Here is a 121,896-nt window from a genome sequence, read left to right as displayed (position 1 = left end):
CTTCCATTCTTGTCATTGAGACGCACAATACCTTTTTTATTCCTACTTATCTATATGTGACCTATTCCTTCACATTTTCCCCTGTCCTTTAGAATTTTCTTTTCATCTCTGAAAGTGAAAGTGTTAGTCACTCAGTCATGTCTGAGTCTTTGCGACCCCATGGACAGCAGCACACCAGGCTTCCCTGTCCATCACCAACTCCCGGAGCTTACTCAAACTCATTTCCTTTCAGTTGGTGATGCCATCCAACCACCTCATCCTCTGTCGTCCCTTTCTTTTCATGCCTTCAATCTTTCCCAGAATCAGGGTCTTTTCAAGTGAGTCAGTTCTTCACATCAGGTGGCCAAAGTATTGGAGCTTCAGCATCAGCATCAGTCCTTCCAATGAATATCAAGGACTGATTTCCTTTAGGATCGACTGGTTGGATCTCCTGGCAATCTAAGGGACTCTCAAGAGTCTTCTCCAACACCACAGATCAAAAGCATCAATTCTTTGGCGCTCAGCTTTCTTTATAGTCCAACTCTCACATGCATACATGACTACTAGAAAAACCATAGCTTTGACTAGATGGACCTTCGACTAGATGGACTTGGCAAAGTGATGTCTCTGCTTTTTAAAATGCTGCCTAGGTTGCTTCCAAGGAGCAAGCACCTTTAATTTCATGGCTGCAGTCACCATCTGCAGTGATTTTGGAGCCCAAGAAAACAAAGTCTCTCACTATTTCCATTGTCTCTCCATCTATCTGCCATGAAGTGATGGGACCAGATGTCATGATCTTAGTTTTTTGAATGTTGAGTTTTAAGCCAACTTTTTCACTCTCCTCTTTCACTTTCATCAAGAGGCTCTCCAGTTCCTCTTCCTCTTATGGCTTTCTACCATAAGTGCGGTGTCATCTGCATATCTGGGGTTATTAATGTTTCTCCCAGTAATCTTGATTACAGCTTGTGCTTCATCCAGCCTGGCATTTTGCATAATGTGCTCTGCATGTCAGTTAAATAAGCAGGGTGGCAATATACAGCCCTCATGTACTCCTTTCCCAATTTGGAACCAGTTCATTGTTTCATGTCTAGTTCTAACTGTTGCTTCTTGAACTGCATACAGATGCCTCAGGAGGCAGGTAATGTAGTCTGATATTCCCATCTCTTGAAAATTTTTCACAGTTTGTTATGGTCAACACAGTCAAAGATTTTGGCATAGTCAATAAAGCAGAAGTAGAGGTTTTTCTGTAACTCTTGCTTTTTCTATGATCCAACAGATGTTGGCAATTTGATCTGGAGAAGGGAATGGCAAACCACGTTAGTATTTTTGCCTTGAGAACCCCATGAGCAGTATAAAAAGAAGTTGTCAAACTGCCTTCCAAAGTAGCTGTACTGTCTTGCATTCCTAGCAGCAAAGAATGAGTTGCTCTTGCTTTACCACATCTTTTCCAGATTTTGGTGGTATCATGCATCTTATTTTAACCATCCTAATGAGTGTGTACAGTAACTCATTGTTGTCTTAATTTACATTTCCATGATGACATATGACATGGAACATCTTTTCATAAACTTGTTTGCCATCTCCATAGGTTTTTTTAGATGTCCGTTAAGGTCTTTGATCTATTTTTAATAGGAGTGTTTTCTTATTCTTGAGATTTAAGAGTTTTTTGTATATTTTCAATAGCAGTCCTTTATCCAACGTGTTTCTGCATTTTCTCCTAGGCTGTAGCTTGTCTTCTAAGCTGTTGATACTGTCTTTTGTAGAGCAGAATCTTTTAATTTTAATGAAGTCTAGCTTATCAATTATTTCTTTCATTGGTCATGCCTGAGGCCAGAATTTTAATTCAATTTTTTGAGGTAAGAGAGTTCAAACTTTTCTAGAAAACTTTACTCTGAGCTTAAAGGGACTTAAATTCTGGAAGTCATCTTGAAATCTTTGAGGCTAGAAAATAAAAGCAAAAAAAAATGTTGGGCAGCAGAATTAGAAGTGAAGAGAGACTGAGTTTTGATAACATGAGGTCCGGAATCCATCAATACTGAAGTCAAATACCTTTGACTTTTTCAATTTTGACAAAAAATATCCATGATTTTTTCTGACTGTGTGAGTCAAAATTTTTCTCATTTTTAAGAAAAGTGATGAGGAGACCATATTCATTGTCCTAACTTATTGTTACATTATACAATTAAATGTCTGTACATTTCTCTTTCTTTGGTAAGATGAATCATTGTGTATTTTTAAAGTGGTATAAATACTACTTTTTAATTTAAAAGTGGTGTTCTAGCCAAGACTTCAGCTATGTGATTAGAGTAGTTCAGAGGTTGGGCCTCTGATAAGGGCTGATAAGAATCAAGGTTTCCTAAGCATAGGAAACTGCAGGGAAGTCAACTAAGACATGTTTTTGCTCAAGTTCTTGAGAAAGAAGGTGAAAAAATCAGAAAGTCCCTTAAATAGTTGGTTAATGTCATTTTCTTTCCTCTGGTATGAAAACTGGACAGGCTAGTCAGGATTGGAAGTCATTTATATAATGTGTTGTCATATAATATATATTTGAATATATTATATTTATATAATTAGATGACTGGTAGAAATACATATGGAATAGAATAAATGTAGAATATATAGATGGAGGCAAGTAGAGTGCAGCTTGTGGAATGATTTGTTTCTTTGTCTTAGAACTCTTTACCTTTGCAATAACTGAAGATCATTAATTTTTATTTTTTTAAGTCTAACGTAATATAACAGTCACACTTTATTATTTAGGATAATATATTTTATTGCTTATACAGTAAAAAATGAAAACATTTTATCAATTTTCAGTATAACCTGTTAATTTTAAACAGAATAAACAAAGTTGGTAAATAAGCATCAGATGCTATATAATGTAATTCTATATAAAATTCACAGTTAGATGCATTTGATTATGCAAAATATGGGAAGACAAAACCACCAGAGACAATCTTATTTAAAAACACAGTAAACATATTCACATGCATTAAACATTGCAAACCATCTCTCAGTGTATGTCTTTTGACTAAGTAATGAAGTTATGAGTAGTTGTTGGGGAAAATCATCAAGTCACCAATATGCTATTTGTATGTCCTTGGTGGCAACTTGCCACTTGACCTAAGAAGAGTTTACATTTACTTAAAGGTGTTGCTATCCATGTATAAAAGACAACAGACATATTTCACAAGAGATTTTGATTTCAAAACCTTTCAAATTCCATAGAAGACTCAATTTAAGGCAGTTATTTATGTGCTTATGTACTGAATATTTGAAAACAAGATATAAAAATTTTCTCACATGAAAAAATTGACATTATTTTGTACTGATACAATTTTTATGACATAGGATGTATATTAGGATTCTTCATATTATGCCTCAAAAGATAGTGATTTTATAGTTCACATCAGCTTGTCTGATTTCACATGAATGATCTGGAAGGGATCACATTTTAAAAATATGAAATCAGCATGAATAAACTAAGTAATGAGATATACTTTCAGTGATCTATGAGTACCATTTTAACTAAACTGAGATGGTCATGAACGAGTAGTGTAGGTAAGTACAAATACATACATATATCAAAATTAAATTGGGAGGATAGGGTGAAGTTAAGTACCAATTACTGAATCATTGAAGGATTCTGAGTAGTAGTGAAACACACAAGTTAATTCTTAAGAATTAAATCAGTAATGATGTGAAGAATGAAGTAGAGATAAAAAGACTGGGAGTTAGATGAACTTTATGACAAAACAATCAACAGTGTTTAGAGACTGATTATAAGCTGTATATGAGGGAAAAGAAGAAATCAAAATTGGGTTCAAACTCTTAAGACTGAGGAACAAGCAGAATTTATTTGCTATTACTAGAGAGAAGTCATTAAGCTAAACTAAATGGACAAAGTGGTTAGTTGTTTCTAGATGACAAGTTCAAATTTAAATGTGAAATTTGCAGTGAACAAGGCTCTTGAGATCTCAAACTATACATGACTCAGCAGAGAAGGAAAGGTATGGATCTAGATAAACTGAATTAACTCCAGATAAATGTTAAAAGCTTGAGAGTGAATAATGCGCATTTTTCTAGGAGACTTTTCCTTCCTGATAATTTTGTCTTCCTTTTTTACAGAAATAGTATGACATTTATTAAAGCATGAATTACTGGTTGCATTGTGTGCAAAGCCTAATTATAAATGAATAGGTTTCGGGAGGTTTATATATTCTTGCCATTTTGGGGAAGAGAAAATTTTGTCAAACAATAAAATTAGAAAGTACATAAATAATTTCTTTCAGGTTGTCATTAAAAACTTCTCTTTTCCACCAGGACTTTTCTTATCATGATCTGTATTTAACACACAACTGTTCAACCCGCTTTACTGATAAGATGGGCCAGAAGCACACAAAAGTTACATCAATCAAAATCAGGCAGGCACATGACACAGAGTTGACTCTCTTTGTTCAGATATGATTTGGCTTAGGATTGTTTGAAGCGCTGGTTAGTGTAAAAGGAGCAAAGTATGTCTAGGGAGTGAATCATCTGGTAGAATTCTGTTGTTACTAGCTCTTTCTAATGTAATATTGAGTGATCTTAATCAGAAAAAGATGCTTGCCACCATTTTAAATGTTGAACCCCAAACCACTTGATCTTTAATAGTTATATTTGTTCATCTGAACATAGGCTATAAAGAATATAATTGTATATGTGATAAAAACAAATAAGTGATGACATATTCTCAAACAGATAACCACCAGATGGTAAAACAGACTGACTCGATGGGGCCAACAGTATGATAAATTGTAGTTAAATGGCAGATAGTTAGAAAGGAATCAAGAGAATAATAAATTCATGGTAGACAGTTAATAAGTTATAGCCACAGAATAAGCAATTTGATTAGATTAGAAAAGGAACTCTGATGTAAATGTATTAATAGCAGGTAATATATGCATAGAAGATTCATGAGATTTTCATTAAAAAGATTTCAGGAGAGAAACAATAAGAATCACAATGAAAATGTTTGTCCAAAATGTTTATTAGAAATAATGTTGTAATGTAACAAATTTATATTCTAATTTCACTCGCTGCATCTTTCTTTTTCTTTTGGTTTTAATTAATCCTTCTTTTGATATTCTTTGGATGAAACCTAGAAAAGGAAGATAAATAAATTTATACATAATAAACTAACAACAAAACATAATCTAAAATTTCTTCAAATTATCTTTTAGTGTTTTAAATCAAAAAAGTGTAATTGGTTTAACAGTCATTTATCTATTTCTTTGTGTAAACATCCTCTTTCTAAGGATGTCAGTTTGCATAAATGGGTAAACATTATTGATTTTTATTATCCATCTTCAGTTAGAAATTAATGCTTATTTTATTAAAGTGGACATGTGGCTGTAACATGACTGAGTGGAGTTATAGATGATTTTTATTTACATATTAACACTCTATAAATGGGCTTCCCAGGTGATGTTAGTAGTAAAGAGTCTACCTGCCAATGCAGGAGACTTAAGAAATTTGATTTGATCCCTGGGTTGTGAAGATCCCCTGGAGGAGGGCATAGCAACCCACTCCAGTATTCTTGTCTGGAAAATCCCATGGACAGAGGAGCCTGGTGGCTATGGTCCATGGGGTCATGAAGAGTTGGACATGACTAAAGTGATTTAGCATGCACACATTCTATAAATTGGATCATTTTTATTTTCAGAAGAAAATAAATACATTAAATTTCTATGCATTAGAAAGCTTAGAGATATTTTGGTATAATCCTTTAAAATGAAAGCTTAGTATATAAACATTAAAAAAATAAAATGTTTTGTTTAAATTTTTCTGGGGGAGGAAGATACATTGAAAGGAACTGCAGTTAACGTATCTGGCAATATTATTAAAATGTAGTTGAGAAGACACAGTTAAATGAAAATACTATTTCTTATCATAAATAGAACTAATTTCATACTTTCCCAGATTAAAATTCATTCATGATTTCAATGCAATTATTATCTTAAACAGTAGTGAATTAATGGGAGAATGCCCTCTATACCTTTTTTACAAGCCCTAACGCATGCTTTTCTAGAGGTAAAATTGTTCTCATTCCCTCCACATCCACTGTATTTAAATGGGAGGCAATTCCCAATGACTGAATTGTAGTAGAATCTGGTCACATTGGCTTGACACAATCCCCTATCTGCTGGGGTCAGACACCAGGAGGGGCCATTAAATTCTAAAAAGATAAAGAAAACATAGTAAGTCATATATAATAGTTAGTCTGAAACTTTCATATTTATTGTTTGTAGATTAGTCTTATTAGGCATGTTTATGTGAAACAGTAATCTGAATGAATAACATAAAATTCATATATTTCAATTCCAGGAAAATGCTTAGCCAGTCTCCAAGCGTTCACTATACTGAGACCTTTCTCCAGTAAATATGAAAGTAGGTGCATCTGTTAAAGAAAAGTGCCAGGATTACTCTTCATCTGACGAAACTAGTTTTACATAATATTGCTAAGTCACTTCAGTCGTGTCCGACACTGTGTGACCCCATAGACGGCAGCCCACCAGGCTCCCCTGTCCCTGGGATTCTCCAAGCAAGAACACTGTAAACAACCACTATTCAACAATTTAAGAAAATTTATTAACCATATCCATTTTAAAAAATTATCATTGCTTATATATCATTTGTTCATGAGTATTCAACTTCACAAATAAAGTCTTGATGAGCAAAAAATTTACTCACTGTATGAAACGAACAGAAGATAAGGAAGAGGTCATTCCCTGACCAAAGTTCTGAATGACATAACATGACAATTTAAAGCACAGGGATTCAGGTATAGCAAATTCTAACCTTAAGCTTTGGAAAGTGAACCCAGATGATTTGGCTTAGTAGTAAGTTTTTTTTCTGTGTGTGTGAATTAAACCAGCAGTTCTAGATGAGTTAGACATTTTTGCAAAGGAAGGACTATTGCTAAAGGCAGGTAAGATCACACATTTACAGGTTTAAACCAGACAGATGGGCTAGTCTGTCAATGGGACCAACCACTTTCAAAAATAGAAGGAAAAAAATACAACTAGGGTAATGAAAGGATCGCTCATTTCCTTATGACAAAGCATAAAAATGGTTTCAGCCTGATGATAGTTTTCAGCTCCTTCTGGAATTCCTGTCAGTGAGGGGAAGATGGTAGTCTTTTTAGTTGTAGAGCTAAACTGCTTGATATTATTAGTAAACCAAAACTGAAGATAATTTGGTGGAAGGCCAGGAATCAATATAGCAAGACATGGTACAGCAAATGCAGATGAAGAGGATATGCTGAATGTACAATATTGGCAGAAAATAGAACTTTGAAGAATTCAGTAGCAATGAAGGCAAAGAGTTTGTACAAAAAGCAAGAACTGGTTTGAAGGCAAAAGAACCCCAGGTAAACAGACTAAAAAATAAATAAAATAATCTGAGAAAAAAAGTGAAAAACATCTTAAATTGATAAACAAAATTTTATAACCTCCTACCTTCTAGATATGTAAATAAATATTAGAGTATCTAGATATAATGTCTCATGTAAAAGAGAAATTCTTGAAAATATAAGAGAAGTATTGAAAATATTATGGGAAGAATTTATGATAAACACTTTAGAAAGGTGACATTTTGTGTCAAATTCCAAGAACTGAAATCACATTAAAATTGTATTACTTAATCTTTAAGTAGGTGTATAGACACTGATTTAAAAGAAACTCCTGGGATTTTGTAAAAAAACTTGACTAAAAATCATGTAGTCTAATTTATGTTTTGCCTCACCTCATTTAGGGATTATAGAGCATTATTACTGCCATCTTAAAACAAAATTAAAATGTACTTGGTGAGAATGTGTGCTTAATTTTCTGAAAATGTTGAGGTCTTTTTTCTCCAAAAATGGTTAATGTAAGAGGAATTTTATAACAACCTAGGAGAGATATGCTGTAATTGAGCCCAATATTGTGTGAAAGCTTTTCCAGTGGGTAAGTTGTGGATTCTCATCAGTCCATAGCCAAAAATATAACATAGTTATCAACTGCCATTGCTTCTAATTCCATGACCTTCTAAAATTATCACCCATGCTCAGAAACAAATGAAATACCCCACAAGCAATTAGCCTGATTTGAGAAACAGAGAAAACAGAAGAAATTATTCTTCTTTTAAATATTATTCTCAAAAAGCAGCCACAGATGCCTCATAGTAGATGTGTAAGTGTCATGGTACGATTTATACATCTATTTCACTTTAGCATTTTTACACAAAATATATTAGCTCACAATAAGTTGAAAATAATAATATATACATATATTATAGATATCCTTGTAGTATACATCTTCACAAATGTTACTTATTATGTCTTAATAGCAGTGCTCTAAAGCTTCTTATTCCAGGACAGACAGAAATTTCTGATTACAGGGAACAAATCATCTCTTTTTGCCAAACACACAACCTAAATTAAAACTGGCCCCATAACAAAATCAGTGTTATTTCAAAGTGAGGACAAATTGGCATAGTATATCTGGGGCTATAGTTCCAAGATTAAGGGTAACAAGGAATGTGCCTCTGCTATCATACCAGGAGCCTGGAACATCACTTGAAAGCTAGAACCAAAACAGTCTCTCCACTGGGATCCGAAACCATGGAGCGTCTATGACCATACCACCCAGAACACGCCTGGTCTCATCTGAAACCATGGAGAATATTCCACAGTTTTGGTGGAGAGACGTACTTCTCTGTTTTCCTTTAGTCACCCAGTCTTCCAACAGTTTGCCACTGACCAAACTACTCAGAAACCAAGGGAAAGAGCAAGAATAATGCAGGGGATAAGTTTGAAAGCAAGCAGACAGTTGACAGTACAGGTTCATCAAAGAGTTTCACTACCTGCTGAACTGCCTCAAGCATCAGATTACCTCTGCCTGAAACTCTTTGTGACTTCTGGATCAGAGGATATGTGGAATGCTGCTTCTCACAGTCTGGAATCTGGTGTGCAGACTTAACTGTCTCTCACCACATAGCAGCTCCCACTCAGAAAGTATTTCTCCATGACTGATCTGATGACTATTTCATCTGTCTGTCCTATTTTAATCACTACCTAAAGAGATCATCAGACTCAACTCACATTTGACCCAAGTTACTGTAGAGAGATAATAACATTTTGATAGGGAGTTACAGCTTGAAATTAATCACTAAAAAGGCTGTATTGGGTAAGCCAAAGATTTCTTTTTCTTTTTCATTTGGGTTTTTGTATAACATCTTATGAAAAGCCTCAAATGAACTTTTTGGCCAACTCAATATTTCAAATTTAAAAAAAATTATGTTCTAATAATGCAATAAATCACCATCAGTTGGGAAGATTTTAAAGGACATTACTCTTCAGAAACATGAATTATACCCACTATATAAATTATTTCTCCTAAAGTCATTTAGTCATTTCTCCTAAAGTCATTAACTGCTTATCATTGAATTAAGCTAGTATAAAAAACAGAATTAAAATAATGAAGCATATGGTTTCTCAAGGATATTATAGCTCCAGATTTATTGAGTCCTTGAGTATCATCTCATTCAATCTCTAAAGGTGAAGAAATAGAAATTTTTTGCTCCCTTTCAGGAGATAAACTGGACTATTTTTAATTAACATACTTATTCTAGATAAATACAAGGCACTTACCTATTCAAAATCCAGACTTTGATATCTACAATGAAATAAAATATAAAGGTTTTGAAGTAGTTGCACAATGTGATATTTTAGTCTAGATTATAATTTGTGGAAATTTAAGATGAATAAAAGACACTAACCTGACTTCTGTTCATTTTCAAAGGGAATTTAATAACCAAATGCACTGTCTTGACTTCACCATTAATAACAAGTTGGCTAGCTTCCATTTAGAGGGTCTATGATAGATTTCAGAATTCAGAATCAGTTCATATTCTGCCAGGAATAGCAGTTGATATAGTATGACTGCTAAACTATAAGATGATGCTCCAAAAGCCAGTTTTATATGTAAACTGGCTTATGTAATAGCTTTAAAATTTATACAGTAAACCTTTAATTTTGTACTTACATTGAATCTTTATGTGGTGTCTCTGATTCTGTATTAAGTTCAGTTCAGTTGTTCAATCATGTCCCACTCTTTGTGACCCCATGAACTGCAGCACGCCAGGCCTCCGTGTCCATCAAGAACTCCAGAGTCCACCCAAACCCATGTCCACTGAGTCAGTGATGCCATCCAACCATCTCATCCTCTGACGCCCCCTTCTCCCCCTGCCCTCAATCTTTCCCAGCATCAGGGTTTTTCCCAATCAGTCAGCTCTTGGCAAAGTATTGGAGTTTCAGCTTCAACATTAATCCTTCCAGTGTATACCCAGGACTGATCTCCTTTAGGATGGACTGGTTGGATCTCCTTGCAGTCCAAGGGACTCTCAAGAGTCTTCTCCAACACCACAGTTCAAAAGCATCAATTCTTCGGAGCTCAGCTTTCTTTATAGTCCATCTCTCACATCCATACATGATTACTGGAAAAACGATACCCTCGACTAGACGGAACTTTGTTGACAAAGTAATGTCTCTGCTTTTTAATATGCTGTCTAGGTTGGTCATAACTTTCCTTTCAAGGAGTAAGCGTCTTTTAACTTCATGGCTGCAATACCATCTGCAGTGATTTTGGAGCCCAGAAAAATAAAGTCTGACACTGTTTCCACTGTTTCCCCATCTATTTGTATTGAAGTGATGGGACCAGATGCCATGATCTTCATTTTCTGAATGTTGAGCTTTAAGCCAACTTTTTCACTCTCCTCTTTCACTTTCATCAAGAGGCTTTTTAGTTCCTCTTCACTTTCTGCCATAAGGGTGCTGTCATCTGCATATCTGAGGTTATTGATATTTCTCCCGGCAATCGTGATTCCAGCTTGTGCTTCCTCCAGCCCAGTGTTTCTCATGATGTACTCTGCATATAAGGTAAATAAGCAGGGTGACAATATACAGCCTTGTTGGACTCCTTTTCCTATTTGGAACCAGTCTGTTGTTCCATGTCCAGTTCTAACTGTTGCTTCCTGACCTGCATACAGGTTTCTCAAGAGGCAGATCAGGTGATCTGGTATTCCCATCTCTTTCAGAATTTTCCACAGTTTATTGTGATCCACACAGTCAAAGGCTTTGGCATAGTCAATAAAGCAGAAATAGATGTTTTTCTGGAACTCTCTTGCTTTTTCGATGATCCAGCAGATGTTGGCAATTTGATCTCTGGTTCCTCTGCCTTTTCGAAAACCAGCTTGAATCAGGAAGTTCACAGTTCATTTACTGCTGAAGCCTGGCTTGGAGAATTTTGAGCATTATTTTACTAGCGTGTGAAATGAGTATACTGTGTGGTAGTTTGAGCATTCTTTGGCATTATCTTTCTTTCAGATTGGAATGAAAACTGACCTTTTCCAGACCTGTGGCCACTGCTGAGTTTTCCAAATTTGCTGGCATATTGAGTGCAGCATTTTCACGGCATCGTCTTTAGGATTTGAAATAGCTCAACTGGAATTCCATCACCTCTACTAGGTTTGGTTCATAGTGATGCTTTCTAAGGCCCACTTGACTTCACATTCCAGGATGTCTGGCTCTAGGTCAGTGATCACGCCATCGTGATTATCTGGGCCGTGAAGATCTTTTTTGTACAGTTCTTCTGTGTATTCTTGCCATCTCTTCTTAATATCTTCTGCTTCTGTTAGGTCCGTACCATTTCTGTCCTTTATTGAGCCCATCTTTGCATAAAATGTTCCCTTGCTATCTCTAATTTTCTTGAAGAGATCTCTGGTCTTTCCTATTCATTTGTTTTCTTCTATTTCTTTGCATTGATCACTGAGGAAGGCTTTCTTATCTCTCCTTGCTATTCTTTGGAACTCTGCATTCAGATGGGTATATCTTTCCTTTTCTCCTTTGTTTTTTGCTTCCCTTCTTTTCACAGCTATTTCAAGGCATCCTCAGACAGCCATTTTGCTTTTTTGCATTTCTTTTCCATGGGGATGGTCTTGATTCCTGTCTCCTGTACAATATCACGCACCTCTGTCCATAATTCATCAGGTATTCTATCAGATATAGTCCCTTAGATCTATTTCTCACTTCCACTGTATAGTCATAAGGGATTCGATTTAGGTCATACCTGAATGGTCTAGTGGTTTTCCCCACTTTCTTCAATTTAAGTCTGAATTTGGCAATAAGGAATTCATGATCTGAGCCACAGTCAGCTCCTGGTCTTGTTTTTGCTGACTGTATAGAGCTTCTCCATCTTTGGCTGCAAAGAATATCATTGATCTGATTTCGGTGTTGACCATCTGGTGATGTCTGTGTGTACTATTTTACATGCCTATATTGAGGCTTCTATTTTACCAACCAACTTAGGTTTTAGGAACCACCTGATCACTTGTTGAAGAAATTGCTTTTTGTCTTCTGAGATTGTTTCAGGGAGCTGAGTACCAAATCCTTCCTTTGATCAGCAAATTCAGACCAAATTAAGAAGGTCCTTGCATACTAACATATTTGATTTTATGATGTAGACCTTAATAAATGACTGAACATATAAAAAGATAAAAGAGGCAATTATCTATCTTTATACATAAAACAAATTCAACCAGGTATGTGTCAGCTGAATCCAGTAGGAGACATGAAAAAAGCAGAGTATAAGAGAACCCTAACTACTGCAGTTAGAGCAGCAATGGCTAAAATTAAGCACCAGAGTGAATGTGGGTTGGGAGACAGATAGAGAGAAGGCAAATTCTATTATTTCTAGATTAGTTGACTTAGAAGATGGAATGTTTTCTAAAATATTTTGAAATGTAATTATATTATAAAATATAGTCAATAGCTTCCAAATTTGTAATTTTGTAATCATGGCTTTATTTCAATGTGGCTTTACTTTAGAAAATGGCTTCCCAGGTGGCATAGTGTTAAAAGAATCTGCCTGCTAATGCAGGAGACTCAGCAGACACAGATTCAATCCCTGGGTCAGGAAGATCCCCCAGAGGAAGAAATGGAAACCCACTCCAGTATTCTTGCCTGAAAATTCCATGGGCAGAGGAGCCGGCCAGTCTACAGTCCATGGAGTCACAAAGACTCTGACATGGCTGAGCAACTGAACATCGTACTTCAGAAAATTTCTCTGAACAAAGATGAAATTGTGAGCTATGCCTGTGGATTAGCTAGCATCTAGGCAAACAAGTCCAAGATGTTAGAAGATAAAACCCAAGTTTTGAGGAGACAGAAAATTTTAATTTTGACATTCTTCAATGGAAGTACAACATCAAGACTTTGTCCTCCCTTAACACTTGTTCAGGTCTCTGTCTGAGCATATAGTAGACACTGAAAACATCTATAACATGCCCCTATCTCCCAGGCATGCCAATAAAGGACAAAACCACCTTCTGTTTATAATTATTAGACTCCCAGTCTGCGTGACAAATCCTCATATAGGAGACATTCAGTATGTTGAACTGAACCAAAATTTAAAAGTATAACAAATCCGTACCTCAAGTCATAAGATTAAGTTGGAAACACAGGTTTGATATTCCTTTGATTAGAAATAAGACCCAAAGACATAAAACATATATTGGTGTTTTATAATTATGTTTGAATTTTACAAATGGTTTATGTTATTTCAGGTAATCATAGTATTAAGTATATTAAATGAAGAAACTTCAAATCGAGGTTACATACTTTAGTTGTATTATAAAATGTAATACAAATGTAATAAAATGTATACAAATGGTACCCCTGATTATTTTATTTTTTTCCTGCTATAAACCTCTGTTGATTATCCAGATAATCATAATACCATTATGGATAATCATGGACACCATTAACATAAAAAACTTAAATATTAATACCTTTGAGTTATTTGTGCTAAATACTGAGTTTAATCATCATAATCTTCATAAAAACTTTATGAGATATTACTCTTCACATATAACAGATGAGGAACTTGAGGCTGAGAGTGGTATAATTTTTTTCAAGGCCAGAGGCAGAGTCTGCAAATAGCAGAATTGGAATTTAAACCCACAGTTTTCTGCCCATAAAGCCAATGTGCTTAATGGTTATGGTATGTCATAGAAAAACTCTAAAAACTAACTAGAAAATAAAAATAATTAAGCAAAGGTATTTTAATTATTTTCAGGTAAAATGAAAGTAGTCACAAGTTCCCCTTTATATTTGAGTCTCAAAGTCTGTCTTCTTTGAAGCTCAGGTTCAGAGTATCTTAGATGCTTCTTACCCTTAGTTATATGAGTGGAATTGGAATTTAATAAGTCTGAACAGGAGAAAGATACCTAACAAAGCAGGTTTATCGAACAAGAAGGCTAAAAAGTTTTGGAAGTAACAGTCCGAGTCAAACAGCATACAGAGAGCTCAAATATTTGAAGGGCAAGAATTATTGGGTTCTGATGTTCAACCTGGGCAGATTCTAGAAATAGACCAAAGTTTTAGGATTTTATGCCCTCTCTGATCATATCTGCACTAGTCAGTCAGATTTATTTAGTAGAATTAATAAGTGATAAACTAGAAAGCTCTTTCTTCTGAGTCCCTGCTGCTGCTGCTAAGTTGCTTCAGTCATGTCCAACTCTGTGCGACCCCATAGACGGCAGGCCACCAGGCTCCGCCATCCCTGGGATTCTCCAGGCAGGAACACTGAAGTGGGTTGCCATTTCCTTCTCCAATGCATGAAAGTGAAAAGTGAAAGTGAAGTCGCTCAGTCCTGTCTGACTCTTACCGACACCATGGACTGCAGTCCACCAGGCTCCTCCATCCATGGGATTTTCCAGGCAAGAGTACTGGAGTGGGTTGCCATTGCCTTCTCCATAGAAAAGATAAATTTGAGATTCCCCTACACTACACATGTTATATCAATGCTTTTCAAGCTCATTCCTGTAAAGATTGTCCAGCATTCAAATAGAAAAAGGGCAGTAAAAGAATTACACACAACATAGAATGGCACAAGCTTTTCTAACCTGTTCCTATCTCATTCCTATCCTGTCCTATAGCAGTCCATACCAAAATCATGTTATAGAGACTTTTCCCTGTTAGCAAAAACATGTGCCATTAAATAAATCAATTAGTATTATTAATTTATGTTTTATTGTTTATTATCATTGTCAATTTATTTGTAGTTTGTATTGTATTTATATGTGGATGAACTTCCAGATGTTCAAGCTGGATTTAGAAAAGGCAGAGGAACCAGAGATCAAAGTGCCAACATCCACTGGATTATCAAAAAAGCAAGAGAGTTCCAGAAAAACATCTACCCTTGCTTTATTGACTATACCAAAGCCTTTGAATGTGTGGATCACAACAAACTGTGGAAAATTCTGAAAGAGATGGGAATATCAGACCACCTGACCTTCCTCCTGAGACATCTGTATGCAGGTCAAGAAGCAACAGTTAGAGCTGGACATGGAACAATAAAATGGTTCCAAATCAGGAAAGAAGTACATCAAGGCTGTATACTGTCATCCTGTTTATTTAACTTATATGCAGAGTACATCATGAGAAATGCTGAGCTGGATGAAGCACAAGCTGGAATCAAGACTGCCAGGAGAAATATCGATAACCTCAGATACACAGATGACATCATCCTTATGGCAGAAAGTGAAGAAGAACTAAAGAGCTTATTGATGAAAGTGAAAGAGGAAAGTGAAAAAGTTGGCTTAAAGCTCAACATTCAGAGAACTAAGATCAAGGCATCTGGTCCCATCACTTCATGGCAGATAGATGGGGAAATAATGGAAACAGTGACAGACTTTACCTTTTTTGGGCTCCAAAATCACTGCAGATGGTGACTGCAGCCATGTAATTAAAAGACACTTGCTCCTTGGAAGACAAGCAATGGTCAACCTAGACAGTATATTAAAAAGCAGAGACATTACTTTGACAACAAAGGTCTGTCTAGTCAAAGCTATGGTTTTTCCAGTAGTCATGTATGGATGTGAGAGTTGGACTATAAAGAAAGCTGAGTGCTGAAAAATTGATGCTTTTGAACTGTGGTGTTGGAGAAGACTCTTGAGAGTCCCTTGGACTGCAAGGAGATCCAACCACTCAATCCTAAAGGAAATCAGCCCTGAATATTCATTGGAAGGACTGATGCTGAAGCTGAAACTCCAATACTTTGGCCACTTGATGCCAAGAAATGACTCACTTGAAAAGACCCTGATGCTGGGAAAGACTGAAGGCAGGGGAAGAATGGGACAACAGAGTGTGAGACGGTTGGATGACATCACCAACATGATGGACATGAGTGTGAGTAAGCTCCGGGAGTTGGTGATGGACAAGGAGGCCTGGTGAGCTTCAGTCCGTGGGGTCACAAAGAGTCAGACACAACTGAGCAACTGAACTGAACTGAAGCTTGACTGAGAGTTGTATAATGGTCACATGCCTAAGAAGTTTATTCCTACCATTTTACTTGTTCATATAAAATTAATACTCACAAAATGGAGGTCTGTGAATTTTCTCTTTTAAAGGCATCTGTAACACTTCTCTGGAGGAATCTTAAACAGAATCTTATGGTAAAAAAAAAAAATTTATCCTTGTTAAAACCAGAGATGGGCCAGGAAGAAAAGGATTGGCAAAACGTAGTCAGTGGTCACCTAGGGTGACTGTGTTTGGATGGCCACCATCTTGGCAGAGATGCAGTGCTACATTTTTATTTCTCACCTCACTCCTGCCAGGAAGCAGGAGATCTGATGGATACTTACCACAAGTTTTTATCTATTTTTGTAAAGCCAGCTCAATGGCACCAGATTCATCATATAGACATGTTTAGATTATGAGGGAAGTTTCTGTGTCTTTTGATCTGAGAACACCATATGAAAAATAAGATATTTTGGGGGACTATGGATATAATTTGTTGATTGGGGTTTTCAAGAGTTGTTGACAGTGCTTAGTGATTAACTGTGGTATACAGCTACGTGCATAACTCTTTACTTGATGGGGATTATTTTCTTTCCAAAGTGTGGTTGTAATATTTTTCTTTATATAATCAAATTTTCAACAAGAGGCCAAATAGGTGACAAAATTATCTTTCAAATATTAAATCGACTATATCAGTAATGGTGTTTGGTGTCAGGTAGGTAATTTGTGAGTGTAATACCTCTTTCAGAAGGCTAATGAGAAGCAAAACAAATTTAAAAGATCTGTGTGTTGTGTGTTTTTTTCTACCCATTTTTTTCACCCATATATATACATATATATATATGGAATCTGGCACTATGTCATACATTGAATACAGTCAGGAGAAAGACAGAGTTCCAGGTACCCAAATGGCCTTCAGAATACCACCCAGTCACTCTCCCTTGACTGGAGGCTGCCAGGAAGCAACACAGGACTAGGTCAGGTATAGAGATGTTCCTTTTCTCAGCCAGACAACAAGTATCAGACTGGGTTGGCAATAGTCTTTTAAATATATTCAAAGATTGTTTTTTTCCAAAATATCATGTAACTGGAGTAGTCCCAAGACAGCTATTTGCAGTTGATATACAGAAGAATGTCAGTTATGAGAAGCAGAATAACTCACTTTTTTCATGAATGAGTCAGGTCTACTCTAAAAGTTCAGAACCAATATGAATACTTGAAAACATTAGTTTTTCTTTGCTATTTAGACATTTACCAAAGAGATATATGGAGAGGAATATATTAACTCTCTCTGTATAAATATTAAATGTTATTCAAATGTTATTAACGGTACAGAATGGAAGCCATCTGTACACATGCCATATAAATATTAAAGAAATATCAAAAGCACAATTATTAGCATATGCATAAAATGGTATATAATCCTAGAATGAGCATGGACCATGAATGCCAATGATGTTCAAAAACACATCAGCAAGTGTGATCAGCATTCTTCTAACCATCATTTGTTCTTTCTGTTATAACTGTGGATTACAAAATTAATAAATAAAAATATATAAGTCATTTCTCTGGTGCCTAACAGTGGGATAAACACTGGAGGAGGGGAGTCTACAAAATACAAAATCCATTGTTCCTTCCTTTAAAAAAACTTGCCATCTAGTCAGTAAGTCAGAGCTGACACAAAAATCAATTTAATTATTAAATGAATCAAAATAAAAAGCCAAGGGGGAGAGAGAGGAAGAAGTCTTTCTTATGGAAGGGGAAAAAACTGAAGGTGGGAGGAAAAGGGGACGACAGAGGGAGGATGAGATGGTTGGGTGTCATCACCGACTCAATGGGCATGAGTTTGAGCAAGCTCCGCGTGTTGGTGATGGACAGGGAAGCCTGGTGTGCTGCGGTTCATGGGGTCACAAAGAGTTAGAAACCACTGAGCAACTGAACTGAACTGAACTGAATGGTCTGTAACGTCTGGTTTGCCTGAGCTAGCACTGGTTCATACTTATTTTTTTGGTATATCATATTCCAACATATATATGATTTTTGAAAAATTGTAATACACTTTAAAATAAAACTGTTATTTATCTGCCAAAATCACAATCCTAATTTTCTATCTGTAAATATATATTGTAAATAAATAAATGATTTTTAGCATCCTACTTTCATTAGCATCCCAGTTTGGATGACATATGATTGTTGAGGTAATCTAAACATCAAGGAACAATAGACTGAACAAAACAGGTAAGATTGAAAATGGAAAAGATGAGAATGGACATTTCATCAGAGAAAGTAATAAAATTTAATGACTGGAGAGAAGTGAACAAAAGTGATTACCAAATGCTCAGTCTTTAATAAATGGGAAAACGGCGGCAGAACTCTGAAAATCTATAAAGTTGGAAATATTATAAAATGTAAAGAAAAATTACTCAAAATTCTTTTGTCCCAAGGCCCCACAATACTTCATACCAGTATTCTTTAATTTGTTTCTAGGAAACACATTTGAACTGTTTAAGTTTCCATATAAGTATTAATTTAGCTCTACTGTGAATTCTCTTTTAAAACCTGTGGCGGATTCATGCTGATGTATGGCAAAACCAATATAATATTGTAAAGTAATTAGCCTCCAATTAAAATAAATAAATTAAAAACATAATTAAAAAAATAAAAGTTGATTATCATTTATATATAGTATATGTGCTGAAGCACTTTATCTGAATAATTAGAGATTTTATAAGTGGCTGAAGTATCACCTTTTCCTGCAAATGGGAACTTACAAAGAGTTGTTTTAGAGGTGAGAAACTAAGGCCTGGGAACTAAGGCTTGTATTGCTCTGAATCATATGGGTTAAAAATGATGAATCATATTTATGTAGCACTGAAGAGGTATCAGCCACTGTCCTAAGCAAGCTATGTATATTGAATGACTTCACCTTACAATAAAGTCTATGAGGTAAGCACTATATTACTACCATCCTCATTTTGTAGTAGGAAAAAGTAAGGTTCAGAGAGGTTAAGAATTATTTTAAGGTTGCACAGGCGGTAAGTGGAAGAAATGGGATTTGAGCCCAAGTCTTCAGACGCAGAGTCATTTCTCTTATCCACTCTATTATAGTGCCAATCACACCAAGAAAGTCAAGAAGCAGTTGTGACAGTCTTTCATCCTGAAGATCATACACAGAACTGCATACATTTAGAGATATTGTGTTAGAATTATTTCTCTCCTGCATGTATGGAGGATACATTTCTTGTAACTACAAGGAGATCCTCATAATTCAGAACAATAAATCAAACTCAAATAATTTTCTCTCACTTGTGCACAGGGGCATGCTTACAAAACATTTATAAAATCCTCTTTAAGGAAGAGCATGTTTCAATCTTTGAGGTCACCCGTGTAGCCTATTGGGCTTTCCTGGTGGCTCAGACAGTAAAGACTCTGCTTGCAATGTAGGAGCCTATTAATATTGAAATACAGAAATGAAAGGAGAAAATTAAACCTCAGTTGTGCTTAATATGGAGAAAGAAATGGCAACCCACTCCAGTACTCTCGCCTGGAGAGGTGCCTGGCGGGCTACAGTCCATGGGGTCGCAAAGAGTCGGACACAACTGAACGACTAACACTTGTGCTTAATAAGCATTCAAATATCTTAAGTCAAGAAGGTTCACTGGAAAAAACATATTCTCATGCTAATTTGCAACATTGTGGTTGAGAATAGCAGTTTTAAGAATTACCAAATCATTTTCTAGTAACATTCAACAATATTTCTAAAGTGTTTTTCTATCATCATCAGAAAGAGAAACATTAAAATTATATTTGCAAATATTTCACTTAACAATAACACAATCTCACTGTATTTTTGGAATATTCAAATACTCAAGGATTGTTTTCAATGACAAAAATTTTAAATGAATGCTATTCTATTTGTACTGTGGGGCATGTTCTATTGCTGTATGCTGAATCAAAATCTTAAAGGATTTACATCTTTTCAAAAGAATCTAACACTACAGAGAACCTTTTACATTTGCTAAAACCTTGAGCAAGGTTTTACTGTAAACATTGAACTGTAGTTTCTTAAATTATTGTAACATGTATTAATGTAATTGCAAGCAGTGATGGATGTAATACTTTTTGATTTGGAATATCAAGAGTGTCTTTATAGACCTCCACAAAGCCTTTTGAAGGGTCGAGGGAGGGATAATCTAGGTTTTGAAAGGGTGGGGGCACAATTGCCTTCCTACAGTCTGCTGCTGGATGGGATGGAGGAGGGATCATCTAGGTCTTAGATGATGGAAAGGAACAGCTGCATCTCCACCTGCCTCATCTTGGATGGAGCAGACATGGGATCATGTAGGTTTTAGGAAGATTAGAGGCAGAGCTTCATTGTCATCCTTTACATGTTTAAGCCACCAGAGAGAAGTTATTGCAACATTGTTTCATGTTTTAAATTAGGAATGCTACAAAACAAAAGAATAAGAGAATGCTCCCAGGAAAAGAGGGTTAGGGGTCAAAATAGCTAGAGGAATTTAGATTTTGAAGCAAATACAAACCCCCCAAAATAAAATAGTTCTCTAAACAAAAAGGGAGACCATGTGCCCTAATTTTAAATGCAGTTACTATGAAAGAACTATCCCTCAAATGTCTATTATTTGAAATTAAATGTCTATTATTTGAAATTAAAAAAATCTCTTTTAACATTGTTTCGCTTTAAATTTATGGTGTGAATGTTACTGCTTCCTTAGTTAATGATATGCTTTTAAAACTATTAATTTGTTTAATATACTTTTTAATGTGCATCTACATAAAAATTTAGGGAGGGCATTTAGTAGACAGTATTTAAAACATTATTTTCTCACATTTTTCTGTATTTCCCCCTTTTTGTTTTTCTAGTATGCCTGCTAAAAATCAAGTATTATACTCCAAGGCAAAACCATCTCCTAACCTACTCTATTCACTTTAATGGTAAATAACTAATGATCTCTATTTGAATTAGTAAAGTAACCCAAACAAAAATAATTGAAACACATTAAAAACTAATTTCACATGTAGATATATTTATCACACGTACCTTTACATTCAATAATATATTTGTTGTTAACTTTCACATCTTTCACAGCAATAAGAGTTAGTGTGCTTTTCATCATGGGATATTTAATTGGATAAAATAAAATGTCACTGAAAGACACAGGGCTGGAAGGACACAAAGAAACAATGTGTAATAATGATAATCCTAAGTATCTTTGTACTTCTAAGTAATTTCACAGATAAAAAATTAGAAGTACAAAGATACTTAGGATTATCATTATTACAAAGTAGTATTTAAAAATTAGACTCTTTTCATTTGGTATTGAACTCACTGCTCTAATTATAAAATCTAAGGACCTGAAAGCATTTTGAATGTACCATAGGGTCTAATTCCCTCTGAAATTTTGCATACCTTTTATGACATCTCAAGGGCTTCCCTGGTGGTTCAGAGGTTAAAGTGTCTGCCTGCAATGCAGGAGACCTGGGTTCGATCCCTGGGTCGGGAAGATCCCCTGGAGAAGGAAATGGCAACCCACTCCAGTATTCTTGCCTGGAGAATCCCATGGATGGAGGAGCCTGGTGGGCTACAGTCCGCAGGGTCGTAAAGAGTCGGATACGACTGAGCGACTTCACTTTCCTTTCCTTTCCTATGACATCTCAAGTGCTGCTGGAACACTGCGTCAGTGCCTACAATTTGGGGACGTTAGTCCCTGAAGCACTCATCCATTTTTGAAGACCTCACATTAAAAAGAAACACTTTTATAGAAAGAGATCTGTGCTTTAGATTTCATTCAATAAACCCGATTCTTTGGCTGGGTTGAGGGAGATAAAGAACCACGTCCTGGTGTGTGAATAGGGAAGACTGAAATAGAGAGGGCTGAGTGAGGCACGTACAGAATTTAGTTCTCCTTTCACAGGACAGTGTTTCAAGCACCAAGAGCATACATAACGTTCTCTCTTAGGTCTCACATCTTACTCTTTCCAATCCTTCTAAGTCACAGTGTGGGGACTTCTAATGCATTGCCTTCAGGGCTGAAACAAGTCCATAGACACAATCAGGTCAATGTAGGTCTATATTCCTCATTCTAGACAAATCAGTCAGTATTACAGTCTCTTAAATCCATCTGGGCAGAAGTTTTGCTTGCTTATTTGTTTTTTTTTGTAAAGAAAGATGCTCAAAGACATTCGGAACCCCATCTGTTTCTGACGCATGACTGGGGTGGAGACAGTATGTCTCTTTTCATCTTAAAGTTGCAATTTTAATGTCACAGAACTCTTTGAACAATGCAAACTTTACATTTAACAATTTTATATGGACTGCTTCTAAGCAAAATCTTCAGTTTCTGAAAGAGCACATGTGACTTTTTAAATTTAGTAAGGACCTTACATTCGTCCCATTAACTTCCAACTTTTCGGGTGGTTTCTGTCTAGATATTTGTTATGTCTGGTTATGTTTCCCAGAATTTTCACAGTTCTGCATTTTTGCGGGCATATTTCCTGTATGTTTCTTTAAATTCTACAAATATGTTGACAGGATAGAGTCCAGAAAAAGAGTTCTGCATACTTCCAAAAGAAAAGTCCCTCAGGGTGACTTAACCTTAGGGATGGTTAGTCACCAAATTCCTAATCTCTCCTGTGACTGACACCAGAGACCTAGGCCAACGCTAGGCTCAATTTAAGACCATTCTAGGCTGCCATTGCAAACATTTACAATTAGGCACTGAAGCTGATAACCCCTAGCTATTATGTTACAAGATAAATTTAGCATAGAGTTAAGTATCATGTAAAAGTTTTCATGTGATGTGTAATCAAAAACTTACTTCAAAGCATACTTTAAAATAGATTAGGAAAATTATCATTTTTCTGGGACTAAAGATCTTAAGCAGTTTTGAGTCTCAGTATTTCATCTACTATTATTTCTGAAATAATAGTACTGATACAAATACTGAAATATTCAGTATAAATACTGAAATAAATACTGAAATACTCAGTATTTCATCAGATCTATAATTAAAGAACAAGAGGTATAATTTTCTAAAAAACATAGTTCTCATACACATTCTTCTATTGTTACCATGATAATATTTTTCTGGCAGTAATTGAAACAGAGTCTTACCAAAGGAGCTGGGTTCCTTGCTAGGCTGGGGAGTCAAGGAGGCATTATTCATAGCATTATCCTGGATTTTATGATCATCTACCTGGAAATCATTCACTGGAAAACATATATAGCCAATTAAAATAGAGGACATTGTCACAAGCTCATAACTGTACACATAAAGCACAGAAGTTGTGTTTAGAAAAGTAAATGTCTAGAAATTTTATTTACATTGCTTTGTTAAATTGTGCTGCATGCTCATTCGCTCAGTCACATCTGACTTTTGAGACCCTATGAACTGTAGTCTGCCAGGCTCCTCTGCCCACGGGATTTTTCCAGGCAAAGATACTGGAGTGGGTTGCCATTTCCTTTTTCAGGGGATCTTCCTGACCCAGGGATCAAACCTGAGTCTCCTGTATCTCCTGCACTGGCAACTGGATTCTTACCCAGAGCCACTTGGGAAGTGGTGAACAGTGGTGAATCTTTAAACCTATCTATACATATATCTTATAATATTTCCATGAGTATCTTTGATGTTCTTTGTCAAAACAAAAGGGGGTAACAGTTAATGTTTAAGTCACTCCTTTAATTAATTTTATAGCTAGATAAAACTGATCTTCAGTGGTAGTTTCCAAAGAACCATTTTCCCTCAAATTGTTATAAACCTAAGGGATTTTAGCAGTCCTACTCTTGTGCCTAAATTTTACTACAGTATTCTCAGAAAGGAAAATTAAATAATCTAACCTACAAATTTTTTTTTCGATGAAAATAATTTCCACTATAAATTTCTTAGGGCTTCCCAGGTGGCGCTACTGGTAAAGAACCCACCTGCCAATGCAGTAGACATAAGAGACACGGGTTTGACCCCTGGTTGGGAAGATCCTCTGGAGGAGGGCATGGCAACCCACTCCCCACGGACAGAGGAGCCTGGGGTTTACAGTTCATAGGGTCACAAAGAATTGGACACGACAAAGAATTTAGCACACATAAATTTGTTAATTCTCTATTTCTTAAAAAAATTAAGATAGTGACTAATTTATATCAGATTTAGAGTGAATACAAGGGATCGTCACTTGCATGGCTGCAGCAAAATCTGGGTAAACCTGAACATCCTTTAAGATGTCTTATTTTAAAAAGAATGCCTATAAAATGAAGTAAAAGGAGATGAGAAATAAACATACATGTGTCTTCACAGGTGTTCTTGCATTCTTCTAGTGATTCAAAGTTGTTGAGATTCCCGAGGCACCCACCATATGTGAAACGTTCACACTGCTTTGATTGATTGTTATAAAAATACCTAATGATATAACCACGACAGATTCCAGTATCTTCTTCCAAAAAGCAGTAATCTGGCTTTTCTAGAAATTATTAAAACATAAGAAAGTAGTATTCTTTTTTTGAGTAATTTAATTATGTTAATTAAAAATATAAACAACTGGTTAAGTTGAAGTTATTTAAGGAGTACATATGAAAAGATAAAGATAAAAGGTAAAATATAACATTATCCATAACTGTATTTTATCCACTTTGACATTTAGAACAATGTATGTACAACGATCATACATTGAGTCTATTGGAATTTCAAGTTCTAAATTTCTCATAGTTAGCACATTAACTATCAACTTTTTCATATATTGAGAGAATAAAAGATACTGGGGTTTGATTACCCTTGGTTTGGAAGTATAAAGTATTATGGCAAAAATTTGGTTTATTTATTTTTGTTAACCTTATGTGCATCTACATTTAGGAAAGATCCACAAATTTCATACTTTTCAGATGTGTAATCTAATTTTAAAGTATACTGTACTGCTTCATTATGAATGGCTTCAATTTTTATAAACAGAGAAGTTTTGAGGCGGGGTGGAGGCTTTCACGGCTATTCTTAGAAGCTCCTAAATTCTTATGCTGAAATCAATATCTGTATTAGGTATGACATCCTCCACCACTGTGTCTCTTATTTTTCTTCCAGGCATTGGAATGACTCCAATAGTGCAGAGGCAGAAAGGAAATACATGTTCAGGGACTGGAGAGGCTTTTGAAAAAGCCTAATACCCAATCTTTGATAGTGCTCCAATCCAGGCTAAACACAGCTGTCATAGAAGTTATGCCACTGTGGTTTACATTACAAGCCTTGTTTACATGCATACTCAGAAAGAAGAGCTTCAAATTATTTTCAAAATTATGATTGCAAGATATATTGTGCTTGAATTTTCAGGGGAAAGCTCCAGCTTCCCCATTTTCTGCCCTCTGTGCTGCTGCCCATGAAGGCAAAAATGAACCGCACAATCTTTTCACATCTTAAAGCATGTTGTATCCATCTCAAGGAAACAATATTCATGAGTGTTTATTTTAAAAAGAACATGTATTTAATAATGTTAATGATTTCTGAAACAGTAGAAAAATCAATCTGCATGAAAAAATTATTTTATTAAGTAAAATATAATATTTTAATATAGAGTAAAGTATCTATTACTATGACTTCTCAAAGTACCAATTTGAAAATTATTTAGTTCCCTGTTTACTTCCTCTTGTTTCTTAAGGTGACTGTTACTATTATTTCCATGGTAACAATTTGTGCTTAAGTATGATATATGAAAAAAGGAAAAATCCTATTCCTTAAATTTTTTTAATATACAATAAGAGAAAGAAAAATACATTTGATCACTAAGTTGATTTGTTTAGGTCTTAGTATGTACTTCTTATAAAACTTTAAATCATATTAACAAACAATATAAGAATTCTATGCTTAACAAAAGGGAGTAGGTAAAAAAATATTGACTATAAAGATGAGAAAAATGGTAATAAATTATCCTGAAATGTAATTAAGGAATTATACAACTGGAAGTTGCTATCATTTATATGAGACCCCATTGTAGGAAAGATTTTATTTTATTAATTGATATTGCATACTTATAAAATTATTCTGCTTAGGCCTACAGCTTAAAATATTTATGATTAAAAATTAAGAAATTCATTCCAGTATTCTTCAGATAAATAAAGTTTTAATATTTGTATTGAATCTATATACAGTTGTTGCTCTAAATTGATGCTCAGTTAAAACCTAGAATGCAAGCTTTAAGCTATATACCAACTTCCATAAGCCACATGATTCTCACTCCTAACTTTTGTTCCAAGCTGCCAACTTGGTAACTATCTGAAGCAAACAAGGTGGGTTGTAGAGAATCTCCATTGCCTCTGTAACTGTTCTGATGGTGATGCTACGAGGTATATAACAAAGTTAACTTCAAATCAGTATGTTTAAAGGTCTTCATTATTGATTAATTTCAGCATCTGACCATTTTTAAATGTGAATAGAATTGATAGCTTTATTCTCTTTCATATGTAGGATCAAAATAGAATCAATTCTGAATCATTAAATATAAATTAAGTAGTATAATTTTCTAGTAACTTTTCCCTGCATATAGTTTTTTCCTAATTCTACATTTTTGGAAAAAAAATCCTAACATTTAAATATCAAAGATATCATCTCTTACTTGATCGACAAAAAGCCTAGTTATAAATATGACATTACAGATAGGAAGAATTTCATTTAATTGACGTAGTGAACACTTTTGCAAAAATTAATTCAATATTTATAGAAAGTTATTTTACAACTTGTAAATAAATACATTTACTTATGTTGGTTATACAAACTTTGCTGCTAAATTTATTTTATAAATTTTGATTGTAATTCTGGACCATAAACTATTTTAAGCTTATCAATGAGTTGTATAATTCTTCAGCTCTTTCTCACATAATTAAGTCAAAGTCAGTAAAACTAAAATTCACTTTGAATTGTGTATCTCTTTCATGTCTTAGGGCTTCCCTGGTGGCTCACTTTCTTTCATTTTCATGTCATGAGTTAGATAATTTCATCTTTTTGTTCAATATTTTCTCATTCCTATGTAAATGCTGTGAATGGTAATTGAGTAAAGTCATTTTCTAGACCTTTCTTAAAAAGAAGCATGTCTTTCTTGTTACAACATATTCACCAAAACTTAATTATTTTTAATTAAAAACTGTAAGTAAAATTACTTAAATCCCCAAATTAAAAATATGTAAACACTAAATAATGTTGACAGAAGCCATTATTTATTGTTAAATATCTCCACATATTTTTTGCATGTAGATTTTGACAACTCAAAGGCATATCCACTCAGGAGAATACTGAACGAAACTTGCTAGAGCCACACAGCGCTGAGGTTATCAAAGGATGAGACATCTGAGAACTAAAGAAGGAACAGAAACATCTAAACCACTATTTGGGAGATGTTAGAATAGCAGATGCGTGGCTCCGGATTGTTACTGATCTCATACCAGACAGCACACCACATGAGAATGAGTAAACACAGAGCTTAAGTCTTCCCTTATGAACTATCATGCATATTGTTTCTACTTTTTTTATTATATCCACTGAACAAAAACTCCATTTCAAAAATCACGTGGATTTATGATGAATCTCTTATCAGAGAAAGCTGAGAATTGAATTTCCAAGTACCTTATATAAATGCTACTAACGAGCACACAAATGAACATTCACCTTTTTGCAGTGTTGTTTTCATCTTTCGTGTGTTCTTTGGATAATCTGCAAGAAAAACAATATATGTGTATCAATTATCACAATTTATTATATAAAGTTATGACTTTCCATTTATCAACTAGGATGATGTATTTATTACTATTAAAATTATTCTTATACAGAATGTCAATGAATAAATTTCCTTTTATTTTCTCTAGATATTAAATTAGTTAAATTATTACAGTATAACCATGAAGTCACCTATGTTTTAATATAATAATGTCTTAAAAACTATTTTAAAACATTCTAACCCATTTACAAAAATAATAATTCATGGTGAACTAAGTTTGCTATTCAAAATATCTATGGTTAAATATATATCTTTATTAAAATAATGTGAAATATGAAAGTAATTCAAACAGCCTACTTGGCCTGTAAAAACAGTTCATTTCTACAGAGGAATGGGAGTAGAGGTGAATGGAACCAGAATTACCTCCTTTCCTAATGGCTTCTCCTGCCAGTTATCTTAATCCAATTACAAGTTTCATTATTATTTCCAAATACAGAGGAGGAATGAAGCAAAAGATACCTGTGATGTCATTTTTGTTTTAATCTCATAGAATAATTGGAATTGCTCCACTGTTATTTGTCTTTCAGTTCAGTTCAGTTGCTCAGTCGTGTCTGACTCTTTGTAACCCCATGAATCGCAGCACATCAGGCCTCCCTGTCCATCACCAACTCCCGGAGTTCACCCAGAGTCACGTCCATCGAGTCAGTGATGCCATCCAGCCATCTCATCCTCTGTCGTCCCCTTCTCCTCCCGCCCCCAATCCCTCCCAGCATCAGAGTCTTTTCCAATGAGTCAACTCTTCGCATGAGGTGGCCAAAGTACTGGAGTTTCAGCTTTAGCATCGTTCCTTCCAAAGAACACCCAGGGCTGATCTCCTTTAGAATGGACTGGTTGGATCTCCTTGCAGTCCAAGGGACTCTCAAGAGTCTTCTCCAACACCACAGTTTAAAAGCATCAATTCTTTGGCGCTCAGCTTTCTTCACAGTCCAACTCTCACATCCATACATGACCACAGGAAAAACCATAGCCTTGACTAGATGGACCTTTGTTGGCAAAGTAATGTCTCTGCTTTTCAATATGCTATTTGTCTTTAACCCACTGTATTTCAAGTATGGAATCTAAATTCTAGTTTAAATGATAGCTAATGAAATTCAAATTGATATGTACAGTTTTAATTTGTTCATATAAACATTAGGAAACTGTTTTTTTGTATAATCATTTGTTTTATACAGAAAAGCTTTGGATAAGGCAGTTTATCACTATTTGGATGGCCAGATGGATGGAGGAGCCTGGTGGGCTGCAGTCCATGGGGTCGCTAGGAGTCGGACACGACTGACGTGACTTAGCACCAGCAGAAACGTAAAAGGTCGGGGGGAAAAAGAGGTCAGAGACAGAGAATATGAGTATTAGTTGGTTAAATACCCCTTTCAGCCAGTGATCAGTCAGGTTATTCTCTGGAGAGTAAAATGTCTATGAGTGATAAGGTGATGTGGCTCATCTCTTTTCTGAGCTTTACTATGTTTTATTCAATACTCTTTTTTAAAAAGGTGTGTGTGTGTGTGTGTGTGAAATTCTAATTGTATTTTAAATGTTAAAATCTGATTTTTTTATTGTAAATAACCAACCTCTAGTTAATGTTTTTAGATAGTGGATTGTCACAGTAAGCTTACATTAAAATATAATGTGCAACTATTGTGTCATATTTTTAATTTATGAAAGGAGGGAAAGAATATAGAGTGCTACAAGAGTCATAGAGATGCTTGAACTCAATGTTCATGCAATATTAAAAGAGAACTTGTTACTCGCTGGTTTCATCCTAAGTCAGAGTAATTCATCTGGTATATGTGTAACTGATTCAAATAATGTGTTTTAGCACATTCGTATTATAGGTATATTTAAATTATCCTCAAGAATTCTGAGAACAGCCATGAACATACAATTTATTTTTATGCCACTTATAGCCTGAAAACATAGATAAGGTTTACAGCTAATTATCAAAGATATTTTCCTAGATGTATACAGAACATAACATTTATTAATGATGGTGTAAGAAGTAATAGCAGTATGTTTTACTAATTATTTTAGTAATTCCTTGAATTCCAATATATATGAATTTACATTTTAACTTTTCATTAGGAATATTAACATTAATTCACAATTATCTGATTCTTTACCAGCCGAGCCACAAGGGAAGCCCATAAATACTGGAGTGGGTAGACCATCACTTCTCCAGTGGATCTTCCAGACCCAGGAATTGAACTGGGGTGTCTTGCATTGCAGCCAGATTCTTTACCAACTGAGCTATCAAGGGAAGCCTGCTATAATTATTGTATACATTTTAACAACTGTAAAAAAAAATATTTTTTGCCCTATTCTGTCTTCATCTTTTTCTTTTCTGTTGGGAATGGGAAGGGTAAAATCTGAACACTAACTTTTAATGTTTCTTATTTGTTGAAGTCAGCCTAGAAATTTTCTAACTAGACAGGAAAAGACTCTATGGACAGAATATTCTTGTTACTTGGTAGGTCTTCACTATTCCAAAGAAATAAAACATAAAATAACAAAATTAAAAATTAAGAGAATGGAAAATGTATTTACGTACTCTTTAATTCCCTGTGGAGAAAATTCCCATGTAAATCCCCAAGAAAAACCACAAGTCATAGTTAGCTTAGCCAATAAAATAGTAATTAATATAAACAGCATACCTGTGCTTAGTCGCTAAGTCGTTTCTGACTCTTTGCGACCCCATGGATTCTAGCCCACCAGGCTCCTCTCTCCATGGGGATTCTCCAAGCAAGAATATTAAGGTTGCCATGCCTTCCTCCAGTGGATCTTCCCAACCCAGGGACTGAACCCAGGTCTCCTGCATTGCAGGCAGATTCTTTACCAGCTGAGCTACCAGGGGAACCCCCCTGGTATAAGTATAAACAGCAGACTTACTAGAGCCTTTAAAGATGTTTTAGGAATTTATAGTCTATGATTTAATTGTAAACAGTCAACCCTGCTGCAGAGGTGGACTGGCTAAAAAGTTAAATGGGACTTTGATCTCTTTCATCTATTTCTTTTAATTTCCATACTTTATACACTTATTTTTTAAAAAACTAATAATCAAATTCAATGTCGTTTTAGTTGTTGTTGTTTAGTCGCTAAGTCTTATCTGACTATTTTGTACTGTAGCCCACCAGGCTCCTCTGTCCATGGGATTTCCCAGATAAGAATCCTGGAGTGGGGTGCCATTTCCTTCTCTAGGAGATCTTCCTGACCCAGGGATTGAACCCACGTCTTCTGTATTGGCAGGTGGATTCTTACCACTGAGTCACTAGGGGAGCCCTGTTTTGTTCAGGCTATGGGGAAAAAAGCAACTAAACCAAAAGACAAACATTTCAAAAGCCATCTTGAAACCATTTGCAAACTATGTTTCAACTTTTTCTACCTTATTAACTTTGTTACTATGTCTCTATTATTACACTGGTAAATACACCACACAAAACTACACATATTTGGAAACAATTGATAAACCACCTTTATCTGCAAAAGGACAGCTGAGGATACATATCAAACTGAACACATTTATAATTCCTATTCTCTGAAATATTTGGCTTGAATTTATTCTCAGGCATGGCAATTTACAAGTCATAATTTTCAATGGTCTCCCAAATAAAACAAAATTTCAGCTTCAAAGATATAAATCATATATCATATATAAATATAAGATATAAATCATATTTCTCCTTTAACTTCTATCAATTTTTTTTTTGGGAGTTTTCAGGTTGAAGCATACACATAGACAGTGAGTGTTATGACTTTTTGATTAATTGACCCTCATTCCTATAAAATGTCTTCCCTTTCTCCTGCCAATATTCCTAGTCCTATAGTTTACTTCTACTAATCATTCTTATGATCTGTGTTTGCAAGGTGTATCTTTTTTCATCTTTTAACTTTTAACCTCTGTGTCCATATTTTAATGGGGAGGGAAGTGGGAGGGGGTTCAGGATTGGGAACACGTGCACACCCCTGGTGGAGTCATGTTGATGTATGTCAAAACCAATACAGTATTGTAAAGTAATTAGCCTCTAATTAAAATAAATAAATTTAATTAAAAAAATGTCTTTCCTGTAGACAACATGTAGTTAGTTCATGATTAGTTTTTTTACATTGTCTACTATAAGCCTTTTCTTGGAGTGAAAATACCGTTAAATTTAATGTCATTATGCTTGCATAAAAATGCTTAGGTCTTTGTTTTCTACTTTACATCTGTATTCAGTTCCTGTTTTTCTGGGTATTTTTTAGAATGGGTTGAATATTTTAATAACAATTTTACCTTCACTGCTGGTCAGTTTTCTATATCTCTTTGTTTTATTTTTAGTGACTGTTCTGGGACTTTTTAATATGCATCTTTAATTCATGGCAATTTGACTTCAAATAATTTATGCCACTTTCACCTGTAGTATCAGAACCATACAACAAAAATCTCCTGTGTTCACCCTCCTGTTTTTGTTCTAAATCCTCTAAAAATACTCACAGTGCAAGTCTGCTAGCAATGAATTTTCTCAAATATTGATAATCTGAAAAAATTATTTATCTCCATCATAAGAGTATTTTTAGTAGATCTAAATTACCAGTTGGCAATTTACTTTTTCCTTTAGGTCTTTAAAAAAGATGTTCCATTTTATTCTCTTGTGAATTTTTTCTTCATGAGAAATTGGTGTTCTCTTGGTCTTTGTTCCGGCATTGTACAATTTTTATTTTTTTATGATTTACTTTTTAGCCACAATTTTCAGCAATGTGATTCATTGACATGGCTTTATTTTTCTTTGTATTCATTCTTTTATTGATTTTGTCAAGGCTCTTAGTTCTGAGAGTTAAAGTTTTCATCAAATGAAATGTGGATATCATAAAAATGTGGATAATTCTTTGCCAATTTCTTGTTTGCATATCTTCTGTCCCAACTGCCAGAACTCCAATTATACACTTTGATGGGCTCCTTGACTCTGCTTCATGGGTTACTGGGCAATATTGTTTGTTGCTTGCTGGTTTCACACTTGGTGTGCTTCATCTTGAAGTTACTATTGTTCTGTCCTCAAGTTTACTCATCTTTTCTTCTGTAATATCTAATGTGCTTTAAGTATATCTGGTGAAATTCTTATTTTATAAGAAATTCAACTGTAGAACCTCAACTGCAGAAATTCAACCATAGAACCTGACAATTTTCAGAGAAACAATTGATAGAAGTTGAAGAAGAAATATGATTTATGTCTTATATTTCAAGTTTTTGAAGCTGAAATTTTGTTTTATTTAGGAGACCATTGAAACCTAGACAGTATATTAAAAAGCAGAGACATTACTTTGCCAGCAAAGGTCCATATAGTCAAAGCTATGGTTTTTCCAGTAGTCATGTATGGCTGTGAGAGTTGGATTATAAAGAAAGCTGAGTGCAAAAGAACTGATGCTTTTGAACTGTGGTGTTGGAGAAGACTCTTGAGGGTCCCTTGGACTGCAAAGAGATCCAACCAGTCCATCCTAAAGGAGATCAGTCCTGGGTGCTCAATGGAAGGACTGATGCTGAAGCTGAAACTCCAATACTTTGGCCACCTGCTGCGAAGAACTGACTCATTTGAAAAGACCCTGATGCTTTGAAAGATTGAAGTCGGGAGGAGAAGGGATGATAGGATGAGATGGTTGGATGGCATCACTGACTCAATGGGCATGAGTTTGAGTAAACTCTGGAAGTTGGTGATGGACAGGGAAGCCTGGCGTGCTTTGGTCCATGGGGTTTCAAGGAGTTGGACATGACTGAGTGACAACTGGACTGAGAACTATGACTTGGATTTCTTATTTATACATTGTATTTTTCAGACATCCTGGAGTGTGAAGTCAAGTGGGCCTTAGGAAGCATTAATGCAAACAATGTTAGTAGAGGTGATGGAATTCAAGCTGAGCTATTTCATATCCTAAAAGATAATGCTGTCAAAGCGATGCACTCAATATGTTAGCAGATTTGGAAAACTCAGCAGTGGCCACAGGACTGAAAATGGTCAGTTTTCATTCCAAAACCAAAAAAGTGCATTTACTTCACTTTTATATATTCTACTTTTCTCCTTGTTATGTTCCTGTTTTCTTTAACTCCTTTACCATATTTATAAGAGCTATTTTAAATTTCTTGTTGAGTAATGTCATCTTTGTCTGTTAGAATTGAGTACTTTTTTCCTAATTATGGATCAAATTTGCTTCATCTTTGAATGCTTAGTATTCTGGGAAGGGGGGAATATAGATATTTTTGAATATTATGCTGTTGGCTGCTGGATTTTATTTTCTTCCATCAAAGAATGTTTTACTGTCAGTCACAGCAAACACCCTCCTCCAACAACACAAGAGGCTACTCTGCACATAGACACACCAAAAGGTCAATACTGAAAGTAGATTGTTTATATTCTTTGCAGCCGAAGATGGAGAAGCTCTATACAATCAGTAACAACAAGACCTGGAGCTGACTGTGGCTCAGATCATCAGCTCCTTATTGCAAAATTCAGGTTCAAATTTAAGGAAGTAGGGAAAACCACTAGGCCATTCAGGTATGACCTAAATCAAATCCCTTATGATTATACAGTGGAAGTGATGAATAGATTCAAGGGAGTATATCTGATAGACAGAGTGCCTGAAGAACTATAGATGGAGGTTCATAACATTGTACAGGAGGTGGTGATCAAAAGCATCCCCAAGAACACAGAAATGCAAGAAGGCAAAATGGTTTTCTGAGGAGGCCTTAAAAATAGCTGAGAAAAGGAGAGAAGAGAAAGGCAAAGGAGAAAAGGAAAGATATACCCATCTAAATGCAGAGTTCCAGAGTATAGCAAGGAGAGATAAGAAAGCCTTCTTAAGTGAACAATGCAAAGAAATTGGAGGAAACAACAGAATGGGAAAGACAAGAGATCTCTTCAATAAAATTAGACACCAAGGGAATATTTCAAGTAAAGATGGGCACAATAAAGGACAGAAATGGTATGGACCTACCAGAGCAGAAGAAATTAAGAAGAGGTGGAAAGAATACACAGAAGAGCTATACAAAAAAGGTCTTAATAACCTGGATAGCAACAATGGTGTGGTCATTCATCTAGAGCCAGACGTTCTGGAGTGTGAAGTCAAGTGGGCCTTAGGAAGCATTGCTACAAACACTGTTAGTAGAGGTGATGGAATTCAAGCTGAGCTATTTCAAATCCCCAAAGATGATGCTGTTAAAGTGATGCACTCAATATCTCAGCAAATTTGGAAAACTCAGCAGTGGCCACAGGACTGGATAAGGTCAGTTTTCACTTCAATACCAAAGAAGAGCAATGCCAAACAATATTCAAACTACTGCCCGATCGCACTCACATCATATGCTAGCAAGGTTATGCTCAAAAACCTTCAAGCCAGGCTTCCATACTACTGAACCAAGAACTTCCAGATATAAAGCTGAATTTAGAAAAGGCAGAGGAACCAAAGGTCAAATTGTCAACATTAGTTGGTTTGTAGAAAAAAGCAAGGAAATTCCAGAAAAACATCTACTTCTGCTTCACTGACTGTGCTAAACCCTTTGTGTGGATCACAACTGAATGGAAAATTCTTAAAAAGATGAGAATACCAGACCGCCTTAACTGTCTCCTGAGAAACCTGTATGCAGATTAAGAAGCAACAGTTAGAACCAGGCACGAATAACGGGCTGGTTGCAAATTGGGAAAGAAGTACGTCAATGCTGTATATGGTCATCCTGCTTATTTAACGTAGATGCAGAGTGCATCATATGGAATGCTGGGCTGGATGAAGCACAAGCTGGGATCAAGATTGCCGGGAGAAATATCAATAACCTCAGATATGCAGATGACACCACCCTCATGGTAGAAAGCAAAGGGGAACTAAAAGAGTCTCGTGATGAAGGTGAAAGAGGAGTGAAAAAACCTGACTCAACATTCAAAAAACTAAGATCATGGCAAATAGATGGGGAAACAATGAAAACAGTGGCAGATTTCGTTTTCTTGGGCTCCAAAATCACTGTAGAAGATGACTGTTGCCATGAAATTAAAAGACGCTTGCTGCTTGGAAGAAACGCTATGACAAACCCAGACAGAATATTAAAAAGCAGAGACATTACTTTGCCAACAAAGGTTCTTATTGTCAAAAAACCATATGGTTTTTTAATTAGTCATATACGGATGTGAGAATTTGACCACAAAGAAGGCTGAGTGCTGAAGAATTGATACTTTTTATTTGTGATGCCACAGCAACAGCAGCAGACTCTTGATAGTCTCTAGGACTGCAAGGATATCAAATCAGTCCATCCTAAAGGAAATCAGCCCTGAATATTCATTGGAAGGACTGACGCTGAAGCTGAAACTCCAATACTTTGGCCACCCAATGTAAAGAGTTGACTCACTGGAAAACAAGCTGATGCTGGGAAAAATTGAAGTCAGGAGGAGAAGGGGACCACAGAGGATGAGATGGTTGGATGGCATCACTGACTTGATGGACAAGAGTTGAGCAAGTTCCGGGAGCCAGTGAAACACAAGGAAGCCTGGCGTACTGCCGTCTATAGGGTCGCAAAGGGTAGGACACAAATAAGCGGCAGAGCACAGCAATTAAAGACGTGCTTTTGGGGCAAGTAGTTAATTATGAATTTTAAAGGCTTGGTTTAAGCTTCACTATGGCAAGTGTAAAGTAGCTTTTACTCTAGGTCTAATTTCATTCCAGTACTAAATTAAATGCAAAATTTCTCTTAATTGTGGGAGCTCTGGGAGGTGTTCCACTTATAAATCCCTTTAATTACGTTCTCAGTTCATGGAATTTCATCAAATACATGCAGCTTTATTATTCAGCAACAAACTCAATGGGACCCTTATCGAGAATTTTTAGCTTTTTCACTTTGTATGTCCATTCTGTTTCACATACTGTCCCCCTCAGAACCTAACCACATCAGTCTCCAGTCTCCACATCCTTCACCAGGGAGACTAGTGGGCTATGCTTGTACTTCCCTCTTTTAACTATGGTCCAGAAGATCAGTTCAGTTCAGTCACCCAGTTGTGTCCGACTCTTTGTGACTCCAGGAATCACAGTACGCCAGGCCTCTCTGTCCATCACCAACTCCTGGAGTTCAGCCAAACCCATGTCCATTGAGTCAGTGATGTCATCTAACCATCTCATCCTCTGTCTGTCCCCTTCTCCTCCTGCCCTCAATCTTTCCCAGCATCAAGGTCTTCTCAAATGAGTCAGCTCTTCGCATCAGGTGGCCAAAGTATTGGAGTTTCAGCTTCAATATCAGTCCTTCCAATGAATATTCAGTACTGATTTCCTTTAGGATGGACTGGTTGGATCTCCTTGCAGTCCAAGGGATTCTCAAGAGTCTTCTCCAGCACCACAATTCAAAAGCATAAATTCCTTGGCACTCAGCTTTTTTCATAGTCCAACTCTCACATCCATACATGACCACTGGAAAAACCATAGCCTTGACAAGATGGACCTTTGTTGACAAAGTAATGTCTCTGCTTTTCAATATGCTATCTAGGTTGGTCATAACTTTCCTTCAAGGAGTAAGCATCTTTCAATTTCATGGCTGGAATCACCATCTGCAGTGATTTTGGAGCCCCCAAAAATAAAGTCTGACACTGTTTCCACTGTTTCCCCATCTATTTCCCATGAAGTGATGGGACTGGATGCCATGATCTTCGTTTTCTGAATGTTGAGCTTTAAGCCAACTTTTTCCACTCTCCTTTTTCACTTTCATCAAGAGGCTCTTCAGTTCTTCACTTTCTGCCATAAGGGTGGTGTCATCTGGATATTTGAGATTATTAATATTTCTCCCAGAAATCTTGATTCCAGCCTGTGCTTCCTCTATCCCAGTGTTTCTCATGATGTACTCTGCATAGAAGTTAAATAAGCAGGGTGACAATATACAGCCTTGATGTACTACTTTCCCTATTTGGAACTAGTCTGTTGTTCCATGTCCAGTTCTATTTGTTGCTTCCTGACCTGCATACAGGTTTCTCAAGAGGCACGTCAGGTGGTCTGGTATTCCTAGCTCTTTCAGAATTTTCTACAGTTTATTGTGATCCACACAATCAAAGGCTTTGGCATAATCAATAAAGCAGAAATAGATGTTTTTCTGGAACTCTCTTGCTTTTTCTATGATCCATTGTATGTTTGCAATTTGATCTCTGGTTCCTCTGCCTTTTCTAAATCCACCTTAAACATCAGGAAGTTCACAGTTCATGTATTGCTGAAGCCTGTCTTGGAGAATTTTGAGCATTACTTTACTAGCGTGTGAGATGAGTGCAGTTGTGCGGTAGTTTGAGCATTCTTTGGCATTGCCTTTCTTTGGGATTGGAATGCAAACTGACCTTTTCCAGTCCTGTGGCCACTGCTGAGTTTTCCAAATTTGCTGGCATATTGAGTGCAGCACTTTCACAGCATCATCTTTTAGGATTTGAAGTAGCTCAGCTGGAATTCCATCACCTCCACTAGCTTTGTTCATAGTGATGCTTTCTAAGGCCCACTTGACTTCACATTCCAGGATGTCTGGCTCTAGGTCAGTGATCACACCATTGTGATTATCTGGGTCATGAAGATCTTTTTTGTACAGTTCTTCTGTGTATTCTTGCCACCCCTTCTTAATATCTTCTGCTTCTGTTAGGTCCATACCATTTCTGTCCTTTATTGAGCCCATCTTTGCATGACATGTTCCCTTGGTATCTCTAATTTTCTTGAAGAGATCCCTAGTCTTTCCCATTCTATTGTTTTCCTGTTTGTTTGCACTGATCTCTGAGGAAGGCTTTCTTATCTCTCCTTGCTATTCTTTGGAACTCTGCATTCAAGTGAGTATATCTTTCCTTTTTTCCTTTGCTTTCGCTTCCCTTCTTTTCACAGCTATTTGTAAGTCCTCCTCAGACAGCCATTTTGGTTTTTTGCAGACGTACCTTCATGGAGAACACTAGGGAGACTGGAAGCCTCACCTCACTTGTTTCCCTTCTCTCAGAGATCACAATCATGTACTGCATTTTGATAACTGTCTGTAAAAAAATTACTTCATACATTTTTTCCCAGTTTTTAGTTATTTACATTAGGAGAGAAATTCATCTCCAGTTACTCCATCATAGCTGAAGATGGAATATTCTCCTTAGGTAATTTCTTTAAAGTTTAGTAATTCTTTTTCTATATGTCAGCTATATTCTTAACTTTAGCTTATTATATAAAATACTCAGATATTCAAGCAATAATTTCAATGACATTTGAAGAAATAATAAGGAGATGGGGGCATATGACATATAGTTATATTCCTATGGTAGTAATTAACTATTATATAGTAATATAACTATAATAGTAATATAACCATTATATAGTAATATAACTATTATAGTATATAATAGTAATATAACTATTATAGTTATATTACTATGGTATTTGAGAAAATATTATAGGAGGACACTCACTGAAGAACAAAATGATTATATTAGATTAATTTCTGAAAAAAAAAAGGGTAACTTGTCACAATGGTGAAATAAGAGATTTTTAAATTATAAAAGCTAAATAGATATGTATTTCTGGAAATAGGCCTGTTGATGAAAATAAGTAGGCTGCTACATGGGAAAGTGAGGATTACAAAGAATGAGGCAACCTGACCTCTAGCCAAGGTACTGAACTTGAGTGATACTCGATACAAAAGGATGCTTGGTAGGTATGGAAGAGGAAAAGGTATAGAATTCTGTGATGGATGGACAATGACCAGGCAATCATAAACCCAAATGTACAGTGTACAGAGAAACACCTAACTGCCTAATCTGTGTTAGCAACATTTTCCAGCACATTTATGCAGAAGAAGAGGAAAATAAGCTCTCTGAAATAAAGAAATACATTCACATCATTTGTTTTCTGTCAGCTCAGGAGCATACAATAATCACAGGGGAGAAAAGCTCTTTCTTTTCACGACAGTGAGATTCTTCCCACAAGCCAAAAGCATCACGATGCCAAGGCTGCTTTGTAAAAGCAGTTTGGGAAAGCATTATCTGTGTGAAAATGCTAAGCCACCTGCTTTGCAAAAAACAAGACACCAGTGTTAAGCAAAGAAACCATCTATAGACTTACACTGTAAGTCAACTCTAAGAACATGCAAGGCAGAAATCTGGTCTAGAAACTGTGGAAATTAAGGCTAACTCGGGATTTTCTCTCTCTCAAGTAGCTCTCAATTCAGAAGAATAAAGTTGAGATAAAACTGGACAAGTCATTGTTCAGAATTTAGTCTAAAGAGAGAAAACCACATCAAACATTGTAGTTTGTAGAATTTAAAAAGTTTTAATATAATTCAAAAAATAAAAGCATTAAATTAAGTTTAATAACAGAATGTGATGTGCTTTTAAAACTTATAACTTAGTAAAATATGAAAAGAAAAGTCAGGTTCAGTAAGGTCTTAATAAACCATTGGAGATAACATTTTCTACATTATTCCAAGGTTCCAAAGAGAAGGATTTAACTCTTAGAGAGAGAGAGAGAGATATATATATTTCTATAATTTTCTGATTAGTAACTACTGAGAACCTCAAAATGGATTAATTCATTATCTTGACATGGAAACAACTATGACATCATCGTGTTGAAAAAGGAAAGTCTAAGTCACTGTGAATACTGATTTATTTCTTGTGAACTCATAGCTCCCTAAAGAGGTGGGATTACACTTAATGTGTTGCAGATATAAAGTCTGTTCTGCACACCTAAGGGTTTTTTCCCTCTTCATCATGGAGTGGTGTATAGGACAATAAGCTTAATGTATTTTATAATAACTGATACAAAAAATGAAAAACAGTCATTGTTAAAGCTGAAAAAGTAAAACAAATGATTCCTTCTAATATTAAAATAGTTTAACTTTTTTTTCTAAAATTATCAAATCTATGAAAGGTTTCAGGATGATAGTGTCTCCAAAAACCTACCTCTTGTACATTTTTGTTTGCACTCTTCCAGAGTTTCAAATCGATTCTGATTTCCTTTACATCCTCCATATATAAATTCTTCACATTGTTGAGTATGAATATTGAAAAAAAACCTCTTTATCATTGCTTTGCATGGGCCATCATCTACTCTCATGGCACAAAATGAATGCACAGGTTTCAGTGGAGGCAACTCAGCATCTACAAGGTAAAAATAAAAGAACAACATATAATCCTTCATCAACACTGTAATCCTTTTCAATACATTTTAATTTTAAGGAAAAGTACAACAATAATAAAACAGGCTGATATAAGAAACTATGAAAGTTATCCAAAAGGTAGATAAATATATAAACTCACCAAATGAGACAGATCTTACCAACTTTATTAAACTTTGTTGATTATTAACCAACTATTAGGGGAAAATGTTGACATTTGTAATAGGTTCTTATTATTGCTTAAACTTGTACCAGTTGACCAATATGTAACTGAGTCATAGAGATGTCTCCCTAATCAATAGCTGCATCATTCTTTATATATAAAACAAGTCTTTAAAAGCAACAATATTAGAGCTGATACATAACTCCACGTCTTATGAAAAAAATTAACGGTATCTATGTTCATATATGTGTGTATATATCTTACTACATTAAACTATTTCCTAATTAGGAAAATTTATGTAACTTATAAATTCCAAATAATTTATTTTCTTAAAGTAAACACACAAGGGCTTCCCTGGTAGCTCAGTTGGTAAAGAATCCACCTGCAATGCGGGAGACCCTGGTTCGATTCCTGGATTGGGAAGATCCCCTGGAAAAGGGAAATGCTACCCACTCCAGTATTCTGGCCTAGAGAATTCCATGGACTGTATAGTCCATGGGGTCCCAAAGAGTTGGACACAACTGAGTGACTTTCACTTTTACACTATACGCACAAGAACTTCTTTCTATAGAAATCAATATATAATAGCATTTTAGAGTATTATATATAACTGTATATAAACAAAAATGACTTATAAAAAATATATAGTTTCCCTTTATCACTGAAGTTACAATTGTCAATTCAAATGCAAAAATAAGTGAAAGCATTTTCTGAGTAATACATTTTTGCAAAATTGTGAATGCTATTTATATTCCTATGTTTACTTAAAGACTGATAATTTTATACTTGACATTCCAAGTTGTTAGAAAGATGTGAGAAGTTAGAAGGCTTTGCATCAAAGACACTATGTGGTACATCTGACTGAGAGATGGCTCACCATGTGTCACTGAATTATCATTTTATGTTTATCTACTCTAGATAGGGCTGACCAAATTTTGACTTATCAGTTTTATAAGTATCTGATAGAGGAGCTATCCCACGTTGAAGGTCAGGAAGGACGGCGGTAAGGAGATACCCCTTGTCCAAGGTAAGGAGCAGCGGCTGCGCTTTGCTGGAGCAGCCTTGAAGAGATACCCCATGCCCAAGGTAAGAGAAACCCAAGTAAGATGGTAGGTGTTGCAAGAGGCCATCAGAGGGCAGACACACTGAAACCATACTCACAGAAAACTAGTCAATGAAATCACACTAGGACCACAACCTTGTCTAACTCAACAAAACTAAGCCATGCCCCTGGGGCAACCCAAAATGGGCGGGTCATGGTGGAGAGATCTGACAGAATGTGGTCCTCTGGAGAAGGGAATGGCAAACCACTTCAGTATTATTGCCGTGAGAACCCCATGAACAGTATGAAAAGGCAAAATGATAGGATACCTGAAAGAGAAACTCCCCAGGTCAGTAGGTGCCCAATATGCTACTGGAGATCAGTGGAGAAATAACTCTAGAAAGAATGAAGGGATGGAGCCAAAGCAAAAACAATACCCAGCTGTGGATGTGACTGGTAATAGAAGCAAGGTCCGATGCTGTAAAGAGCAATATTGCATAGGAACCTGGAATGTCAGGTCCATGAATCAAAGCAAATTGGAAGTGGTCAAACAAGAGATGGCAAGAGTGAATGTTGACATTCTAGGAATCAGCGAACTGAAATGGACTGGAATGGGTGAATTTAACTCAGATGACCATTATATCTACTACTGTGGGCAGGAATCCCTCAGAAGAAATGGAGTAGCCATCATGGTCAACAAAAGAGTCTGAAATGCAGTACTTGGATGCAATCTCAAAAATGACAGAATGATCGCTGTTCATTTCCAAGGCAAACCATTCAATATCACAGTAATCCAAGTCTATGCCCCAACCAGTAACGCTGAAGAAGCTGAAGTTGAACGGTTCTATGAAGACCTCCAAGACCTTTTAGAACTAACACCCAAAAAAGATGTCCTTTTCATTATAGGGGACTGGAATGCAAAAGTAGGAAGTCAAGAAACACTTGGAGTAACAGGCAAATTTGGCCTTGGAATACGGAATGAAGCAGGGCAAAGACTGATAGAGTTTTGCCAAGAAAATGCACTGGTCATGACAAACACCCTCTTCCAACAACACAAGAGAAGACTCTATACATGGACATCACCAGATGGTCAACACCGAAATCAGATTGATTATATTCTTTGCAGCCAAAGATAGAGAAGCTCTATACAGTCAACAAAAACAAGACCAGGAGCTGACTGTGGCTCAGACCATGAACTCCTTATTGCCAAATTCAGACTTAAATTGAAGAAAGTAGGTTTTCCGCCAGCCTCGCCATGGTGGCGATTCCTCCAGACTCTTGGCAGCCGCCCAACGTGTACCTGGAGACCAGCATGGGGATCATCGTGCTGGAGCTGTACTGGAAGGATGCTCCAAAGACCTGTAAGAACTTCGCTGAATTGGCTCGTCGAGGTTACTACCATGGCACCAAATTCCACAGAATCATCAAAGACTTTATGATCCAGGGAGGTGACCCAACAGGGACAGGTCGAGGTGGTGCGTCTATCTATGGCAAGCAGTTTGAAGACGAACTTTATCCAGACTTGAAATTCACAGGGGCTGGAATTCTCGCAATGGCCAATGCAGGGCCTGACACCAACGGCAGCTGGTTCTTTGTGACCCTGGCTCCCACCCAGCGGCTTGATGGCAAGCATACCATTTTTGGCCGTGTGTGTCAGGGTATAGGCATGGTGAATCGAGCTGGAATGGTGGAAACAAACTCCCAGGACTGCCCCGTGGACGATGTGAAGATCATTAAGGCATACCCTTCCGGGTAGACTTGCTGCTCTCTCGGCCACACCCTGGTCTTCGGAGATGGCCCCAACAAACCAGTTTGCAGATGACCTAGAATGACTCATAACTCTAAACTTCATTTTGGCCTTGCAAATCTGAGGCACTGAGGAGGTCTGGGGTCTTGGGTGAGTTAGAGATGAAAGTGTATTTTGATCAGATGCTTCTTTTCTCTTCCCCAGTGCCTACATTGACTGAGCATTTGTAGAAATGTTCTTACACGATATTTCACAGATAGCTGCTCACTGCACATGACCCACACTGCTCCTTCTCGTGTGTGTCTGCTTTATGTACTTAAAACAAAGTGAAGCCAACTCTGTCATTTCGCAGTGCCTAACAACCTCTTGTAGAAATTTATATTCTGGCCTACACTGCAGTCTTCAGTGGCTGACAGCCATAGAATTCAAAACCAAGTAGTGTCTATCAGCCCTCTTAACTGTGTGTGCCCCCTATTTCAGTCTCTTGCATTTGTTCTTCCAGGGATTGCATGCATCTCTGTATATATTTTTCCTCTCAGAACATCAACACTGCTGTTTCTGACACTTAGACATCCCACACAAAGCTACACTGAATTTTTGCCAAATGAAAAATGCATCCAACAATCAAGTTTCTAAGAAGGTGTCAAGTGGGGAATGATAATATGTAATAATCAAGAAATGAATTTATTAAAAAGAAGCAGACGCACTGACCATTTTTTCTCCAGGAAGGAGTAGAAATCTGTAGTGAGCATAAAGGCAGACTGTGAGTTCTCCTTAAAAAAACAGTATTCTCATAAAGGAGAAGTTTTTTTAAACTAAGACTTAAGAGAAATTAGGTAAGAGAGTTTATATATATATTTTTTTAATCTTTGTAATTTTTTTTAAGGAGGGAGTAGTGAGGGAAAGGAAGTTAATACCTATGGAATGCATAGAAACTTCCAAAATAAAATGCCATTGATGGTTGAAATAAAAAAAAAAATGAAGAAAGTAGGGAAAACCACTAGACCATTCAGGTATGACCTAAATCAAATCCCTTATGATTATACAGTGGAAGTGAGAAAAAGATTTAAGAGCCTAGATCTGATAGATAGAGTGCCCGATGAGCTATGGAATGAGGTTCATGACATTGTACAGGAGACAGGGATCAAGACCATCCCCATGGAAAAGAAATGCAAAAAAGCAAAATGGCTGTCTGGGGAGGTCTTACAAATAGCTGTGAAAAGAAGAGAAGCGAAAAGCAAAGGAGAAAAGGAAAGATATAAACATCTGAATGCAGAATTCGAAATAGCAAGAAGAGATAAGAAAGCCTTCTTCAGCGATCAATGCAAAGAAATAGAGGAAAACAACAGAATGGGAAAGACTAGAGATCTCTTCAAGAAAATTAGAGATACCAAGGGAACATTTCATGCAAAGATGGGCTCGATAAAGGACAGAAATGGCATGGACCTAACAGAAGCAGAAGATATTAAGAAGAGATGGCAAGAATACACAGAAGAACTGTACAAAAAAGATCTTCACGACCCAGATAATCACGATGGTGTGATCACTGACCTAGAGCCAGACATCCTGGAATGTGAAGTCTAAGTGGGCCTTAGAAAGCATCACTATGAACAAAGCTAGTGGAGGTGACGGAATTCCAGTTGAGCTGTTCCAAATCCTGAAAGATGAAGCTGTGAAAGTGCTGCACTCAATATGCCAGCAAATTTGGAAAACTCAGCAGTGGCCACAGGACTGGAAAAGATCAGTTTTCATTCCAATCCCAAAGAAAGGCAATGCCAAAGAATGCTCAAACTACCACACAATTGCACTCATCTCACATGCTAGTAAGGTAATGCTTAAAATTCTCTAAGCCAGGCTTCAGCAATATGTGAACCGTGAACTTCCTGATGTTCAAGCTGGTTTTAGAAAAGGCAGAGGAACCAGATATCAAATTGCCAACATCTGCTGGATCATGGGAAAAGCAAGAGAGTTCCAGAAAAGCATTTATTTCTGCTTTATTGACTATGCCAAAGCCTTTGACTGTGTGGACCACAATAAACTGTGGAAAATTCTGAAAGAGATGGGAATACCAGACCACCTGATTTGCCTCTTGAGCAATTTGTATGCATGTCAGGAAGCAACAGTTAGAACTGGACATGGAACAACAGACTGTTTCCAAATAGGAAAGGGAGTTCGTCAAGGCTGTATATTGTCGCCCTGTTTCTTTAACTTATATGCAGAGTACATCATGAGAAACGCTGGACTGGAAGAAACACAAGCTGGAATCAAGATTGCTGGGAGAAATATCAATGACCTCAGATATGCAGATGATACCACCCTCATTGGCAGAAAATGAAAAGGAACTAAAAAGCCTCTTGATGAAGGTGAAAGTGGAGAGTGAAAAAGTTGGCTTAAAGCTCAACATTCAGAAAACTTTGAAGGTCATGGCATCCGGTCCCATCACTTCATGGGAAATAGATGGGGAAACAGTGGAAACAGTGTCAGACTTTATTTTGGGGGGCTCCAAAATCACTGCGGATGGTGACTGCAGCCATGAAATTAAAAGACACTTACTCCTTGGAAGGAAAGTTATGATCAACCTAGATAGCATGTTCAAAAGCAGAGACATTACTTTGCCAACAAAGGTTCGTCTAGTCAAGGCTATGGTTTTTCATGTGGTCATGTATGGATGTGAGAGTTGGACTGTGAAGAAGCCTGAGCGCTGAAGAATTGATGCTTTTGAACTGTGGTGTTGGAGAAGACTCTTGAGAGTCCCTTGGAGTGCAAGGAGATCCAACCAGTCCATTCTGAAGGAGATCAGCCCTGGGATTTCTTTGGAGGGAATGATGCTAAAGCTGAAACTCCAGTACTTTGGCCACCTCATGCGACGAGTTGACTCATTGGAAAAGACTCTGATGCTGGGAGGGATTGGGGGCAGGAGGAGAAGGGGACGACACAGGATGAGATGGCTGGATGTCATTACTGACTCGATGGACATGAATCTGAGTGAACTCCGGGAGTTGGTGATGGACAGGGAGGTGTGGCCTGCTGCGATTCATGGGGTCGCAAAGAGTCAGACACAACTGAGAGACTGATCTGATCTGATCTTATAATCAGATCTCAAAAGCCATGTGAATAATTTTGAGAAGTGAGCTAGAATACAAACATTCTGACATTTTGAATTGTATAGGTATATTCCATGATTTCAGAAATTCCTAGGGCTTCCTCGGTAGCTCAGTTGATAAAGAATCCGCCTGCAATGCAAGAGATCCTGGTTTGATTCGTGGGTCAGGAAGATCCCCTGGAGAAGTGATATGCTACCCACTCCAGTATTCTTGGGCTTCCCCGGTGTCTCAGATGATAAAGAATCCACCCACAATGCAGGAAACTTGGGTTCGATCCCTAGGTTGGGAAGATCCCCTGGAGGAGGGCATGGCAACCCACTCCAGTATTCTTTCCTGGAGAATCCCCATGGACAGAGAAGCCTGACAGGCTGTACCCATGGGGTAACAAAGAGTCGGACACAATTGAGTGACTAAGCACAGCACAACACATTATAGCACTTCTGATATAATATGATGGTCCTGATTCCCAAGTTACAGTTATTGTGGAACTTTACAGACACCAAATCATTGCAGCAGTGCTTCAGACAAGCACCTTTAAAGAGGATGCTTGTACAATGTGGAAAGCATCGCCAGAGTTGCCATACACTGTATATGTAGGAGAACTATTTCTTATAATAATTTTAATCAGATTTTTCTCATTGATAATTGCCAATATTTTTGACTTTTCATATATGTGATATTCTTTATCATCATGCCAAATTTTTAGTTTACATTTTATGGTTTAAGGATAGAAATACCAGCCTATTTTCAACGTGTTATTTAGTAATCGCGCCACCAGGTGGCGGCAGAGCACCACACACACACAAAAGGTAACTGCTCTGCAGTAGTAGCAGAGTCTGGGTAGGAAAGACTGCAAACGGTTCACGGAGATTACTGTGCGCCGGACATTTTGCAATTATGTTATTTAATAATCACAAGGCATTTTTATCTCCACTGTGCAAATTATAAAATAATACTGCAAAAATTAACTTCTCAGTTCACACTCTAAGTGATGGCTTTAGATCTGACCCCCAGATAATTTTATATCAGGTATCTCACATCTTCTTAATAACTGAGTGATACAGTCACAGATCTGTGTGACTGAGATTCCTTAATTGATATTTAAATCAAGAACGTAGATTGAGTTTTACAATTTCTACTCAATAAATTTTTCTAAATTTTACTTTATAAAAATTAGAATAGTTGTTTTTTTTTTCTTGTTTTTCCTTTTTCTAAAAAATTTTTATTTTGTATTGGGATATGGCCAATTAACAATGTTCTGATAGTTTCAGGTGGACAGCAAAGGGACTCAACCTATACATATACATGTATCCATTCTCTCCCAAACTCCCCTCCCTCCCAGGCTGCCACATAACTTTGTAAAAGGTTTCAATGATGAAAGCAGGTAATGCTTTTATAATAATTTCTTAAAGAAAGCACTAAGAATTAATTTGATTAACATATTTTACTAATTATTATCTAATTATTCATTTTTACCATTCAAATTTTATGGTATTTCTTACACAAATCCTGCATTAGAATATTCTTTATTCTTTTGTGCAGTGAGCTTGTGACCTCACACTTGAGCAACATCATTCCTGATTGGGGGAGTGATCACATGGCTCCTTTAAACACAAAGCCATGCCACTACTAAAACTGGATGAAAGTCTATCTTGTTTTCACTTTTTACTTTAGATAAACCTTTTCAAAAGTTAACAACTGTGTGCTGATCGTATATGTCAGGCACCGTGCTGTCATGGCAGATGTGACGGAAGATTAAGTGTCAGTGATCTCCACCCCATGCCCCAACTTCATGGCTCATGCAGACACTCAGACTTACTTATATAAATATTAAAGAACTTCAAGATGCTGTGACCATGTTTAATAAGATACTTAAGCTGCTCTGAGGGGGTCAGCGGTAACTTTCCTTCCTGAAACTTGAAGAAAGCATTGACTATGACAAGGATCTACCTAAGGCCATACAACTGGAAAACACATACAGGGCAATGTAACAGGAATTTAATTTGACGAAATAAACAGAATTATGGTTCATATTTAATCATGTTCATAATTGATTCCTTGCATTTTATTTTTCAGAGTCTGAGGATTACAATTTCACTCTTCCTCCCCCTGGTTCTGGGGTACTGAGGGGAGGGCTCAGGGTAATATTTAGGGATGTGTCAAGTCCTTGGTTGTTAGAGTCCTCCTCCTCCTGGGATTTGTCTGGAAACCTAGAGCTTTAAGATAACGTACTGCCTGGGAGTCTACATGCTACTTGACTCTCTCACTAAAAGACTGGTTTCTCTGGAAAGATAGAACACAGACATGTATTCTGCCTTCTCTGTGCTAGGAAATGTGCCAGCTGCTTTTATGCAATTTACATAACAGCCATCTGAATGTAGTTATTTACATCACTTATTTATAGATTAGGATACTGGGAGTCAGAGAGTTTATATAAACTCATCTAATTTTGCAAAGCTGCCATATGACAAACTACAAATGCATACTTAGGCGCATCTGATTCTAAGTGTTATGAAATAGACTTGCTTTTCTCTAAATGTTCCCTGATAATTTTGTCTCTCCTAGTCCGAAGGGATTTTTTTTTAAAGAAAGTTTTCACCACAATTTTTTTGTCATTTTTTTTTTTTTATCAAGAAGTTTCTCTATTTCATCCTCCCTGCTGGTTGACTTAATTTTAAAATGGCTACTATTGACTTATGACAGAAGCCATAAAATCTCATAATGTTTTTCAATAAAATACTAGTACATTATTTCACTGAACTTCTATAAAACGATGGCATGACCATGGCATAATGTAGATGATATCTCCAAAATTAAATTGAGACAGACACTGTGTTTAATCACTCAGTTGTGTCTGACTCTTTGGGACTCCATGGACTCTAGCCCAGCAGGCTCCTCTGTCCATGGAGATTCTCCAGGAAAGAATACTGGAGTGGGTTGCCATGCCCTCCTTCAGGGGATCTTCTCAACCCAGGGAACGAACCCAGGTCTCCCACATTGTGGGCAGATTCTTTACCAGCTGAGCCACTAGGGAAGCCCAAGAATACTGGAGTGGGTAGCCTATCCCTTCTCCAGGGGAACTTCCTGGTCCAGGAATCGAACCAGGGTCTCTGGAATTGAGGGTGAATTCTTTACCAGCTGAGCTACCAGGGAAGCCCAGAGACAGACAAAGTATCCTGCTAACACAGGATTAATTGAAAATAAAACAAAAACAAGACTGCATAAGTCTGTGCAGCCAGTCAGCTAAGTGGTCTTCACATCTGGCTTTACAACCAAGGTTTTTCCTTATTCAGCTGGATTTGGTCTGTATTTACCCAGAGATTTTAAACTTGGGTTTAAACATTGATGGGTTAATTCTGTTTTCTTCGCTGACTGTGGCAGTAGCAACAACTTTAGGAACCTCCTGATTAACTGGCATTCACTTTCTCAGCCTAATTGAGAGAACTTCTTGGGCTAGGTGAATACTGGGAACACGTGGACTCTTTCTCCTCCCACTTCCTAAAATGGGATTGCCTGCTTTTCTCCTATTAGGATTTACTTTAATCTCCGTATTCCTTCTCTATCTACCTCCATAATATTAAAATTTTAGCCATCCCTTTTTTGAGAAATGAGCAGAATGAAGGATTAGATCTCATCTCATAGTGATGACATTCCTACTTTAATAAGACACATAATGGTTTTTAACTTTATCAAATAACATTCCATCTTTAGGAAATTTTCCCAACAATATATATATTTTTTTAGTGGCATACAACAATAAGGCTTTGCTTTTCACACATGGATAGGACGTGACTGACCCTTTTGATCCCAGCTGGGTTTGCTTCTCATCTACCAGTCCGCTGGGGCTGCTGTAGGCTGGGCTTGCTTGGGTGGGTGGATTTCAAGCTGTGGGTCCAACTGGGGCAGACCTTCAAGTCTGCTCCCAGTGTCTGCTTCTTGGGTGCGGGCTGAAGTGGTGTAGCATGGACATCTGGACTTCCCCAGGTCAAGCTCTCAGACAGCCAAGTATAGATGAGGCCCCCTCTTCTTTGTGTCAACAGCAGTACCCTATGAATGCCTCTATCATTTCACTTACTACACTGTACTGAAATAACCTGTCTTCCTTGTGAAATCATGACATTTTGGAGAACCCAGTCTCAGTCATCAGGTCTTCCCTAGCATCTACCAGAGTTTCAGGCACATAAGATGTGTTTATTCAATCTGTATCAAAGGGAAGTACACTGAACAAAATCACACTAAACAGCTGTAAGCGATATGAAATAAAAAGGTATTTGTGGAAATCGTTCGTACATCACAAACACACATATGAATAGAAGCTTTCATTTTGTTCAGCCTCTCATTATTAACAATGAGTTGAAGTTTCTATCAATAATTTACTAATTTGCCACAAAATATTGCTTTTAAGAAAGAAATAAATCTATAATAATGATCACTACACAGTCTCCTCCTTGTTCTATTGCTTTATTGTTACAACAGCTGACCCTTGAGCAACACGGGTTTGATCTGCGTGGGCCCACGTTTACAGATTTTTTTTTCAACAGTCAGTACTGCACTAGTGCATGATCTGTGGTTGGCTGAATCTGCATGCAGAACGCCAGACATAAAGGAATTGTGGATACAGAGGGCTGAATATGAGTTACAAGTGGATGCTCTACTTCACTGATGGTGCACCAGCTCCTGCATCGCTCAAGAGTCAACTGTATTTTATTTTTAAGCACAGAACTTTATGGGAGTAGAACTGTCTTCTGTTATCCCCATCTCCTGGTATCCAGCTTGGCTGTATTCTCACATTGGACTCATCTGAGAAGTTCTTGTTTGAGGAATATAAAGACAGGAAGGAGAGAAAAACTGAAACCTTCAATGCCTGCTGTTTCCTTTTCCTTCTCACACTTTTCACAGTCAAAGGTGACATCAAGGTTCATAGAGAGCTGTATCTATATCATTTTATTTTACTTGCAATTTTCCAGAGATACTTCAGGTTTTAATATACAATCTGAGAAATGAGAGATCTTCTTCCCTTACATGACTTTTTTTTTATACTAAGGTTTTGGAAAAATATCATTTCAGTAAAACTTCTTTTCTTTCAAGATGAAGAAAAATATATTAATTTTTGGATTAAAAGGATGAATGCTTCTAACATTTTACCTGTAATGTTTGTATATTCTTCACCTTCCTCAGGAACAGCATTGAGAGGGGCAGAAGCACAGCTAAGCAGCAGACATACAGAAACCCCCAAAATCTGTTCTTTCTTCATTATGTTAATGAAGATTTCAGAGATGTCTGAAATATAAAACATAGATATACCTAATGAATAGAGAGTTGATGTGGATTTATACACATCAACTTAGGAATCTTAAGCATAGCTTTGACATTTATGACATTCTATGACACTTAATGTGTATTCTCATACATCTCTGTTCACAAATTCCTTAAGTCATATTTAAAACATGTATTAGCATTCAGTATAGTAGACACACATATTTTCAGGGCATATAGCTAATAATATTCAAATACACAGGTCATGGTTCAGTCTTGAAAATACACACTTAAATAGCAATAATTGAGACATGGGTAATGCTTATCAACATGACTAAGTGTGTATTAAGATCCATTTCATATGTAATTCTATTTGCCACATCTTTTTCATAACTATTCTTTTCTGAGTCAGAACTAATTTTATTTGAAATTTTCTATCATTTCTTGAATACAACTTTCAATTTCTGATTCCTCTTTCCCTTTACTACCATGTTCAAAAAAGAAATACATTTCCAAATGTTCATCTTGCTGCTGCTGCTAAGTCACTTCACTCATGTCCGACTCTGTGTGACCCCATAGATGGCAGCCTACCAGGCTCCTCCATCCATGGGATTTTCCAGGCAAGAGTACTGGAGTGGGGTGCCGTTGCCTTCTCCAAATGTTCATCTTTGTTTCCTTTAAAATATATTTCTGTTTTTATACAATTCCTAACCAGATTTCCTATGAGATTGCAAACAGAACTGTTGAAAAAAGAAATGTCTTAACATTATAGCCAGTTGTTTGCCCCAATTTTTCTCCATCAATTTAAGGAGTTATCTCACGCAAAAGAGTTTCACAGAAAAGTGACTTTAAGTTATAAATCAACACATTTACAGCCTATAGGAAACAGATTTCAGGAGAAGAGTGAGACTTCCTGTTTCAAAATTGTTTAAGATCCATAGCAAAAAATAATGGAAAAGCACACTTAAAGGCTATTTTTCCTTTGTATTCAAAAGTGGAAGGAAATGTGTAATGTTCATGCAGCATGGGCAGAGAAAAGAAGAGAATGCATGCACATTCTCAGTCGCTGCTGCCATCGGAATCAGGAAGGAAACAGCAATGTTATCAGTACATGTTCACAAATGCAGGAACCGATACTCCATCAAAAACAATTTAGTATTTTGTTTATGTCTGTAGTGGATCACAGCTACAGTATACATCATTAAAGTGTAGTCTTAAATAATAAGTAAAGTGATAAATGACAATTTGCATTAAACGTCATTAAAATCACCAGTGAAATGGATAATCTATTTTCTCACGACACTGCAAAGATGAACACATTTTAAAATTATATTTGGTAGCAGTGCTATATACCTTCTAAATCATATCATAAAGTACTTGAATCCACATATATATATATATGTATTTAAATGTATGCACAAATATACATATGCACCATTGGCCTTTGACCAATATGGATTGAACTATGTGGGTTCACTTATATGTGGATCTTTTTCAATAGTAAATGCTATAGTACTACCTGATCTATGATTGCTTGAATTTTTGGACTTGGAACTGCTGATATACAGGAAACATGAACATGAAGGAATTTGCATAAGAAGGGCCTAGTCAAAACAGTATGACTTCTTTTCTTCCTGGACTAGGTTCACAAAGCTTGAGCTCAGAAATGATAGGGAAGTGTCCCACAGCTTAACCAATATGCTTGAGGTCAAAAGTTACAGGAGATTAGCAAGTATTTGGTGGATTCTATAAAAGGGTCAGGAAATATGAATATGTCAAAACACTGCAAATATTAATGTAAATATCTGAGTTTAAGGGTGGAGTGGATAGGTGTAGCTCCCAGGAGAAGCGGGTTATTGCTTCTAGAAAAAAAGGAAGTTGAACAGAAAAAACTATGAGTATGCTATTTAAGAAGCCATAGCTAATTAATGACTGATACAGATCTTAAATTCAAGTGAGCAAACTGCTAGTTCAGTGCTCTTTCTTCTCCATAATATTGCTTCTGAAAAGTGACCAAAAGCATTAAATAATACAATTTCTAAGAGCAATGTAGAAGATTGATTTGGGTGCACCACTGAAAAAAAATAGTACAACAAGTTATAACATTCATAAAATTGCAATTTGTGGTGATCAGAGAGAACTGATTTAATTATATGTTATTGTAATTTACTTATTTTTTAAATTTCAAGATGCATTACATTGCAAAGTGACAAGATAAATAACAAACCCAAACTGAAGCTGTGTACTAATTGACTCACTTCTTATACATCCTTGTACCTTTCTGCACTCTACTGTCTTACTAGCTGGCCCTGTTAAAAATATGTATTACCCAATCTAGTATCATACACAAAAATTGACTCAAGAGAATTCAACCATTTAAATGTGAAAGGTAAAACATTAAATGCTAGGAGAAAAAACACAGGAGAATATGGTGAAGTTGGCAAGCATTTTTGAATCAGGATATAGACAGCACCTGTTAAATACAATAAAACAGTGATAACTGTATTTCATTAAAATCAAGAAATTCTGTTCATCAAAGGAAATATCATTAAGATATTGAAAAGGCAAATTGTGAGGAAGTATTTGAAATTCATATATCTTAAGATTATATATTGAAAATGTATAAAGAACTACAAATAAATATGCAATTAAAAATGGATTAAAGATTTGTTAAGGAAATTAAAATGGAGGAAGTCTTATTCAGGCTTCAGAAGCAGGACAGCAATATCAGGCCTCTGACCTGCTTCTGACCTGCCTGGTCACTGCCTGCATTCTGAGCCTGCTGGCAAGCACAGCAAGTCAGGCAGCACTTTAGATAAGAAATGGGGTGGGTCTTGGAATCTTTTAACGCCCCAGGGCCTGGCCAGCTCCTCCCGGCCCCCTCTACCTGTAGGTCTAAGAAGTCTTACGACTTATAAGGTGAGAGAAACAGCATTGTAAAAGTTAAAATTAAACCAGAGCTGCATTTTTGCGTGCAAACTGATGACAGTATCAGGTTGTGCCCTGGGGTACAAGCCATTGCAAACCCCCAAACAGCAATTTGAAATCTTGCCAATGGGGTGGATGCACTGCCTGGGACATTTTCCCAACTGGGACTCCAGATTAGTGTGAACAAGGGACTTCCCAGGACTGTTCAAGTCTGGATATTGGATGGCGGAATTTGAGGATGTATGTGCTGTTACTTTTCTCTATTGTCTCCACATTTCCTCTTTTAATAATTGTATACTGAAATTAAGTTGGGCTTCCCAGGTGGCATTAATGATAAAGAACCTGCTGCCAATGAAGGAGATATAAGAGATACAAGTCTCATCCTTGGGTCAAGAAGATCTAAAGAACAGCATGGCAGCCCACTCCACTCTTCTTGCCAGGAGAATCCCATCGACAGAGGAGCCTGGTGGGCTACGGTCCACAGGGTTACAAAGAGTCAGACATGACTGAAGCAACTTAGCATACACACACACTGAAATTACGTCAAACAATCTATTAAATATCAAAATTATTGTGTGTGATAAGTGGTTTCTTTTGTTAATGAGCCCTTAAACCTAAAATAAAAGTAAAACATCAGCAAAACAAGACTGTATAGGAACTTTTCAATAGATTTTATATATATATAGCCAATAAGCATAGTAGAAGATGCTCAACATTATTACTCATCAAAAAATACAAATTAGCACTATTGTGGGGGATACTACAACTAAGATGAATAAAAACTGATAATACAAATTGTTGGTTACGATGTGAACATTCCATTGTTGGTTGGATTATGCTATGGTCTGACTGTGTTTCCCCAAATCTTGATATAGAATTCTAACTCTCATAGGTTTTGGTATTAGGAAGCATTTCAGAGGTAATTAGGTCATGATGGAAGGGATTAGTGTTTTTATAAAGAAATCCCACAGAGATCCCTTGTACCTTCCATCATGTAAAGTCACAGCAAGAAGGCATCAGCTGTGAACCAGGAATAGGATCTTCACTCTTAATAAATCCCATTTAGTTTGTAATCTGACATCAGAAGTTATTTAAGCAAGAGTATATTGCATATATGTGTTGAGTCAGTAACTAGTTGTATATAATAATATGTTAGACACTAAGGGATATTCAAAAAACTAGAGAAAGCCTTGACTCTTAAGGAATTTATGCTCAATCAATTGAATTCTATACACAAGTAACGTTAAGTGCCAAGATAAATTGTGAGAATATCTTTGCATACACTAGGCACATAGTAGTGGACAATAAATGTAATTATTTACCTTGAATAAAAACAGTATTTATATACTGGGGCAATAAACTAGAAGTTCTAAGTTCAGCACTGCCAGCAATCTAAGTAACCTTTAAAATAAATTTATGTTTATGAACCTGATTCATAAAATGCAGGACTTGAAATAGATTGTCCTTAACTTCCATTTCAGTTCTAAAAATGTATGCATTTGAATTAACACATTTTACTTACTTTGCAGAATAACTTATAGTTATATTGCATAACTTACATTTTATAGTCTCTTTAATGATAATTTGTAGCATCTATTTTTATCATTTTAGTCAAGGTATGTTCTTAGAATACCAGTTCAGCAAGAATGTTATTAGTTGTTACATTAAAAAGAGTTTTCATAGGCCAATATATATTTATATCTAAGTTTAACTTTTTATATAGGTTTCTCAACTATAGGACTTTCAACAAACATTTAATACGGTAATGTGCAATGGTGTCCTCTATGGGAGATACAGAACTGCATTTCTAAATTTACTTGTCAAGTATCTATTTTCCCATAAAATATTTTTAGAAAATATCTTGAGAGATAATGTTACAGAAAAGAAAAATTCAGATTTTCTAAACCAGAAAAATTTAAAAAACATTATATGATTTTTCTACTAACAAAATCCACAAAAATGGAGAGATGTTGAGAGGACAAAATTATAATTGGAATTAATATCTAGAATGTTGCAAATCAGATTGAAATTATAAACAGAGGGTTATCAGTGGAATTATAGATAAAGGGGCAGATATCTTGAATTACTTTGATAAAACTGAGTCATTGAATACACAGAATGTGGACAGAGGATTCAATTACATCCTGAGTGATCTGTTGTGCTAGTCATACGACTTAGTGAATTAATGTAAGTATTGATTAGTGTGCATATTAGGGGCAAATTTGGTCAGGACAGAGTACATTTGAGATTGTTTTCTAAGTGGAACAATATTAAGGGCAGTTAAAGACACAAAGCAGAAGCTGGGAAATGTTTTGCAGTATTCCCACCATCATCATGAGGTAAGATCATTTCAACAAGGGAAAAGGAGTCTGATAAGTCATTCCCAGCTCCTCTTTGAACTTTATCTCCTGTCAGGTTTTTTTTTTTTTTTTTGGTAATCATTTGACTTTATGGAAACTGCCTATTAATCCTTTGGTTCAACTGAAGCTGTTGATTCTTGAGCAAACCATACTGATTCTAGATTTAGTACTTTAAATTTTTTATTTCTTGTCATGGGAATACTCTTCTACAAGATTCCAGAATGAAAGGCTCTGTCCTTTTAGTCAGGACACTTGTCAGATATCCTCTCTCCAAAAGATCTTCTTTGAGTACCGTATTTTAAAAGTAACAACTACCAGTTCCTCTGTTACTGTCCAAATAACTTGAGTTTTTTTTTTTTTTTTAAGATTCTTTTTCTCTCCATTATTGAGTTGTAGGAGTTCTTTATATATTATGGACATAAGTTCTTTGCCAGCTCTGTAATATGAGCAGAGCTGTGTCCTCTCCACATTCATATGTTGATATCTTAACTCGTAGTGCCTCAGAATGTGACTGTATTTGGAGATATAAGGCCTTTGAGGAGATAATTAAGGATAAATGAGGTCATTTGAGTGGGTCCTAATTCAATATGACTGGTGTCTTTACAAAAAAAGATGAGAACACAGACACACCGAGAAAGGCTGACTACAAATAAACCAAGGAGAGAGGCCTTAGAAGAAATCAATGCAAATGATACCTTGATCTCAAACTCTATTGCCTCCGGAACAGTGAGAAAATACATTTCTGTTGTTTAAGCCACCCACTTTGTCATAGTTTTTTCATGGCAGCTCTAGTAACCCAGCACAGACTATAAAGCTTCAAATACCAGTTGTATGACTTACTAATTATGTAAATTTGACAATATGTTTATCATTACTTTCTCCCTATTTACTAATTTATAGACTGGGTATTTTACTAAAACCTATTTCATAGGGTGTGAGGATTAAATGGAAGAGTCATTAGAATTATAACTAATTCCAGCTGTTAGCTATCATAATCATTCTAAGTAATCCTTGACATCATTTTGGGTATACTGTAAAAATGGAAGGACAATATTCATGGACCTTATTCTTTACTGAAAATACCATCTCAGGCTCTTTGAAAGTCTAAAAAATTGAAAATACAGCATTGATTTGTAAAGACCTTAGGCCCAAACTGAGAGATGTTTTTGTTCTAATTTGATTAGGAATGGTAGTTGTCATGATGGAGAGTTCTGACAAAATGTGAAGCTGTTGATTCTTGAGCTTCTTCTCCCTTCTTCTTCTGGAGAAGGGAATAGCAAACCACTTCACTATTCTTGCCTTGAGAACCCCATGAACAGTATGAAAAGGAAAAATATAGGACACTGAGAGATGAACTCCCCAGGTCGGTAGGTGCCCAGTATGCTAATAGAGATCAGTGGAGAAATAACTCCAGAAAGAATGAAGAGACACAGCCAAAGCAAAAACAACACCCAGTTGTGGATGTGACCATTGATGGAAGAAAAGTTCGATCCTGTAAAGAGCAATATTGCATAGGAACCTGTAATGTTGGGTTCATGAATCAAGGCAAATTGGAAGTGGTCAAACAGGAGACTGCAAGAGTGAACATCGACATTTTAGGAATCAGAGAACTAAAATGGAGTGGAACAGGTGAATTTAACTCAGGTGACCATTATATCTACTACTGTGGGCAAGAATCCCTTAGAAGAATGGAGTAGAACTCATAGTCAATAAAAGAGTCCAAAATGCAGTACTTGGATGCAATCTCAAAAGCAACAGAATGATCACTGTTCTTTTCCAAGGCAAGCCATTCAATACCATAGGTATCCAAGTCTATGCCCCAACCAGGAATGCTGAAGAAGCTGAAGTTGAACGGTTCTATGAAGACCTACAGACCTTCTAGACTAACATCCAAAAAAGATGTCCTTTTCATTATAGTGGACTGAATTGCAAAATTAGGAAGTAAAGAAATACCTGGAGTAACAGGCAAATTTGGCAATGGAGTATAGAGTGAAGCAGGGCAAAAGCTAATAGAGATTTCCCAAGAGAACACACTGGTCATAGCAAACATCCTTTCCAACAACGCAAGAAGACTCTACACATGGACATCACCAGATTGTCAATACCAAGATCAGATTGATGATATTCTTTGCAGCCAAAGATGGAGAAGCTCTATACAGTCAGCAAAAACAAGACTGAGAGTTGACTGTGGCTCAGATCATGAACTCCTTATTGCCAAATTCAGACTTAAATTGAAAAAAGTAGGGAAAACCACTAAACCATTCAGGTATGACCTAAATCAAATTCCTTACAATTATACAGTAGAAGTGACAAATAGATTCAAGTGATTAGATCTGATAGACAGAGTGCCTGAAGAACTATGGAGGGAGGTTTGTGACACTGTACAGGAGGCAGTGATCAAGAGAATCCCCAAGAAAAAGAAGTCCAAAAAGGCAAAATGGTTGTCTGAGGAGGCCTTACAAATTGCTGTGAAAAGAAGAGAGATAAAAGGCAAGGGAGAAAAGGAAAGATATATCCATCTGAATGCAGAGTTCCAAAGAATAGCAAGAAGAGATAAGAAAGCCTTCCTCAGTGATCAATGCAAAGAAATAGAGGAAAACAATATAATGGGAATGACTAGAGATCTCTTCAAGAAAATTAGAGATACAAAGGGAACATTTCATGCAAAGATGGGCACAATAAAGGACAGAAACTGTGTGGACCTAACAGAAGCAGAAGTTATTAACAAGAGGTAGCAAGAATACACAGAAGAGCTGTACAGAAAAACATCTCCACAACCCAGATAATCACAATGGTGTGATCATTCACCTAGAGCCAGACATCCTGGAATGTGAAGTCAAGTGGGCCTTAGGAAGCATCACTACGAACAAAACTGGTGGAGGTGATGGAATTCCAGTTGAGCTATTTCAAATCCTAAAGATGATGCTGTTAAAGGGCTGCATTCAATATGCCAGCAACGTTGGAAAACTCAGTCTTGGCCACAGGACTGGAAAAGGTTGGTCTTCATTCCAATCCCAAAGAAAGGCAATGCCAAAGAATGCTCAAACTACCGCACAACTGCACTCATCTCACACGCTAGTAAAGTAATGCTCAAAATTCTCCAAGCCAGGCTTCAGCAATACATGAACTGTGAACTTCCTGATGTTCAAGCTGGTTTTAGAAAAGTCAGAGGAACCAGAGATCAAATTGCCAATTTCCACTGGATCATGGGAAAAGCAAGAGAGTTCCAGAAAAACATCTATTTCTGCTTTATTGACTATGCCAAAGCCTTTGACGGTGTGGATCACAATAAACTGTGGAAAATTCTGAAAGAGATGGGAATACCAGACCACCTAACCTGCCTCCTGATAAATCTGTATGCATGTCAGGAAGCAACAGTTAGAACTGGACATGGATCAACAGACTTGTTCCAAATAGGAAAAGGAGTACGTCAAGGCTGTATATTGTCACCCTGTTTATTTAAATTATATGCAGAGTACTTCAGGAGAAATGCTGGGCTGGAAGAAGCACAAGCTGGAATCAAGATAGCTGGGAGAAGTATCAATAACCTCAAATATGCAGATGACACCAACCAAAGGGCAGAAAGTAAAGAAGAACTAAGGAGCCTCTTAATGAAACTGAAAGAGGAGAGTGAAAATGTTGGCTTAAAACTCAACATTCAGAAAACTAACATCATGGCATCTGGTCTCATCACTTCATGGCAAATAGATGAGGAAACAATGGAAACAATGACAGACTATTTTCAGGGGCTCCAAAACTCCAAAATCACTGCAGAGGGTGACTGCAGCCATGAAATTATAAGACGCTTGCTTCTTGGAAGAAAAGATGATCAACCTAGACAGCATATTAAAAAGCAGAGACGTTACTTTGCCAACAAAGGTCCATCTAGACAAGGCTACGATTTTTCAGGTAGTCATATATGGATGCGAGAGTTGGACTATAAAGAAGGCTGAGTGTGAAAGAATTGATGCTTTTGAACTGTGGTGTTTGAGGAGACTCTTGAGTGTGCCTTGGACTGCAAGGAGTTCCAATCAATCCATCCTAAAGGATATCAGTCTCGAATATTCATTGGAAGGACTGATGCTGAAGCTGTAACCCCAATACTTTGGCCACCTGATGTGAAGAGCTGACTCATTTGAAAAGACTTTGATGCTGGAAAAGATTAAGGGTGGGAGTAGAATGGGAAAACAGAGGATGCAATGGTGGAGGGCATCACTAACTCGATGGACATTAGTTGAGTAAGCTTTGGGAGCTGGTGATGGACAGGGAGGCCTGGCGTGCTGCAGTTGATGCAGTCGCAAAGAGTCAGACATGATTGAGCGACTGAACTGACTGATAATAGTTCAAAGGTTAGACATACAAATCTTAATCTAAAGTGAGTGTTTCTGTAAGAATTAAAGTCTTTTGGAGCTAGAAATATGTTGGCAATTTAGCTTTGGTGACTGGCCGAGCACATCTCAAAGGAAATGGTAATGAGATGAGAACTTGAGGCAGGAGTCAAAGTGCAAAAAAGCTCAAAAAAGAATGGAAGAACATAGTAAGCTGGAAGGGCTGCATTAAATTTTCACTACATCATTTTGGGAAAAGTATATAACAACATGGAGGCAGTTATTATTCTATTCTAACATTAGTTTGGAGTACAGTCTTGTTATTTTCTCATCTTATAAATTTATCTGGGAAAAATCACGTGTTTACATATATACTATCATCACGCTTCTTATATAATTTAAACTTTTAAGTTTAGATTTTCTTTATCACATATCATTGAACTTCTTTTTAAAAATTTTACTCTTAAAATTAAGCAAATGAGTACTTGGCCATGTCTGAAAGAAATTTCATTTTGGCTGCTTATTTCTTGCAATATACTAATGAACTAATGCAGTATACTAGTGAACTTCCAGATGTTCAAGCTGGTTTTAGAAAAGGCAGAGGAACCAGAGATCAAATTGCCAACATCCGCTGGATCATGGAAAAAGCAAGAGAGTTCCAGAAAAACGTCTCTTTCTGCTTTATTGACTATGCCAAAGCCTTTGACTGTGTGGATCACAATAAACTGTGGAAAATTCTGAAAGAGATGGGAATACCAGACCACCTGACCTGCCTCTTGAGAAACCTATATGCAGGTCAGGAAGCAACAGTTAGAACTGGACATGGAACAACAGACTGGTTCCAAATAGAGAAAGGGGTATGTCAAGGCTGTATATAGTCACCCTGCTTATTTAACTTATATGCAGAGTACATCATGAGAAACGCTGGGCTGGAAGAAGCACAAGCTGGAATCAAGATTGCTGGGAGAAATATCAGTAACCTCAATTATGCAGATGACACCACCCTTATGGCAGAAAGTGAAGAGGAACTCAAAAGCCTCTTGATGAAAGTGAAAGAGGAGAGTGAAAAAGTTGGCTTAAAGCTCAACATTCACAAAACTAAGGTCATGGCATCCGGTCCCATCACTTCATGGGAAATAGATGGGGAAACAGTGGAAACAGTGGTAGACTTTATTTTTTGGAGCTCCAAAATCACTGCAGTTGGTGACTACAGCCATGAAATTAAAAGACTTACTCCTCGGAAGGAAAGTTATGACTAACCTAGATAGCATATTCAAAAGCAGAGACGTTATTTTGCCAACAAAGGTCCTTCTAGTCAAGGCTATGGTTTTTCCAGTGGTCATGTATGGATGTGAGAGATGTACTGTGAAGAAAGCTGAGTGCCGAAGAATTGATGCTTTTGAACTGTGGTGTTGGAAAAGACTCTTGAGAGTCCCTTAGACTGCAAGGAGATCCAACCAGTCCATTCTAAAGATCAGCCCTGGGATTTCTTTGGAAGGAATGATGCTAAAGCTGAAGCTCCAGTACTTTGGCCACCTGATGCGAAGAGTTGACTCATTGGAAAAGACCCTGATGCTGGGAGGGATTGGGGGCAGAGGGAAGAGGGGCCGACAGAGGATAAGATGGCTCGATGGCATGACCGACTCGATGGACGTGAGTTTGAGTGAACTCCGGGAGATGGTGATGGACAGGGAGGCCTGGCGTGCTGCGATTATGAGGTCGCAAAGAGTTGGACACAACTGAGCGACTGAACTGAACTGACACTAATGAAAAGACAGGGAGACAAAACATGACAACCAGGAAAATATAAAAAACTGTAACTTGAAAAATAATTCCAATTTTCTACTCAGCAGTGGCTAATGTCAGTATCTTCTTGGTGTTTAGTGCTTCTGTCCACTCAGTTTGGCTGATCCCTGGGGGGCTTCCCACAAAAACCTAGAGCCTGTTTTTATCTCTAACCTTTGTGTTTTCTCGAGTGTTTCTAATTTTGGGTGAATTTGCAGAACCCTAATACCAAGGATAATGAATGAAGGAAGGAAACATAGGCATAAATCTATAGTAAGGGGAGGAAGAAAAAAGTCCGGTTGAGATTCTAACAGTTTTCTATTTCTTTTCTTATGTTTTGAATTTACTTTTTATAAGTAGTATTTTCAACTGAAAATTCCAAACTATTCATAACAATTAGAGTCTATAAATGAATTTTTGTTAAATACATTTCTCACTAGACTTCCAACTCTTGTTCCTGATAGTTACTGAACTTGCATAATCTCAGTGAGAGGTTTGAGAGCCAGATATTTCTCTGGAAAAAAGTATTTTCTAAATAAATACACTGTGAAAATGCAAATGTTTGGGCAGTTTCCCAAGAGAGATCTAAGGCTGTGTAACTGCACATTTGCCAGATACCAAATTTTAACAAGTCAGTACGGAGTCTTCTTTGTCTCTTTATTAACTACCCACCCCTCAAATTCCACATGCCTGAGGCATTGAGTCATCACTATAAGGGATATTTTGGCATCAGGATTTTTTTTTTAAGACCCACAATTAAAATTAAGATCAAATTTCCTGAGGCTCTGGCAGTATGGTATATTCACTACGTTCAAGAGTGATAATAGAATAACAAAACTCAGTTCAGTTCAGTTCAGTTCAGTCGCTCAGTTGTGTCCGACTCTGTGACCCCATGAATTACAGAACGCCAGGCCTTCCTGTCCATCACCAACTCCTGGAGTTCACTCAGACTCACGTCCATGAAGTCAGTGATGCCATCCAGCCATCTCATCCTCTGTCATCCCCTTCTCCTCCTGCCCCCAATCCCTCCCAGCATCAGAGTACAAAGCTATATCATTACAAAGTATTTGCATTTTGTAATGATTTATTTAGGTCATACCTGAATGGTCTAGTGGTTTTCCCTACTTTCTTCAATTTAAGTCTGAATTTGGCAATAAGGAGTTCATGGTCTGAGCCACAGTCAGGTCCCGGTCTTGTTTTTGCTGACTATATTGAGCTTCTCCATCTTTGGCTGCAAAGGATATCATCAATCTGATTTCGGTGTTGACCATCTGGTGATGTCCACGTACAGAGTCTTCTCTTGTGTTGTGGGAAGAGGGTGTTTGCTATGACCAGTATGTTCTCTTGGCAAAACTCTATTAGTTTGCTCTGCTTCATTCCATACTCCAAGGCCAAATTTGCCTGTTACCCCAGGTGTTTCTTGACTTCCTACTTTTGCATTCCAGTCCACTATAATGAAAAGGACACCTTTTTTGGGTGTTATTTCTTAAAGGTTTTGTAGGTCTTCATAGAACCGTTCAACTTCAGCTTCTTCAGCATTCCTGGTTGGGGCCTAGACTTGGATTACTGTGATATTGAATGGTTTGCCTTGGATATGAACAGAGATCATTCTGTCATTTTTGAGGCTGTATCCAAGTACTGCATTTCAGACTCGTTTGTTGACCACGATGGCCACTCCATTTCTTCTGAGGGATTCCTGCCCACAGTAGTAGATATAATGGTCAGATCAGATCAGATCAGTCTCTCAGTCGTGTTCGACTCTTTGCGACCCCATGAATCGCAGCACGCCAGGCCTCCCTGTCCATTACCAACTCCCGCAGTTCACTCAGACTCACGTTCATCAAGTCAGCGATGCCATCGAGCCATCTCATCCTCTGTCGTCTCCTGCTCCTCCTGCCACCAATCCCTCCCAGCATCAAAGTCTTTTCCAATGAGTCAACTCTTCGCATGAGGTGGCCAAAGTACTGGAGTTTCAGCTTTAGATTCCTTTCTTCCAAAGAAATCCCAGGGCTGATCTCCTTCAGAATGGACTGGTTGGATCTCCTTGCAGTCCAAGGGACTCTCAAGAGTCTTCTCCAACACCACAGTTCAAAAGCATCAATTCTTCAGCGCTCAGCCTTCTTCACAGTCCAACTCTCACATCCATACATGACCACAAGAAAAACCAAAACCTTGACTAGACGAACCTTTGTTGGCAAAGTAATGTCTCTGCTTTTGAATACACTATCTAGGTTGGTCATAACTTTCCTTCCAAGGAGTAAGTGTCTTTTAATGTCATGGCTGCAGTCACCATCTGTAGTGATTTTGGAGCCCAGAAAAATAACGTCTGACACTGTTTCCAATGTTTCCCCATCTATTTCCCATGAAGTGGTTGAACCGGATGCCATGATCTTCATTTTCTGAATGTTGAGCTTTAAGCCAACCTTTTCACTCTCCACTTTCACTTTCATCAAGAGGCTTTTGAGTTCCTCTTCACTTTCTGCCATAAGGGTGGTGTCATCTGCATATCTGAGGTTATTGATATTTCTCCCGGCAATCTTGATTCCAGTTTGTGTTTCTTCCAGTCCAGCATTTCTCATGATGTACTCTGCATATACGTTAAATAAACAGGGTGACAATATAAAGCCTTGACGAACTCCTTTTCCTTTTTGGAACCCGTCTGTTGTTCCATGTCCAGTTCTAACTGTTGCTTCCTGACCTGCATATAGGTTTCTCAAGAGGCAGGTCAGGTGGTCTGGTATTCCCATCTCTTTCAGAATTTTCCACAGTTTATTGTGATCCACACAGTCAAAGGCTTTGGCATACTCAATAAAGTAGAAATAGATGTTTTTTTCTGGAACTGTCTTGCTTTTTCCATGATCCAGCGGATGTTGGCAATTTGATCTCTGGTTCCTCTGCCTTTTCTAAAATAAGCTTGAACATCAGGAAGTTCACGGTTCACATATTGCTGAAGCCTGGCTTGGAGAATTTTGAGCATTACTTTACTAGCGTGTGAGATGAGTGCAATTGTGTGGTAGTTTGAGCATTCTTTGGAATTGCCTTTCTTTGGGATTGGAATGAAAACTGATCTTTTCCAGTCCTGTGGCCACTGCTGAGTTTTCCAAATTTGCTGGCATATTGCATGCAGCACTTTCACGGCATCATCTTTCAGGATTTGGTACAGTTCAACTGGAATTCCATCACCTCCACTAGCTTTGTTCATAGTGATGCTTTCTAAGGCCCACTTGACTTCACATTAAAGGATGTCTGGCTCTAGGTCAGTGATCACACCATTGTGATTATCTGGGTCGTGAAGATCTTTTTGTACAGTTCTTCTGTGTATTCCTGCCATCTCTTCTTAATATATTCTGCTTCTGTTTGATCCATACCATTTCTGTCCTTTATCGAGCTCATCTTTGCCTGAAATGTTCCTTTGGTATCTCTGATTTTCTTGAAGAGATCCCTAGTCTTTCCCATTCTGTTGTTTTCCTCTATTTCTTTGCATTGATCACTGAAGAAGGCTTTCTTATCTCTTCTTGCTATTCTTTGGAACTCTGCATTCAGATGTTTATATCTTTCCTTTTCTCCTTTGCTTTTCACTTCTCTTCTTTTCACAGCTATTTGTAAGACCTCCCCAGACAGCCATTTTGCTTTTTTGCATTTCTTTTCTATGGGAATGGTCTTGATCCCTGTCTCCTGTACAATGTCACGAACCTCATTCCATAGCTCATCAGGCACTCTATCTATAAGATCTAGGCCCTTAAATCTATTTCTCACTTCCACTGTATAATCATAAGGGATTTGATTTAGGTCATACCTGAATGGTCTAGTGGTTTTCCCTACTTTCTTCAATTTAAGTCTGAATTTGGCAATAAGGAGTTCATGGTCTGAGCCACAGTCAGCTCCTGGTCTTGTTTTTGCTGACTTTATAGAGCTTCTCCATCTTTGTCTGCAAAGAATGTAATCCATCTGATTTCAGTGTTGACCATCTGGTGATGTCCATGTATAGAGTCTTCTCTTGTGTTGTTGGAAGAGGGTATTTGTTATGACCAGTGCATTTTCTTGGCAAAACTCTATCAGTCTTTGCACTGCTTCATTCCGTATTCCAAGGCCAAATTTGCCTGTTACTCCAGGTGTTTCTTGACTTCCTACTTTTGCATTCCAGTCCCCTATAATGAAAAGGACATCTTTTTTGGGTGTTACTTCTAAAAGGTCTTGGAGGTCTTCATAGAACTGTTCAACTTCAGCTTCTTCAGTGTTACTGGTTGGGGCCTAGACTTGGATTACTGTGATATTGAATGGTTTGCCTTGGAAACGAACAGAGATCATTCTGTCGTTTTTGAGATTGCATCCAAGTACTGCATTTCGGACTCGTTTGTTGACCATGATGGCCACTCCATTTCTTCTGAGTGATTCCTGCCTGCAGGAGTAGATATAATGGTCATCTGAGTTAAATTCACCCATTCCAGTCCTTTTCAGTTCGCTGATTCCTAGAATGTCGACATTCACTTTTGCCATCTCTTATTTGACCACTTCCAATTTGCCTTGATTCATGGACCTGACATTCCAGATTCCTATGCAATATTGCTCTTTACAGCATCGGACCTTGCTTCTATCACCAGTCACATCCACAGCTGGGTATTGTTTTTGCTTTGGCTCCATCCCTTCATTCTTTTTGAAGTTATTTCTCCACTGATCTCCAGCAGCATATTGGGCACCTACAGACCTGGGGAGTTTCTCTTTCAGTATCCTATCATTTTGCCTTTTCATACTGTTCATGGCATTCTCAAGGCAAGAATACTGAAGTGTTTTGCCTTTTCCTTCTCTAGTGGGTCACAGTCTGTCGGATCTCTCCACCATGAGTCGCCCATCTTGGGTGGCCCCATACGCCATGGCTTAGTTTCATTGAGTTAGACAACATTGTGGTCCATGTGATTAGATTGACTAGTTGTCTGTGATTTGGTTTCAGGGTGTCTTCCCTCTAATGCCCTCTCACAGCACTTACGTCTTACTTGGGTTTCTCTTACCTTGGACGTGGGGTATCTCCTCATGGCTGCTCCAGTAAAGCGCAGCCGCTGCTCCTTACCTTGGATGAGGGCTATCTCCTCACAGCCACACCTCCTGACCCTTATGATTATGCAGTGGAAGTTAGAAATAGATTTAAGGGACTGATCTGATAGAGTGCCTGATGAACTATGGACAGAGGTTAGTGACATTGTACAGGAGACAGGGATCAAGACTATTTCCATAGAAAAGAAATGCAAACAAGCAAAATGGTTGTCTGGGGAGGCCTTTCAAATTGCTGTGAAAAGAAGAGAAACAAAAAGCAAAGGAGGAAAGGAACGATATAAGCATCTGAATGCAGAGTTCCAAAGAATAGCATGAAGAGATAAGAAAGCCTTCCTCAGCGATCAATGCAAAGAAACAGAGGAAAACAACAGAATGGGAAAGACAATGGCAACCCACTCCAGTACTCTTGCCTGGAAGATCCCATGGACAGAGGAGCCTGGCAGGCTGCGGTCCATGGGATTGCTGAGTTGGACACGACTGAGCGACTGCACTTGCACTTTTCACTTTCATTCATTGGAGGAGGAAATGGCAACCCACTCCAGTATTCTTGCCTGGAGAATCCCAGGGACAGGGGAGCCTGGTGGGCTGCTGTCTGTGGGGTCGCACAGAGTCAGACATGACTGAAGTGACTTAGCAGCAGCAGAGATCTCTTCAAGAAAATTAGAGATACCAAGGGAACATTTCGTGTAAAGATGGGCTCAATAAAGGACAGAAATGGTATGGACCTAACAGAAGCAGAAGATATTAAGAAGAGGTGGCAAGAATGCACAGAAGAACTGTACAAAAAAGATCTTCTGACCCAGATAATCACGATGGTGTGATCACTCACCTAGAGCCAGACATCCTTTAATGTGAAGTCAAGTGGGCCTTAGAAAGCATCACCACGATACAAAGCTAGTGGAGGTGATGGAATTCCATTTGAGCTATTTCAAATCCTGAAAGATGATGCTGTGAAAGTGCTGCACTCAATATGCCAGCAAATTTGGAAAACTCAGCAGTGGCCACAGGACTGGAAAAGGTCAGTTTTCATTCTAATCCCAAAGAAAGGCAATGTCAAAGAATGCTCAAACTACCACACAATTGCACTAATCTCACACGCTAGTAAAGTAATGCTCATAATTCTCCAAGCCAGGCTTCAGCAATATGTGAACCGTGAACTTTCAGTTGTTCAAGCTGGCTTTAGAAAAGGCAGAGGAACCAGAGATCAAATTGCCAACATCCACTGGATCATCAAAAAAGCAAAAGAGTTCCAGAAAAACATCTATTTTTACCTTATTCAGTAGGCCAAAGCCTTTGACTGTGTGGATCACAATAAACTGTGGAAAATTCTGAAAGAGATGGGCATACCAGTGAGAAACCTATATGGAGGTCAGGAAGCAAGAATTAGAACCGGACATGGAACAACAGACTGGTTCCAAATAGGAAAAGGAGTCCATCAAGACTGTATATTGTCACCCTGCTTATTTAACGTATATGCAGAGTACATCATGAGAAACACTGGGCTGGAAGAAGCACAAGCTGGAACCAAGATTGCTGGGAGAAATATCAATAACCTCAGATATACAGATGACACCACCCTATGGCAGAAAGTGAAGAGGAACTAAAAAGCCTCTTGATGAAAGTGAAAGAGGAGAGTGAAAAGGTTGGCTTAAAACTCAACATTCAGAAAACAAAGATCATGGCATCTGGTCCCATCACTTCATGGGAAATAGATGGGGAAACAGTGGCACACTATTTTTTGGGCTCCAAAATCACTGCAGATGGTGACTGCAGCCATGAAATTAAAAGACGCTTACTCTTTAGAAGGAAAGTTATGACCAACCTAGATAACATATTGAAAAGCAGAGACATTACTTTGCCAACAAAGGTCCATCTAGTCAAGGCTATGGTTTTTCCAGTGGTCATGTATGGATGTGAGAGGTGGACTGTGAAGAAATCTGAGTGCCGAAGAATTGCTGCTTTTCAACTGTGGTGTTGGAGAAGACTCTTGAGAGGCCCTTGGACTGCAAGGAGATCCAACCAATCCATTCTAAAGGAGATCAGTCCTGGGTGTTCTTTGGAAGGACTGATGCTGAAGCTGAAACTCCAATACTTTAGCCACCTCATGCAAAGAGGTGACTCATTGGAAAAGACTCTGATTCTGAGAGCTATTCGGGGGCAGGAGAAGGGAACAACAGAGGATAAGATGGCTAGATGGCATCACCAACTCAATGGACATGAGTTTGAGTGAACTCCGGGAGATGGTGATGGACAGGGAGGCCTGGCGTGCTGCAATTCATGGGGTCGCAAAGAGTCGGACACGACTAAACGACTGAACTGAACTGAATGATGTATTATTTTTTCAAGTGGTTTCTTATTTACTAGGTTACTATACCTTGACAATAGTGATGTGCAGCCAATGGGGCAGGTATATTGAATTTATGTTAGAAATACCATGATTTGTTTTCCAGCCTTATATACCTAGATGGCAAGTAAGTGACAGAGGCAGGGCAGGGTCCCAAAGCACCCTTTAAATAAGCAAGATTTGTGGAACAAAGACTGAATGAAATGTAGGAAACTAAAAATGTATTAATTACTTAGTCTACGTTTATTTCTTTTTAAAATATACCTTTATTATGACCTGAAGAATGAGTAGACAGTATCGCCAATGGGAATTACAGGATAAAAATTGATTTCTCAAAAAAAAAAAAAAAAAATACACAAAACCTGATTTATCTTGTTTGCTAATCCCACAAGTACAATTAATTGATGAATTCAAGTTTTTACTGTGATCACTGTTGTAATTTTTGATTCAGTATGTTGCCTAAATGTTTTCTATTACTAGCTTTAATGCTACAGTTCATTAGTGCTTATACTTATTATTATGTAAATATCTCCACATCACTCTATCCATATATATGGGTAGGGGCTTTTGGCCCAAGCTTTAGCAAACCATACAGAAGGGAATATGTGATAAACCTTAGAAAAAACTAGGGGCCTGCCTCTCATACCTGGGAAAAGGACACAGGTTCACCCATCGGTCAAAGCCTGAATAAGTAGATTAGAACAAGCCAACACAAAGGATCATCTAAAGGAGGTACTTGGAAAATCTGTTAGTATCATATTTTCTCTTTGTTCCCAAACTTTAGAAGAAAGATAAACCACATATACATTCATTTTAAAAATCTTGGCTAAAGATCAGAGTTGAAAAGAGCAAATTCCTGTTTTATTTAAGTCTCATTTCAAACACGTAATTATAGTCAGCTCTTGAGTTATTTGGGATTAATTTTCACATTGTAGATTATGTCTTTGTTTAGAATTCCTTTCTAGATGCCTACTTTTAAGCTACTTTTTTCCCCAGGGGGTGGATAAATTACAGTTTGTCACTTTAAATCATAACACAAAAAGCAGTTTCCAACGAGCCTTAATTATTGTTTCTTTCTCATTTATATTTCACACTCCCTCTAGGAGAATGTTGTTAATTTATCCTCATTTGATAGAGAAAATAAATGGTGGTTCAAAATGATAAAATAACTTTTTTAAGAAAACAGCTTGTAAATGGTTGTGTAGATGTATTAAGTCTAAAGCAAATTCCTTAGTTATCACTTTATACTGTCAGATTAAAAAAAAAAGGTTTGGTAAAAGAAAATTTAAATATTAGTGAAGGTTATATTTGTACATCCCTCTGTGGATTAGTGTACTTTGTTGTAATAAAAACAGTAAATAAAGATTTCAAAAAGACACTGCAGATTTGATTTAAGGCAGTTACCATCTTACAATGGACTCATGCTCCAAACCATGTCGGTGGTTGTAGGTTTTTGGGAACTCTGAACATGCAATATTATATTATTATTATCATAATATTATTACATCAAGTTTATGTTCATATGACAGCTGGTTAAAAAAAAAAAAAAAAGAATAAAAGAGCCTCAGTGTTTAAGGTAAGTAACCATCAATGACCTAGTCCAGGTCTGAGGTCTGGCAAAAATGCTATATGATAGTTGCTTAGTTGTGTCTGATGCTTTGCAACCCAATGGACTGGAGCCCACCAGGTTCCTCTGTCCATATAATTCTCCAGGGCAGGGGATCTTTCCAACCTAAGGATCAAACCCAAGTTTTCTGCACTGTAGGCAGATTCTTTACCACCTGAGCCACCAAGAAAGCCCCGAAGATTGCTGAATTAGACCTAATTCAAGGTAGTTTTTCTTTGCTATCACTTCAAACCAACCAAAAAGGCTTGGATAGATCTTTGTTAGGTAAGGATACAAGTGATTTTGTGGATAATGCTCACAGCAGCTATCTTAGTCTACTGGGCTACCATAAGACAATATCATGAACTACTCAGTTGGCCAAAATATTCATTCATGTTTTCCCATAACATTTTATGGTAAAACACAAATGAGCTTTTTAACCAACCCAATAGACCACTTCAACAAGAGAAACAAATTTCTCACACTTCCGGAGGCTGGTAAGTCAAGACCAAGGCATTGGTAGAATCAGGTTCTTGGGAGAGCTCTCTCCTTGGCTTAAAGAAACTACCTTCTATGGCCTTACATGGTTTTCCTCTATGTGTATGTCGAGAGAGAAATAACTCTCTCTTTCTTCTTATATAGTCATCAATTCTATCAGATTAGGACACCACTTTTATGACCTCAATTTAACATTAATTATCTCATAAAATGGAGAAGGAAATGGCAACCCATCCAGAGTTCTTGCCTTGGAAATCCCATGGACAGAGTAGCCTGGTGAGCTACAGTCCATGGGGCCACAAGAGTCAGACATGACTTAGCAACTAAACCACCATCGCCACCATCTCCTAAGAGTCCTATTTTCAAATATAATAATATTGGGTGTTATGGCTTCAACATACGAATTTGACGTGGGAGGAACACGATTCAGTTCATAGCAGGAGTCCTCCTAGTTTCTTAAGTATCTCTAAATTTGGTGAGTAAATCTGTTTCAGAAGAAGGGTAACTTCCCTTTTGGCATTAGACTGTGGGAAGAGATACAGCAGTCCTGGAGTTTGGTTTCTAATGTATAAGCCAGTTCTTTCCTTTCTGCACAATTACGGGCCACCATGTTCTATTTCTTGTTGTTTAAAATGAAGACTGACACAGTACTGGCTATGACCTTCCACATTCCTACATAAGAAGGATGCTTAGTACCCAGTTCTCCCAAGTTACTTGTTTTTGTTGGATGTTTATTGTTATTCACAAAGAGGGGATATGTGTTTTGGGAAAACTGTTCTCTATAATCTCTTTTAGGAAGAAAGTATCAAAGTTCACAAGAAGGAAAGACTTGGCAGGTGAAACAGGCTCTCACTGCTTTGCCTAATCCCCTCTCTGCTTCATTCCTCAACTGTAATAGCAAATCATGTGTTCCTTGTAACTTGAAATTAGAGAATAATGTTCCCTCAGCCAGTCATTTTGGGGGCTAAGTATGAAATTACTGAGAGTTTTAAAATTGAATTTTTTCATAATTTTGCATAATACAGTTTATTAAATTATCCTAGGGGCCTGAAAACTAAGATGTAGCATTTCTGCAAGATTTCAGGATAATGAGAAGTTACAATTACTACTATAGAAAAAGATGTAGAGACATTCCTGACTTCAGCAGAGAGGAAATTCTGTGGTAAATCCCTATCACAGGATTTCCTTACCTCTCCACCGCTGGAATGATGCTCTGACTCAATCTCATAAATCTATAGGTATGTTGATTTTGTATCAAATCTCTGCTCAAATGATATCATCACATAATCCTGCCTTGAACACTTGAGACAGCCCTATGACATATTCTATTCCCTTTCATTTTTTTTTTTTTTAATGACGGCATTTTCCACTACAGAGATCAAAGTGCCAACATCCGCTGGATCATGGAAAAAGCAAGAGAGTTTCAGAAAAACATCTATTTCTGCTTTATTGACTATGCCAAAGCCTTTGACTGTGTGGATCACAATAAACTGTGGAAAATTCTGAAAGAGATGGGAATACCAGACCACCTGACCTGCCTCTTAAGAAATCTGTATGCAGGTCAGGAAGCAACAGTTAGAACGGGACATGGAACAACAGACTGGTTCCAAATAGGAAAAGGAGTACGTCAAGGCTGTATATTGTCACCCTGCTTATTTAACTTATATCAGAGTACATCGTGAGAAATGCTGGGCTGGAAGAAGCAAAAGCTGGAATCAAGATTGCTGGGAGAAATATCAATAACCTCAGATATGCAGATGACACCCACCCTTATGGCGGAAAGTGAAGAGGAACTAAAAAGCTTCTTGATGAAAGTGAAAGAGGAGCGTGAAAAAGTTGACTTAAAGCTCATCATTCAGAAAACGAAGATCATGGCATCCGGTTCCATCACTTCATGGGAAATAGATGGGGAAACAGTGGAAACAGTGGCAGACTTTATTTTGGGGGGCTCCAAAATCACTGCAGATGGTGATTGCAGCCATGAAATTAAAAGACTTACTCCTCGGAAGGAAAGTTATGACTAACCTAGATAGCATATTCAAAAGCAGAGACGTTACTTTGCCAACAAAGGTCCGTCTAGTCAAGGCTGTGGCTTTTCCAGTGGTCATGTATGCATGTGAGAGTTGGACTGTTAAGAAAGCTGAGCGCCAAAGAATTGATGCTTTTGACTTGTGGTGTTGGAGAAGACTCTTGAGAGTCCCTTGGACTGCAAGGAGATCCAACCAGTCCATCCTAAAGGAGATCAGTCCTGGGTGTTCTTTGGAAGGACTGATGCTGAAGCTGAAACTCCAATACTTTGGCCACCTCATGCGAAGAGTTGACTCATTGGAAAAGACTCTGATTCTGGGAGGGATTGGGGGAAGGAGGAGAAGGGGACGACAGAGGATGAGATGGCTGGATGGTATCACAGACTCGATGGACGTGAGTTTGAGTGAACTCCGGGAGTTGGTTATGGACAGGGAGGCCTGGCGTGCTGCGATTCATGGGGTCACAAAGAGTCAGATATGACTGAGCGATTGAACTGAATTGAACTGAACACATTATATATTTATTTGCTTACTATCTGTTTTCTCTGTCCTTAAATGTAGCATTATATCCGTTCTTTCTGGTACTTAATAGGAGCTCAATAAATGTTTATGGAACAAATCAATGAATTAAGGGTTCTGCAAAAATTAAAGTAAAAACTCACGAGAAATTTAAAACAAACACATAAACTAAAATTAATTGAAACTGTATGAATGAAAGGGAACATAATGAACTTCAATTACAATTTAAACCTCTGTTCAAGATGACAGTAAGTATTCAGCTAATTATTTCTTATTTTCTCCACCCTTAATTAAAAAAAAAAACCTGTGCATATTCTCTACTCATATTGTCTGCTCTCCAAATTCCTAGTCAATAAAGAAGTCACATTAGCATCTGATCACTGCTGACTTGCCGTGGGGTAGATACCTGTACAGAGTCAGATGATCTGCTGGTCTATAGAGACAGGTGTGGTGTAGACTTCCAGAAAAGGTCAAATAGCAAGAGCTCATTAGAAGGGTTGAAGTAGTAATCTTAGTTGTTTACAGGCCAGTCTCTGCCCTTGCTCAGGACTCTATATTCTCCTAAGTATTCCATAGTCATCAAGGAATTCCAATTGTGCCCTTGAGGTCTTATTATATGTGTTGTTTACTTCATCTAAATGAATCTTTATTTATGACACATAATTAAAATGTGATATATTTTATCACCATAATTGACAAAACGGTCAATGTCTTTTATATTTATTAATAACTGTAAAGTAAATGTATTCACAGAATATTTTATGTGTATTAGGTAATAATTTAGTTATAATTTTATGATACCAATTTAATTTTTCCATCCAAAAATATCTATGATATATTCTTATAACTTCAAGACTACAATAAGCTTATAAGTTCCAGGTACCTTAGAAGTTTTATTTTTTTCCATCTATTCAATGAGAAAAATATATAAACATTTTAACAGTAAAACCATCCAGAAATGGTCTATTTAATTTGTGTTTGATACAATCTAGAAAAAAATACAAAATTTGGTTTTCATCTAAGTGATAAATCTGTATAAGTCTAAACTAGGTACTTTATGGTGGTTAGTAGAGGCTGGGGGATGGTGAAATTGAGGAGATGTTATTTACGGGTGCAAACTTTTAGCCAGTAGATAAATAAGTCATGGAGATCTAATGCACAGCTTAGTGGTTATAAACATCAAAGTTGCTAAGAGAATAAATCTTAGCTGTTCCCACCACAAAAAAGAAATGATAATCATGTGACATGATAAAGGTGTTAGTCAATGCTATGGTAATATTCATATTGCAATATATAAATACATCAAATCAACACATCATGTACTTTAAATTTACACAATGTTATATGTAAAGTATATCTCAATAAAAATTTAAAAGTAAGCATTCTACTTGGTGTTACTAAAATAGTATGAATCTTAGGCAAAATTTTACTATGACTATGTATTACTAATTATAATATATTTAAATAAATATTTTCATCCAGAGCAGAAGCATTTTAAATATTTTGAGACATTCATTGGAGCCACGAAATAAGTTGCTCAACATGTAGACATGGAGCTCATGGTAGACATTTCCATGGAGACATAAATGTGAGAAACAATACAGAAATAATTACTTCTGGAGTGCATGCAATTGATGTGATTCATAAGTACTTATGTAGCATTTGATATGAAGCAGGTGTTTTTCTAAGAGCTTTTACAAACATATTGTCACAAGTTGACAATGTCTGGAACACAGAGGGTTCAAGTACAAGAATTAAAGAAAAAAAACATGCATGGGGTTTAGTGATATGGTATTGTCTTTACCTTTGCAACACTGCAGAAGAAAAGCTGAGGAAGAAATTGGAACATAGGCTGTGAAAATAGCGATTAAAGATATCATTTTATAAATCTATGCTGAAAAGTGAGAGAGGGTGTTTGAAACTTTTGTGGAAACTTTTGTGGAAAACATAGTTTAATACATTTCTGCCACTAGAGAGGCACAGACAAAAGCTAAACAATTGTGAGATCCTGGATACAAGCGAAGAAGGTCTAACCTTGGCCTGAAGAAAAGAGGAACTTCTATTAAAATGAGATTTTCTTGGTGGGGAGGAAATCAGGATACATTCTCAGGTGTGTGTGTGTACATATGTTTTGTGATAGAGTTGTTGAAGAGCAGACAGAAAGCTGAAGATTTTCTTGCTGTGATTCAATTTTCTATGTGAAGAAGAGGTTGAGATTTTCTGTTCAAAATAACAAAAATGGTAGACTTTTTAAAAATGTGAGGGTTTGACATTTTCTCTAGGTAAAATAAAATGGTATATTGAAAATCTTAAAGGACTATGAGCTGCTAGAATCCCAAACTATGAATTCATAGTAATTGGTGTCTTCAAAATTCAGTGCCGCTTCCTTCTAGATTCAGAAATTAAGCTTTTGAAGGATTCAGAGTTGGATTTTATCAACTGGACAGAGGAAAAGGACAAAAACCAAACAACAAAGTAACAAAAGTATAAAAAAGGTAGAACTTTGAGGAATGTTGTCAAGAGGAGTATATAAGTGGCTTGTTATTTAATCATCAACTAATATTTTTTCCTAAATGTGATACTTTCTTTGTTAAAAAAATGATACTTTAAGGTAGTGCTATCACACTTGGGAATTTAAAAATAAGAAAATGACTAAATGCACAATCAAGTTGTTTTTTAGAATAGGAAATAATATTATATTTTTAAACAATGCAGATATGCAACATTATGACAATTATCAGAGACAGCAGCACATCCACCTATCAGATGTAATACTACACAAAGTTAAGCTGGTACTGATAATGACTAGAAGACAAAGTAGGGATTAATAATGGTTAATGTGAATTTTAAAAGCTGTATACAAAAATATATGTATACATTGGGATCAACTAACCAAAAAGTGGTGTTTATACAGAAAAAAATATGCTTCAATAAGGGAATTAAGTCAGTGAGATTATGGATATATTTTTGTCTTTTTTTTTTCAACTTTGTAAGATGTTTCAGTCATCTAATTTACTTATGCAACAACTGTTCTCTGCCACTTTTCCTTGATAGCAGGTAAGATGTGTATGTTCATAAGTCCAGTTCCCAGGGAAGGATAGCCTATGCCCACCTAAGAACTAAATTTATAAATAACTCTTCATTAACCCATTCAGGCTTCCCGGGTGGCACTAATGTTAAAAAATCCGCCTGCCAGTACAGGAGATGCAAGAGACAGATTCAATATGTTGGAGAAGAATCTCGGGAGTCCCTTGGACTGCAAGGAGATCCAATCAGTCCATTCTGAAGGAGATGAGCCCTGAGATTTCTTTGGAAGGAATGATGCTGAAGCTGAAACTCCAATACTTTGGCCACCTCATGCGAAGAGCTGACTCACTGGAAAAGACTCTGATGCTGGGAGGGATTGGGGGCAGGAGGAGAAGGGGACGACACAGGATGAGATGGCTGGATGGCATCACTGACTCGATGGACATGAGTCTGAGTGAACTCCAGGAGTTGGTTATGGAGAGGGAGGCCTGGCGTGCTGCGATTCATGGGGTCGCAAAGAGTCAGACACAACTGAGCGACTGAACTGAACTGAACTGAATGGGTAGGGACGATTTCCTGGAGAAGGAAATGCAACCAATTCTAGTATTCATGTACAGAAGAGCCTGCTAAGTCGCTTCAGTCGTGTCCGACTCTGTGTGACCCCATAAATGGCAGCCTACCAGGCTTCCCCGTCCCTGGGATTCTCCAGGCAAGAACAGTGGAGTGGGTTGCATTTCCTTCTCCTGGTGGGCTACAATCCATGGAGTCACAAAGAGTCGGACATGACTAAGCAACTGAGCATACACACACACACAACCCACGTTAATCATGGTAATTCCATTTCCCTTATAGTCATTGGTTTAGATATTTTTATATGAGAAATCTCTGACCAATGAGATGAGAAAGGAAGCATGCTATCTTCCATGGCTGGGGAACTTTTGAAAAAGACCTTTGTTCTAAAAGGAGCCATATGGGACAGGTGCTGGCGCCTATCCCTTGTTTGGTCTGTATATGATGCCTATGACTGGAGCAACCACCTTGTAATGTTGAGGTGAATGATTCCAAGATAAAGATGACCTGTTGTTAATGATGGAAAAAAAATGTTGGAAAGCACTTAGGTCTATTTTGAATGAACAAATCTTGAAGCATTCTCTGTCCTTTGTATAATGTGAACTAATAAATGGCCTCATTTTTAAGCTACTCATGCTATGGATTTTTCCTTCTGCCAGCCAAATGTAACCTGACAATTATTTTGCTGTTCCTGCTTTCACAAACTGGCTATTCACCAATTTTTATTTTTTCAGTGTTTTTGATTGGAGGATGCTTGTAAGATGGGGAAATAACATCAATATTTCATTACTATAATGCTCAGGCCAAAATCCCTTTTGCTGCTGCTAAGTCACTTCAGTCGTGTCCAACTCTGTGCAACCCCATAGACGAGAGCCCACCAGGCTTCCCCGTCCTTGGAATTCTCCAGGCAAGAACACTGGAGTGGGTTGCCATTTCCTTCTCCAATGCAGGAAAGTGAAAAATGAAAGTGAAGTCTCTCAGTCATGTCCGACCCTCAGGGACCCCATGGACTGCAGCCTACCAGGCTCCTCTGCCCATGGGATTTTCCAGGCAAGAGTACTAGAGTGGGGTGCCATTAGCATTAACATTTTTTTGTCATTAAAATAATGCTTGATGTTTCATACGTAAGAGTGAGATTTTCAGATTATATCTTAAAAACATACCCAAACTCATGATAAAATATGGGCAACAATGAATCAAAACATTCTGAACATGCTAAGTAAATTAATATTGGAAACAAAATAAAATACAATCAAAACAACAAAAAACCAAGCCTCCCTAAATAGTTGCAGACTATTGACTCTAATCGTGTTTACTAAAAGATTGACCAATCCTTTAGGAAACATCGGTTGGATTTGACTCGTAATTCAAATCAAGTCGTAATTCAAAGGAAGTCATAATTCTGGAGAGTTGCTCAATGTGAGATTCCTTAATGTTAGCTAATAGGCCAAATCATAACATTTATCTTTACTAAAAGATTGACCAATCCTTTAGGAAACATCGGTTGGATTTGACTCGTAATTCAAATCAAATTGTAATTCAAAGGAAGTCGTAATTCTGGAGAGTTGCTCAATGTGAGATTCCTTAATGTTAGCTAATAGGCCAAATCATAACATTTATCTTTATTTCAGAGTGTAACAATTTCACCAATAAAACATGTTTCCATCTTTTGGATAATGAAATTGTTGTTAGGTATGATTTTATAAATCAGGGAAATTTCCTCTAGGAATGATATGTTAAAAAGCTGTTTATTATGGATGCCTAATTTCTTGTCAATTATAATACTATGAGAACTAAAACTTAAAAAAAAAAAAATATCAGAGAAAAGAAATAGCAGTGCCAGGAGAAAAATGTGAATATCTCCATGCTAATGACCAAATAACATACAACATATATAAACTAAATTTATTTTTAAAAATTTTAAAACCTGAAATGAAAGGCAAGGTTACAGAATTATATATGGCTAGAGATAAAATACAAGGATAAGTATCTGAAATATGCTGGGTTTTTTTTTTTTTCTTTTAATGAGGAATCAGAATCCCAGAAACTAATTTCCACCCCCAAGTATTTCATCTGCATATTGGCAGAGCTTCAACTCAAATACAGGAATTCTGACCAGCCCCCCAAAAGGGCAAATGCAAGCCTAAAAAAGACCCAAGTCAAGTATTAGTCCCTCAATCATGTCTGACTTTTTGCAACACTCTGGACTGTAGCCTGCTGGGATTCTCTGACCATGGAATTCTCCAGGCAAGAAAACTGGAGTGGGTTGCCATTTCTTCTTCAGAGGATCTTCCCAACCCAGGGATTAAACCTGGGTCTCCTGTATTGCAAGCAGATTCTTTACCATCTGAGCCACCAGGGAAGCCGAAGTAAGACCCACTATTTTCACAAATATTTTCCTTTTCTCCCCCTGAAGTGAATTTCAGATTATTTACATTCTCTAGAAATTAGCAATTCATCAAATCATAGTAGGGGATTTTTAGTCTCTGTTCTGGACCAAAGTCCTATAAGTAAAGTCAGTCGAGAAACTCACCAATTACTATTATTTTTTAATTTTGTGTTTATATTTTTAAGAGGGAAAATAATCTCCCTCTAAATGGCAAGACGGAATATTAATTCTTATTAGTAGTTTAGAGAAAAGAGTGAGAGATCTGGATATGGATAAGGAAAATTGAGAAGAAATAAGAGAGAGCTAGTGAGTACAGAGATAAAGTTAAGAATGTGCCTTTTAAGTTTCTTCAGTTGTGTTAGACTCTTTGCAACCCTATGGACTGTAGCCCCCCCAGGCTCCACTGTCTATTGGGATTCTCCAGGCAAGAACACTGGAGTGGGTTCCAATGCCCTCCTCTAGGGGATCTTCCCAATTCAGGGATTGAACCAGCATCTCTTGCATTGGCAGGTGGGTTCTTTACCACTAGTGCTACCTGGGAAGCCCTAAAGTTAAGAACAGGGGAAATGTATACATGTAAAAATATTTATGAAATTTGTAAGTCAATTCAAAAAGAGTAGTGAATATTTTACTGTAAAATATAAAGAATAAAGGAAAGTGAAATAAAAATACATAATAAAAGAAATAATGTCAAAGGTTTTCCAAATATAGTTGTCCATATCCACTAAAAACTCTTTAGGAACGAAGGTGGGAAGTTTCTCTGTCTAGATAAACTGTTAAATTTGCAGAATCAGGCTTCCCTGATGGTTCAGTGGTAGAGAATTCTCCTGCTAAAGCATGAGACATGGGTTCTATCACTGGTCTGGGAAGATCCCGCATGCCACAGAGCAATTGAGCCCCTGTGCCACAACTACTGAGAAATAGTTCTAGATTCTGTGGTCTAGAGCCCGAGAAGCACAACTACTGAGCCCCTGTGCTGCAGCTACTGAAGCCTGTGAGCCTAGAGCCTGTACTCTGCAACAGAGAAGCCAATGCAAGGAGAAGACCATTCACCACACCAAAGAATGGTCCCTGCTCCCTGCAACTTGAGAAAAGCCTGCCCAGCAATGAAAATCCAATAGCCAAAATATATAAAATTATAAACAATATTATAAGACATTTTGTCAAGAGAAGGAGGCATTCATTTCTTTGAATGAATTCATCTTTTCTCATCACAGGAACTCTTAATTTAATCAAGTTTGAAAGTGAAAGTCACTCAGCTGTGCCTGACTCTTTGCAACCCCATGGACTGTATATTCTGGCCTGAATTCTCCAGGCCAGAATACTGAAGCGGGTAGCCTTTCCCTTCCCCAAGGGATCTTCCCAACCCAGCGATTAAACCCAGGTCTCCCGCATTGCAGACGGATTCTTTACCAGCTGAGCCACCAGGGAAGCCCAAGAATACCGAAATGGGTAGCCTATCCCTTCTCCAGCGGATCTTCCTGACCCAGGAATTGAACTGGGGTCTCCTGCATTGCAGGTGATTATTTACCAACTGAGCTATCAGGGAATCCCCCTAATTCAGTTTACTTAACAGCAAAGATCTTCATAGTATGCTGTTTTCATTTCTTTCCTTTAAGTGGGAATATAAATAAATAGATGGGATAAACAAAACATGGTATTATATGTCTAAACCAAACTGGAGATTTCTGAGAATTCAATTCTGCTCAACTACTAATGCCAGTAATTCCAAATGAAATGAAAAAATACAAAGAAATACAATGAATTTTGGTGTGAGAGAAGAAAGAACAGTTGTGAACATATTTACTATGTTTTTCTCTATTATCATTACTGTTCATAATAAGAAAGAAAATTATACAGTAAGACCTTTGGCTACTTCTATTTTTTCTCCCATTTGTTTCTGCTTTTCTAGGCATTCATTATTTAGTAGGGTAAGAAAATGGTATTTCACCAAAACCAGATAAAGATGCCACAAAAAAAGAAAATTACAGGCCAATATCACTGATGAACATAGAAGCAAAAATCCTCAACAAAATTCTAGCAAACAGAATCCAACAACATATTAAAAACATCACATCATACATCATGACCAAGAGGGCTTTATCACAGGGATGCAAGGATTCTTCAATATTTACAAATCAATGTGATACACCACATTAACAAATTAAAAGATAAAAACTATATGATTATCTCAATAGATGCAGAGAAAGCCTTTGACAAAATTCAACATCCATTTATGATAAAAACCCTCCAGAAAACAGCCATAGAAGGAATATACTTCAACATAATAAAAGCCATGTATGAAAAACCCACAGCAAACATTATCCTCAGTGGTGAAAAATTAAAAGCATTTCCCCTAAATGCTTTCAGGAACAGGACAAGGGTACTCACTTTCACCACTACTGTTGAACCTAGTTTTGGAAGTTTTAGCCACAGCAATCAGAGAAGAAAAAGAAATAAAAGGAATCCAGATTGGAAAATAAGAAGTAAAATTTTCACTGTTTGCAGATGACATGATCTTCTACATGGAAAACCCTAAAGAGAACACCAGAAAATTACTACAGCTAATCAATGAATACAGTAAAGTTATAGGATATAAAATTAATACAAAGAAATCCCTTGCATTCCTATACACTAACAATGAGAAAACAAAAAGAGAAATTAAGGAAACAATTCCATTCACCACTGCGACAAAAGGAATACAATAATTAGGAATAAATCTACCTAAAGAAACAAAAGACCTATATATAGAAAACTATAAAACACTGGTGAAAGAAATCAAAGGTGACATAAATAGATGGAAAAATATACCATGTTAATGGATTGGAGAATCAATATAGTGAAAATGAGTATACTACCCAAAGCAATCTACATATTCAGTGCAATCCCTATCAAGCTACCAACAGTATTTTTCACAGAACTAGAACAAATCATTTCACAATTTGTATGGAAATACAAAAAAACCTCAAATAGCCAAAGCAATCTTGAGAAAGAAGACTTGAACTGGAGGAATCAACCTGCCTGACTTCATGCTATATTACAAAGCCACAGTCATCAAGACAGTATGGTACTGGCACAAAGACAGAAATTTAGATCAATGGAAATAAGAGAATGGAAATAAATAGAAATTAAAAGCCCAGAGATAAATCCATGAACCTATGGACACCTTATCTGTGACAAAGGAGGCAAGAATATACAATGGAGAAAACAATCTTTTTAACAAGTGGTGCTGGGAAAACTGATCAACCACCTGTGAAAGAATGAAACTAGAACACTTTCTAACACCATACACAAAAATAAACTCAAAACAGATTAAAGATCTAAATGCAAGACCAGAAACTACAAAACTTCTAGAGGAAAACATAGACAAAACACTCTCTGACATAAATCACAGCAGGATCCTCTATGACCCACCTTCCAGAGTAAAGGAAATAAAAGCAAAAATAAACAAATGGAACCTAATTAAATTTAAAAGCTTTTGCACAATGAAAGAAACTATAAGCAAGATGAAAAGACAGCCTTCAGAATGGGAGAAAATAATAGCAAATTAAGCAACTGACAAAGAATTAATCTCAAAAATATACATGCAGCTCATGCAGATCGATACCAGAAAAATAAATGACCCAATAAAAAAATGGGCCAAATAATTAAATAGACATTTCTCCAAAGAAGATATATAGAAGGCTAACAAACATGAAAAGATGCTCAACATCACTCATTATGAGAGAAATACAAATTAAAACCACCTGGTCAGAATGGCTGCTATCAAAAAGTCTACAAACAATAAATGCTGGAGAGGATGTGGAGAAAAGGGAACCCTCTTACACTGTTGGTGTGAACGCAAACTCGTATAGCCACTATGAAGAACAACACAGAGCTTCCTTCAAAAATTGGAAGCAGAAATGCCATAGGACCCAGCAATCCCACTGCTGGGCATACACAAGGAGGAAACCAGAATTGAAAGAGACACATGTACCCCAATGTTCATCGCAGTAGTTTAATAGCCAGGACATGGAAGCAACCTAGATATCCATCAGCAGATGAATGGATAAGAAAGCAGTGGTACATATACACAATGGAATATTACTCAGCTATTAAAAAAACACATTTGAATCCTTTCTAATGAGGTGGATGAAACTGGAGCCTACTATACAGAGTGAAGTAAGTCAGAAAGAAAATTACCAATACAGTATATTAATGCATATATATGGAATTTAGAAAGATGGTAACGATGACCCTATATGCGAGACAGCAAAAGAGATAAGGATATAAAGAAAAGACTTTTGGACTCTGTGGGATAAGGCGAGGGTAGATGATTTGAGAGAATAACATTGAAACATGTATATTACCATATGTGAAATAGATCACCTGTTCAAGTTCGATGCATGAAACAGGGCACCCAAAGCTGTTGCACTGGGACAACCCTGAGGGATGGAATGGGAAGGGAGGGGGGTTCAGGATGGGGGACACATGTACACCCATGACACATTCATGTCAATGTATGGCAATGGTGTAAAGTAATTAGCCTCCAACTAAAATAAATAAATTAGTTTAAAATAAAATAAAAAGAAAATGGTATTTCAGGACCACTGTTTCTCTTATATGTCCATCCATCAATCTCTTGATTACATAATTAATCATAATTAATCTATTAATTAATTCTGAGTGTATTCATTGGAAGGACTGATGCTGAAGCTGAAACCCCGATACTTTGGCCACCTGATGTGAAGAACTGACTCATAGGAAAAGACCTTGATGCTGGGAAAGATTGGAGGCAGAGGGAGAAGGGGACAACAGAGGATGAGATGGTTGGATGGCATCACTGACTCCATGGACATGAGTTTGAGCGAGCTCTGGGAGTTGCGGATGGACAGGGAAGCCTGGCGTATTGCAGTTCACGTGGTCGCAAAGAGTCAGACACTACTGAGTGACGGAACTGTAACATCTTAAGCAGGAGGTATATGTATTTTGGAAAGACACAGAAAGACAGTTGAGACCTTCCTAACAGAGTTTTAATTAAGACCTTGATTCATAGCTCATATAATTCAAGTTGATATTACCTTTTTTAAATTTTAAAGATGAATAGATAAAGTCTGCTTCCGCATTTCCTTTTAAAGTCTTGCAATCCTAGATTTTCTCTGCTCAGACAAATATATTGGACACTCCTCAACTATCTGCTTTTGATAGTATCAATTGTATTATAAGAAAAAGAAAGCAACATGTTAGTACATGTATGGGAATTTCCCACAAAATATTCTCATGCTATCACTTCCTTGAGGGAAAAAGAAGCAAAATTTACACTCAATATGCCCGAGGCTAGATATTTACAACATTTTGGTTTCAGATAAATGATCAGGTAACTTTGTGTCTGACTATGAAAGTGTTATGATTCCAAATATTAGCTAAAGTTTTATACTTAAGTACAATAAATATGTTAAACCAATAATGATCAATTTTCTCCCTCTTCAGTGAATGCAACTGTGAGTGAAACAAATCTTAATGTGAAAAACCTGAGAATTTCTGATTGTGCTCTAGTGAAAACTCGTACTGCATCTGTTGGTGACTACACCCATGTGTTAAGATGACATCCTGAGTTCAACTTTCTGAATCATCATTGTAAAGGAACGGGGGGGCTCCAGGCAGCTGAGTCACATTCTTCCAGGAACCATTAACACGTTGATCTTCAGCATTTCCATTCAGACTAAAATGTCAGACCTATGAAAGAATGAACTATGGACTCAAGAGAATGAAAGGAAACTGTTGCCACTTCATTTTTTTATTTATAGCATCCTATAAAGAGTTCTGTTTTCTCTTGGTTCCTCACATTGAATGTTCATTATTTTATATTTTTATAAAAATCAGCTAGTTTCTCTAAATTGCCATTCCATTTTCCCCTATCCAAATTCTACCAACACATAACCAGGAATCCGATTGTATGCTCTTGTTAAAAGGCTAGTTAATTTCACTGATTGCAATTTTCTTGCAATGAAGACCAGAGTTTTAATTTTGTACTACATTACTTTCAATACTAATAATTAGGTTGATTTATAAATGACTAAAATTTATCACACTGTACACATTTTTTTTTAATCCTGCAAAAGATCTAATATATAAAAAGTATATAGTTAGGATTTTCATGGTGGTGTAGTGAATAAGGATCCTGCTGCCAGTGCTGGGGACACAGGTTCAATCCCTGGGCAGTAGAGACCCTATGTGCTGCAGAGCAACTAAGCTTGAGTACCACAGCTACTGTGCCTTTGCTCTACAGCTCACATGCCCTACAGCCAGCAAGTCAAAACTACTAAACCGGTGTGCTGCAACTACTAAAGCCTGTGCTCCACTAAAAGAAAAGCCACTGCAATGAGAAGCCCATGCACCACAATCAGAGAATAGCCCCCACCCTCCTCAACTAGACAAAGCCTGCATGCAGCAATGAAGACCCAGTGCAGCCACAAACAAACACAGCAGTGCTCAGCTTGGAAGATGTTAAAAATTGATTCTGCTTATTCAAGTGTAATTTTGAATTGTAATTGATGCTTTTGAACTGTGGTGTTGGAGAAGACTCTTGAGAGTCCCTTGGGACTGCAAGGAGATCCAACCAGTCCATCCTAAAGGAAATCAATCCTGAATATTCATTGGAAGGCCTGATGCTTAAGTTGAAGCTCCAGTACTTTGGCCGCCTGATGCGAAGAACTGATTCATTTGAAAAGACCCTGATCCTGGGAAAGACTGAATGCAGGAAGAGAAGAGGATTACCGAGGGTGAGATGGGTGGATGGCATCACTGGACTTGATGGACATGAGTTTGAGCAAGTTCCAGGAGTTGGTGTTGGACAGGGATGCCTGGCATGCTGCAGTCCATGGGGTAGCAAAGAGTTGGACATGACTGAGAGACTGATTCAATGGTAATGATAGAAGTGAGGCTTTAAATTTAATCTCCTCCTAGGCTTTTCATAAAAGATCTTTTCTCAAAAGTTTCTTACCCAAAGGATAACTTAGGCATCTCTCCCCCACCCTTATTCATCCTATGCCAAGTTTATCTGCCTTTGAAATCTTTATCTTGCCTTCTTCAGGATATATTATTACTTGACACTCTTTTTGATCCTAATGCTATTACTGGTTTCCTTGAATATTATCATGTTCAGATACAATTTTCATGGTTATGTGTAAGATCCTAAGGAACAAATACACACATGGCTCAGATATTTTTCTCACACATTTTTGAGGACCATTCATGAATGCTCATTCACTCATATCTTTTCAGATGAAGCTTCTATTCAGAAGGATAGGTGTCACTTGTATCTCTTCGTCCTCTGAATAAAGAGACAGTAATATGGAATGCAGGGAAGAGGGGATGGGAGACCAAGGTTGACATAGTAGTGGCAGGCAATCACTGGTATCTAAGGAAACTTTTACTTTCTTTAGGGCTGTAATTAATAAATTTAAATAGATTTAAAGGAGTTTCAGCCAGAGTTTACCACAAATAGAAAAAAGAACCCTCTCTTGCCATGTGAATTGAGGCTAATTTAAATTCTCTCTAGTTAAACACTTTTCTTCCACTGGCATATTTTTCAGCAATTCCTTAAGAGAAAAACATATAAAATCTGAAACTTGAAAAGAAATTATTGCCACTGAAAGGAGAGCTTGAGTGTTTCTATTGCTTATTGCTTATCTCTTCATTTTTATAAACCTGCATTACTGCCTGGATGTACATGCCATAATGATTGCTTTATGGTGTACCTGTTTCCTTTCCTCATAGACAGAATAACTATGTCAAAAGAGACCCAAAACCAATAAGATGCACAGAAACTTGAATAATGTTCACACTGTTAATAATTATAAAAACAAATTCTAATGCTAAATATACTTTGTTTGCAATGTTTGCCATTTGGGATTATCTTTTTATCTCAATTTGTATATATAATTAGGCAAGTAATACTTGAAACTAAGTTTCCTTTCATAAAAAGAAAAAAGTTTTCATTTGTGCTGTCAATGAACTTTCCAAACTTTCAATACGTACAAATATCCAGGAATCAGGGGAGGAAAGATAATTGTGAGAAATTGTGATAGGAAACTATCAGTAAAGCCACTCTTAAATTCATTACAAAACTCTTGAAGCTCTAGGTAAATAACACTCAGCACTCAATTTTGGAAATACTTGTTGAACAAGTGACAATTTGATTGGTTTTAAGCTAGTAGGATTAATTTATCATCTAAAATAAGAGAGTAAAATATTAGCCACCCAAATAGCTACTGTTATCAGAAAATCATAATGAAACAAACTGTTTATCTGAGATGAAATAATTAATTTTTAGAAATAGTGAATTTATTCATTATATAAATATGTAAATATATTTACTCATTTAGCATAGTTACTAAGATATAGCAAGCAAAAAATATTTACCTTATCCAGGACAATCAATGAATTACAGTTTATATGCTCTTAATATATGTCTATTTATGTTCATTTTTAGTTTTTTAGAGTACTAATAAATTTAAAAATAAAATGCTATTCCACACTGCACAGCAAAAGAAATCATGAACAAAATGGAAAGATAACCCACATAATGGGAGAAAATATTTACAAATGATATGACCATGAAGGGATCAATCTTCAAAATAGACAAATGGCTCATTCAGCTCAATATAAAAAAGAGCTAATATATATGTATATGTGTATATATATATATATATATATATAAGAGCTCATGCAGCTCAATATAAAAAAATACAGCCCAATCAGAAAATATAAATAGACATTTCTCCAAGGAAGATGGACAAAAAGCACAGGAAAAAATGCTCAATATTAATTACTAGAGAAAAACAAATCAAAGCTACAATGAGGTATGACTTCATGTCAGTCAGAACAGCCATCAAAAAAATCTACAAACAATAAATGCTGGAGAGGGTGGGGAACCCTCCTATAGTGCTGATGGGAATGTAAACTGGTATAGCCACTATGGAAAACAGTATAGAGGTTCCTTGGAAAACTAAAAATAGAGCTACCATATGATCCAGCAATCCCACTCTTAGGCATATATCTGGAGGAAACTATAATTTGAAAAGATACATCTGCTCCAATGTTCACTGCAGTACTATTTACAATAGCCAGGATGTGGAAGCAATCTAAATGTCCCTCGACAGATGAATGGATAAAGATGTGGTACACACATATAATGCAATATTAGTCATAACAAATAATGAAATGCTACCATTTGCAGCAACATGGTTGGGCCTAGAGATTATCATGCTAAGTGAAGTAAGTCACAGAAAGAAAAATATCATATGATATCACTTATATGTGGAATCTAAAAAACTGATACAACTAATTTACAAAACAGAAACAGACTTACAGACTTAGAAAACAAATTTTTGGTTACCAAAAGGGAAAGTTTGGGGGGAGAGATAAAATTAAGAGGTTGGGATTAACATATACACTCTACTATATATCTTCCCAGGTGGCTTAAATTGTAAAGAATCTACCTGCCAATGCAGGAGCCACAGAAGATGCAGATTTGATCCGTGGGTTGGGAGCATCCCCTGGAGGAGGAAATGGCAACCCACTACAGTATCCCTGCCTGGGAAATCCCATGGACAGAGAAGCCTTTTGGGCTATAGTCCATGGGGTTGCAAAGAATCAGACATGACTGAGCACGGACACTCACTTAGTATATATATATAAAATAGAAAACAGATAATCAACAAGAACCTATTCTACAGCACAAGTAACTCTACTCTGTAATGACCTATATAGGATAAGAATCTGGAAAAGAATAGATAAATGTATAACTGATTCACTTTTTTGTATACCTTAAACATAACTTTATAAATCAACTATATGCCAATATAAAGTAAAAATTTAAAGAAAAGTAGTTCTTCCACTTTCAGCTATAATGGATTAACACTGGATTTATTCTCCCATCTGCTGCTGCTGCTGCTGCACTGCTTCAGTCGTGTCTGACTCTGTGCGACCCCATAGAGGGCAGCCCACCAGGCTCCCCGTCCCTGGGATTCTCCAGGCAAGAACACTGGAGTGGGTTGCCATTTCCTTCTCCAATGCATGAAAGTGAAAAGTGAAAGTGAAGTCGCTCAGTTGTGTCCAACTCTTAGCAACCCCTGGACTGCAGACTACCAGTTTCCTCTGTCCATGGGATTTTCCAGGCAAAGAGTACTGGAGTGGGATGCCATTGCCTTCTCCATTCTCCCACCTGAAACAACTTAAAAAAATTAAACAGTCAAAATGTATTAAATAATATTTGAGCTAATTAAATACTGGTAAGTGAAGAGCAGTAATCCCATAAGGATGGGAAACAAGATTTCAGCCCTACATTCTGATCTGCTCCAGCACGCTGACTGAAGGGAATTTCTACATTCAAAGACAGGAAGAGGAGGCTCTGGAATTGCCCAGTGGTCTCCCTGAGTTTAGTAGAAAGCATATTCTCTGGAGGGGCCACAGTGGCTAGAGTATTCATGGCAGAGTAACAGAGTAGAGAGCTATACAGAAAGAGAGACCCAGAAATCTTCAGATGGCCTCAACTCTTCAGCTTTATATCTATTACTGAACACATGAGAGAATATCACTTAAATCTGGGTAAAGAACCACCTTAATGGGTTAAAGGGGAATAACACTTAAAACACATGTAAAGCTGCAAATATTTCTTGTCCCTAAATTTCAAAAACCTCTTCATGGTGCACTGAGTAGTCAGAAAGGTTTTTTTTTTTTTCCTCAGCACTGGGAGAAAATTAACCATAGAGTAAACATTTTTCTGACTCTGCTTAACAAAGCTTGACAGTGAGATAACAAAAAACCAGACTGTTTGCAAATAAACAGTAACTCAAAACAAAACTAAATATTATTTACTGGTAGACAGCATATGCAGCACTTAAGAAGATAATATTCATAATATTAGCCATTCAAATAAAAATTACAAGACATACAAACAACAGTAAAATATAATTAGAAGGCTCAAAATGACACAGAAAATAGAATTAACAGACGAGAATATTTAAACTAAAATTTTAGTTACACTCATATGTTCAAGAAACTACAGAAAATATTGAGTGTGTTAAATAGAGAAAGAAGATAGAGACTCAAACTGAATTTCCACAGATGAAAACAATATTTGAGATGAAAAATACACTGGAAGGGACTATAAACACATTGGACATAGAAGAAAAGACAAGTAAATCTGAAGACATAATGATAGAAACTATGTATATTGAAAAACAGGAAAAAAAACCCAAAACATTATTTTTCTTGTACTCATTTTTCAACTTTAAGTATTTTTAAGTGTACAACTTCATGGCACTAATTACACCTATATGTTTTTGCAGTCATCACCCCAAGCAGAAACTCTGTATCCATTAAGTAATAACCTACCATTCATTCCTTCCTCCAGACTCTGTTAACCTCAATTCTACTTTTTTTTTCTATGAATTTGCCTACTGTAGATAAATTCCTTGTAAGTAGAATTATACATCATTTGTTCTTTTTTTATGTCTGGCTTATTTCACTTAGTATAATGATTTCAAATTCATTACCATAGCATGAATCAGAAGTTCATTCATTTTACAGTCCTGTATATTTAAAATCAGTTGCACATAAAAGAGTCAGTAGAGTGTTAGTTGCTTAGTTGTATCTGACTCTGAGACGCCACGGACTATAGACTGCCAATCTCTTCTGTCCATGGAATTCTCCAGGCAAGAACACTAGAGTGGGTTGCCATTTCCTTCTCCAGGGGATCTTCCTGACCCAGAGGTTGAACACAAGTCTCCTGCATTGCAGGTGGATTCTTTACCATCTGAGCCACCATATGATATTTTAATATAAACATTTTGCTTTATTTCCTGGGATACTCTGAAGGTTATGTGTAAAAGAACTTTAAAAATATTACCAGTATTTTACAACAAACACCACTATTCTGGAGACTCACCCAATTTCTGCTATTTTTTCCATTTCATGACCCAGATAACCACAATGGTGTGATCACTCACCTAGATCCAGACATCCTGGAATGTGAAGTCAAGTGGGCCTTAGGAAACATCACCATGAACAAAGCTAGTGGATGTGATGGAATTCCAGTTGAGCTATTTCAAATCCTAAAAGACGATGTTGTGAAAGTGCTACACTCAATATGCCAGCAAATTTGGAAAACTCATCAGTGGCTACAGGACTGGAAAAGGTTAATTTTCATTCCACTCCCAAAGAAAGGCAATGCTAAAGAATGCTCAAACTACCGCACAATTGCACTTATCTCACATGCTAGTAAAGTAATGCTCAAAATTCTCCAAGCCAGGCTTCAGCAATACATGAACCGTGAGCTTCCAGATGTTCAAGCTGGTTTTAGAAAAGGCAGAGGAACCAGAGATCAAATTGCCAACATATTCTGGATCATCCAAAAAGCAAGAGAGTTCCAGAAAAATATCTATTTCTGCTTTATTGACAATGTCAAAGCCTTTGACTGTGTGGATCACAATAAACTGTGGAAAATTCTGAAAGAGATGGGCATACCAGACCACCTGACCTGCCTCTTGAGAAATCTGTATGCAGGTCAGGAAGCAACAATTAAAACTGGATGTGGAACAACAGACTGGTTCTAAATAGGAAAAGGAGTATGTCAAGGCTGTATATTGTCACCCTGTTTATTTAACTTATATGCAGAGTACATCATGAGAAACGCTGGACTGGAAGAAGCACAAGCTGGAATCAAGATTGCCGGGAGAAATATCAATAACCTCAGATATGCAGATCACAGCACCCTTATGGCAGAAAGTGAAGAACTACAGAGCCTCTTGATGAAAGTGAAAGAGGAGAGTGAAAAGGTTGGCTTAAAACTCAACATAAAGAAAACTAAGATCATGGCATCTGGTCCCATCACTTCATGGCAAATAGATAGGGAAACAGTGGGAACAGTGGCAGACTTTATTTTGGGGGCTCCAAAATCACTGCAGATGGTGATTGCAGCCATGAAATTAAAAGACACTTACTCCTTGGAAGGAAAGTTATGACCACCCTAGATTAAGCAGAGGCATTACTTTGCCAACAAAGGTCTGTCTAGTCAAGACTATGGTTTTTCCAGTGGTCATATATGGATGTGAGAGTTGGACTATAAAGAAAGCTGAAGGCCAAAGAATTGATGCTTTTGAACTGTGGTGTTGGAGAAGACTCCTGAGACTCCCTTGGACTGCAAGGAGATCCAACCAGTCCATCCTAAAGGAGATCAGTCCTGGGTATTCATTGGAAGGACTGATGTTAAAGGTGAAACTCCAATACTCTGGCCACCTGATGTGAAGAGCTAACTCATTGGAGAAGACCCTGATGCTGGGAAAGATTGAGGGCAGGAGGCAAGGGGACAACAGATGGTGAGATGGTTTGATGGCATCACCAACTCGATGGACATTGGTTTGGGTGGACTCCGGGAGTTGGTGATGGACAGGGAGGCCTGGTGTGCTGCAGTTCATGGGGTCACAAAGAGTTGGACATGACTGAGCAACTGAACTGAACTGAACTGATTCCATTTATAAGCCTTGCAAAGTAAAGAATGAGGTGTTACTTAAAAATAGGTTTTTATAGTATTCAAGGATGGGATAGATGTTGGTGAGAAACATGAGTAGGAGAGAGAAAATGAGGTTAACAGCAGTGTGGTGGCAGCACTGAGGGTGTGGTACAGAAGGGGATCAATGGTAGTCTATGCTTAGCAATAAAAACACCATCATGCTATATTATCATGATATGTTATATCATATCATATCATGCTATACTAATGGGTACTTCCACATTCCTGATGTTGAAATAACCCAATAAATAACATGAAATATTTATTCAGTTCAGGGAGAACTGTCTCCCCAGGACTAGTGGTCTACCAGATAGAAAAACTTGGGATAGAAATATTGCAGCATTGGGACTTCTTCTATGGAACATGGACCTCTTTTGTTTTTAAAATAATTTAAAAATTTTGTTGTTCCAACTAAGGAAAGAACATAGAATCCCAAAGGAAGGCCAGGAGAGATGAATATAGCAGATTTGACATGCATCCAATGTTTTTCTTATTGGTTTTGAAAAGAAGAAAAGTAGAAATGACTAGAGTGCCCTCAGCCTATTGGTAGCTGAATCCTAGGTTCTGGTTCTACAAAGCATCTGCTACTTGGAGAAGTGAAGACAGGGAGAAAAGAGTAATAGGAGGACTGGGCTCACAGAGATGATACATCACTCTAAGAAAGCACTCACTGAGGGTTACAGAGGCCCAGGAGAGGTAGTCTAGCAGAAAGAGCACTCTCTGGAATAGCTTGAATTCTTTCTTCATTTTGGTGAGACTTAATATGCAGAAATAGGACTTCAATAGTCATCTCAAGTCTAGAATTCAGGTTTCTCCAAATGCACATGGTAACAATCAGAAATCATTATAGTACTGGAATATTTCTATAAAAATATAACACATTTAAAAGTTTACTTTTTTTAAAGACAACTCTGCAAATTTAATTAGCAGAGTTAAATGTTTTAGATGGTAAACAAAAAAAGGGTGGCTGAAGACAGCCTTTATTGAGAAAAGATGATTTGGTCTGCAGTACAGTTCTTAGACCTGGTCTACTAGCAAAGATAAGCTGATACAATTAACTAATTTTTAATCAATATTATCATTGAATTTGTTCAATTTATACCAACAAACAAGATTTTTTTGAAAACTCTATCCTGAGTACCTTCCTTTCCTTTTCATATTATCTCTCCTCCCTCACCCCACCTTTTGTGGGCAACAATGCTTATTTTCATTTTTTTCTTCTATTAAGTAGAGATGTCAGTTGAAATCTGTATTAAGAGTTTGTGACACTCAATTTAATAAACCAACCATTCCTAAAGAATCTATAGTACATCTGCTGTTTGGTTAGATTGCTAGGTGTTCTGGGAATTCATAAAGCCTTTTCATCTTGGCTTTTTTTCCTCTAGTAGTTTGTCATCTGTCCAATTATGTTTTGAATTTGAATAGTGTAAATAACTAAGATCAGGTAATTAATTCTTAGGAAGAAGCAAATTAGTTTTATGAAAACTATAGTTTGATACAAAACAATTTTCCATTTCAAAGATTATTATTTTTAAATTTAGCAATATTGTTTATATTAGAATATTCTGGCAAAGTAGTTGTTGTACAACCAATAAGAAAATAAAGCCTAGAATTATGAACAAGCAAGCATCAGCTGATGGCATAATGCATTTGAATAAGACACATTTCTCAAAGGTGTTTTGATCTAGATATTGGAGATAAAACAAAAGCTTAAAGATATAAAACTGTACATTAAAAACAAAAAAACAAAACTTGCACAAGTGAGCATATCTAATAGAAAAAGGAACCAAGTTATTAATAGTAGACATATCATTAAAGCTCTCTGTTAAGACTTTATGGTTACCTGAATAAGACAAATTTGGCTTCCCCATATAACCGTTCAAATTGTTAAAAGTATATATTTTAAACTTTTACTCTTAGATCTATAAAGTTAATTATATTCTTAGATCTACAGAGTTAAGTATCTGTATTCATATTAAGAGTATTCCGTCTCTGTTGATGCCTAAGGACACTTTGTATCATTTTATTAACCCAGTTAAAAGTATATACTTTAAACTTTTACTCTTAGATCTATAAAGTTAATTATATTCTTAGATCTACAGAGTTAAGTATCTGTATTCATATTAAGAGTATTCCATCTCTGTTGATGCCTAAGGACACTTTGTATCATTTTATTAACCCATATACCCCTAATTAAAATTTCACACACCAATACATTTTCAGAGATTATTTGCCCTTCAGTTTAAAGATTAGATCAAATATAGATTATACATCTTAAAATTATCATGCACTGGAATTATATATATATATATATATATATTCTAAAACTGTTTTATGAAAGATTTTGCTAGCTTAAAAAATTCTGCAGTATCTCAAAATGGACACAACTTTTAACCTCTGATAGAAATATTATGCTTTTACACATAAACTATGACTCTCTGGGCTGCGTGTTTCCTGCTTGGGTTCTGCCCTGTATATTTACATTATCACAAACATACAAGTCATTTTGTGACTAATTTCCAGAGCACTGAGTCACAGTGTGGCTGTTGCTTATCTTTTCTTTTCTTTTCCTGAACAGTACGCTCTTGGCTTTCATTTTTCATTAATACTCATACAAATAAGTACTTTACATAAATAATTTTCTTGTTTCATTATAGTTCTGTGGTTGTGTTTTTCTATATTATGTGCTTTCCTCTACTACCAGAAGCTAAGTTTAATATCATTTTATAAGCAACCAGAATACGACAGTACATCATATTAGGTATGTAATCTATTGCTTTAATTCACATAATTATACTTTATATAGTACTACCCTGTTTATTCTTATTTTACTATCTTAGAATATAAGTTTTTGTCTTTGGAGACTTGTAAAATATTTCCTTAATATTTTGAGATTAGTTAATGCTAGAATGAAATAGACAACAGGAATTCTGTTTATACCTTATTTTAAACATCAGCAATTGATGGCAATGAAAGAACTTTCTTTAAACATAAGACTGTCAGTGTCTTATTGTGTTTATTTATATGCGATTAAATAATATTTAAAGGTTAAAAGAAATCTTCAGAAAATTCCAATAAAAACACAATTAGCAAAGAACTGCCAACCCAGGCTTAAAATTATAAACAATGGTACTTCTCACCAACTTAAAAAAAAATAATATATTTGCTTAAAATTCAATGCAAAATGCTGAGAATTTAGTTTTGCATTACAATCAACTTATTTACAGAGAAGGGTCAATTTTCATTGTAGGGTTATAGACAATGGTCCTCTCCTACAACTCTTTGCCTCTCAGCACCCTGCTTTTCCTCCAAGAAAAAGAAATAAAGGTTATTTATTGCCAGGTACTCACGAGTAATATCTCTGAAGAAAGTTCTTAGAAAGATTTTTTCAAAGCAGAATTGAGTTCATTTTGTTTTCCCTTCCAGGCATCGAGAGAGAATTTATCTTGTCTACTTCTTCTTTTAAACAGATGGAGAAACTGGGGCGTGGAGAATAATGAAAGAAATGCAATCTGATCCTGCCTGCAGTGAAAGGGCGAGGTAAGAATTTGACTTTTATCCAGCCCAAAGTCGCTCCCGTCTATTGGAGCAAAGAGCCTCGGAGAGCACCCGCAGCTGGAAACAGCCAGGCTTCCTGTTTAGGTCACTGCAACTCTTTTTAAGCTAATTTCGCCAAACTATTCAAAAGCCTTTTCTATTATGGAGGAAACAAAGGAATCAGCTGACACTAAGATTTCAAAATTACTATTTCTTTTATTTCCAAGATTCTTTTTGTAATTAGTTTTAAAAATCCACTTTTCCCCCCTTGTGCTATATATTTCTAAAATTTTACGTATTTGTCATTACATTGTTACTTAATAAAGCGAGCCTTTTTAGCACTTTATTTCTCTTCTAGTTATTTCATCTACATTCTCATTATATTTATGGAAAAATCTGAGGGCTGCTGAAATTCCCTTTGATTAGAGAGCTGATGTAATGTATTGTCAGTTGTAGACTGATGGGCTTCCCAGGTGGTAAAGGAAGAAACAGAACAGGCTCCATCTTGAAAGCAGGACTCCATCTGGGTGACTGTGGACTTTGAGCTAGATGCCCAGTATCTATGGAAACGACATACCAACTGGAAAACCAGGTCCCCTGGATGGAAGAGCCCAGGGCTCCTACCTAGACTCTCTGTTTCCTAAAATAATACCCTAATTATCTGTGTAACCGAATAGAATCATAAGTTCTATTATACTTATTGGGGTATGACCACAGGCCTATTGATAAGTGTCCACTGTTAACTACCTAGGCTTAAGGCATATGAATCACGGGTTAACTTTGATTGTATCTTTCTTTTCCTTTGTTCAGACTAGTTTCAGGGAATTTGGGGAGGTGGGTTTGGGCACATACACTTAAGGTATATAAGGTTTTCAGAAAAACTGGTCAGAGTCCTTGGCTAAGAGGAGATTCTGCCTTGGGCCCGCCAGTGCAATAAACTGCACTCCACTATCTGCATTGTTCTTCTGAGTGAGTTTGTTTCCCAGAATGCATGGCTACAACATTGGTGCATTGGTTGGGAAACTCCTCACTTTGAGGAGACAAGTCCCCTTTGGGACTACTCTGAGGCCTTGCAGCTCGAATCTTCTAGAAGGGGGAAGGCGCCTCGCCCTTCTGGAAGGATTCTACTTCTCAGTGCCCGGACTTTTCACGTTAGCAGGTAGTGGACGGCAGCAGGGGAACTGAGCATTCAAGTGAGGAGGAACCCACCCAGCAGGGTGGAAGAGGGGGCCTGACCACTCCCCTGGGAGGGATTAGAAGGGGCACAGACCACAGGATCCTGGAATAGGCAGGTGGCAATGATTGCTTGGTACACAGGTTGACAAGAGTGTTAGGGCTTAGGAAGGAAATTTGTGAAGGTCATTTAGGAGGTGGTGTCCATGCCATCTTGGGGAAATTTATGACCAAGCAATTGCCAGGGGATTTTTAGGAGAAGAAACTTGGTTTTTGTGTGCTTATATTCTGCCCTCCCCAAGGAGGTGTCCCATCTGCTATGAAATTCTTGACCTTCTCGGAATTGTCAGGCTAGAAGAAGGGGGATACATAAGTGAGTACAAATTGGCTTTTCCAGAGATGGCCTGGGACATGAGATATTTAACCCATCTGCATTTTCATCTGCACTTGATCAAGCCCACCAAGGCAGAACGAACTTTAAAAGTTAAGGGAGAAACAGTCTTGGATCACGTGGTGTTCTGGTTTGGCTGTGCTGACTGACAGGTGAAGACACGCTGGTCCCCCTTCTCTCTCTGGGATCTGGCAGGTAACTCTTCTCACCCCAATTAGGAAGGAGGCAGAACGGCAATTTAAGTGTCACTGAGTGGAAATATCAGACGTACATAGGGTACTGAGACCTTCGTAGACAGAACGAAAAGGAAAAGTAGAAGGCCCGAGAAGGTAAGCAAGATGGGGGAAAGTGAATCTAAGGTAACTATATTGGAGTGCATAATTAAAAATTTAAAGAAGGGATTTGGAGGAGACTATGGGGTGAAGATGAAGCCTAACCGCCTCCACATACTCTGTGAGGTCGAATGGCCCCCTATGGGAGTAGGATGGCCACCAGAGGACACCATGAACTTACAAATAGTGGAAGCAGTCTATACAGTAAGAAAGCCGGGACACCTGGATCAATATCCATATACTGATTCACAGCTAGGGTTAGCTCAAGACCCTCCTACTTGGACAAGGTTCTGTATCCAGAAGGGAAAGGGAAAAATATTAATGGCACAAAAATTGACTGATGATCAAAAGGGAAATTCTACAGGATTTGGACGGGGATGACCTGACCCCTCCTCCATACTGGATAATGACGCGCCCGCCTCCCAATGCTCTACCAGGAACGGAGGCCGCCTTACTGCCCAATCCAGGGCCAGATGAAGTTCCTGCAGCAGCCACTGCTCTTCCACCAGCTCTCCTGGAGTTCGTAGAGCCGCCCTTTTGGCAGGCTCCAATCCCAGCAATGGAGACCTCTGGTCAATACCCCCAGAATTCCACCTCAGCTGGACCACCTAGATTGTATCCCCCTCTCCCGGTGAGTACTGATGGGAAGGGGGAAGAAAACAGCAAATAGACAGAGGCTGCGCTTTGCCAAGGAACAGGGGGAAAGAACCCCACTACAGATGCCCCTCAGAGAGCTACAACAGCCTCCAGTTCAGGACGCATGGGGCACTACCGTCTGCCCCCTGTAGCCTATATTATTGCCAGGCATTTTCCTCTATGGATACATTAAACTGACAGAGACACGCTCCACTGTACTCGGGGGAGCCACAAGCCATGATTAGGCTAACGGTGACTATTTTTCAAACCCACCGTCCTGCATAGGATGACATAATCCAACTACTAGTTTCCCTTTTCAGCACTGAGGAAAGACACAGGATCCTAACTGAGGCCAGAAAATGGTTAAGAGAAATGGCACCTGAGGGTACTGCAAACCCGCAGCGGTGGGCAGAACGAGCCACCCCCGAGGAGAGGCCCAATTGGGACTGTACACCGAAGAGAGGGGCCACCTGGAGAATGACTATTAGTCTATTAGACTATTAGTCTCCACACTCGACTAATAGTCGGGTGACTATTTTGAGGGGGTCCCCCAAAAGCTATGAGTATCGCAAAACCCTCCAAAGTGATTCAAAGGGAAAGCGAATCACCCTCTGAGTTCTGCAAAAGACTGTTCGAGGCCTGTAGACTTTATATGCCAATAGACCCAGCCAGAGGCTGCTGGGTCTCAGATGGTGATAAACACAGCCTTTGTGTCTCTGCTAAAGTAACGATTATCTTGCTGCTGCTGCTGCTAAGTCGCTTCAGTCGTGTCTGACTCTGTGCTACCCCATAGACGGCAGCCCACCAGGCTCCCCATTCCTGGGATTCTCCAGGCAAGAATACTGGAATGGGTTGCCATTTCCTTCTCCAATGCATGACAGTGAAAAGTGAAAGTGAAATCGCTGTCGTGTCCGACTCTTAGAGACCCCATGGACTGCAGCCTACCAGGCTCCTCTGCCCATGGGATTTTCCAGGCAAGAGTACTGGAGTGGGTCGCCAGTCTCTAGCGTACCCTGAAAATATCAAATGCAGGGACACCAAGTGACTCATGAATTTTTATACATCCCTAAATGCCCAGTACCTTTGTTAGGAAGAGACTTGCTGTCTAAATTGGGGGCACAAGTGACCTTTCCCCCACGAAAGACCCACTGTTTGAGTGGGCCCAACCACCTATTTATTCTTCCTCTCAGTAACCCCTCAAGATGAATGCAGGTTGCACGATCTCCAGGAAGGGAAACCGGACAGGCTAAACAGTCAAGAGAGAGAGTTAACTCAATAATTCCCTCACGTCTGGGTAGAAGACAACCAACCCCCCACCCCCTACCCTCGCACCCAGGCTTGCAAAACAAATCCCACTGGTAATAGAACTCAAACCCTGTACAATTACATCAGCACCTGCCTTGGGCCTGCCAGACCTTGCTAAGCCGTTTACACTTTACGTGACTAAAAAGGACAAGGTGGCTATGGGAGTATTGTCCCAGATTATGGGGACATGGGACTGACCAGTGACTTATCTCTAATCAGCTGGACAATATTGCCACTAGGTGGCTGGGATGCTTATGGGCAGTTACTGCAGTTGCCTTACTGGTCTGGGAGGCAACCCAGCTGACTTTGGGCCAAGATTTGTTCGTAAAAGTCCCGCATGAGCTCAACACTCTCCTGTGAGGGGACCCCCATAAATGGCTGTCGACATCCCAGATTACTCAATACCAGGGACTGTTATGTGAGAACCCCCATGTTACTACTGAGTCTTGTCAGGCCCTGAATCTGGCCACTCATTTCTTGTGGGAGAAGGTGGGCCCTCACAAGATTGCAAGGAAATATGCCAGCAGACCTGACTTGAGAGACCAGCCAATCCTGGACACAGACTGGGTCCTGTACGCCAATGGCACCAGCCTGGTGAAATAAGGACAGTGATTGTCAGGATATACAGTAGTCATGGAAGAAACCATCGTTGAGGGTAGCTCTGTCATCACACTGGCCCGCTCAACAGGCCAAACTATATGCTCTAATCCAGGCCCTCCAGCTGTCAAAAGGTAAGAAGACAAACATTTACATAGACTCCAGGTATGCTTTTGCCACACTACAGGGCTCGGTATAAGGAGAGAGGCCTTTGACAGCTATTGAAAAAGATATTAAAAATAAGGAAGAAATTAAGACACTATTAGATGCTTCCTGGGAACCAGAAAGGGTTGCAGTCATACACTGCTGAGGACGTCAAAAAGAGGATACCCCCCGGGCTCAGGGAACAGACTGGCAGATGAGGCTACTAAACAAGCAGCCGAGGGCTTGGGGGTGACAAGTGAAGCCCCTATTAAAGCTCTCATATTGGCGGAGCTACCTGAGCTAACGCTAGACTCTCCAAAATACACTGAAGCCCAAAAGCGACTAGCCAAAGCAGAAGGGGCCATCAAGACTGAAAAGGGATGGTGGGAATTGCCAAGTGGCAAATTCTTGGTACCGGAGGAGCTGCCACCCACTCTGGTAAGCCAAAACACACCAAGCGACCCATCTAGGCCATGAGAAACTGGCAGAGCTAATTTGAAAATATTTCTTGGTTCCCCGCCTCTCTTCCCTATGCAGGACAATATCTCAGAACTGCACTGCCTGCTCACAGGTCAATGCTGCCTCTCGGCACAGACAGAAACCTCCAGGGATTCAGGTAAAAGGCATGCTGCCTTTTGAACGCCTGGAAGTGGACTTCACTGAAATGAAACCTCACTGACACTACCGTTACCTGCTGGTCATGGTATATACGTTCTCGGGATGGGAGGAAGCTTTTCCTACCCGCACTGAAAGAGCATCAAAAGTAGCCTGGTGCCTGCTTAGGGAGATAGTTCCCAGATTGGGATTTCCTACCAGCATTGGATGGGACAATGGCCCGGATTTAGTAGCTGATTTAGCATAACAAGTAAGCAAAACTTTAAACATCAAGTGGAAATTACATACAGCATATAGGCCCCAGCGTTCTGGGAAGGTGGAAGGAACCAACTGGACACTTAAAGAGACAGTCTCCAAGTGGATCTTAGAGACTGACTGTTCCTGGGTGGACTTGTTTCTGATGCTCTGCTCAGACTCAGGATGACCCCACAGTCCCATAGCTCTTCTCCGTGCAAAATTGTGTACGGGAGGCCCCCTCCCATAATAAAACAGGTGCCAAAAATTTGCCTCAGATAAGGGGAGATGAGATTTCACAGCAGATGGAACAACTGGGTAAGGTAATAAATCAGGTAACTAAGTTTGTATAAGAAAGGGTGCCATTCCCTCTTGGGGAACAGATTCACAAATTTATGCTCAGGGATCAGGTGTGGTCAAGGGCTGGAAACACGACTCTGGCCCCACATTGGAAGGGTCCATATACTGTTGTTCTAACCAGCCCTACTGCACTTAAAGTTGCAGGTGTCACTCCCTGGATCCACCACATGAGGGTGAAGAGAGCATACCACGCAGACCCAGAGGACGCGGAGCAGACTACACAACAGGACCCCACTGATCCTCGTGAAAGCAAAATCATCTTAAAGAAGAAACAGAGATGAAGCTCTACAATCAACTGCTGCTACAAGGACTTGCTGCTATCATCTTGAAACTAACCATAGTTTCAATACAAAGAGGGACCTGTGCTATGATTAAAGTTGAATGTTGTATATATATTCCTAATTTATCTGGCTATATATCAGCCACCCTAGATGACATGAAAGGTCAGGTAAAAGTTATGTCTGATAATAATCCTCCTTTTTGGACTTCAATCCTATCTTGGGTGAAGGGTGTTTGATGGAAAACCATATAAACCATTGTTATAGTTGCCTTGATAGTTCTGCTTTGTGGACCCTTTATTTTACAATGTATTATGAACTTTGTAACACAAAGGTTGGTGTAGTTTTCCCAAATTGGAGGTCAGAGAGTCAGGGTGCAATATATCGCTATGAATGCTGCTCATACTATGAGTTAAGAGCATCAAGAGCAGGGAATGAAGGAGGAAACAGACAGAACAGGCTCCATCTTGAAAGCAGGACTCCATCTTGGGCCAGACTGTGGACTTTGAGCTAGATGCCCAGTATCTATGGAAATGACATACCAACTGGAAAACCAGGCCCCCTGGATGGAAGAGCCCCAGGGCTCGTACCCAGACTCTCTGTTTCCTAAAAGAATACCCTAATTATCTGTGTAACTGAATAGAATCATAAATTCTATTATACTTATTGGGGGTATGACCACAGGCCTATTGATAATTGTCCACTGTTAACTACCTAGGCTTAAGGCATATGAATCACGGGTTAATTTTGATTGTATCTTTCTTTTCCTTTGTTCAGACTAGTTTCAGGGAATTTGGGGAGGTGGGTTTGGGCACGTACACTTAGGGTATATAAGGTTTTCAGAAAAACTGGTCAGAGTCCTTGGCTAAGAGGAGACTCTGTCTTGGGCCCCCTGGTGTAATAAACTGCACTCCACTATCTGCATTGTTCTTCTGAGTGAGTTTGTTTCCCAGAACACGTGACTACAACAATGGCACAGAGATAAAGAATCTGCTTGTCAATGCAGGGGATAAAAGAAACTCAGGTTTCATCCTTGAGTCAGGAAGATGCCTTGGAATAGGAAATGGCAACCCAACTCCAGTATTGCAGCTTTAAAATTCCATGGACAGAGGAGCCTGGCAGGCCACAGTCCATGGGGTCACAAAGTCATACACACACACGACTGGGAAACTGACTATTAAAGACTGCTAGGCTGTAAACCCTGCCTCAGCTACTTACTAACTTTGCAAGTTTACTTAATTATTTAAACTATTTGGGCCTCAGTTTCTTTTTTTCCCTAATATAATAATAGTAAACGTTCCTAGGATTGATAAGTAGTAAATAGATTAATACATATATATTAATACATATAAGTATACATATAAAGGACTTCAGTTCAGTTCAGTTGCTCATACATGTCTAACTTTTGGCGACCCCATGAACTGCAGCATGACAGGCTTCCCTGTCCATCACCAACTCGCAGGGTTTGCATAAACTCAGGTCCAAAGAGTCGATGATGCAATCTAACCATCTCATCCTCTGTCTACCCCTTCTCCTCCTGCCATAAATCTTGCCCAGCATCAGGGTCTTTTCCAATGAGTCAGTTCTTTACAACAGGTGGCCAAAATACTGGAGGTTCTGCATCAGCATCAGTCCTTCCAATGAATATTCAGGACTGATTTCCTTTAGGACAGACTGGTTGGATCTCCATGCAGTCCAAGGGACTCTCAAGAGTCTTCTCCAACACCACAGTTCAAAAGTATCAATTCTTCAATGCTCAGTTTTTTTATGATCCAAATTTCACATCCATAAATGACTATTGGAAAAGCCATAACTTTAACAAGACAGACCTTTGTCGGTATAGTAATGTTGCAGGAAGGGGGACCACTTCGAGGGCCCTTCTCCTCCTGCCCCCAATCCCTCCCAGCATCAGAGTATTTTCCAATGAGTCAACTCTTCACATGAAGTGGTCAAAGTACTGGAGTTTCAGCTTTAGCCTCATTCCTTCCAAATAACACCCAGGACTGATCTCCTTTAGAATGGATTGGTTGGATCTCTTTGAGGTCCCAGGGATACTCAAGAGTCTTTTCCAACACCACAGTCCAAAAGCATCAATTCTTTGGTGCTCAGCTCTCTTCAAAGTCCAACTCTCATATCCATACATGACTACTGGAAAAATCATAGCCTTGACTAGATGGACCGTTTTTGGCAAAGTAATGTCTCTGCTTTTTAATATGCCATCTAGGTTGGTCATAAATTTCCTTCCAAGCAGTAAGCGTCTTTTAATTTCATGGCTGCAGTCACCATTGCAGTGATTTTGGAGCCCCCCAAAATAAAGTCTGACACTGTTTCCACTGTTTTCCCATCTATTTGCCATGAAGTGATGGAACCAGATGCCATGATTTTAGTTTTCTGAATATTGAGCTGTAAGCCAACTTTTCCAACACAGAGGAGACTTGAAACCTATATTACCATGGCCTGGTGTTATCTGTATATATCCATCTCATAATTGTGGGAGATTTTTTTTCTCCTTTGTTGAAACTTTTCTTGTTGCTCTGACTGAGCTTAAGTAATAGAAAAAAGCTCAAATTTATGGCCAGAGTCAGAGCAGGCACTATTAATTGGCCTGGTGAGGGGATCTCATCTAGTTATATCACAGTGACCTGAATATGACTATAATTTTTTTTTTTAAGTAAATTTTTTCAGGGCCAACCAGATAGAGTCTTGTAGAGAAATTTACCAAGGTAACCCAGAACGAGACACAGGTATTTGGCCACAAACCCAAATTGGATTAATTTCTAAAACTAGCATGGGATCAGGCCTATGATAGAAAATGATTTGATTTATATGCAAAGGTCTGAGAAGTCAAGAAAATATTATAAACGATCATACGAACTAGGTCCAACACTTTGGGCAAGCTGTCTACCTCTGATGTCGCTGTCTTCTCATCCTGGTGTAGTGTAGTTTTTTCCTGATAAAAAGTCTTTCCCTCCAGGTTGGAGACAGTCCCTTAAATTATGTCTTTTTCCAGTCCTTATTGCAGGTCATGAGGCATCTGATTTTCATCACAAAGATAGATTACTGAGATAAGCTTCAGAAACAAACTTAGGTGTTCTTTAAAATTCAATTAAATTTTACATTAATATCACATAACAGCAAAGAACTATCCAAGAAATGCAGATAGATGCAGACCTCCATTAACAAACTGGGGTTTAACTTTTATTGAAACATCTTTTTCTCCCTAAAATTACCCTCATTTTTTATCAAATATAACCCAATTAAGGCTACTTTGTTTGCAAAATAGGTCTGTTCTCACTAATTTTGGTCTGATGACTTATATAACCATAATTGATCATAGACTCTTTATTTTGCTGATACATGTATAGAGTCTCAGACTGAACTTTTAAAATAAAACAGGGCTGGGAAACTCACACCAAAGGCTTATCACAGATTTTGCCTAATAAATCTAAGTGAATTCTTTCCTTTTTAAGGTCTCAAAAATTCCTTGAGATTTTTCTACCTGTTAGATAACCTTCCTAATTCATTTGATAAACTTACTGGAAACCTAAGAGTTTCCAATTTCTGAAGGAGTCAGAGAGAAAATATAATTGTTTTGCTTTAATGTATAATTTTACCAAAGTATTGTCAAATTAGTTTGAGAGGAAGGTTTTCCCTACTCCCGGAAAACATGAGATTCAAACCTGTAATTTTTCAGACAGAAACCATAAAAGTTATAACCATATTCGCTGGTTCCTTCAGTCCTTTGTTAACTTTTGTGAAGTCATCAGGTTTTCCATTAGAATACAGGGACATATCAGAATGTTAAGAACTCCATATAATTTTTAGGATATCTGTATTAGAAATTTTACCATACCTTATAACATGAGCAGATTTATTACTCATTTGATAATCTTTTTCATGTAATTTAACCAACCAAATAAACACAGTTTAATATCTCTCTTTGGGATGTTTTAGGGGCCCTCTGAAGCACCCCAAAGTTAGCTAGAGGTCAAAAACACTTCAAAAGAATTCGATTTAGGAAGTTTTATCAACAAGATCGATTAAAAGGGTTTAGAACATTTCGTCAGATTTAGTCGACATTGAATGGTGTATCATTTTGCCTGTTGATATGTCACAACTGGTGTAAATACCAAGGCTCAAGGTCTAGTGAAAGTCAGCTCCGCCATCTTGGACCTAATTGGCTCTAACCAGTTTTCTTATGGCTGTGTCATTCCTAACAAAATCCATTTAACTAACTGATTATAATCCAATTTTGGAAAATCCTGATCATGCATAACTTTTTTTAGTATTCTTTAATACCTTTTTTTTCTCTTTTAACTGAAGACACACTTCCTACTTTCCTTTAGTAACCAAGAACTGACTTTTATATTAGCATTGTATAGATTGGTGAGCATAAATACCAGTGATCATTTCTAAAAATCTTGCATTCTTAGAACATTTTAGGATGGCTCCAAACATTATTCACTTATAGTCCCAAATCTCTTTGTTTCTCTGTAAAAGGAAATTAGTGTTTTAGTAAATGTTTCAAAACCTTATTTTATTTGGAAGTGACCTAACTATTCAATAGGCTTCTAACACTTAGCACACTTAGCACAACCCTTAGAAATTCAAGTTATGCCAATCTGGAGAGACTATTTTAGGCAGATATTCCTAAAGAATAATTATTCTTAATAGAGCTTATCTAAAAGCTCATATCTAATTTACATTTTTTAAGAAGTTTCTTCACTGGAGGTGATGTCCTTGTTGACAAACTTGTACCTGATATGATAATATTTAACTTATATTAAACCTAGGTACAGTGAGAATATTCTACTTAATGTTAATTACTCTAAGGCATGTCTATATTAGATAGATCAACAAACAAACATTAATATCAGGTATTTAATACTGAATATTTCCCAGTTCACATGAACCGGGAATTTATTGTTTAATTCAGAATTATTTGATTTGTAAGCATTTACCTTTTTGAAAGCCAATTAAATAGGGCTCATTTACAAATTAACCTAAAAACTATTACCCACAGACAAAGACATACCAAGACATATTTAGACAGCCACAGTGCAAGATCTAGCTTCATTTTCTAAGTTTTAGTCATGAATTAGATAGTACAATATAAAATTTACTAGTTTATAAAAAACAGTTGGAATAAATAAATCTTTTAAAGGCTTTCCCCATTTTTCCTCAGTCTCAAGGGTTAGAGATGGTCTAGATAAGTGTTCCTGAGAACAGAGCTAGAGCCCTGGTCTCAAGGCACAGGGAAAGAAAAGCAAGTTCTAACAGAATGGCGGCAGGTCTAAGTCAAATGGTAGCCAGACAAAGCCAAATGGCCATCAAAAATCACAGCACAGAACACAGAGCTAAAACACACATCTAGACCTGGCAGTCCTCATCAGACACTCCCTTAAATACAAGAATACATTCTCTCAGAAAGCCTCCTATAAAGACACAGAATTTCAGATCCCAGTACTAACAGAGTAAATGAAAATATCTCAGGTCTTCAAACATTTCAAAGGGCAGAAAGGAAGCCAGGCTGAAAGAAGAAGGGGGAGGAGGAGGGAGAGGGGGGCAAAAGGTGTAGCCTTAGAGACGTCTCCTGCCACCTGCAGATACCCAGATGTTATGGGACTTTACCCTGAGCCTCCAGAGAAGGGAGGACTGGAATTTGGCCCTACCAGAAATCAGACCAGAACAGAACCAGAATTCGAGTTCTCTGCCAAGAGGAGGTAATCAGTCTCCAATGCTCAGTTCAGGCTGAGGCCCTTTGACCAGATTCCTCCTTCCAGGACCGGGGGACTAGAAAAATGGGAAAGGATAGGCAAGGTTAAGGAGAGGAAAGAGAGTGGGAAGGGGAGAGAGGTCAATAAAGTCTCTTGTTCCTTACTGATCGGGGCACTCTGGCCAGTTGTCTGCGTCAGGAGGAGACCAGGGACAAAAAGGTCCCAGTTGCGGCCGCTGGGTCTGGTCCATTGGCAGGCAAGCTGGCCCCTGACGACCCCGAGTGGTCAGGATGTCAGTCTCAGGGAAGAAGAGTCTCACCAGAGTTGCCATTTCTTGCAGGAAGGAAACCCCTTCCAGGGCCCGAAACTGGGCTCTTGTACAACACTCAGAAATGAATTGTCTGAGGAGACACATGTGCTGACAAAGTAAGAGATTTTAATAGGAAAGGGCACCCATGTGGAGAGCAGTAGGGTAAGGGAACCCAGGAGAATTGCTCTGCCACATGGCTTGCAGTCTTGGGTTTTAGGGTGATGGGTATTAGTTTCCGGGTTGTCTTTGGCCAATCATTCTTATTCAGAGTCTTTACTGGTGGTGCACGCATCACCCAGCCAAGATGGATGTTAGCGAGAGGGATTCTGGGAAGTGGATGGACACGCGGTGTCTCCTTTTGACCTTTGCTGAACTCTTCCGATTGGTGGTGGCTTATAGTTCCATACTCCTTACCAGGACCTCCTGTCATAAAACCGCTCATGCAAATGGTTACTAAAAGGCCTGGCCAGGGTGGGCGCTTTCAGTCAGTGTGCTTCCTCTAACAACTCCCCCAGAGAGACTTCATACTCAAGATACTTTTTGGGAATTGGGACGGAGGTCTCTTTTTTCTCTAACTTCTTCCTGCTGTGCATGGGCGTAGGCCTGCCTACTAGAGGAGAAGTCTCTCTCTATCTGATCTAAGTCAAGGTATTTTTTGCCCGAAATCAGCATTCACCCTTGTAATAACAGCAATTTAGTTTGAAACTGTTGGCCCCTCTCAGAGATGACATAGACAGGGGCCAAACAGGAGACCTAATAGGATGGTCATCTCTGGTCCCTGGAAACAGAAGGCAACATCTGAGGTGAGGGTTGCAGGATTTGTGACCTTTTTGATTGGTTGGTGGTGAGCTGTGTTCCAGGAGTCTTGTGTTCAATCTGAAGTTATCATCTCCCACCTGGGTGGGGGCTCCAGTTCTGTAGAAGAACTCAAAGCCATTGTTATGCGTATTTCTTTGAGTAGCAACCAGGACCCTGTCTGGAGGCTGTACCAACCCTTGATTGTTTTTTTTTTCTGTTTCTGTATCCCCTCTCTTCCCTGATTAGTAATTGTTTGAATCCACCCTTTGGAATTCAGGGAAGGTCAAGGATGCTGAATGAAGCCTATATCTTACAGACAAGAAATGGAGAACACAGAACAGATGTCTACTCCAGAGCCCCACAGAGTCCTGCTCAGTTTTAATTTAGGGAACTGGGAAACTACAACTGTGACAACTTTTGTCAAAATGGGGCATAGGACTGCCTCAGCTTGGAGAAGAGACACTGAATTGGATGTGTTCCTGAGTTCCAAGTCCTAGATCTGAGCCTTGTACAATTAAAATCTCAACCCTTGGTCTGCCATTTTGTTGTAACAGACCCAACTAGAAGTAGCTGAAAGAGGGATAACTGGAATTTTAATAGACAAAATGAATCTCATTTCTTTTTAGAAGAATAGGCCGGAAACCCAGTCTGGACCTGGCACTTTGGGGAGACTTGTAGCCACGTAGCCGGTTGCCTAGTTTTATAAAGAGTAAGGTGGCAGTTACTAGCTTCCAGCAGACATTGTTTTGAGAATGGTGGCATCTAAGCCTGACACGACTCAGAAAACTCAAGTGTTTAGCAATACAGCGTCTAACCTGAAATTACACCAGTGTCACCTAGTTATTTTCCAGACATTTTCCAGGATGTCTGAAGTATAGCTACTCTATTTTGACTTTTTAATTGTAAAATTTTTCTTAAAGGACAAAGCAGATGTCACCATTAATGACGTCAGTGTTTTTCTAGGTATGAGAAGATATAAGAATTGGAACTCATAAAATCTTTTCTTGAAAAGACTAACTATCTGAAGGCTGTTATGCCAGGTTGTTTCAGAGCACAGAGTGCCTCATTCCTGATTCCCACGCTGAACTCCTTTCAGGGGCGTTGAAGGTCAGCAGTTGCAGTGGCCATGATTTAATCTTTGTAGACGTAGATGGCAAGTGTCCGTTTTCAGTCGGCAGAGCCCCTTTTTGCTCCTAAACTTGACCGTGATTTTGAGGGGGGCATTTCATGACTATTTTATCTCATGGTGCTGAGAATGTCCATTCTCAGGTTTGACAAAGATTTTGTTGATAGGCCACTCAATGTGCTGTTACTGGACTAGGCCATAAAACAGTATCCAAAATTTTCTGGACCACCTGTCTTACTAGCCTCTTGGTCCAGGAAAATATTTCCTCTTGTTTCTTCTTCCCATATCTAGAGTTACACCACTACCGTCATTGATCTCATATGGGACTCTATATTATGTTATTAGAGGCCTCAGACACACATTTGGCAGAGGAAGGAACAGAAATTTTGTAAAACAGGTGAAATACAAATGACATAGCCATCAGTATTAGTAAAGTCATAAGTAAGACTTAAGTTAAGAGCTTTTATTAGATATAGCCCAGGATATCTCAGGTCATCTGACTTAGTCTACTCTGTAGAATCTTTATTTTTCAGGGAAATTATATATTGGCACCACATATATATATAAGGCACATAGCCCAGTTTTCTAGTGTTACTAGACTGATTATCTTTAGTATGATTTAATTGTTTCCCCCATAACTTCAGGGCGCCAGACCTCCCTGTCCATCACTCCTGGAGTTCATTCAAACTCACTTCCATCAAGTCGATAATGCCATCCAGCCATCTCATCCTCTGTCATCCCCTTTTCCTCCTGCCCCCAATCCCTGCCTGCATCAGAGTATTTTCCAATGAGTCAACTCTTCGCATGAGGTGGCCAAAGTACCGGAGTTTCAGCTTTAGCCTCATTCCTTCCAAAGAACACCCAGGACTGATCTCCTCTAGAATGGATTGGTTGGATCTCCTTGCAGTCCAAGGGACTCTCAAGAGTCTTCTCCAACACCACAGTCCAAAAGCATCAATTCTTTGGTGCTCAGCTCTCTTCAAAGTCCAACTCTCACACCCATACATGACTAGTGGAAAAATCATAGCCTTGACTAGACGGACCTTATTTGGCAAAGTAATGTCTCTGCTTTTTAATATGCCATCTAAGTTGGTCATTACTTTCCTTCCAAGGAGTAAGCGTCTTTTAATTTCATGGCTGCAATCACCATCTGCAGTGATTTTGGAGCCCAAAAAATAAAGTCTGACACTGTTTCCACTGTTTCCCTATCTATTTGCCATGAAGTGATGGGACCAGATGCCATGATCTTAGTTTTCTGAATATTGAGCTGTAAGCCAACTTTTCCAACACAGAGGAGACTTGAAACCTATGATACTATAACCTGGTATTATCTATATATATCCATCTCATAATTGTGGGAGATTTTTTTTCTCCTTTGTTAAAACTTTTCTTGTTGCTCTGACTGAGCTTGAGTAATAGAAAAAAGCTCAAATTTATGGCCAGAGTCAGAACAGGCATTATTAATTGGCCTGGTGAGGGGATCTCATCTAGTAATATCACAGTGACCTGAATATGACTATAATTTTTTTTAAGTAAAATTTTCAGGGCCAACCAGTTAGAGTCTTGTAGTAGAAATTTACCAAGGTTACCCCGAACTAGACACAGGTATTTGGCCACAAACCCAAGAATTGGATTGATTTCTAAAACTAGCATGGGATCAGGCCTATGATAGGAAAGGATTTGATTTATATGCAAAGGTCTGAGAAGTCAAGAAAATATTATAAACGATCATACGAACCAGGTCCAACACCTTGGGCAAGCTGTCTACCTCTGATGTCGCTGTCTTCTCATCCTGGTGTAGTGTAGTTTTTCCCTGATAAAAAGTCTTTCCCTCCAGGTTGGAGACAGTCCCTTAAATTATGTCTTTTCCATGATTGCAGGTCATGAGGCATCAGCTCTTCATCACAAAGATAGATTACTGAGATAAGCTTCAGAAACAAACTTAGGTGTTCTTTAAGAATTCAATTAAATTTTACATTAATATCACATAACAGCAAAGAACTATCCAAGAAATGAGTCTTACTACATGCAGACCTCCATTAATCAACTGGGGTTTAACTTTTATTGAAACATCTTTTTCTCCCTAAAATTACCCTCATTTTTTATCAAATATAACCCAATTAAGGCTACTTTGTTTGCAAAATAGGTCTGTTCTCACTAATTTTGGTCTGATGATTTATATAACCATAATTGATCATAGACTCTTTATTTTGCTGATACATGTATAGAGTCTCAGACTGAACTTTTAAAATAAGACAGGGCTGGGAAACTCACACCAAAGGCTTATCACAGATTTTGCCTAACAAATCTAAGTGAATTCTTTCCTTTTTAAGGTCTCAAAAATTCCTTGAGATTTTTCTACCTATTATTATTTTTACCTATTTTTCTACCTTCCTAATTCATTTGATAAACTTACTGGAAACCTAAGAGTTTCCAATTTCTGGAGGAGTCAGAGAGAAAATATAATTGTTTTGCTTTAATGTATAATTTTACCAAAGTATTGTCAAATTAATTTGAGAGGAAGGTTTTCCCTACTACTGGAAAACATAAGATTCAAACCCGTAATTTTTCAGACAGAAACCATAAGAGTTATAGCCATATTCGCTGGTTCCTTCAGTCCTTTGTTAACTTTTGTGAAGTCATCAGGTTTTCCATTAGATACAGGGACATATCAGAATGTTAAGAACTCCATATAATTTTTAGGATATCTGTATTAGAAATTTTACCATACCTTATAACATGAGCAGATTTATTACTCATTTGATAATCCTTTTCATGTAATTTAACCAACCAAATAAACACAGTTTAATATCTCTCTTTGGGATGTTTTAGGGGCCCTCTGAAGCACCCCAAAGTTAGCTAGAGGTCAAAAACACTTCAAAAGAATTCGATTTAGGAAGTTTTATCAACAAGATCGATTAAAAGGGTTTAGAACATTTCGTCAGATTTAGTCGACATTGAATGGTGTATCATTTCGCCTGTTGATATGTCACAACCGGTGTAAATACCAAGGCTCAAGGTCTAGTGAAAGTCAGCTCCGCCATCTTGGACCTAATTGGCTCTAACCAGTTTTCTTATGGCTGTGTCATTCCTAACAAAATCCATTTATCTAACTAATTATAATCCAATTTTAGAAAATCTTGATCATGCATAACTCTTTTTAGTATTCTTTAATACCTTTTTTTCCTTTTAACTGAAAACACACTTCCTACTTTCCTTTAGTAACCAAGAACTAACTTTTATATTAGCATTGTATAGATTGGTGAGCATAAATATCAATGATAATTTCTAAAACTCTTGCTTTCTTAGAACATTTTAGGATGGCTCCAAACATTATTCACTTATAGTCCCAAATCTCTTTGTTTCTCTGTAAAAGGAAATTAGTGTTTAGTAGTAAATGTTTCAAAACCTTATTTTATTTGGAAGTGACCTAACTATTCAATAGGCTTCTAACACTTAGCACACTTAGCACAACCCTTAGAAATTCAAGTTATGCCAATCTGGAGAGACTATTTTAGGCAGATATTCCTAAAGAATAATTATTCTTAATAGAGCTTATCTAAAAGCTCATATCTAATTTACATTTTTTAAGAAGTTTCTTCACTGGAGGTGATGTCCTTGTTGACAAACTTGTACCTGATATGATAATATTTAACTTATATTAAACCTAGGTACAGTGAGAATATTCTACTTAATGTTAATTACTCTAAGGCATGTCTATATTAGATAGATCAACAAACAAACATTAATATCAGGTATTTAATACTGAATATTTCCCAGTTCACATGAACCGGGAATTTATTGTTTAATTCAGAATTATTTGATTTGTAAGCACTTACCTTTTTGAAAGCCAATTAAATAGAGCTCATTTACAAATTAACCTAAAAACTGTTACCCACAGACAAAGACATACCAAGACATATTTAGACAGCCACAGTGCAAGATCTAGCTTCATTTTCTAAGTTTTAGTCATGAATTAGATAGTACAATATAAAATTTACTAGTTTATAAAAAACAGTTGGAATAAATAAATCTTTTAAAGGCTTTCCCCATTTTTCCTCAGTCTCAAGGGTTAGAGATGGTCTAGATAAGTGTTCCTGAGAACAGAGCTAGAGCCCTGGTCTCAAGGCACAGGGAAAGAAAAGCAAGTTCTAACAGAATGGCGGCAGGTCTAAGTCAAATGGTAGCCAGACAAAGCCAAATGGCCATCAAAAATCACAACACAGAACACAGAGCTAAAACACACATCTAGACCTGGCAGTCCTCATCAGACACTCCCTTAAATACAAGAATACATTCTCTCAGAAAGCCTCCTATAAAGACACAGAATTTCAGATCCCAGTACTAACAGAGTAAATGAAAATATCTCAGGTCTTCAAACATTTCAAAGGGCGGAAAGGAAGCCAGGCTGAAAGAAGAAGAGGGAGGAGGAGGGAGAGGGGGGCGAAAGGGGTGGCCTTAGAGGCGTATCCTTCCACCTGCAGATACCCAGGCGTTATAGGACTTTACCCTGAGCCTCTAGAGAAGGGAGGACTGGAATTTGGCCCTACCAGAAATCAGACCAGAACAGAACCAGAATTTGAGTTCTCTGCCAGGAGGAGGTGACCAGTCTCCAATCCTCAGCTCAAGTTTAGGGCCTTCAACCAGATTCCTGAGTCCAGGACCGGGGGACTAGAAAAACAGGGAAGAATGTTAGCGAGAGGGATTCTGGAAAGTGGACGGACTCATGATGTCTCCTTTTGACCTTTCTCAAACTCTTCCAGTTGGTGGTGGCTTATTAGTTCCATATTCCTTACCAGGATCTCCTGTCATAAAACAACTCATGCGAATGGTTACTAAAGGCCCTGGCCAGGGTGGGCGGTTTCTGTCAGTGTGCTTCCCCTAACAGTAATGTCTCTGCTTTTTAATATGCTCTCTAAGTCAGTCATAGGTTTTCTTCCAAGGAGCAAGCATCTTTTAATTTCATGGTGGCAGTCACCATCTGCAGTGATTTTGGAGCCTAAGAAAATAAAGCCTACCACTGTTTCCATTGTTTCCCCGTCTATCTGCCGTGAAGTGATGGGACTGGATGTCATGATCTTTGTTTTTTGAATGTTAAGTTTTAAGCCAGCTTTTTCACTCTCCTCTTTCACTTTCAAGAGACTTTCACTTTTCACTTTCAAGACACATCAAGAGACTCTTTAGTTCTTCACTTTCTGCCATAAGGATGGTGTCATCTACATATCTCACGTTCACGTTCTGGCAATCTTGATTCCAGCTGGTGCTTCATGCAACCCTGCATTTTGCTTATAAGTTAAATAAGCAGGGTGACAATATACAGCCTTGATGTACTTCTTTCCCAAGGTGGAGCCAGTCTGTTGTTCAATGTCTGGTTCTAATTGTTGCTTCTTGACTTGCATACAGATGTCTCAGGAGTCAGGTAAGGTGGTCTGGTATTCCCATCTCCTGAAGAATTTTCCTCAGTTTGTAGTGATCCAAACAGTTAAAAGGTTTAGCATAGGCAATGAAGCAGAAGTAGATTTTTTCTGGAACTCTCTTGCTTTTTCTATGATCGAATGGATGTTGGCATGGACTCCAAACAGCAAACCTTCAGTAGATGTTTATCATGTTTATTGCTGTTGTTTACATAATAATTATTATTTTAAATGGTATGCAAGTATTTACAGACATCACTCACCTTACTCTGCTGTAGGTCTTTAGTACTGAAGTTAACCCTTAGTATTTCTGTAATGGAATTATAGTCATATCAGACTAGATCCCTAGATATTTCATAAGTTGGAAGAATCTACTTTGCCATGATAGCTGAAGCCACTTGATTATACAATTCATCAGTTTCTTGTTTTTTCCATCTCTGAGTGTCTTTGTGTCTTGATGTTTTCTGGCTTCTTTCCTTTGACTTCTGGGTAAGAGGTTGTTATCAACTCCAAATCATACCACAGGACAGGCAGTAAATCAAAAGTTAATTTTCTGGGGCAAGAAATATTGACCTTATTCAGAAATCTGGCAGACTGAGAAGATGGGAGACTCGTATTCCAAAGAAACATCTTTCCTGCATTAGAGTTTAGGCTTCTTTTATAATAAAAGCGAAGGGCATTAGGTCAAATATTTCCTGATTCTGGTCAGTCTCTGGAGGGGTTGTGTTAATTTTTTCCTGCTGCAGTCATTCACAGGTGGACTGCTCAGGGTGTTTTCTTGTGAGCTAAACAAAGGTATTTTAGCTTAATGCTCATTATGTGGGAGGCAAGGTTCCCAGAGATTGGCCATTGCGTATAAGTTAATCTTATAGGCAACATCCCTTTAGTGATTAATTTGTAATAGAATACAAAGGTTCTTCGCTATTACAGGGTAACTTTTCCTCTTGTGTGTTTTTACTATTGATTGAGTAATTTTTAGATGTCTGTTCCCAAAATTACCTCATTTAATTCTCACAATTAGATTGTGAAGAAAGCCCTCTCTGCATGACATCTGAGTATAGTTTGTGGAGCTCGGATTCAAATCATGTAGTCTGACTTCCGAGTACAGATACTTAAAGATACTTCTGTGTTTCTTTTTCAACCATTTTCTGGATTTCATACCATAACAAAACTCTGCTGTGTGTTGAAACTTTGTTATTAGCAAAGTTAATAGAACCTGTTCTTTTAACAAAGTTAAAGGAACTTTATAGCACAGTTATTACCCTTTATTACCTGTTGCAACTCAAGCCCATTCAGTGTTCCATTCTTTGTCAAGACAGTTAAGAAAAGTTGCTGTTCTTGGACTGGAGTGGACATTATTCATTTTTGGCCAGTCTACAGGCTCTACTCAGGTAGTGGTAAACTCAGCAAATTAGATTTCCTTTTTGGAAACTTGTACTAAGAGCTATAGAAAAAAGTATACGGTGCTAGGGTCTTAACTAAAAAGCCAAGATAGAAGAAGTGCTGACAGCCACAATGGTGAGTGCAAGATGATTATGTGGAGAAAGCTAGTAGAGAGAGAATGGTGAAAAGGATGAAGGAGGAGGATGAGTGACCTCTGAGACAGAAACAGGGAAAGAATGAAACCAAGAACAAGACAGAGAGATGAGACAGTGATACCTGAATTCTACAGCAACAGTACTTCCCTAGGCCACATCAAATTTTTCTAAGTACTCAAGAACGTGTGTGTGTGTGTGCGTGTGCGTGTACACACATGCAGGCACACACTCAGTCACTCAATCATGTTTGACTCTTTGTGATCCTATGGACTGGAGCCCACCAGGCTCCTCTATCCATGGAATTTTCCAGGCAAGAATACTGGAGTGGGTTGTCATTTCCTGCTCCAGGGGTTCTTTCTGACCCAGGAATCAAACCAGCATCTCTTGAGTCTCCTGTATTGTCAGGCAGATTCTTCACTTCATATACCCTTGAAATAAACCCACTTTTCCCCTAAGGTCATTTAAGAAATCTCTTTTTCCCCTACTATGTAAAGAACTCTATCTGAAAGGGCTACAATTGAGCTGAAATTGTTTTCCCAATGATCACTGATTTCATATTTAAGTTGCATTTTGTTCCCAAGTAATTTATTCACACGTGGGTCTTCTTATGCTCAACACAATACGGGAACTTGATGTAAACTATTGTTAAGATTAGACAACCTGATTAGACATTTAAGACCTCTGTGGACTCAGCTTTTCTCTCCCTGAGGCTTGGGTGAGCTGCTTTTTGAGGTTTTATTACAAGTCTCCCTTTCTACTGTGTACAACTCTTTAGTCAAAATTGTATGGATAAAAGATTTTTCTCACCAATAATTTGACTACATGCCATTGTATGAAGGAACAGTTTAAAATGAGAATAATCGATTATTGAGAAGTAGTGGTAATATGTACTATCATAGAGTCGTAATTGATGTATAATCAGCCCTCTCAGGAGAGTCTCCACAGGAATTTCAGTGATAAGTTACATTATCAACAGATAGACATCTTGAGTAAGCGATTTTTCCTTCATTCATTAAGTGCTTTGTATCTTATCATTATTTGGCTGTTCCAAGTACCCACCAAATACTGGACGTTCTCCTTTTCATTTCTCACTGCACACTTAACTTTTCCTTTCCAACTCTCATACAATCCAAATAACATTTCAGATTTGTGTGAGCTTTATCAGAAGTTTATGATTCTTTACTTATTTTTCATTTTCTCTGCCACGTGATTCACATGTCCTACATAAAGATCACTCTTTAAAATTGGCTAACAGTAAAGGTGACCCAGAAAGGGGACTGAAAATAAATCCTTTCTTGATAAAAGAAATAAAGAGTTTGGGATTCTGTTATCAAGCATAACTTAGGAAGAGATGAATAATAAACTCCCTACTCCCTTACCTTCTTCCCTTAAAGATGTTTTCTTGACCACATATGTATTATTATGTTATATACCCTTGGACATTGGACTAAATTGGACCCCCAGACCCCATGCTCTTGGTCTCCCCAGCGTTCCATGCTCCTTTTCATCCTATGTACTTCACCGAAGAATATGAAGTATTTTGGAGGAAATGCTTTCTGGAAATTTACTGATGTTAAAGCAGCAGTATAAACAAAACTAAGCAACAGTCAACTTCAAATATGTTGCAGATTAAAGTTAATTCTTATTAAGTAATACAGTAATATGTCTTTCCAGAAATGTTATGGTCACAAGCTGACTCCATCTGTAGGAAAACAAGTTCTCAAATTAGGTTAAATTTTTACATGGAACTCAAAATAAATGCATGCATGCAAACACGAGTACTGGAATCATCATGTTATTTTTGTTTTATTTGATTCATATTTCTTATTCCTATGATATTCCTTGCCCAGTTTAAAATGAGAATAATCGATTATT

General features: G+C 37.7%; 2 protein-coding genes across 3 annotated transcripts; one reads left to right on the top strand and one right to left on the bottom strand.

Annotated features, from left to right (window-relative positions):
* Window positions 1-4,990: 4,990 nt before the first annotated feature.
* On the bottom strand, window positions 4,991-99,124 carry TFPI (tissue factor pathway inhibitor). 2 transcript variants are annotated; one of them, XM_061433297.1, is made up of 8 exons: window positions 98,867-99,122; window positions 52,421-52,555; window positions 41,005-41,202; window positions 28,009-28,053; window positions 24,650-24,826; window positions 23,490-23,585; window positions 6,017-6,196; window positions 4,991-5,119 (listed from the first exon to the last, which is right to left on the bottom strand). In XM_061433297.1, exons 2-8 carry the CDS (start codon window positions 52,527-52,529, stop codon window positions 5,010-5,012), a joined length of 915 nt encoding a protein of 304 aa, XP_061289281.1. In that variant the 5' UTR covers window positions 52,530-52,555; window positions 98,867-99,122; the 3' UTR covers window positions 4,991-5,009. The 2 variants fall into 2 exon arrangements, with proteins under 2 accessions (XP_061289281.1, XP_061289292.1); XM_061433308.1 differs by lacking the exon at window positions 6,017-6,196 and having other exon boundaries at window positions 98,867-99,124.
* On the top strand, window positions 43,667-44,345 carry LOC133257430 (peptidyl-prolyl cis-trans isomerase-like 1). The gene has a single exon (XM_061433283.1). It carries the CDS (start codon window positions 43,680-43,682, stop codon window positions 44,178-44,180), a length of 501 nt encoding a protein of 166 aa, XP_061289267.1. The 5' UTR covers window positions 43,667-43,679; the 3' UTR covers window positions 44,181-44,345.
* Window positions 99,125-121,896: the final 22,772 nt, after the last annotated feature.

The sequence above is a fragment of the Bos javanicus genome, chromosome 2 (genome assembly GCF_032452875.1).
Source record: "Bos javanicus breed banteng chromosome 2, ARS-OSU_banteng_1.0, whole genome shotgun sequence".
Classification (NCBI taxonomy): Eukaryota; Metazoa; Chordata; class Mammalia; order Artiodactyla; family Bovidae; genus Bos; species Bos javanicus.
The sequence above is the reverse complement of the archived record's forward strand: the minus strand, read 5'-3'. Positions and strand labels throughout refer to the sequence as shown.

Coding starts and splice junctions, on each gene's coding strand:
- LOC133257430 (XM_061433283.1), top strand. CDS start 43,680: ATGGTGGCGATTCCTCCAGACTCTTGGCAGCCGCCCAACGTGTACCTG.
- TFPI (XM_061433297.1), bottom strand. CDS start 52,529: ATGAAGAAAGAACAGATTTTGGGGGTTTCTGTATGTCTGCTGCTTAGC. Junction 28,054..41,004: donor CAAACAAAAATGTACAAGAG/GTAGGTTTTTGG, acceptor TTTTTCTTGCAG/ATTATCCAAAGAACACACGA. Junction 23,586..24,649: donor GAACACCTGTGAAGACACAT/GTATGTTTATTT, acceptor TATGTTTTCCAG/TGAATGATTTCCAGGTAGAT.